Raw genomic sequence first — 140,909 nt, forward strand, 5'->3', positions numbered from 1 at the left:
GCAAACCCGTTCCCATTGTAGAAAGAGCGGCCAAATTCCCGAATAAATTTTTGGAATTTGCATCAAAGAAATGGAGGCTTATGTTAGACCACCCTCTTGGGGCAGTAAGAGCACTTTCACCCATTTGCCATGGCAAAAGGCAAGGATAAGGCAAGGTCTGTTACTATTTACGTAAACAGTGGCAGCTCTTGCAAAAGGCTTGTTGTGTTTCCACCCATTGCCATGACAAAGGGAAAATACTATTCACTTTTAGTTTTTTTATTTGTTTTTTTTACCTAAGCAATTAATTTAGATAAGATTTTCAAATAAGATTTTCAGTTCCCATGTATCAATATTTATTATAAAATTCATATCTCATAATTCGAATGAATTTTTCATATAAAATTTTCAGATAAGATTCTCGGTTGCCACGTGTCGATATTTATAATAAAATACAAATCTCAAATTTCAGATAAGATTTTAGGATCAGATTTTCGAGTGCCACGTGTCGATATTTATTATAAAATACAAATCTCATATTTCAGATAAGATTTTCACCCTCTAAAATTGCGCCACGTGTCATCTCTATCTTCTAAATCTCTCTATAAAACCAGAGGCTCAACTCATACCTCTCACACCATATCTTCTCTATCCTTTCATTTCTCAGATTTTAGATTTCATAGTCCACTCTCAATGTCAGACATGAGGAGATACTTGGAGAAGTAGGAGCGAGAAATTAAAGAAAGAAGGCGTAGACGAGCTGAAGAAAAAAGGGAAGAGCAAGAAGATTATGAACAAGTTGCCATGGTAGTGGGTATGCTCGATCTATCAAGGCAAGGCCACCACCGTGGTTCACAAGTCGGCCGTGGCCCGAACGTGGACAAACATAGGCATTCTTAGGGTAAGAATCTTTTGGAAGATTACTTTATCCCAAATTCTATGTACTCTAATGTTGATTTTCGAGGACGATATAGAATGCAACCCCATTTGTTCAATAAAGTCATGCATGATATTTGCAATTACGATATGCATACTTCGTTCATAAGTGTGATGTTGCTGGGGTTTTGGGGCTTCTTGGGGAGCAAAAGCTTACAGCTGCTTTACGAATGCTGGCATTTGGTGCATCTGCTGATCAGGTGGATGAGATTGCTAAGATGGGGAAGTCCACTACTCTAGAGAGCTTGGTCATATTCTGTGATGCAATCGAAACTCTCTACACCAGGGATCCTCCGCAAGAATAGGGAATAAATCTCCTAATAGAGTTAGGATGTCGCCAACAAGATTGGATAAGGTTTGCTAGACCTGGGCTTTGACCAATACAACCTTGGCAAAAACAATTATGATTTTTTTTGGTTCAACACAAACTAGGGCCCAAAAATGTTGTTCATGTGTCAATAAGAGAGAGGCTGTAGAGTTATTATGGTGGGCCAGCTTATCGAAATGAATTTTATTTCAAAGTTCATTTTATTGATCCCTGAAATGAACTATTGATCCCTGAAATGAAATATTGATCTTTGAAATGAACTAAACCTTTACTACTGGAAGTCAAAAATTCAATTTATTGAAATAAAATTGAAATGACCCTCACCATTGCGGATGCTCTAAAAATGGTGCATGAAGATGAAATTGTTCATTTTCCAATAAATTTGGTGGTTGGTTCATCGATCAATTATGTTCGGTACGTGAACTTGGATATTTGAGTTGTCTTTATAAATTCCAATGTGCCATGTGATAAGTGGCATTAACTTCGTCAGCCAAGATAGCTCATCCAAGAATCAAGTGTTCCACTCCAAGGAAAGTGAGAGTGAGAGAGATTGTGTATATCACTCCTAGGAGAAACTCTCATGCAACAGGGATAGCACTTTTCGCTATCTCACATCAATAACACAATGACACGTGGGATCACTTTTCCACGTGTTATTGTGTTATTGGCTGGGGATAGCAAAATAGTGCTATTTGCATTGCAAGTAAGTTTTTTTTTTTCCACTTCTAGAGTAGTGAGAGTGTGAGAGAGTGTAGTCAGGTGCTCTTTTGTTTATATACATCAAGTCTTGGGCATTGGTATAACCAGTGTTGGAAGATGTCCAAATTCGAATCCTCCCTCATGCCTCGTTCCTCGAGTGTTATCTCTCTTGTGCTTAGTGATGGACCTATGAAGGCACAAGGAGATGAAACTACATCTCCTCTCACTGAAAAGACCTTTGTAGGTGCTGCAAATTGCACCTCTACTCAAGCTGGTAGTGGTGGACTCTAGATGTTCAACAAAAGGCCTCACCCAAGTTCATTGGATGCATTGCATGTATGCACCGCGCCTAATTTTTTTTTTTTTTTTAAGTCCTAGGCCAAAACGACATTGTTTTGGAGAACATGCCAAAAAAAAAACATGAGGAAACCTGGGCTAGAAACGATGTCATTATGTTCCTTTCCTCATCATTAATAAAACCTTTGTGTTAAACAGAAAAAATAATAAGTAGAGAAAAAAGAAACTTTAAACCTTAACACATAAAAGAATATGGAAAATGCTAGGCTTACCACATTTTTTATACCACATTCATACCACCTCTCTAATAGAAGTGGGCTCCATTGTATTGGTGGGCTTCACTTCTATTAGAGAGGTGGTATGAATGTGGTATGAAAAATGTGATAAGCCTAGCATTACCCAAAGAATATTTAGGTTTAATAAATAACCGTATTTGTGTCTCATGAATATTCTCTATGAGAATATTGCATATATAATGTAACATAATTCTTGAATAACTTGGAACATCATATTACTATTTTGGCATTCTCTTCAAAGTGGTGAAATCCTTTTGTTTTTCAATTCCATCTTTAAAAGAAAATTGGTACCAACACAAGATCCTATTCTATTAATATTTCTATTTCAAATGCAAAAGAAAAAAAATCCAAAATCGGAATATGGTTGCCCTATAGATAAAGAACAAAAAATAGAAAATATGCTCAATTATAGTGAATGATAAAAATTTATAAATACCCTCTAGACTCCAGTTCTTATTCACTTTAATTCTTCAGTTCATTTTTCTCACATTACCTAGAATTAAATTTTTAGTTCAGATGTTCTTTGCAATAAGTTCAGTAAATTTTTGTTTATTTTTCTGAAGTGATCATGTTCACATTAAACATCATTTAGTTTCAAAGGTTATTTTTGTAATATAAAGTGTTGTAATTTTTGAGTGTTTCCGGTACACCACGTGGTTGGTGTACCATCCAATAGACGGAAGACATATGGAATATGTCCAATGCAGTCCGCCACATGTCATAAGAAGAAATGCAGTAAGTTGGATAATAATTCCACATGTTCTATGTTTATTGGATGGTACACCAAACACGTGGTGTACCTGGAACATTTAAAAATTTCTCCTCTCTCTCTCTCTCTCTCTCTCTGTTTTCCAAACATTTATCTCAACAAACGTAATGGTCTATAATTTGGTTCTACAATATAATCTTGAATGTAATAATGTGGTGTGCATAACATTTACTAGATAGGTTGGCAATAAAAACACTTGGTTCGTTACTGTTTCCATCAATTTTACAGTTTTGCCTTGTTCCTTAATTTCAAATTAACTTCGCATATAATAAATATGTATACTAAATAAGTAGACGTTCATAATGTATATTGCACTATAAAAACTCGATCTCTACAATACTCACTCATCTCAAGGGATTATTTTTCTCTTGAGAAACATTATCATCTATCTTGGAATTTCGAGCATACTGATCAAGCATGGCGCAACAGTTTATGGGGTACCAAATGATGTTGTTGATATTACTATTCTTATGTGGAGCCTGCATTGCACAATCAATGAGTGATAAACAAGATGATGAGAACAGGAAAGATCCGTGGGAAGGATATCAACTTCCTCCCCAACCATGGAAGGGATACGACGTATATTTGCGAAGCTGCGTTCGTGTGCTGACAAAGAAATGTGGGCTGGAAATGTATGATTTCATCTTCAGACGACGTCAAGGGATGAGTATGAGCTGTTGCTTGAAACTCGTTAAAATCGGTGAAATGTGCAGTACACAACTGTCGTACACACTCTCACATGTTAAAGCGTTTGCACGCAATAGAGGCAATATATACCTTCGAAGTGAGCATGCCTATAGAAAGTGTGTAAAGAGAGTAATGGAAGGTGTGCCGAAGTCATCGCCCATGTTATAGATCTTTACACAAAACCCACCATATGTTTCCATGGAAGGGATAGTATTATACCTATAAACTTACTAGTGGAATTTAAATAAATCGGTGAACTGTAGAGTTGTTACTGATACATGTTGTTACATTTTGATGAATTTACTCATCATATATGAGATATATATATATATATATATATATAAGATAGGTGAGGATACCTTTTAAAAATTTGCTATTACATCAACAAAATTTGAGTCGCTAACAAAATTGATGCTTGAAGTAGCCTTGAATAATTTAATTGTCACTAAATACATATTATAAATCAAGACATTAACGACAAATATGTACATTGATAATCTTAAAAGAAGGGTTGTATATGTAAGAAGAGTGATGAAGTTTCAAGTATTTCTCCATGTTTCTCTCCTCTCCTATATATATATATATATATATATATATATATATATATACAGTTATTCTCTTATCCGGATGTCCGCACGTTATTATCGTGCGGATCCTATTGTATATAGGCAAGAAAACAGAGAGGGGTAGTACAAAATACACGGCGTCCGCATGATAATAACGTCCGGATGTCCGCATAAGAGAATTTCCATATATATATATATATATATAATTACTCTTTCTTATTTTACTTCTAGTGTGGAGGTCCGCATATTAAGAAAAGTGTGGTCATGGTCATGGGCTATCGTGAAATATAATTTAATATCAACAATTATAAGTTCTTAAAGAATCACTCATGTTGAAAATGAGTCATTAAAATAACTTGAAAAAACAAAAAATAACAAAAAATATATAAACAAATAACAAAAAATAACAAAATAAAATTACAATATATATATATATATATATATATATATATATATCACATAATATGAATTTTATTTGATGATATTAAAGAAGTATAAAGGGAAAGACTAGAATATTGGATAAATAAGCGTATGTGTACGTCTCATGAATATTCTCTATGAGAATTGCATAATGTAACATAATTCTTGAATAACTTGGAACATCATATTATTATTTTCACATCCTCTTCAAAGTGGTGATATCCTTATGTTCTTCAAATTCCATATTTAGTAGAAAATTGGTACCAACAAGATTCTACGCTATTAATATTTATTTTTTAAAATGCTAAAAAAAGTCCAAAGTTGGAATACCGTTGCCCTATTTCTTTCTTATTCACTTTAATTCTTCAATTCATTTTACGAGTTCAGTTTTCCTGTCACCAAACTCCTTGTGCCAACTTGTGACCTTCTTATACTTTTGACACGTGTCCCTTCATTTAACTAAAACTTAACTCTGTTAAGTCTTTAATTTTTATCAAAATAATAATTAAGAAAATTATATTAAAGGTTTGTTTTTCAAGAAATGGCCGAGTTTTCAGATTATTTTTTCGAATGAAACTGAGTTTTCATATTAGAGAGCAGGAATGATGAAGGGGCAAGGAAAACAGTTTTCCGGCGTAAGGTGGTTAAAAGGCTGACGAGGTTTTGTACGTCGGAGCATGGCGATTCTGTTGCTGGGCAGCTCGGCGGGTCGGCACTCGGCAAATTGCAGATTCGACAAAGATTTCTAAGGTGAGTTTGACAACTTTCAAGTGTTGGATGACGGTGGTTTCATCTGTATTTCATAAATCGGAGCCCATGGGTGTCGCCAATTGATGTGCGGTTGTCAGAAATTAACTAGGCCAACTATTAGATATTTAGCCGTTGTTTTCTGTTGTAATAATCCCTATTAACAGGGACTTAGTTAGCATTTGATCTATTCTTTTGGAGAATCCCATAAATCTAGGACTGTTAGCCGTGGGATATTGTTTTTCCTTGTTTTCCTGTTTAGTTGTTTCAGTAAGCCTATTTAAACTAGGTCTCTGATTTCATTCAATAACAAGTCAATTTTCACAAGTTGTTTACACTACTGTATTCAAAGCTTAGATATTCAACATCTGGTATCAGAGCTTCATCAAGGGGCTTGATTATCAAGGAAGCCACAGTCTTCTCACTTGCAGCAGCAAGATCACATGGCGTCAGAGCACAATAGTTTTGTCCAACCAGCAATCCCTCACTTCGATGGTCACTATGACCATTGGAGCATGCTGATGGAAAACTTTCTAAGATCTAAAGAGTACTGGGGTCTTATAGAGAATGGTATTGTTGAACCAGCAGAAGGTGCAATTCTGACTGATGCACAGACGAAGGTGGTAGACGACCAAAAACTGAAAGATTTGAAGGCAAAGAATTACTTGTTCCAGGCTATAAATCGTGCCATCCTGGAAACCATCCTCAAGAAGGACACTGCCAAAGAGATATGGGACTCCATGAAAAAGAAATATCAAGGCTCAGCAAGGGTCAAACGTGCACAACTTCAAGCTCTTCGCAAAGATTTTGAGACTCTTCACATGAAGGGAGGGGAGTTAGTTAATGATTATTTTGCAAGAACATTGTCAGTTGCTTGCAAGAACACTGTCAGTTGCAAACAAGATGCGTATTCATGGTGAGAAAATGGGAGATGTTACAGTTATAGAAAAAATTCTTCGATCAATGACTTCCAAATTTGATTATGTGGTGTGTTCCATTGAAGAATCGAATGACATTGATAGTCTTTCTATTGATGAGTTGCAGAGCTCATTATTGGTACATGAGCAGAGAATGACTAGTCATGCTGTAGAGGAACAAGCCTTGAAAGCTACCATTCATGAAGAAACATTCACTGGGAGAGGCAGAGGACGTGGTGGCTTTCGAGGAAGAGGAAGAGGTAGAGGAGCATCATTTGACAAGGCAAGTGTGGAATGCTATCATTGTCACAAGCTCAGTCATTTCCAATACGAATGTCCTGAAAAAGAGAAGGAAACAAAGATGAACTTTGTTGAAACTGAAGAAGAGATGCTTTTGATGGCTTACATCAACAAAAAGGAGGCTAACTCAGGTGATACATGGTACTTAGACTCTGGCTGCAGCAATCACATGAGTGGTAACAAACTCTTATTTTCTGATTTAGATGAGACTTTCAGGGAGAATGTGAAGCTTGGAAACAATACTAGTATTTGTGTCATGGGGAAGGGTAATATTAAAATTACAATAAATAACAGCATACACACTATTACTGGCGTGTTATATGTTCCAGCACTCAAAAGTAACTTGATCAGTCTTGGTCAATTACAAGAGAAGGGTTGTGCTATCATCATTCAAAAGGATTGCTGTCAAATTCATCATCCACAGAGAGGCCTTATTGCACATGTCAAGATGACAGGAAATCAGATGTTTCCCTTACATACTCAAACTCAACATGCTGATCAGATATGTCACAAATCAACGGTACAAGATCCTTCATGGCTGTGGCACTATCGATATGGGCATTTGAACTTTAATGGGCTAAAAACCTTGCAGCAAAAGAAAATGGTGAAAGGACTTCCACATATTCAATTTCCCTCAAAGGTTTGTGAGGAGTGCATTATTGGCAAGCAGCATCGTGATTCATTTCCTAAAGAGAGCACATGGAGAGCCACACAACCACTGCAGTTAGTCCATTCAGACATTTGCGGGCCAATTAATCCCACATCGAACAGCAAGGAAAGGTACTTCATTACATTTACTGATGACTACAGTAGAAAAACATGGGTTTACTTTTGGGGGGAAAAGTCTGAGGCTATTGCTGTATTTAAAAAATTTAAAGCTCAAGTTGAAAAAGAAACTGGCCAATATATAAAGATTTTTCGTACTGATCGTGGAGGTGAATTTACCTCACATGAATTCACTAACTTGTGTGAGATGAATGGCATTCGTAGACAGCTTACTGCAACACACCACAGCAGAACGGTGTGGCAGAGAGGAAAAATCGCACAATCCTTAATATGGTGCGAAGTATGATTGCGAGGAAGAACATTCCTAAGACCTTTTGGCCAGAAGCTGTGAACTGGAGCATTCATGTGCTGAATAGAAGTCCTACACTTGCTGTAAAAAACATGACACCAGAGGAAGCATGGACTGGGCATAAACCATCAGTTGACCATTTCAGGATACTTGGATGCTTGGCCTATGCACATGTACCTGACGCAAAGAGAAGCAAACTTGATGACAAAGGGGTGAAATGTGTGTTACTTGGTGTCAGTGAAGAATCCAAAGCATACAGACTATTTAATCCACTCACTCAGAAAGTAATCATTAGCCGTGACGTTGTGTTTGATGAAGACAACAACTGGGATTGGAGTAGCACAAGAAACGAATCAGTTCTTGATTTAGATGCTAATGATGAAAGCGGGACTGAAGAGGAAGAGCAATCCCCTGGAGATAGGTTGTCAGATGTTCCATCAAATGAGCCAGCTGAAATTGAATCTTCAATTTCAGATGATCAACGTCCAAGAAAAAGACCCTACTGGATGACAGATTATGTAAGTGGGGATGAATTATCTGATGATGAAACTATTGCTTATCTTGCTCTATTTGCAGATAGTGATCCTATAGTATTTAATGATGCTGTCAAGAATTTAAAGTGGAGGAAAGCCATGGATGCAGAGATAGAAGCAATTAAAAAGAATGATGTTCACACCACTTTGCAAAACCCAAGGGAGGTGTCGTATAGCAGTGTAGCTCGGAAGTCCGAGTGTCGTATCCACAGAGAGCGGTGTAAAGATTGCAGAGCTGAAAAAGAACAATTATGATTGAAAAGTAGATTTATGCAAGATTTGATTTAGAGAAAATTTAATTGATTAAAACACTAAGGCATTGGGGTTCCACTTTTAACATAAGCATGCAACTCTTAATAATTTGATCCACAAAATATTTTCCTTTGTAGTTGTTCAAAATAATTAAAGCCCTTTTTAATTTCCTTTAGAAGTATTCTAAGCATAACTTGTACCATTGGCAACAAACTATCAAAAAATAATCTTCATCAAAATTCTATTAATCTTTAGTAATTCTCTTCTCTTTTAAAAGCATGAAAGTTTTTACTACACAATGGGAAAAACATGATTGAACCCATGAAATAGATTATCAAACATTCATCAATTAATTAAAAAGAAAACTACAAATTCCATTTGAACAAAAACTACAAATTCACATTAAAGCTTAAGTTTGGATCAAACTAATAAAAATTACACACTTATATTAAAAGCTTTCCCCCTAGCCTTAGCTAGGGAGTTATTTCCCCATAAAATAAAACTAAAACAGAAATTTAGAACTAGAAGAATTGGAGGAAGGAGAGAGAGCTCAAGAGAAGATTGTGAGCTTGGTGTGATTTTACAATGCCGTAGCTCCTTCTATTTATAGGAGAATGAGAGTAGACAATTCCAACTTCATTTGAATAAATAACTTCTCCACCTTGCCACCAAGCCAATCACCATTTTTGCTTCCCTTGTTTATTTTCCTCTAGTGCCGGCAGCACCCTCCAAATCTTCATCCTCATTTGTTTGGCTGCCACACTTCAATGCTTTTGTTTTATTTATATCAATGCCATCACCACTTCTTCCTTTGATAAATCTTCTTTGGCAAGTGCTGATCTTCTTGCTGCCATTTACCTATTAGCTTTCATTTGTTTATTTGTTCTTTCAACAAATGAGTTGTGTATGCCATGACACCATATGCTAGGTAAAACACAAACTTTAGCCTAAATAGCTCAAAATCAAATAAATTACAGTACTAACAAATATATATTTAGGGATAAAACTTGTAATAATTATGTGCTCATCAAATGATACATGGGAGTTAACTGATCTTCCTGAAGGAGGAAAAACCATTGGTGTTAAATGGATCTACAAAACAAAGCTAAATGAGAAAGGGGAAGTTGACAAATTCAAGGCTCGGCTGGTGGCTAAGGGGTATACACAAGAATATGGCATTGATTATGCTGAAGTTTTTGCACCGGTTGCAAGACATGACACCATTCGTTTGGTGGTTTCGTTGGCAGCACAGAACTCTTGGTCCATTTATCAGCTTGATGTAAAATCTGTGTTTCTTAATGGTGAGTTGAATGAGGAAGTCTTCATTGACCAACCTCCAGGTTATGTGCATAAAGGGAGTGAGCAGAAAGTTTATAGACTGAAAAAAGCTCTATATGGTCTTAAACAAGCACCCCCGGCTTGGTACAGTCGTATAGATGCTTACTTCTCAAAGGCAGGCTTCCAAAAATGTCCCTATGAGCATACATTGTACGTCAAATCTGGAGAAGGAGGTAATTTTATGCTTGTTTGTCTGTATGTAGATGATTTGATATTCACTGGGAATGATGAAACAATGTTTGTTGAGTTCAAAAAATCTATGATGGATGAGTTTGATATGACTGACCTAGGAAAGATGCGTTACTTTCTTGGTATTGAAGTGGTGCAATCATCAGCTGGAATTTTCATTCCAAAGGAAGTATGCTCAAGAAGTTTTAGAAAAGTTTCAATGAATGATTGCAATTCTGTCCAGAATCCAATTGTTCCATGTTGTAAGCTCACAAAAGATGAAGAAGGAGTAAAAGTTGACAGCACCCTTTACAAACAAATTGTTGGCAGCTTAATGTATTTATCAGCCACTCGACCAGACATGATGTTTATGATTAGTCTTATTAGTAGATTCATGGAAGCTCCAACTGAACTTCATCTTCAAACTGCAAAAAGAGTGCTTCGATACTTGAAAGGTACTGCTGATTATGGTGTGTTTTACAAGAAGGGAAAAGGAAATCAATTAATTGGTTTTAGTGATAGTGATTATGCTGGGGATTTGGAGGATAGAAAGAGTACATCTAGTCAAGTCTTTATGCTAAGTTCAGGAGCTGTTTCATGGTCCTCGAAGAAGCAGCAAGTTGTTACTTTATCCACAACTGAAGCTGAATTCATAGCAGCAGCTTCTTGTGCTTGCCAAGCTGTTTGGTTAAGAAGAATTCTTACAGAGATACATTGCAATCAGGTTGGGCCAACGTTGATCTATTGTGATAATAGGTCAGCTATTAAACTCTCAAAGAATCCCGTGTTACATGGGAGAAGTAAACATATAGATGTCAGGTTTCATTTTCTTCGTGACCTTACAAAAGAAGAAGTGGTTGAGCTGGTGTATTGTCAAAGTCAAGATCAGATTGCAGATATATTAACCAAACCATTAAAGCTGGAAACGTTTGTGAAGCTACGAGGACTGCTTGGAGTCTGCTCTATTTCCTCTGTAAACTGATTGTTTGAGTAGCATTCAGTTTAAGGGAGGGTTTGTTAGATATTTAGCCGTTGTTTTCTGTTGTTAATAATCCCTATTAACAGGGACTTAGTTAGCATTTGATCTATTCTTTTGGAGAATCCCATAAATCTAGGACTGTTAGTCGTGGGATATTGTTTTTCCTTGTTTTCCTGTTTAGTTGTTTCAGTAAGCCTATTTAAACTAGGTCTCTAATTTCATTCAATAACAAGTCAATTTTCACAAGTTGTTTACACTACTGTATTCAAAGCTTAGATATTCAACACCAACGGCCGTTACCTCGGCGGTATCAACAATCTGATTTGATCAATGAAAAAGACACAACAAAGAAAAGCTTGTGAATTTAAGATGGGTTCATTGATGTTGATGACCGGACAAAAATACACATACAAATCTACCACTTATGGGTTATTGTTGTGGAAAATCTTTGCATGATAATTGTCACTGAGAGTGAATATCTGGGCACAGACCAAAGAGAAAGAGGATGAAGAATTATTTTTTTGTTTTTTAATTTTCAAATGAAGTTAACGGTGTTAATTTTATGTTAAGTGAAGGACACGTGTCAAAAGAATAAGAAGGTCACAGGGTGGCACAGGGAGTTCGGTCACAGGAAAACTGAACTATCATTTTACAAACTCCAAACGGAGGGGCTTTCCAGCACAAATTCACTACATTCCGCTCAATAGGGATGGACGAGGGTTTACAAGCAGTGGAGCAATCCAAAGCGTATTGGAAAACCACCTGATGATGATTGAAAGGCATAATAAAATTTTGATCAAACACTACCTTACATCTCCATTTCCAGAAGAACCAAAAAAGTAAAGAACACTAAATACCAAGGTAAATTATGACTCCCAGTCCTCCGAGATTCAAGGTTCGCCAAAAGCCATTCCTCAAAATCCAAATTGTGAAGGTCCGCCCCAACTACACCAGCTCCAAAACCATTCAAGAAATTCAGGGTATGATAGCATTTGTTGAATAAGTGATCAATAGATTCCTCAGGGTAATCACATATGGGACAGAGAGGATCTTGAGTCAGGCCTCTCCTCTGTCTTTGAAGGTTGGTGAGAATCTTATTATGACATCATAACCAAAGAAAGGTCTTGATCTTGGGAGGGACATGAAGCTTCCAAATGAAATGCCATTTCCACTCAAAAATATGCTGAGCATGGAAGAGAGAGTCATAAGCAGTTTTAACAGAAAAGTTTCTATTAGGAGTAAATTGCCAAACACATTTATCGACACCACTACCATCAAAACCAACATGAACACTTGTGATGAGATTAACAATCCTTTGAGGCAGGCACTCCAATAACCAGTTAACGTCCCAAAACCCCATCAACCAGAACATCACTAAATTTGGAGTGCAGCAAATCATCAGACAACTCATTAAGGGCATATTGTTGCAAAGGCCCACAATTAAGCCACTTATCAATCCAAAACATAACATCATCCCAGAGCTAACTCTTCATTTAATGCCTTGAGAAAGAACTTGAGTACCATAAAGAACACCCTTCCACACATTAGAACTACAACTGGTATGTCTTTCTTTAGAAGCTAAGAGATCACAATGTCGCAGGTATTTAGCATTAAAAACTTGCACCCAGATGCCTTGTTCATGTTGCAGCAATCTCCAACCAGTCTTAGCCAAGAGGGCCTGGTTAGTCCAAGCTGCTTTCTTACTTCCTAAGCCACAGCAAGCTCTGGTTTACACACATTACTCCATTTCACCAAATGGATCTTTCCTTTGTCATCAGTATGCCCCCAAAGGAAATTTCTGTTAATTTGATCAAGCTTATCACAAATGGAGGCAGGTAACTGAGAAGACTGCATAGAATAAATAGGAATAGCAGTCATGATAGATTGCAATGGAGTGAGCCTACCAGCCATGGAAAGCATGTGGCATTTCCAAGAAGCTAAACGCTTATGGACTTTATCAACAATTTCATGGTAAGTCAATTTAGTAACTTTTGTATGAATAAGGGGGACACCAAGATACTTACCTAGGCAAGCAGTGAGGGGAGAACCACTAATAGCAGCGATAGAATTGGCCATCTCATGGCCGGTATTAGGGGAGACACATATCATAGACTTTTCAAAGCTAACTTTCTACCCATATAGGGTACAAAATCATCTAAACATTGCTTCATAACAAGAGCCTGGTTAATAGAGGCTTTACCAAAAAAGACTAGATCATCCGCAAAGAAAAGATGGGATATAGCTGCACATACCTGACAAATCTAAACTGGCTTCCAAACCTTATCTCGAGTGCTTTGCTGAATGATATGGGAAAGCTTCTCCATGCATAAAACAAAGAGATAATGAGAGAGAGAGGATCACCTTGGCAGATACCACACTGAGGAGAAAAACCAGCAATAACTTCTCCATTAAGAATAACTTTATAACTCACCGAACTGATGCAATGCATTTGAAGCTCAAGAATTCTACCTCTGATCCCAATTTCCCAAAGAACCTCTTCAATAAAGGACCAACTCAAACGATCATAGGCTTTAGACAAGTCAATCTTCCAAGCAATAAAATCCTTTTTGCCTTTGGAGGTCTTGAATTTGTGAAGCATTTCTTGGGAAACAACAATATTATCAACAATTTGTCTTCTTGGCACAAAGCTCACTTGATTCAGACTAACAAGCTTAACCACATAAGGACGAAGCCTTGCCATACAAGGACAAAGCCTTGCCATACAAGGACAAAGCCTTGCCACAAGGATCTTATAAACCACTTTGTAACACAAGCTAATAGGCCTAAGCTAGGCCATAGAGATAGGTCTCTCAACCTTAGGCACCAAAGTAATCAAAGTTGCATTAAGTTGATTAGGAAAAGAGGTAGTCTGAAAACAATCCTGAATAAAGGAACTGATTTCATTAGAACAAATATCCCAAAACCTTTGGTAGAAAAGAGCAGGAAAGCCATCAGGCCCAGGAGTTGTTAGCCCACCAATGGAAAACAAACTATTCTTGATTTCCTTCATAGAGACATCACAATTAATCCCATCTAAGTCAACCTCATCAAGTCTTGTAAATAAAGGAGGAAGCAAAGCATAACACCCGTCAAACCAGGATCACAAAATAACTCTTGGAAATAGGTAACAATAATTTGTTTCATATCCTGTTTATCAGTTTTCCAGCCCCCATCTGCATTGTTCAACCCTTCAAGCTTATTCCTCCTTCTTCTAATCACAGTGGATAGATGAAAAAAGTGAGTATTCCTATCACCTTCCCTAAGCCAAGAGTTTCTGGATTTATGCAACCAAAATAATTCTTCCTGTTCCAGGACAAGGTTATACTCCTTATGCATAGTGTTGGCAAGTACTCATGAATTTTTTTTCACATTTATGAAGGAGGAGTCTTGGTATAATGTTGAGCATGGTCGTTGGTGTTTAATTATGGTCTTTTTATTTTTGTGCTTCAGTTTATACCCCTTATTTTTTATCTTCTTCTTCTTGGGTGCTATAAATGTCTTCATCCTTGGCCTATCTTTAGGAGGAGAGTTATTGTTTAAGTGCACAAGGTGATATGATCATGTTTATTGTTTTTCTTTCAGTGGTGTGTTTAGCTTTTAGTTTTTGTTTATAATAAAATAAATATTTTTTTTTTGCTTTCAAACATAGTGTCATTTTATGCTTTTTGTTTAATTGTGCAACTAGGCTTTGCTTCATGTTGCACCTTGAGCTTCGCCTGAATATCAGAATTACTGAGAAGGACACATGATAAACTGAATCTGGGGATTGCAGTGCATTGTCAATTAGGGCTGGGCACGGTCCGATTTGAACCGGTTTTCTTATAAAATTCGAACCTGAACCAAAAATAAAGACCGGTTCGGTCCGATCCAATTTTGACAAAAATCCACAGATAAAACCAAACCAATCCAGACCTGCCTGGATCCGGTTCGGGTCCCGATTCTCACGGTTTGGGCTTGCCATAAAGCTCATTTTAAATTACAACCAAATTTAAAATTATAACTGCATTCTTTTGTTCTTTTGTTGCTGCATCTACAGGGCTTCAAATGAAAGAACATATTCAATTTTCTGCAACATCTTCATTTTTAACTCTACTTCAGTCTTCCTTTTTATCCATGAGGCTTCAGTACCTGTTCCAAAGAGCAATAGATTGTCAATTGTTGTAACTTCATTTTCTTTTCTTGAATAATAATGAATGAATGAACTCCAGCCTAAAGTTTACAACAATGTTTAAAGATTTAGATGCCATTGAGGAATGATATCTGGCATAGAGAACACATCTGTCAAAACAAAACATGAAAAAATCGAGAAAAACAAAAGAATCAGATCTCAGTAACAGCATCAGCACAAAATCACAGAAAATATCAATACCCATATGAGAAGAAACAGCTGAAATCAAAAGTAAAATAAAAGCATCAAAAGAAACACAGATCATTGAGAAAAAAAAATTACCGATCTGTACAAGGTATTAGAGAGAGAAAGAGACGATGTCCTGCTTTGGATTGAGAGGAGAGAGAGGCAGACGGGGTGGCGTTGGGTCGGCAGCACTGAGGAGAGAAAAGAAGAAGAAAAAAAAAGAAAAAAGAAAAAAGAAGAAGACCAAAAAAAAAAAAAATAAGAAGAAGAAGAGAAGAAAGAGTCGGCACAGCACAGAGGAGAGAAAAGAAGAAGAAAAAAACAAGAAGAGAAAAGAGAAAAGAAGAAAGAAGAAGAAAAAAAAAAAAGAGGAAGAAAAGTCGGTGTTGAGGCCCAACAAAGTCCATGGTTAGACCCAAATAAGTTTTCGGCCCAATATGATACTGTATTAAGAAAAGTCACATATTGGAGTACACGAAGGCTCGTCATATACAAGTCATAGTCCCCATGCCATGCTAAATAAATAATTTGTCATGCTAAAGACTGAAATAATATTATAAAATACAAAGCCCATGCTAAACTAAGCACCGTGTCCCTCTTCAAGGACGATAAAATTGAAGCACGCCAAGCGACATGCCATGCCAAGCAAGGAATTATTATTCCGCACTCAGTCACGCCACAAGCTTAAGTGGGCCCCAAGCCACTCAAATACCCGGGGCTTGCTTGAGTGGGTTGTGGTATGGATGGTAATAAATTGTCATGAGGCCCATTGATGGGCCGAGAAATGGAAGTCCTGGGTTGCTTGGGAGCCTCGGGACTCAAGCCCATTTCATAGGCCCAAACAGGTGGGTGAGCACAAGAGAGAAAAGAATAGCCCATCACTCCAAACAAAAATAGCCCAACCAAAATAGCCCAATACTTGATAAAGTTAGCCCATTTATTTGATAGATCAACATTTTGTCTTAGAAGGCCCATACAATTAGGATAAAAATGCAGCAAAACCCCAACAGCTGGATAGAAAACAAAGCCATGGGTGAAGATTGAAAGGCCATGTGTGCAAAGCTGTTGGGAGGCTCCAGCACGTGGGAAGGAACAAGTTTCAAGCAAGAAACACCTAGCGAACCATGGGATGTTGGCGCGCAAAGTGGGAATCATCTTTCAAACCAGCAAGTATGCCCATTTCTTGCCCTTACCAAACCTGGCCATGGAAGAAGGAAAGAAAGAAAAGGAGGGAACGGCTGGAAATAGAAGTTCTCCACTGAGGCAGCTGTGGGAAGAGCATTGAGTGCCCAAAAATTCCTGATTTTGTGGGATTGGACAGAGAAGATTTTGCCAAAATCAAGTAGGAGGAGAAAGGAAACAAAAGCTTGGCCAGAATTGGGTAGAAACCATTAGGGTTTCTTGGGAATGGCCAGCTTCCAGCGGCTATAAAAGGGGTCATCCTTTACCCATCAAAACCAACACACTCTTCATAGAGCAAGCTTCCTCTCTCACCTGCAAACTTAGTAATTTTCGTGCTTTACTTGCCCATCTCCGTTATTTCCCCTGTTCTGGCAGGTTGCTATAGCATTGACAGAGTCTCTGTCAAGCTGCCGGAAACTGCTAAAGCCACCCATCATTCTTCCCCATCCTTCTCCCTCTTCATCAAACCTCCTTAGAATTCCTTCTCCTTTCCCTTAGAACCTCTGTCTCTCATATATAGGAACTCACAGCTCTCTCTCCTTAAGTGCTAAACTCATGACACTTTTGCTCCCATGCCACAAGTTTCTCATGCCAAGCTAGAAAATTTATATGTAAATTGTTGTTAATTTCGTTGGTGAAGGTAACCAAGGAGTTTCCTAAGGCTTCACTACCCTTTCGAGAGATTCTTAGGGCTTGATCTTCTAACTCAGACACAAGGGGACAATTCCATCAATTTGTTCTTTACAGTGGTCCAGCCCACTTATAGCTGTCAGAAGAAAAAGTCCCCTACAGTCGGCAACAAAGAAGAGAAGAAGAAGAATTTTTGAAAGAGAGATGATGAAGGGGATGGCTAGGGTATGAGAAATGGTTGAGGGAGTGGTACAAATGAATATAAAGAGTTGGGCTTGGTTAAGAAATAGAGTTGGGCCTGGTGAAATGGTTAAGAAATGGAGTTGGGCCTATTTATTTATTTGACTTTTGGAGTTGGGCTTGGTGTGGAGATGTCTAACAATATATAATTATATATTTTAATTTGACCGGTTCGGTTCGGCCCGGGCCAGTTTTTGAAGGCATGGAATCGAAACCAAAATCGGTCCAAACCAGTCCGATTCGTTTTTTTTTGACCGATTGTTGACTTTTTGGTCAACTTTGTTTTTTCTCCGTTTTTTTCAGTGTGGTTCGGCTAGGCTTTCCGGTTTGCCGGTTTGAATGCCCACCCCTATTGTCAATCCTGTCAGTTGCAGACATGTAGCACAATGCTGAATGGATCTTGTGTAACATCCCGACCCGAAATATTGATAAGTTTGGATTTAATTTACTTTAAAAAGTGAAGTTACAATTTTGCCCTCTAGTAGGGGCAAAATGGTCATTTCTACCCAGAAGGATTTTGGACCAACAAGTGGTATTTTTAGGAATATCGTACCGAGATGAGTCCGTAGACATGCGGGGGGTTTGAATCGGACTTGTAACGAAGGAGATACGAGATAAAAACCTCCGGTGGCACAATCGTAATTAATTCGAAGTTGATTTTTGATAAAATCAGAAAATCCTCATTTTCTCTATTTCTCTCTCTCCCTCTACACGCGCGACAGCCCCCCCCCCCCCCTTTGCGATTTTCTTCCAGCCGCCATAACCACTACCACCGGATTGGACCCAAAACAACCGGCCAAGCTCCGCCATCTTCCCCCGACCTTGCGCTGCCCGGAAACAGCCACCAGCCGCCGGAATCTGCCAAAATTGCGATTTTGACAGAACTTTGAGTCGCTCGTTCTCCCTCGTTTATCCACCAAATTGGATGAGTAAGGTATGGAAATCCATCTACTCTTCGTGCTCTAGCTGCCTGTTGGGTAGGATTTGAACGATTTCTAGCTTAAGCAATTCGATTTCGAACCCTAAGTTTGGCCAGTTTTCAAATTGAAATTCTGGCCACTTTCGTCGATAATTTGGGGTACGTCCAAGAACAAAAGTTACTCAAAATTAGGGGTTTTACCTAGGATAGGAGCCTTGAGCCGTGATTCGAAGTTTTTCCGACTGCCAGTTTTTGATCAAGCCACCAACGCGCTGCCGACGCGTGGGGCGGCGCGTGGGCTGTAAGGTGGGGTCACATTTTATCCCAGAATGATCCTTGGGTTGCCACGAGCGCGTATGGGCGCTCGGATCTCAATTTGGATATCGTTTGAGCCTCAAACGGATTTTCCTTATTCTATGATTTTCGGGTTTGATATGTTAGAACCGTTGGATCAAACCCAAATTTACGTATGTTGTTCCCTGTATTCCTAGGATCGTGTAGGATTTCGCGAATCATGAATCGGATCCCCGGATGTTCCGATTCAATAACTTAAAGTTTATGTTTTACGTTAATCGTCCGACCGTGAGCTATTTGACCGCCCGGTTGACCGAGCGTCTTCCGATATTATTCCAACACTTGAAACCCTTAGTTGGACCTTAGGAACGTTTCGTTCCTCGTGCTTACTTGAAACCCGGGAAATTAGGATTTTATTTTCAAGTCCTCGTTTGAAGAGTTTGATTTTAATATCGTGCTCGTATTCTGAAATAAGTAATCCGATTCCGCATACGCTGCAGGCAGGACCCTCACAGGGTCAAGCTGCGTGGGACTACTTGTGAGTGGACTTTGTTTTCTAATAAACATCATGATTTTATGATGAAAATTTTATGCATAAGAATTTAAGGATTTATGGGAATTCACTTTATACTTTATAGTCGAAACTATTATTTTTATAAAGTATTGGTGATATATTTGGGTTTTGGACATATTCAAGTATCTTGAGTGATATATGTATACTATTTGGGAAAGTACTATATTTGTTGAGTATGTGTGGGGGTACTTGGGATATGGTTATGAGGCATGGAAAGACGCGAGAGTAGAAAGTCAGTTTGGAGTGCTATAAGCACTACCATGTGTACCTCCCCTATATTGGAACTTGATTATGGAAATGTGAGATACTTGGAAATGTCGGAACCCGGGGCATACCTTAACGGGGTGTCACTGTAGACCCTTAATTGGATAGTCTGAGCGCGTAGGACTGTTTACAGGCGTACGGGTCTTGATTCTTCGTCCGTACATGCTGTCTGAGAGTTAATCCCCTAGTTGGACGGCTCGTCCGTAGCCACATAGTCGTTTTGAGGGCTGATAATTGTGAGCTAGTCAACAATCCCCTGTTGGATTGTTTCCCCGGTACAATTAGGTGTGTCATATACATATATATGATATCTCTTATATTATATATATATATATATATATATATATATATTTATTTATTTATTTATTTATTTATATTATATTTCTCGTATTTTTTAGTCTTACGCCCCCCAAATTTCTTTCCCTTCTTGTATGTTTTATGTGAATATGATTTTATTGGTTCAAAACCAAATTGTTCACAAAAGTCACCTAATTCTTTTTTGCCTAGGGCCTTTTGCTTATCAAGCTGTTTTCTTAATTTCATATCTGTGCGAAGAGCTAATCCTTCTGCGCAAATTTCAGAGGACAATTCCCCATAGGTGTAAGACCCATAAGGAATGACACCACCATTTTTCTCTTTAATTCTATTCCTAACCTTTTCAGCGAATAGAAGTGGCAATCCCGAAAGAAATTTCTCTTTCCAAAAGTCAGCATTACAGTCTTGCCTAGTGAATACCTTAGAGTAAAACACGTCCTTATACCACCTAAAATGGGACAAGGTTAGACACTTAAGGTTCATTAAGAGTTCTCTAGACCTGTCGTGCTGCAATTCTGTAGTTCCTACAAAATGTAGAGTAATTGTGTAAATTAGTGAATTTACCGCATCTTCCTGGTAAATTTTTTCACTTTTGATTAACCCAGTTACCGGATCTTGTACATTCTGCTGACCAATGGCCACCAGGGCGTTCAGGATTTGGGCTCTTGCTGGGTCGCTTAGGTGGAAATCCCACCATCCTTTTAATTGACCTACAAAGCCTACGATGATAGCTTCAGCCACCCTCTTATCTCCATTTCCTTTGATCTTAGAGGCTGTAGCGTACATCATCATATGTTTCATTGCGTTAATAATCTGATATTCTGTCAGACCATCAATATTCCATTCTACTATGGAGCTTCCACATTCCATCTTCCTCAAACTGTAAATCTACTGGAGTGGGTATGGGGTAGTAATTTCTTGTTTTAGCAGTTTGAGTGAATTTCTTTTCATTTGTTAACCTATTAATTTCAGGTTGTTCTTCCTTAAACATCGTTTCAAGGTCATCTATTTCTCCTTCAGTGAGAACCGACACTTGAGGACCTTTTCCTTTGTCTGACAATTTTACTTCCGATAATTTCTTTGCTAGGATGTCAACAAAATTTTCATCTTCTGACAATGTTCTTCCCATCTTAAAGTTTTTATTGTCCAAAGAGGGAGGTGGTTTGAAGAACACTTGACTACTCATTTCCTTGATCCTTTTAGTTTCTGAAGGACCGGGGTCGGATTTCTGCTCCTTTGCAGAAACAGACGTTTCAATCCTAGTGACTTGCTTTCCTAAAGACTGCAGAAACGGGTTGGTGTAATTATTCTGCTGAATAACTGCGCCTATATCCTCTTTACTAGCTGTGCGAAAATTATTGGCGCTATCATCAAGGAAAGTGGTTTCTTTGTAGGGAGCAGCTATCATATCTTTCTGCTTAATTACTATCTCGGGTGGATGTACGGCTTTTACTGATTTCCCATCTTTGGAAGTGTAAGTCGAGAACGGGCTTCCTATCATTTCTATATGATTCCTATATTCAGGAATGTCATATTTCTGAGCACACCAATCTAACCACGTAAAGAAGAAACAATTGAATTTCTTTTCTTTCATAAAGGCGGTATGGGCTCTCCAGAGATGATTTTGCCTATGCTCCTGAAAGGCTGTTTCAAACCAAATTCTTTTATTAATATTTTCAATACTCAGATAATTCCTTTTTATCTTTTCGTGTTCTATTTCAAAGGATTTTAACATATTTATTTCAAACTCTACATCCGAGAAGGAAGGCTCGGGTTGAGGTGGATTTCTCCTAATTCCTAGGTTTGGAAGGGTTTGTTCAAACCTGTAGGCTGGCCTTTGTATCTGTTCCTGGGTTCTCCTAAGACCTGCCAAGATCATTCTGTCATGGTCTAGATCGTAAGCTATATCAGAGGAGGTGCTCGACCTATGTGGTTCTAGGTTAGATCTAGAGGGTGCTAGATCAATCCTAGAGGTACTCGACCTATGTGGTTCTAGGTTAGATCCAAAGGATGCTAGATCAATCCTAGTTTGTCTGAACCTAAGAAGCCATACAGAACTTTCAGAAAAAGAAAATACACAGGAGAAACTAGCAAAAAGGCTAGTAAAGGAAAGAAAGGAGCTGTCCCAACATGCTATAAGTTGTTCTCAAGAACATAATTCATATCCTCCGTTAGCAAGAATTTCACAACATAATAGTTGTTCTCAAGATCGATTAAGCTCATTGGGCTCTTGAGAGCCCATTTCTGGAGCAGCATGGCCCTAAAAAAAGGTGTAGGACAGAGGGCGGCCCATATGCTTGATGATTATAGCATTTCTCCAGGGATGGTATAAACACTCATTGATTCTGTCGGAAAAGTGGATTGAGGGAATTTTCCCTTGCTTTGTAACAAAATCGTCCTCTCCGATCTCCATACAATCCTCAGCCATACCAAAATCACCAGCTACCTTGTCTTTGAAGCTCATTGGAATATGAGGTAATGATAGGGGGGTTCATCAGCATCAGATCCACCACCATCTAGGGTCTCTTGGGTGCAAGCTCGCTTCCCTCTCAGGCATGACCCAACCAAACCAGATCCATCCCCACCTATAGAAAATACGAACTCCGGCATTGCTACCGCCACCAAGAGTGGTTGTAGCAGTCGTAGACTAAGGAAAGCACATGGGAGAGAGAAAGCACACTTTCTTGAGACTTTGACGGTTTAGATGTTCTTTGAAATAAGTTCATTAAATTTTTTTTTTTCTAAAGTGATCAAATTTAATAAACTCAGGGGAATATATTCAAATTTAATTATCATCTTGGGAAAATATTCAAATAATAAACTCTTGATAAATTAGTGATTATCAACTCTTATGTTTTTTTATATTATCTATTAAGAAATAATAAACTCAACGAAATACAATTCCAAAGAATAACATACGAAATCTCTAAGACGCAAAAGACAAGGGTAAATGCAAAAGACAAACAATAGCAATATCAAAGAAACATAACAACACAGATTTAAAACACAGCCCATAAAAAATTAAAGCAAACCCAATAAGATTCAAAGGATTTAAGGAAAACCCAATTAGAATAATAAAAGGAAAGAAGATTTACCCAAAGCATCCAATTGTTGCTTCTTGGTAGAACCAGGTGGTCTGCCTCTGGCTTTCTTGATGGAAATCGGTGAAGCAGAACCTATAGATGGAGGAGGACGAGGAGGACGAGGAGGAGGACGAGGAGGAGGAGTTGAGCTTTGAGGTTGAACCTAGTGGTTGATGATGGAGTTGAGCTTTGAGGTTGAATGAGAATGAGGGTGAGAGCCTGAGAGGAAGAGGGAGAGAGATGCTGAGAGGGAGTTGCGGCTAGGGTTAGGAAATGAAGGAATGAGATAGGAGAGATAGAGTAGAGTCCATGAGTTTTAGTTTTGGAGTCCAATCAGCTGTTGAAGGGTACATGGTAAACTTTTCAAATAATCACTCAAGCCTTTTGATCGGTTCATAATTGTATATCATTTTGTACCCTTCTAGCTTATGATTTGGTTATGTTTTTGAGTTAAACTTGTGCTTTTAATCCTTTTTGTGTTTATCTTTCAGTTCATTGAGCTTTAGGTAATAATGATGGCTTTGGATAGTAAATGATGCAATCCGTGCATGTTAGGGCCTAATTTGGATGAATGGATGAAGAGCTTAAAGACAAACTCATTTTGGCTACAGCCCCCTGCCAGTCCAGTTCCGTAGGTCATATTGCAAGCTTTGTTTCAGCAACCTACACAGCTCGGATGAGGCAGCATTCTTCATGAAAGTTGTTCCAATGGGTGTGTACTATAACATATCCAAAATTCAGCCCCATTGGATAAATATGGAGTCTGTTACCTAGCAAACACAGAGCCATGCTCAGGATGGATTTTATCAGCGCGCAAAATGAGTTAGCAATTTGTTTTGGCCTTAACTTCCTCCTCCGACCTTGGATTGGCCCAAATGACATATGGCTGGAAAGAAGACATTCTGAACTTCAATTTCGAGTGCTTAAAGTCCTAATTTGATTAAGAGAAGCCCAAGTTGTAAGCCCTTGAAGTTGCTGGTTATGCTGACCTCAGCATGTGCTGGTTGGATGCTTGGTCATGGTGAGCTAGGTATGAGCTATCATTTCTGGTTGGAAGCTTGGTCATGGTGACATGAAGATGAGCTAGGGCTGCTGGTGGGATCTATTGGTGAAGTGCATCAACCAATTCAGATTTTATAATGCAAGTGTTGTATGCATTAGTGAAGTGCATCAACCAATTCATCTTTTATAATGCAAGTGTTGTATGCATTAGCCATATTGAATTCAGATTTGTCACTCCCCTCTCCCTATAAATACCACATCCATTCCACATTCAAGACACAACAAATCCTGAGATTCACAACCCCCACAATTCACTCCAACCATCCTCAAACACTCTCAAAATCCCAAACACTCCAACAATCACCAAAACAACTCCAGCAAACCTCTCTTCCATTTCCCTACGAATTTCATCTTCCTTAGCCATCACCACTCACTCAAACTCATCCCAAATCACCTCCATATCCTTCATACATCTTTCTAGAAGTGGGGAAGCTCTTGGAGAAGCATTAGAAGTGGAGAAGCACTTGGAGAAGCCTTGGACACCACAAGAACTTCAGAAAAAGGGTTTTTCTACTCTTATTGTATTCATTATGTTTTCTCATTTCTGTTCAAGTCTCTTTTCCATTATGAGTAGCTAAATCCATAACTAGGGCTTCGATGTAACCTAACATGAATATTCTGGGTTTATAAGTTTGGAGTTTCAAGTTTGATTCATGATTCATGTTCTTATTCATTATGCTTATAAGTTAACATGCTTGTTTGAATGATTGATCACCATTAGAACTTGTTTGTTAACTATCTTGGTTTGAATTAAGAGTATACACCATGCTTTAATTCGAATTGAACTATGAATAGGAAGAGTATGTATGGACATTCGACAACAGGGATTAGATACATACTTGGTTGTTTAAAATGTTCTTCTATGCTTAATGGGTTCCTAATGCTTAATTTTAGGTTAGACAACAAATGATCAAATTAGGGAATTAGGAACACAAGGTTAGGACCAAACACCATGGCCTAATCATACTTTAGCTAGAATCAATCTTTGAATCTGAATTAGACTTGTTACTTGAATCTTTATAACCCAGAATTGAATTGTTATGGTGATTCGAATGCCCTAGTCTCAAAATCTGTTTTCCAACTCTTAAAACCACTCTTTGTTACATTTGTTTACTTGTTTTTGTTTGCAATTTCATTTTGCTTCTTTTGTTCAACAATCACAACCACTCTTGTTTTAAATTCTGTTTTAGACATAACCTCCTACTTTCTTGAATTTGGTAATCTAAGTACATAACTAGTTTTAACTTCTCAGTCTTCGTGGGTACGACCTCGTACTTGTCTTGCTATACTACTAATTGCCCCGTACAATTGCGAGTTAACATAATATTAACAACACCTTTCCACATGTAAATTAAATTAAACAAATAATAAATTAATTTATAATTAGTCTGGTTTGGTTTAAGGTGGCATTTGGGAGTGTGGTGTTCTAAAAAAAGCAGCTTAAAATAAAAATTTTACAACTAAAAGTGTTTGGTAAACCAAAGAAAACTAGCTTATTTTAAAAACAGTCCTCATAAAAAGAAATTTCTCAAAGTGGCCATAAGCCAACTTTCAAAAGCCGCTTAAAAAAAGAGCCGGTTATTTGATTAATGAAAATTTCATTATTCCTATAAAGCCCCTAAATATTTTACAAAATGACAACGCTTGATCCTCTCGACAAAAATAAATCTCGCTCACTCTCTCTCAGACCTTCACTCTTAAAGTCTCACTGCTCTTCTCAAGTTTCTTCTTTTTCCTCCCCCTGCATCTCAAAATTCCAATCTCAATCAAGGAAGTCAATTGCTAACAACGATTAGCCATTCATCAGTGAGTTCATTCATTTCATTACATTTATAATTTTTGGGTTTATATATGTTATGAAATTAGGTTTTTTTTTTTTTCTATGAGTTTGGCGCTTAGTGTTCTTGGGGCTTTAGGGGGAAGACAAGGGAGGGAGGGAGAGAGAGAGAGAGAGAGAGAGAGAGAGAGAGAGAGAGAGAGAGTTTTGCTCCTAGTTTTGTACTGGGTTTGTCTCTCCTTGCTTTTTGGTAAGGTTTTGTTTTCTCCCTAGCTTGGTCTAGGGTTTTCAACATGCCTTTGGGTTAGATCTACTTCTCTCTTTGTTTCTCTTTCTCTGAAACCTTCTTTTGGGTCAGATCTACTGTTGTCTAGTTGATTTCTTGTTGGTAGCTTGTATATTCTTTTGGATTTATTATGGAGTTTTGGGGCCTCTTTTGTCTGTCCTAGATGCATTTTTGGTTTTTGGTTTTCTGGTTTTCTGGTTTTTGTCAAATATATCAACAACGTTCAATAATGTAGAAGAAGACATAAGCCAGTATTGTATAATTATGGTTTGGATGCTTTAGTTGGCTATCAGAAATAACCAAAACTTTCACAAGAAAAGCTTTTCATCGTGCATTTTGTTTGGTAACCAATATTCATACATGTAGGAAAAGGAAAGTTTTTTTTTTCTTTTTAACAAACCTCCCCACTTCTCAAAGTCAAGAATCCAAGCACAATATTTTTCATTTGGTTTACCGAGAAATGCTTCAGAATTATGACACAAATTCGTCAAAAAATTTAGTTTATATTAATTCTAGGATTTTTCATTTCTAAGTGTTGTTCACATCTCACTTGGCCATTCCAGTTGCATTGGCCTAATAAAATTAGCTTAATCAATACTTTAGATATTTGTAATTGTAAGTATTAGCTTAGGTCTTGGAAAATTTCTGATTGAACAACAAAGTAGTTTAATGTACACCCCCTGCTTCAACTATGGCTCTAAAGTAAGTATAATCCTTACTTATTTTGTTGTTAGCGTTAATTGGTTTTGTATATTAGGAGTTGTCTCCTCTACTTCGCTATTTTTTTGTCTTTCAATATAATGTATATTGGGACAATTATTTGCTATTATCTATTTCTCATACTCAACACATATTGCGTTAGTAAGGATGGGAAATAATGTGGGAAGTTCATCAAAAGCTCCAGCTACATGGAATAACCATAATATATCCATATTCTGTTATCCGTGCATCAAGGAGGTGGATGCCGGACGTCATCCTGGCACTCATTTTAAAAAAGAAGAATGAGAAAATTTGAGAGTCAACTTTAATAAAGAGACAGGAAATAATTATTCTAAGGGGCAACTGAAAAATAAGTGGGATGCACTCAAAATTGAGTGGGAATTGTGGAAAGAACTTGTAGGTAAAGAAACTGGTCTAGGGTGGAATTCGAGCAAGGGTAATATTGATGCATCTAATGAGTGGTGGAATAATAAAATTCAGGTGCGTGCAATATTTCTTTTTAGATTAATCTTTTGTCTTCCCCCTTTTATTTTATTAACATGCATTTATATTAACAATCCAGATGTCTCTATAATGTAGATAAATGCTGAATATGCAAAGTTGTGTAAAAAAAGGCATTAACCCTGAGATGGAGGAGAAACTAGATAGGATGTTCATGAATACCACGACCACTGGTGAACATGCTTGGGCACCTTAATGTGGTATACTCCCACCAGAAACTGAAGAGGCATCCATGGGTGATGTTATTCCACTCAAAGGAAGTGATGACTCATATGATTCCAATCCATTTGAAATGATTCAAGCTATCAAGAATGCTACGATGAAAGAGAAAAGGAGAGCACCTGAACAATTGAATAAAAAAACAGCAAGATAAGAAAGGAAGAAAAGTTGGAGGTGCTGAAAAACTAGCTGGCCAAATTGACCGCCTTGTTGGTGCAGTTGAGAGTAGGAGCACAGCAACATCATTGATGATGAAAATGCAACTAGGCAGTAGTATTCCTGAAGTGATGTAAATTGTATCATCTTTACCTGGATGTGAACCTACTAGCACTTTGTGGATGTTTGCGACTTGATTGTTTTTGAATCAAGAGAAGCGAGAGATGTTTTCTACCATGAAGACTCCTAATGTCAAGCTTGCATGGCTAACTTATGAATTTAACAACCAATAGGGCAGTTGACTTTTGACTTTGTTGTGGTTATGTTGTTTGGATAATTAGTTTGTTGTGCTTATGTTGTTTGGATAATTACTTTATTGCAATGAATTATTATTTTGACTAAATTTACATCATAGATTATGGTTAATTGGGAGTGTTGATGATTATAATTATAAATTGCAGCTTTGTTTGAAAATATACAATCCAGATGATGAAGAGGAGGAGATTAACCTATCTATATGCGCTTGTGCACGATCAATTGAATTATATTATCTGAAATATATTCATAAAAATCCTTGTATGGATTCTTCACAAACAGGTAATATCTGGTTGATGGAATTATTACATGGGAATAATAGGTGATGTTATACCATGTTGAGGATGGACAAAGATGTATTTACAGATTATCTAATGAGTTGCAATTTAATTATGGGTTGAGAGGTTCTAGGAATATGAATTCCATTGAGATATTGGGAATGTTTGTGCACATGCTAGGACATGGTGTGGGGAATAGGTTAGCACAAGAAAGATTTCAACACTCTGGTGAGACAGTGAGTAGATATTTTAGTTACATGTTGGATGTTGTATATCGTATGGCAATGGATGTCATCAAACCGATGGATTATGAATTTAGTGATATTCCACAAGCAATATGAGAGATTCTAGATATATTCCTCATTTTAAGGTAAAAATTGCATCTATCACTTCTCTCTACTTTTTATTGCTAATTATAGTTATATGCATTAAAAAATTTGTCAAACTATCATTTTTAGGATTGTATTGGTGTTATAGATGGAGTACATGTTCAAGCTTCAATACGACCTCAAGATCAAGTATCTTATATTGGTAGGAAAGGGATGCCAACTCAAAACATTATGGCCGTATGTAACTTTGACATGCAATTTATATTTGAATGTGCCAGGTGGGAAGACACAGCACATGATACAAGAGTGTTTCTTTCGGTTATACGCAATGAAAATTTAAATTTCCCTAAGCCTCCAAGTGGTAAAACTTTTTCAATTAACCTTTGTGTTTTTCATTACTTACTTAGTCCAATTATATATACATATTAAGAAAAATGAATGTTGTATTTCACAGGGAAATATTATTTAGTAGATGCAGGGTACCCACAAATGAGAGGTTCTTTGAGACCATATAAAGGCAAAAGGTATCATCTCCCGGATTTTCGCAGGGGAAGCCAACCAACGGGTTATAAAGAGGTATTCAATCATGTTCACTCTTCTCTTAGGAGCGTTATTGAAAGAACCTTTGGAGTATGGAAGAAAATATGGAAAATTTTAAGAGATATGCCTAATTATCCATTCAACAAACAAGTGAAGATAGTCATTTCTATAATAACACTTCATAATTATATAAGGAGGCATGCCCAATGTGATAGACATTGCCCAACGTAATTATCCATTCAACAAGCAAGTGAAGATAGTCATTGCTACAATGACACTTCATAATTATATAAGGAGGCATGCTCAACGTGATAGACATTTTGATGCTTCAAATGATATCTTAAGTGAAGAGATAGGTGGGGATGTTGATGTACAACAAGAACTTGATCATAGTTTTCATGACAATGGAACACAATAGATGGAAGCATTGAGAAATAGCATCGCTACAAGTTTAATGAATGCATCTAATTAGCTTCTTTTATATTGTAGTGATCTATTTGGACATGTTAAAATTGAACAATTTTGGTATATTTGTTATGCTAACCCTCTCCAAAGCCCTCAATATAACAATATTTAGAACTACTTTTGTTACAATAGTAATTTATAATTTATGGTAAAATAGTTTCCGTTATCTATATATATCTATCTATATATATAAAGCAAAAGGCAGAGAATGGTGAAACATTCAAAATACCAGAAAATGCCCTTGGTTAATGCAAACATTAAGAATTGAAATTATTAATTAAATGAGGATAATATAGTAAATTCACATTTTTTCATATTTAAAAAAATTAAAATTAAAAGAAAAATCAGATAATAGATCCTATATTTATGGAAAACAATTATCTATTATCTTTTTAAATTCTAAAATAAATTTAATTTTTTTTTTAATAAAACCTCTCGCAGGCGCCGAAGCGCATGCGGAGAGACTAGTTGTTATTATCAATGTTTTTAATAGAAAACCCGAAGGTCACTTTCGGCATTGCAGTACTCTTTATAATACGAGCTCCCTTTGAGGCTGAAACCCTAAAATTGCTTGTTTTTCACGCCGAGCAAAATGTTCCACTGTTTATTTCTCGGAGTCTTTTTTTTTCCTTCCTTAGAAAACAAATTTAAAAATTGTTGATTCTTTTGGCTGAAAGATGATTATTGATTTTTGATTTACATTATCTTTGGTTCAAGTATGATTCCCGATGATGAACAAATTGAAAAAGCTAAAGAGCGGTAAGCGTGGTTGTTTTCTTCATCAGCCTATACTCACCACCACTGTAACCTCTCTCTCTCTCTCTCTCACTCTCTCACTCTCACTCTCACTCTCTCTCTCATACATACATACAAACATATATATATATGCAGTGCTGTTGAGTATACAGGATGTTGATGAACGCCACTTGCTTCAAACCGTGAATGATTCGTTAAAAGCTATGAGATCTGAGGGCATTTTGATAGATCTCACTCTATACAACTACCCATTTGGGGATTTAGCCTTAAACGTGGTTAAAATTTGCGGAACTAGTTACTTTAACCCTTGCATGTTCATTCCTGCCCCAAATTTCCTTGCTTTCATAGTTATGCTTTTGCTTTGCCACTGATTGTTTATACTGCTCTACTTCTGAGTCGTAAGAACCCATTTACTGCGTGTTGGGCATTTGATGTTAAGTTGGCCCAAGATCTGCTAATGTCCGTGACTATGGTTTGTAAACTACAGTGGCATATTTTTTTAAGTGGATTTTTGTTCATTCATTTTGTCATATGTAGTGGGTTCCTGGTATCGTTAAGTTGGATTGTGGGGGAATGATGATACATGCACTGGGCTCTGACCAGTTTGTAACTGCGATTATTGATGGAAATGCAGCCTAGAAATATGACCCTTGTAGAAATCTTTAACCTTGCTGTGATACAGGTGTTCCAACTAACTCAACGTTGATAGTAGTGAGGGTGTGTTATGATCAGATATGCTGTCTTTTTGTCTGTTCTGTGTATCTCCATGATCTACTTTTAGATGGCCGTTCTTTTTTGAGTTTTTAACAATGTTTTCTAGTGTAGCTAATTTGCTGCCACAGCAAGATGGTCCAATTTTTATTAGCCTAATGATGGAAAACTCATTTTTGGAGCGGTTCTGTGGATTATTGTTAGGAGCCTTTTCTGTCATTTTTGCTGTACTAGCCATTATCATCATCATAAACACCATCCTCTCTCTCTGTCTTTTTGTCTCTCTGTCTCTCTGTCTCTCTCTCTCTGTCTCTCACTCTCTCACTCTCTCCCTGGCTTGTACGGTTGAAGATGTGAAGAGGCTCATAGTAATAATCCAGTGGTTAACCGTCAATGACCAGATATAGCTATGAGATCTGAAGGCTTGTCCAGAGACATTTGTTCCTTTTAAGATATGGTTATTGAATCTTAAATCATTTTTGTTCCTCAGTTATTCTGTGGTTGTATTTTCTTGGTTTCCGCATATTTATTACACTCCTTTATTATGTCCTTTATTTACCATTGCATCGAAGTTGCGACTGCATTTCGTTGTAGTAGTGATGCTGTGTTAATGATCAGATCTACTCTTTTGTCTATTCTGTGTCTCCATGATATAACTGTAGATGCCCACTGGTTTTTGTTTTTTTTAAAACATGTTTTCTAGTGTAGCTATTTTGCTGCCTCAGGAAGATGGTTCAATTTTTATTAGCCTAATGATGGAAAACTCATTTTTGGAGCGGTTCTGTGGATTATTGTTAGGAGCCTTTTCTATCATTTTTGCTGTACTAGCCATTATCATCATCATAACACCATCCTCCCTCTCTCTCTCTCTCTCTCTCTCTCTCTCTCTCTCTCTCTCTCTCTCTCTCTCTCCCCGGCTTGTACAGTTGAAGATGTGAAGAGGCTCATAGTGATAATCCAGTGGTTAACCGTCAATGACCAGACATAGCTATGAGATCTGAAGGCTTGTCCAGAGACATTTGTTTCTTTTAAGATATGGTTATTGAATCTTAAATCATTTTTGTTCCTTAGTTATTCTATGGTTGTATTTTCTTGGTTTCCTTATATTTTTATGCTCCTCCTTTATTATGTCCTTTATTTACCATTGCATTGAAGTTGCGACTGCATTTCGTTGTAGTAGCGATGCGGTGTTGACGATCAGATTACTCTTTTGTCTATTCTGTGTGTCTGCATGATATAACTGTAGATGCCCACTTGTTTTTGTTTTTTTTTTAAACCATATTTTCTAGTGTAGCTATTTTGCTGCCTCAGGAAGATGGTTCAATTTTTATTAGCCTAATGATGGAAAACTCATTTTTGGAGCGGTTCTGTGGATTATTGCTAGGAGCCTTTTCTATCATTTTTGCTGTACTAGCCATTATCATCATCATAAACACCATCCTCTCTGTCTGTCTGTCTGTCTGTCTCTCTCTGTCTCTCTCTGTCTGTCTGTCTGTCTGTCTCTCTCTCTCTCTCTCTCTCTCTCTCTCTCTCTCTCTCTCTCTCTCTCTCTCTCTCTCTCTCTCTCTCTCTCTCTCTCCGTGGCTTGTATAGTTGGAGATGTGAAGGGGCTCATAGTGATAATCCAGTGGTTAACCGTCAATGACCAGATATAGCTATGAGATCTGAAGGCTTGTCCAGAGACATTTGTTCCTTTTAAGATATGGTTATTGAATCTTAAATCATTTTTGTTCCTCAGTTATTCTGTGGTTGTATTTTCTTGGTTTCCACATATTTATTACACTCCTCCTTTATTATGTCCTTTATTTACCATTGCATCAAAGTTGCGACTGCATTTCGTTGTAGTAGTGATACTGTGTTAATGATCAGATCTACTCTTTTGTCTATTGTGTCTCCATGATATAACTGTAGATGCCCACTCATTTTTGTTTTTTTTAAACCGTGTTTTCTAGTGTAGCTATTTTGCTGCCTCAGGAAGATGATTCAATTTTTATTAGCCTAATGATGGAAAACTCATTTTTGGAGAGGTTCTGTGGATTATTGTTATGAGCCTTTTCTATCATTTTTGCTGTACTAGCCATTATCATCATCATAAACACAATCCTCTATCTATCTATCCATCTCTCTCTCTCTCTCTCTCTCTCTCTCTCTCTCTCTCTCTCTCTCTCTCTCTCTCTCTCTCTCTCTCTCTCTCTCTCTCTCCCCCTGGCTTGTAGTGTTGAAGATGTGAAGAGGCTCATAGTGATAATCCAGTGGCAACTGTCAATGACCAGATATAGCTATGAGATCTGAAGGCTTGTCTAGAGACATTTTTTTCCTTCTAAGATATGCTTATTGAATCGTAAATCACTTTTGTTCCTTAGTTATTCTATGGTGTTTTGTCTTCATTTCTACATATCTATTACTCTCCTCTTTATTATGCCCCTTATTTACCATTACATGGAATTTGTGACTGCATTTCGTTTTAAACATTTGCACTAAGTAATATGTATTTCCCATGTGGTGCAAATATCCTTCCCAAGGTGCCCTTGAAATGCTAATAAAATTAATGTGATGGAACTTCAGTCAACTGCAAATAGTAGAGCGTCCTGTAATGTGGTTATTTTGACATTGTCAATGGCACAGTTAAGAGTTTCAATTGGTTTGTTTTTCTTTTGGTTTGGTGTGACTATTTGGCAACTATTGTATGAAATTTTGTTTGCTAGTGCTAGTTTAGATATTTAAGGTGTATGGCTAACTGTATGAGATTCCATAGATTAAATTGTGTTTGGTGGTAGATTATTATTGTAGGTTTGAGCATATGAGACTTTAAAAAACAACGCTGTACTAATGATCAGATCTAGTGTCTTTTGTTTATTCTGTGGCTTTCCACGTTCTACTTGTGGTCGTCTGAGTTTATATTTCTTGCCTTTTTTATTTTCTGGGATTACCTTGTAATGTAATCTAACAAATTTGCTGCCTCAGAAAATTGGTGCAATTTTTTATTAGTCTGGTGATGGAAACCTCATTTTTTTTGTTATGATTTTTATAGCACTTTATATAATAAGACTGCAGGAACCTGAATAGTTTTTGTAACACAGTTTCGTATTACTTTCAAAGAGCTTTAAAATTTAAATCTGGTTTTCATTTGTGAAGTACAGAACAGTTCTGAACTGTTTGAGTACCTTTGAGCTTACTTGATGTCTCAATTTTTTTACTAGATATATGTATATAAACTAAAATCTTTTGAATATATAAGAGCATATATTAATTTATAATTTATATATTAATTATTTAATTTATATGTAATTTAATGGTGTCAGGCATTTGATGTTAAGTTGGTTCAAAATCCGCCAATGTCTATGACCATGGTTTGTATTATGGCTTGTTGTGTATAATGGCATAGTTTTGAAGTGGATTTTAAAATTTTCTTTTCAGTGGTCTGGGTTAATTGCTAAGTGGGACTTTGGTGAACAATGATACATGCATTGGGCTTGGAGCAGTTTATGACTGCGGCCATTGATGGAAATGCAACCTAGAAAGCTATATATGACCCCTGTAGAAATCCTTGCATTCCTGTGATACGGGTGTTGCAATGTTAGGATGAAATTTTTATCTGCTAGTTGTAGGTGTATGGCTGACTGCATGAGATTCCATAGAAGTAAATTGTGTTTATCTGGTATCATCGTCCTTTTATTTGAGATGGGTAAATAAACTCCTTTATTTTCAAATTGGCTGTTCGGAACACGGTGTTGATTGAAAATCTGCTAATGTTCATGGCTATGGTCGTATTTGTGGCGGGTAATTTATAGTGAATTGGTATTAAAATCGAGTGATGTACATGCATGCACTGAGCTCCGAGCTGTGGTTATTGATGGAAATGCAGGCAGCTTAGAAAACTATATATGAGCCTCCTTGAAATCCTTTTGCTTTTCTGTTCGCAGGTGTTGGATTTAAAATGAAATTTCTGTTTGGGCTAGATTGGATTCTTAAGGTATAGATTGGACTTTGTAGTATTAAACTGTGTATGGAAGTGGATTTTGTGTGATTACAATCATCGGTTTAATTAATCCTTGTCAAAGTGCAATTAACTGTTTAATTTATCATTCTAGGCTTGGGTATGTTGGATTTTCAAGCAGTGATGATGTGCTAATGATCAGTTGCACTCCTTTGGCCTGATGATGGAAAACTCATTTCTGGGAGCGGTACTATGGATTATTATAAGTACGAGCCTTTTCTATCATTCTTTCCATGCTAGTCCTCATCATCATCATCACCACCACCACCATTCTCTCTCTCTCTCTCTCTCTCTGGCGTGCATGGCCGAAGATGTGAAGAGGCTCATACTGATAATCCAGCAGCTAACTGTCAATGACCAGATATAGCTATGAGATCTGAAGGCTTGTGCAGAGACAAATTTTACGTATGTAGTGATAACATCCTCTCTAAGGTGACCTTGCAACATGGATTCAATAAATTTATAGTCAACTGGAAATAGTTGTGGTGTCCTGTGATGCAGTGATGATGCAGGAGCATCTATTAGACTTTCCTAATATAAGTGGGCATCAGCCAAAAAGGCTAAGTTTTAGTTATATTAAATTAATAGGTTATTTTATTACCTGTTTTCCTATTCTTACTAGGATTTGGGTTTAATTTCCTGTTTAGGTTTTTAATTTCCTATGTCAATTAGGTTTTCTATATTCTAGTATAAATAGGCTATTAAGAGACTGTTGTATTTAGTTTTGTTGATGAATATAATTTCAGACTTTAGTCTATAGAGTTTCTATTGGGGTTTTGCCCTAGAACTCAATTATCTTCGTTCCAACTTCGATTCTACTGCTTTATCCTTCTATTCTCTGTATTTTGGGTATGTTTGGGTCACTGGACAGCAGCTTATAGCCGCTGCGCTGCATCAAGCGTAGCCATTTGCCCAGTGATGCATACTTGTGTTCTTTGGTGGTTGATTTGATTGTCAGTATGAGCCTTGATGCTTGTGTTCTTGAGTTGTTGTCGTTGTTGTTGTTGTTGTTGTTGTGGCAAGGCTGTAAATGAAAATCAAAGCCCACCATTATTGATACATTCAGGACATGATAAGATCTGAGGGCTTTTTTTCCTTTCTTTTCTTTTACTTGGGTAAGTGGTGTCGGGGAAATGGGAAATTGTCGGTTTACACGTTGAAGGTATGTTGGCAAATGTCTTTGTTATCGGCCTTATGCTTTGTTGTATCTATTCTTCATCATGTTGATTCATATGTGATAACAAGTTTGTTGTATCTATATAAATTTTCCTTTGGTTTTAATGTTGAAACTAGCTCTTTCAACATGACAATGTGCAGTTTTTTCTCATTAATTTTCCTACTTTCTCTTGTTTAGAACTCTGTTAAGTCTGTTAATTCATGTGGACTGGAGGAATTTTATAGTTGCAGTCTATGACAACTTGGGTGTCTTTTTTGCTTGTATTTCCATTGGCTCTCATTTTGACAACTATTTGCTGCCTCTTCCAGCATTAAAGGTGTATGCTCTGACTCTCTGGTTAAGAGTCCCTGTAATGTTTGTGTTCGACTGTGGGCTGTTTAGGTATTGTTAGGTTACAGTCTCTGTTTTGGCATTGAGGTTTTTGTATGCTTGTAGTCCCAGTAAATTTTGGCCTATAAGTTGTTTGCTTAAGTACTAGTCCTGGTAGTCTAGCTAGTATTTTTGCCTCTAGATTAGACAGTGGATAACTAGTCCCAAACCCACTGGACTACAACTCATTGGTCCCAAGGTTAGCTCTATGATGGATGAGCAGCTGCTTGGTTTGATCTATCATTGACCTTTATAACCCCACAACCCTCTCTTTCCCCTTTCCTCTATCTATGTGTGTGTATGTATATATATCTTGGTTGTGGGGGACGGCTTTTGGTAGATCCCATTAGCATTAAGCTGTGAATGATTTGATGGAATCTATAAGTTCTGAGGGCCTTCTCACACACTAGTTTCTCTAAGAGCTTTCTGTATTGAAGGTTGCTGAAACTGCTGAGTTCGTGTACCCAATTTGTTGATATGAAAATAGCCGCATGTGTGCATCTGAATTTGATTGATTTTGCACATCATGTGGATTTGGATTGTTTAGGATTCGAAATTCACTCACAATTGCAATTTTTTTTCACCTCTGCTGCTGTGTATCCATTTCATTCTCTTTTTTTTTTCTTTGGCTAATGAAAATACATAATGAATGTTGAAGCAAATCCATTGTTTTCATAATTCTTGTTATCATGTGGTTTATAGCACATTTATTTCAATCAGCTGTTTATGCCTTTTCTGGTTTATGTGGGTGCTGAAGTTTTGAAATTTGAACGGTTTTCTGCAAGGATGTCGATTTTTATATGACAGAGCACCTCCTTGGGTAATTATGAGCTGTTTTGTTTGCTCAATTATATTTCAGTTTGTACAGTTGTTCTTGTAAAAGATAGTCATCAATTCAATTCTCGCTCCCTTTGCATTCATTAATTTATCCATTGACCGCAGAGTATTTACATATATTTTTTGTTAGCTAAAGTAATTTGCTATTTCCTTCATGTATAAGTTATTCTATGTGCTGTAGCTGTATGGAAATCATATATGGTTGGTTTCTTTTGGATAATGCTTTTGGGCATTCTCTGATAATATGCCCAATGATGCAAATCCCATTTCATGGAGCAGTGCTTCACTTTAAGCCTCCATTTGTTTCACCACTGTGACCGTCGTCAATGTCTTCTGCTGCTGCTGCTGCTGCTGCTTCTTCTTCTTCTTCTTCTTCATCTTCATGGTTATTATTATTATTATTATTATTATTATTATTAATGTGGCGATGATCCGGTGGTGTTCCTGAATGTTGATCGGCTTTCAATGAAGTTTCACTGTCTCAAATGTCTGAGGGCCCAAAACTTCATTTGGCTATTTAATTCATTGATAGGCCAATGGATTTTACCTGTGCTGTCTAAATGTGTCCCATCTGTTAATGAAAATCATTTACAAGTTCAATAACAGAAAATTATAGTACTCTTATAAAAAGACCACAATAAAATTTCACCCAAAAAAAAGACACCAATAAAATAGAGAAAAAAAAACACTTTTGAGAATATTTAAAAAAAAAAAAACATGTTAGTTTGTGGTTAAGCCGCATTACTAGGCAAGGAGTTATTTTGTATGGGCAAGAGGGAAGCATTATCCAGTCTTAAAATACTACTTGCTAGAAACTGATTTCCCAAGACTGATCGATGATATAGATGAATGAAAAATCACCTAATTTGGTCAACAAAAAGAGTAGTATATAAAACTGATCATAAACTCCTTACAATAGATATACTCAAAAACTTTTGCCGTTTGGCAAGAATGTAGGAGCTCCTTCGCTCTACTTACTTACATGGCGAGGTAAGTATATTAAATTAGTCTGAGCTGTAATGGCTCACATAATTGCCAAAATCTACTAACCAGTGTCAGTATATTTCGATTGCCAACTTCTGTGTGATTATTAACACATAAAACTAAAAATTATAGAATTTCAAATTAAAATCTGTAATTTATTATCTGAAAAATTAAGAATTAGACTAATTAGAATGCTAATTTCTGCGTTTATTAACACATAGGTATAAAATTATATGAATCTCAAATTCAAATTTGTAATTTATTATCCGAAAAATCAAGAATTAGATTAATGAAGTGGTGAATCTCTCTTCTCTTCTTGCTAAACCCAAAGCTTTGGCACGTGGAATGACAAAAAATAAAATTAAATAAATAAACTACTGCCGACGTGTCCAGCCTGACGTGGACACGGCGTTCTGCTTCTCTTTTGATTTTGTCTGTTTGTTTGCTGAGAAAAGTTCTACATTTTTTCCCCTCGATTTCTCATGGCTGTTTTTTCTGTTTGATGAGAAGAAAGTATGGGAGTGAGGAGTTACCTTCGTTTCCTCGTGCATCTCTGCCATTGATTTTCTTTGTTAGAAAAGTACAATTATGTTTCTCTGTACTTTCCCTTTTCTGGGTTTTCTAATTTAACTAAGAGAACCAAAATGAGTTCTCAAATTTAGCAAAGAGAACACAGTCTTTCTCTGGTTTTCCCAATTCTCAATGGTCCTCTGCCTCAACCAAGAAAACCCAATTACGTTTAAGATTGATTTTTCACTTCTGGATTCATCTCTCTACGTCTTTCTCAGAGATTTGGATGTTTCTGTTTTTTTAACAGAGAGATTAAGGAGGCTCTTGAAATTGGCAAAAATCTGAAGCTTTCAGCTTAAAAAGGAGGTAAAATCTTCTTATTAAAGACTTTCCATTTTCTTGAAATTGGGTGGTTAGTCATGAACTGTGATTCGTCATGTGAAAATCCCACATGCATAAACTGTCTTGCATGAATATTTCTTTTGATTTAAGCATAGGGTGTTTCCATCTAACTCTAAGCTTGATTGCTCATTGTGTGTCCTGCAGCGCAGTTTCATTTTTTCCACAGGAGGAGGAGATGGAGTTAAACAAAGAAAACAAGAAACGTCCTTCATCAGACTCTCTTGTACAGCAAAGTCAATGGCAACTGCACAATTCTGACCCCCCAACAGTTGCCTTTGCTCGTTCTATGGATCTAAATAGAGAAAACAAGAAACGTGCTATATCAGACTCATTTTTACAGTGGAGCCAATGGCAACTGCTCGATTCTATCCTTCCAACAGGTGGTTTTGCTCACTCTTTTGGTCTCGAGGCAGCAATCCAAGCTCGTATAGTCTCTTGTCCTGAAGATCTCCAAACTTTTGTAATCCATCTGTTGGAGAATACTGGAAGCTTACTCCTTCCTTTTGTCTATTCTACAACAATGTCGCCTGATTTTGAGAACAGGCGCAAACTCGACAAAATGTTGGATGCAATGTTAACTAATGAAGTGAGTAGGAAGGCATCAATTTCACAAGGGTCGGCATTGATGAGGGTGGCTGCATCCGTGTACTCGGAAATACCATCTCTTAAATCTATGAGGGAAGCTTCTTTAAGTTCTGGGGTTGTTTCTTTTCACCATGCCCCTATGTTTGGGGTTATATGTGGTCTGCTCGGGTTGGACAGCGCTACTTCTCAAAGAGCTTACATGTTTATTACAATGAGAGATGTTATTTCTGCTGCAACAAGGCTCAATTTGGTAGGGCCCCTTGGTGCGGCTGTACTGCAGCATAAGATTGCTTCTGTTGCTGAAGCTATACTGAATCGATGGAAGGACCGTCCAGTTGAGGAAGCATGCCAAACTGTTGCTTTGCTTGACATTGTGCAAGGTTGCCATGGCTACCTGTTTTCTAGACTGTTCTGTTCTTGAAGTCCCCAAATAAATGCATCAAATGGTGGAGCCTGCTTGAACTTTTCTTAATCTTCTTTAGGAAAAGCTTCATCCAAAGACTGAGGAAGCATTTAATTCAAAATTCTCTTTTCAAGATGTGGAAGTTCCTAGTTACAAAGAGAAAATATGTATGACTCGATTTCTTTCTGGTTTTCTTTCAACTCATGGCAACAAATACAGAACGGGGAATTCAAAAATAAGACCTACAGAGAAGCGCTTAGATAGATGCACATATTTATGGCAACATGTGGCAAACAATTCAGAACACTCATGGAAAATCAGCCACATAAAATATGTCAGTCAACGTATACTTCACAGATTTTCTTCCTTTTCAATTTACTGCTGCTTACAGTAATTTTCTAAATTGGAACAAATCTGTCAGGTTTGGCAATCCATAACAATGACTAGGGTTTATGGTTTTCTTTCTGGTTTTCTATAACTTGTGAGAACCACTCCAATATCCGCTTTACTTTACCCTCATTCCTTTTCATTCATTCTCGTTATGAATTTGACCGAATTTGGACCTTTTAACTCTAGTTACATCCAGTCACACAAAAATTTCAACATGTTATTATTTTTTTTCATACAATCGATGGTGTGAGAGGGAAATCAAATCTAAAACTTTGGTTTAGTATTGTTACATAAGTTAGGGGATGTTAGTGTAATTTTTTTTTCCGAAAGTCACGAGTTTTTGTGTAAACATCACAAAAATCATGGGGTATCCGTTTAATTAACTCTAAAAAATAAATCGCGGATAATCAATAAATAAATCGCAGCAATACTATAGTGTTCCTAACAGAGTAACAGAGCCGTCCTCTGGGTTAGGGTTTGCATTTTGCAAAGAGAAAGATGGGGAGGATGATATTGAATAATGCGTTGAGGTCAATAGTGAATGCGGAGAGAAGAGGAAAAGCTACTGTGGAATTGCAACCTATCTCCACAGTCATGTCTTCTTTCCTCAAAATCATGAAACATCGAGGTAAACACCTCCATTTTCTTCTCCTGTTCTTATATGGGTTTTGTTAATTAATGCTAAATTATCCAACTTTTCGACATTCGTATGAATGTTTCTGCTTCTGGGTTGTTGTAAAATTAATTTTGTTGAGAGGGTTTTGAAATTGGTGACATTGTAGTGATTAAGGATCTCCATAACTTAGCTAGTATGGCTCTAGGAATTCTTTTTCTTTTTTTTTTTCAGTGCTTTCTGTCTTGAATAAGATGAATTATCATATGTTTTGGAGCTACTTGGCTTGAAATAAACTGTTGATTTGGAACTGGAGTGAACTGGGAGATGATAAAGGGAAGTTCCCTTTTTTTCTTTTTCTTTTTCAAACATGGCGTTGCTTCATTTGGAATCTTTAATCTTGAATCTTCTTTTTGCCCTCAAATTAAGGGCTTTGAAAGTAATTGGTTGTGACAAAACAAGGTTACCTAACTAAAGATTGTGCAACTGGAAAAGCAGTATACCCGTATAAGTTGTATTATCAAATTGATAATGCTTAGGAATAGAGGAATTTCTTCTAAAGTTTGGATGACTTTCAACAGCTGTTATAAGAACTGTGTTGGTAAGCAAAGAGGGGTTTTGAATTCTCTATATATACTAGATGAAGGGACCTTCTATTGGGAAGTTGTTGAAAGTACAGGAGAAACGTAAGTGGCTAATGAAATATTTGGCCATGTAATCATTACACTTCTTGTTTGGTTTCTTTGGAGGAGGGAATGAGAAATCCATATTGTCTCCAAATGCTATTTGTTAATTTGTTGCATGTGCTGTTTTTGAGTGTGGTATCGTTTCGTTCAGGTTATATCAAGGATTTTGAAGTTTATGATCTGCATAGAGTGGGGAGGATAACGGTTCAACTACAAGGCAGGGTTAATGATTGTCGAGCTCTCACTTACAGGCAGGATGTCAAGGCAAAGGATATTGAGGAGTACAAATTCCGTACGCTTCCAACGCGCCAGGTTTGTTAACTTCCTGATCCCTAAAGATCTGGAAAAATTCCTGATTCTTATTTGTCCCTTTTATTACTGAAACAGCCTGGCTGGGAAGGTCTGTGTGTTTACTTTATGTCATGGATCAATGTGTTCAAGAAAGGTTGACATTTTATGGTTTCCTCTACCCCTCTCCCTCTTCCTCTCCTTGCAGTGGGGTTATGTTGTGATCACAACTCCAGATGGTGTCTTGGATCATGAAGAGGCTATTCGACATAATGTGGGTGGTCAAGTTCTTGGCTATTTTCATTAACATCCTGTGGATGAGAAGAGAGAAAAGGTTTTCCTAGTCTTCTATGATGAGAACCTGACTTCACCAATGAGATATGTGTTGTTTGGTTGACTGTAAAAATCAATCTATGTGAATCTTGCGTCCTGATGATTTAGATCAATGGAAGAACATGATCTTGGTTTCTCCTCATCAAAACCCATACATAATCACTTATTGTTGCATAGAAACAGGACAGAGAATGGTTATATTTGAATCTAATGAATTGGAGAGCATGCAATGTGAGAATGAGACATAATTTGGAAATATAAAAAAAATTGGACTGCATGGCATTGTCTTTATTTTGATGGAGAGAGATGTGTATGTTAATTGGAAAACGTATTATTGTGGTAGAATGAGGTGTACATTTTGATGGAGGACTGTGATAAATTACACAATCGATGAAGTTAATTTTTGGTCGAAACAATCAATGAAGTTAGAACACAGTAAGAATTTCATGATCTCAATGCATTTCCAAAGAAAACTTCAACAAGGTAGATGACATGTTAAGACTAAATGCTTTCTTATTCCATGAAATTGGGCAAATTTTCTTATTTCATAAATATTTGAAATAAGAAAGTGAACCAGGATGTCCATTGTCAACGGCAAAAGAGTCAGTTGACTGACTGACGATTAGAAAGTGAACCAGAATGTCCATTTTCACGCATGTAGTTTTTCTTTTTTATAATTTGGTGTCTTGCACACGACTTTTGTTACATTAATTGAAAAAACTGAAACACTATTTGTTGTTCTTTGATAAAACTAGACCTGTAAAAATGGCCCAAGTTCGATGAATTAGTCTGAGGTCAGACTATAATGAGTGGAAAGTTATAAGTGGTAAGTTATAAGGGGTTCACTTTATAGCCATCAGATCAATCCAAAGGCTAGGGAGAATTGAGATAAAGTTTTGCAATCGGGTCGGTGAGGAACCCAAACCCGAATTTAATATCCAGCATTAAAGTTGGTCCCAAAAAAAAAAAAAAAGAGGCAAGTTCGAAGTTTGAACAGAAAAAATCAGTTCGAAGTTTGAACAGAAAAAACCCATCACTCTAAAACTCATAGCTCTGAGAAACTGCTAAGCTCTGAGAAAAGGTTGAAGGCAACGGTTAACGATGGTTGAAGGCAACGGTTGAACGCAACGCAACTCCCTTCTCTAAACCCTGAAAAAGTATTTATTTTGAGTGGAAGGGACGAAGGCGTGGATTCCGAAACAGTGAAGTGGCGAAGCAGTGGAGGGGAAGGAGAGAAGCCGTATTTGTTGGAAGTGAAAGGTTCCATTTGTGGAGCAAAGCCGCACAAAGACCCCGCACAGACACCTTGCGATTGTTCAATAACCAGCATTTGGTGAGTAATTTATGGAATTTGAGTTTAGGGTTAGAGTAAAGGTTTTCCCCAATTTGTACCATCAATGTTGTTGGATTTGGCATCTCTTCCTTGTGCTTCACTTGCATGTTAATTTTTGCTTGTGTATATGTTAAAAAATGAATGAAAATCAAGTCAACAACATGTCCATAACATGTCAATAACATATCAATAATTATATGAATAAGATAATGGTGTTGAATTGGAGGAGACCCTCAAGTCAATAACATGTCAATAACATATCTCTGGCGCTAGAATATATATATATTTTTTGAAATAAATATTATTTCCCTTGTTGCTAAATTTGCCTGTGAAAAATGAGTAGATATAATAATAAAGTCATGAATAAAAGTGCAAAGCATTTGAAATGAAGGTTGATCCATGATCATAGTGGCTGACTGAAGAAAAAGCTAGAAAGAAAGAAGGATGTGGCAATGGCTTAGCAAGCAGATGCTTTGCTTTGCTTCCTTCCACTATCTTTCTTATTTATTTATTTATTTTGTGTTGTGTATGAGATGACAATAATTGTTATGTGTGTGAAGTGCAGAACTTGCCTAGATTGCACTCACACTCACTCATGCATCAACCATTGATTGGAGTTTGTATCCAAAAATAAAACACATGCTATTGGTTGTAATTCACAGAATCATTGCATTAACAGGTATTTGCACAAAATTTGTCATATTGCTTTGATGATGTTAAAGGCTGTGATCAGTAATCCCTATGCGCATGTACTTCATAAAATTTGTAATGTGCCTGGTTGACTAGTTATGTAAATACTAAATACCAATATGATTGTGCAAATACGTGGTGGTAGTATATGTGTTAACGTTATTTCATCTTGTATTTTAGGAAATGGGATCCAACGTGCAGCTGGTATGGCCAGAGTCAGAGGCATATGCGTCACGGGTGAACAACTGCTCACATGCAAATTCAACCCTAGCTGCAATTCGAGCGAAGTTGAGTGCGGAACAATTAGAACAATTCAAGACATCATGCTTTGGCCATCTTCTGAATATAGACAAGATTCAGTTTAGCGGGCAGATTGTGCATGGAGTTGTGTTGCGTCGAGTCGCGGGGCAGGGTGTGAAAGACTTGGATGGACTGAGTTTCTTAATAGGGTGCGACGTTGCTCAGTTTACTCGTCAGGATTTCTGTTTGATCTCGGGGCTTCGTTTTGGGGAAGTGCCTGAAGTTTCCAGTGGAGAAAGTGCTGAAATTAGACTTCAGAAAAGATATTTTATAGACGAAGGAATTACATGCAATGCTTTAGAAGAAGCATTTATGAGGTGCAAAGAGAGAGATGACGTCTACAAGCTAGCTCTTGTTTACTTTGCTGAGTTAGTGGTTTTGGGAAGGGACAAGCATTTGAACATCAATGTAAATTACCTGACCCTTGTAGAGGACTTGGATGCGTTCAACAGGTATCCGTGGGGTTCGGTGTCGTTTGACAAAACCCAAGACAGTCTATTTTTTGCACCAACGAAGTATACGAAAAGCTTTGAAAATGAAGAGGGAAGAGAGAAGGGGAAAAGTAAGGTAACGGGAACAAGCCGGAAAAATGAGAAGGGCAAGAAGCATAAGCATGGTGAAGTGCAAAGGGGTGGGTGGAGTTTTAAAGGTTTCACGTATGCTTTCCAGGTACATGGTAATAATGTTCATGTCAGTTATGCTTTGTGAACTTTAAAACTTAAATAATGACTTTTGTCCTGTGAATTGTGTAGATTTGGGTATATGAATTAATTCCTAGAATGGTGGACCTGAATTACTGCAAGGTTGTTGATCCAACAGCTGTCCCGCGTATTTTGCGATGGAGAACGACTACGTCTATGCCCGAGATGAGGAAGTTGAACAATTATTTTTTCCAGAGCAAAGAGGTTTGGTTTGCAGCCCTTGAAACTGTTTATAAGATTCAATGAAATTATTAAGTAGAATGATTGAATATGAATATTGTCTGTATTCTGAAACAGTCAGTTCAGTTGCGGGCGCTACGTCCGAGTGAAGAGGAAATGAGACAATCATATTGGAGTTGGCCACAGGATCGCCCTGCTGTTGTCTCGGCAGAGTCAATTCCTTCTTCATGTGCTGATCTTGATGAGTTGAACAAGCTGGTAAGCTTGTTGAGGTCCGAGTTGTTTCAAGTAAAGCGGGAAAATGACGTCCTTGAGTTAAAGGTCATACGGATGGAAAAACTTTTGGACCACTGTTTAGGTCCTCAGTTTGAGCAGGAAGTAAGGAGGGACCTAGCTTTACTGAAAGAGAGGACGAATCGTTGTGCCATCTCACATCTATTTAAGGGATCTGACGAAATGGATGATAGTGAATGGGATGAAGGGCCAAGTAACAGATATGAGGGAGAGGAAAAGGACGAGGAGGGGATTGAAGGGGGTGAAGTGCAAAGAAAACCAAGTGAGGTAGAGGAAGCGCAAAGGAAAAGAAGAGAGGGAGAGCAAGTGAAAATAAAAAGCAGCAAGGGAGAGGAAGCGCAAAGAAAGAGCAGTGAGGGAGAGGAAGTGAAAAGAAAAAGCAATGAGGGAGAGGAACTGCAAAGAAAGAGCAGTGAGGGAGAGGAAGTGAAAAGAAAAAGCAATGAGGGAGAGGAACTGCAAAGAAAGAGCTGTGAGGGAGAGGAAGTGAAAAGAAAAAACAGTGAGGGAGAGGAACTGCAAAGAAAAAGCAGTGACGGAGGGGAACTGCAAAGAAAAAGTAGTGATGGAGAGGATCCACAAAGAAAAAGAAGGGAGGGCAAGGAAGTGAAAAGAAAAAAAAGTGAGGAAAAGGAAGTGCAAATAAAGGAATGTGAGGAAGCGGATGATGAAGTTGTTTTGGTTTGTGATGACATTGGTGAGAGCACGGCGGGGACAACTGTTGAGTTGACTCTTGGGGATATTGATTTGGATCAACCTACAGTTGTGCTATCTGAGTTGAACGTTTGGTTGAATGATAAAGGTAAAGCTGTGGAACAAGGGGTCCAATTACGAAAGAGAAAGAGGATTATTCCTATGTGGAAGATCATTGAAGCTAGTGAATTGGTGAAAAAAACTGTGCCAGAGACAACCCGACTTCGGATGTTAGACCCAATGAAGGCGATTCCGCATGATGATATGGTGAAATTGCTGAAACTTTGTTGGGAATGGCGCCATAACCCAAAGTAAGTCCCTTGTTTTTTGAGATAGAAGGCATTAGTGTATATATTTTTAAATTGTTGTGATCTAAAACATTGTTATATTCACAGTTTAGTGATGCAATTTGGCCACGTGGAAGCTGAGATTGAATTCTTCGCTTCCCTCGTAAAAGCTGACGGTTGGCTGACAGGAGATGTAAGTTTAATTGATTATGCATTTGTTTTAATGTACATAGATTATGAGATTGACCAGAAAAACATGTGCAGCACATTGATTTGGGGTTGTATCTCATCCGGAAGCGACAACAAGATTTGGAGGTTGTAGAAATATCGAACTGGACAACGACCGATGTATTTTTCATGGTATGTCATAGGGCTTGACCAAGTGCAGTTAATAATTACAAATTATCCATACTTGCTTTGTGGAGGTGTTTAACCATTGATTGTTTTCTATTTCACAGAATCACATCCATACTTGCTTTGTGGATAATAAAAGAAAAAAAGAGCAGGCTGGGTGGAAAATTAGAAACAGTTTAGTGAACGTTGTAAATGGCAAGGTTCCGGCGTGTGGGGTGGATTGGCAGAACGTGTATAAGGTGTATGCCCCTTGTATGTTGACGAAGCATAAGCATTGGGTGGCTCTAATGATTGATCTGGTTAAGTGTGAAATCAAAGTGTACGATTCAATGGTTTCACTTATTCCAGATGAGATGTTAAAGGAAGAACTCGCCCCGCTTTCAATTACGATTCCAAATCTTCTCAACTCCATCGACTTTTATGAAGAAGGTGTTTACGCAAACGACTGCAGCAGAGATTGGTGGTGTCCATGGCCAATAGAACGTGTGGATGTTCCACAACAATCTAATCAGTGAGCACAACTTTTTCTTTAATTTTATTACTTGAAATTGTCAATTACGTTACAATGTCATTACTTGAATTGATCGAGTTCTTGATTTGCTTCAGAGGCGATTGTGGCATGTTTGTGTTGAAGTACATTGAGCTTTTGAGCGCTGAGATTCCGTTAGCTACTTGCACCGCGCAGAACATGCCCTTTTTCCGGTTGAAGTTGGGTGCAGAGATATTACGGGGAGATGCTTACATGCCATGATAGTGGTTGAAATGGGTTCAGGTACGTGATGATTAAATTGGTTTTGGAAATCTCCAATTTGAAAGTCATGTAAATACACAATACAGATCCACGGCTCCTTTTCGAATTCTACCTATGCTCCTCAATTCTTCTTCGTCTTTCTCAATCTTAGTGTATTTTTGTACATAATTTTAAGTTTAAGTTATTGGACAACAATTAGAACCAAAATATTATTACAGCGGATGCATGCTTTCATTTTGATTAGTGTGATACTACGCTACGTTTATTCTCATATTATGCTAAATGTATATAGTAGCTGGATGCAGAGCATAGACAGAAAAATGAAGAATCTGAAATGGAGATGCAGAGGCTTAGTGAGGAGAAAAGTAAATGGATCTGTAAATCTAGTGCACGTGGGCAAATGTAAATGGATAGGCATATGCGTTTTTGAAGTTAGGCACATGCCATTCCCATACATAGAATGTGCATCTGGAGTGTAAAGTTTTTTTGGATTTAATGAAACAAACATCTCTGTAATATTGCCCTAACTCCTTCACGACATTTACATAACCTTAACCAAACTGCATTGAATTGGGATTGGAAGACTGCATATTTGAACAATGACTGATGGCTTTTTAAAGTGTATTACATTATTGCAAAGTAATATGTCATGATTTATCCAAGCCACCATTCCAAATATCAGATCCCAATCTTTAAGCCGTTCACCATGCCTTAACTTAATCGCAATGGGTTGCGTGTGTATTGATTGTAATTCTGTAAGGGAAATAGGCGGCTATGCCCTGGCCTCCAATGTTTTATTCAACCATGCCCTCTTTATAGAAACACATGCGATATACATGCAGTAAACCTTCAGTAAACATTCAGTAAACCGTCAATAAACCTCAATAAAACTTCAATAAACATTTCCCATCTGCAATGCTATAAAAACTTCCTATTGGTTCCGTACCGCCCATCGGGTTTGAATCCCTCTTTCCTTTATAATCGGTTAATAAATTCGTTGATTTTCTTTATTTTATTGGTCTTGGGCAGCTCAGTAGCATAAAAGTAATGTATATTGGTGCATCTATATTGCTTGTCTATTGCGTCTATATTGCTTGTCTATTGCGTGCATAGTGTACATTTATTGCGTGTGTATTGATTGTTTATTGCTTACGAAGGAAATAAACAACAATACACAGGCAACAGACAAGCAATATACACGCAATACACATGCAATCTATACGCAATACACATGCAATATACATCAGCCCCTAATTTCACCATCCATAAGGGAGTCGTATCGATTAGGAAATTCTACTGAATAGTTGTTCTTCCTACTAATAAACAATCAATAAACCTTCAATAAACATTCAATATCAGATAATAACATGCGAAATACATGCAGTAAACAATCAATAAACCTTCAATAAACATCCAATATCCGATAAATAACATGCGATACAGATGCAGTAAACAATCAATAAACATCCAATATCCGATAAATAACATGCGATACACATGCAGTACACAATCAATAAACCTTCAATAAACATCCAATATCCGATAAATAACATGCGATACACATGCAGTAAACAATCAATAAACCTTCAATATACATCCAATATCCGAGCAATAACATGCGATATACATACAGTAAACAATCAATAAACCTTCAATAAACATCCAATATCCGCGCTATAACATGCGATATACATGCAGTAAACAATCAATAAACCTTTAGTATACGCCAATAAACAATCTACCTATTTCAAGAACAATAATTTAAACTCAATGCCAATCCACCTATTTCAAGAACAAATATTACAAAATGGGTTTGAAAACTCATTGGTGGTGCGTGCAACATGTCTTTTTGGGGAGAACTTTTACAATCCTTGAAACTGTGCACTTAATTGGTCATTAAAAGAACAAATAATATTAAAATTGATAAAACTAATAAAACTAATACCAAATCCTTAATGGACTTCAGCATATTCAGCACCGTAGCATCATACGTGTCATCTGGCTGTTCTGCTTGAGCGGAAGTTACATCAACCCATTCAAATCCATTGCAACTGGTGGCTCCCTAATTGCAGGCATCATATATGCAAAATAATTGTGTCAGAGTTAGACCAAGGTTTTTTTCACCCACATACATATTCTGGAAATGAAAACTTACATAGGAGGTTAGGCACTTCCAAAATGGCTTCCCTCGATTTTTTTCTGATTTTGAAACCCGAAGCACCATTGCAGCTCCACAGTACGGACACCTCTTTGTTTGAGCGGGAGATGAAGACGAAGACATGTTGAATCTTCTCACTTGTACCTCTTCTCACTCAAACCTCTTCGGACTAAGAGCTCTCTCATCTATGCCCAAATGCGATTATATCATCTTTTCTGTCTGTGGGTGGGTTGGGCATGCTTTCGACACATGTACCGTCAGATATGGGGCACCGTTTACCCCATAAACCAATATAATATTTAACTACCAAAACCCAATATGAAAATTGAGGGAAAACTGCCCTAAACCCTATATTATTTTCATTATATTTCATTAAACCAACTAGTTGGATAAACATCCATCACATTTTAATAACATTACTACTATATTTCGGTGTGGGAAAATGAAAAGTTATGTGATGGGACGTTCTGTGACTAGTCAGTAATCCGTCACATTTGTTTCATTGACATAAAAAGGGCGGGAAAATCCTAAAATTGCCTATGCATATAGGTTCTTAATTTACTTTTTGACTGTCTGACTTTGCATTTCGATGACGTTTTCCTTCTCTTCTGTTTTTCTCTAGTTTTAGGGTGTTGGTTCAGTTTCTTTAAAAAGGGTCAAGTGAGAAAAACCTCAAGTGGAAACACATTTTCCAAACGGTACAACAAACACACCCTATAACAGAACCAAAACCCCATCTATTCTCATTTCTCCCCTCTTCCACTCCTCAAATCGTTCCATTCCAAAAAAATAGAAACACATGAATTCCAAATATTTCACTACAGTCGGAGGAAAGAGAAGGAAGCATATCCATTTGGAGATGCCCCAAGCCTTCATCCCGGAGTTGGCTTGGTTTAAAGTGATGTTATACGTGGCAACCCAATCTTCGGAAGATCTCTTCCGTATGGCATCTGTGTGCCCATTATTCCGGACGTTGGCAAACACTCCACAAGTGTGGAACACCATTTCAATGGCTAAGTACCCAAACCATCCTAGCTGGTACCATGCTAATCCTGCGGTCCAGCTTTTCTTGCAACAATGCAGAGCTTGCGAGAACCCTGAGTCGATATTTAGAGAGGCGTTCGAAGTGTTTTTCATGCATGGTAACGTGGAAGCGTTATATGGGATGCGCATCGCAGCCACGGCAGGCCATATGGAAGCGGCATATATAGTTGGACTTCTTGGTATGTCTGGAATTGGTCAGTCAAAAGAGGATGCATTAGAATTTTTGTGTTCTTTGAATCAACGTAACAACATTGATATGAAAGGAACCAGGGATGCTTTGAGACGAAGATTAAGCCGAGTTTGGAATGTTGCAAGACATATCGTAGATATGTTTTACTATGGGAAGATTAAGTTCAATCATTGCAGCGCTTGTAACAACAACGAATGGTGTTTTGTTATTGAAGGCTGGCCTACTGAAGCAAAGATAAATCCTTCGTTCTGGACTTGTTGCAATCGATGCAAATGGCACCGTGAGAGTGTTTTTTGGTTCAAGGTAATGCGTGTGTATGTTGTGCCAGGGAATCCATACCCTTATAATTAGTTGTAGTATGTTTTTAAGGTTTTTATGCTTTCTTGACTTGCTTCTCTTCAGTTCTACGTTGGCTGGCTACGTTGGCCAAATGTTGGATTTTAATGTATTTTGTCTGGTGTTTGTGCAGTCATAAACCGTTTCATATATAAATCTACGTATATATATTTGTATACTTGAATGCTTACTGACATCAGAGATGGGTAATATGACATCTTACTGACATAGATATTTTGCCCAACTACAATCTTAATATTTGGTAAACGAAAAGGCGTGCATGGAGTGAGCTGTCTGTTCACCAGTGCTTGGAAAAGACATTTTCCCACTTATCATATCCTAAACTAATTTTTTTCTGATGCCATACAATGGTTGACATGTATTTTTTTCATTTACTTTTTCAAAACATCCCTTAACCCTAATAAAAATTAGAAGTTAAGAAATTGAAGAAGAGAGAAACTAATTGGCACCTGAAATGGTCTTTTCGCATAACAAAATTACAAAAAAAAAAAATTAGGGTCAATAAAATTAATAAATATAGAAGGTAAAAAGTCATATAATAATAATTTAGGGTCAAGAACAATATCATAATAATTTAGCGTCACCACGAAACGGGGAATTCAGTAAGAAAGATTAAGCCTCAATGAATTCGTAGCAATTTTCGGAAGTTTTTTTTTATCATTTTTGTGTTTTTAGTTATGAATTTTGTAAGGCAAAACAATAAAATAAGAATTTAGGGTAAAAAGCAAGAATGTTTGGTTGCAACTGACGTACACTTGTTCAAGTGGTGAAAGGTATGCACTGAGATCGCGCCATGTGTCAACTTGCGATTATTTGGGGTTTTTTAGTGCAAACAACTTGAACAAATTGTAATAAATAGTCGGAAAATCGTAAAAATGCCCCGAAAATTACTCCGGCCTCCTTGTGACGTTATAAAACTAGAGGAACCTATAAAGCATCCATTTCGCAATGAAAAAATCCAAATTGTTTCAGAGAACTGACTTTCCTCTTAACCCTAAGTATATATGTTTGTTCACTTTAACAAGTATATTTCCTTAATATTCGTTATATAATTTGTAATAAGACAAGAAATAGTTTCCTTTCAAATATAAGGATGTAACATAATCTGTTTTTGTTTTGTTATAATAATGTACATATATAATAATTGCACACTGCTTTGAAGCCATCATTGCAACTGCGCCTAGAGCTTTGAACACGTCAGAGGTATTCAATAAGTAGTCCATATGCAACTGCGTCTAGAGTTATGAACCGTCACAGGTATTCAATAAGTAGTCCATCGGGAATCAGTACAAAATATCCATCATGTCCAATCACATAAAATAATGCCATACTTTTTTGAAAAACCTCACACCACTCAAGCAATTTAAAAATATTAGTGAATATTTGTCCTAGTCTATATAAGTGATTATATATTCACTCTGCATTTTTTTCACAGTATATGTTAACTTTGAGGGATTCCACAAACATATAATATAAAGGAAGAAAACAATAGTAGGAGATGAACCAATACAAAAAAATAATAACATAACCTTGTCACAAACGCACTCACAAATGCTTTTCCATAAACCTTGCCCTAACATATAATAAATAAAGGCAACATTGCATATGATGCAACCATGTCCAAATCTGATACGTGATCACACAAAAATGGACATGGCAGCAACATATGACTGAAGTAGATGGCCACGTTGCATCACGTGTTCTCATCATTAAAGACATCAAAATATGAAGGTTGAAATCTTCCATAATAGTAAGCATCAAAATAGGTTTGAAGCAGAGTTGAACGAAAATTCCAATTCCACTGATTTGCCTCTGCTCAAACACGATAACCAAAATGGTTACTTCCCTTGGTGAGTATATTTGTTAACGTCGGAAAAGGTAATAGATGACCAATCAAACCCGGGTACGACGAGTTTTGCATAGGACCGGAAGTAGTCGAATCCAGCTTGCATCACACGCTTCTTTGACTCCACTGCATTAGATGAGTTCTTGTATTTTTGAACAGCTACACTCCGAAGTCGTTTGTGTCTACGCTTCATGCGCTGCAACTTCGCCCTATCCAGATTGGCCTGCCTTTTGTCATCTTCAATTTGGCCTTCAACAAATTCCAAACGTGCCCTTGCCCTTTGGATTTCATCACCAAGTTGAAGATGCCTCTCCTTCCAGAATCCAAGAACCCTTTCAGACTCAAAACTTCCAACAAAATGGTCATTCTGTCTAGGAATGTGACACTGCTTGTCTGGTGACTAACTTGCGTGTCGAAGGCGGTCTTTGTTTGGAAGGGTGTTTATTATGCTGACATCAAACTTGGTTAGTAAATCCATTCTATGGAGGGAGAGAGTTTCAGTCGATGGAGAGAGATTCGGTGGAGGAGTCAGTTTTTCGTGGAGGGAGAGTTTCTATGAAGGATGTGATAGTAATACCAATAAAAAGGTTCCCGCCAAAAAATATTTGGTTGACAATGTATAAATTAATTTTTTGTCTGATACAATCTAAGTTTAATCCTAACCACTGTGGTTGGGTTCACTAACTAGATGTCACTTCCATTGAGTTTCTTTCAACCACTGACAGTGGTGTAATGAGGTTGACATGCTTGAAAAGCAAAACCTGACACCTCTTTTTAAAAATTGGAATAAATTACATATGTTGACTACACGCAAGCTTTAGTATGTTGGTCTATAAAGCTATGTCCCCTTCCTCAAACGAAATTGCATATGCAATCCTCATCCTCTAAAAACAAATAGGATTATTCAAGCATGTCATCCTCTTCAGGCGCCAACAACACAGTCGAATATGAAAAATTGGAGTTGCAGGCTCCATTTCCACGTTGTACTCGCCGACCCCTTCCATTTTCAACATCATTTGGGAGTGAGGGGGACTCCGATGATCCATTAGAGGCAATACATGCAGTCAGTAGCAAGCTAGATTATAATTCCAGACTGATCAATTCGTGGCACGAGAAATGTGTTGAAGACGAGGCCATTCTGGCTGATCTTAACATTAGAGTTAACAAAGCGTTCTCCCAAAAGAACAAGTACTTGAAGTTGAGTCATACAAGGAAGTTGAAAGCAGAGGAGTTGGATACAGTAATGAATGATGAAATTAAAGGTTGTTTGATGAACCATATGCGATGCGAAGAGCACCATAGTGAACTGGAGATGGCATTCAACGAAGGATTCGAAAATTTCCGAGCATTTGCGGCAACTACTCATACAAGTTATAATTGGGACTATGTATCCCCTGATGCTGTGAGAGAGATACTAGACGATGGTGGTGACATGAGTGAGCATAAGCACGTCAAAGCTGCTCGGAAGAAGCCGACCAATACGACTGACTAATTGCGGCTACGGCTGTTCAGTTGGTTGGGGTCATCGTGGTATTGCTAACAGGGACCAAATAATATGCTTTGCAATGTAAAACTATCTTATGGGACCATTATGTCAGTCGTCAGTAATTCGTCAATTTTGTATGAATGAATGAAATGTTTGGATGCAGTAAATTAAGCTATACAAATAATGGGTTATTCATGGACTTTTTTATGATGTTATACATTACTTGGAATGTAATTTGTTCTTTTTATTTTTCAAAACATCCCTTCACCCTAATAAAGGAAAAAAAAAATTAACAAATTGAAGAAGAGAGAAACTGATTAACACCAGAAATGGTCTATTCTCACTCAAAATAACAATAAAAATAATAATTTCGAGTAAATATAATTAACAAATGTACAGGCTAAAAAGTAATATAATAATAATGTAGGGTAAATAATAATAAAATACTAATATAGCGTAACCATGAAACAGGGAATTCAGTAAGGAAGATGAAGTGTCAATGAGTTCGTATCAATTTTCGGAACATTTTTATCATTTTTGTGTATTTAGTTATGAATTTCATAAGAAAAAACAATAAAATAAGAATTTAGGGTAAAAACCAAGGATGTGGCCATGTGTATTGACGTACACTTGTGCAAGTGGTGAAAGGTGATGCGCTCAGATCGCGCCAGGTGTCATCTTGCGATTATTTTGGCTTTTTTTAGTGCAAAAATCTTGAAAAAAGTTAAATAAATTGTAGGAAAATTGGAAAAATGCCCCGAAAATTACTCCGGCCTCCTTGTGACGTTATACAACTGGGGGAAGCTAGAAATCATCAATTTCATAAAGAAAAAATTTGAATGCCTTTAGATAACTCACTTTCCTCTTAACCCTAGCTATATATGTTGTTAACTTTAACCTAGATAACCTACATCAACAAGCATCTCCCGTGAATGCTCAAAATTGTCTTTTAAAATGAATAACCATGAAACGGGGAATTCAGTAAGGAAGATGAAGTGTCAATGAGTTCGTATCAATTTTCGGAACATTTTTATCATTTTTGTGTATTTAGTTATGAATTTCATAAGAAAAAACAATAAAATAAGAATTTAGGGTAAAAACCAAGGATGTGGCCATGTGTATTGACGTACACTTGTGCAAGTGGTGAAAGGTGATGCGCTCAGATCGCGCCAGGTGTCATCTTGCGATTATTTTGGCTTTTTTTAGTGCAAAAATCTTGAAAAAAGTTAAATAAATTGTAGGAAAATTGGAAAAATGCCCCGAAAATTACTCCGGCCTCCTTGTGACGTTATACAACTGGGGGAAGCTAGAAATCATCAATTTCATAAAGAAAAAATTTGAATGCCTTTAGATAACTCACTTTCCTCTTAACCCTAGCTATATATGTTGTTAACTTTAACCTAGATAACCTACATCAACAAGCATCTCCCGTGAATGCTCAAAATTGTCTTTTAAAATGAATAACCATGAAACGGGGAATTCAGTAAGGAAGATGAAGTGTCAATGAGTTCGTATCAATTTTCGGAACATTTTTATCATTTTTGTGTATTTAGTTATGAATTTCATAAGAAAAAACAATAAAATAAGAATTTAGGGTAAAAACCAAGGATGTGGCCATGTGTATTGACGTACACTTGTGCAAGTGGTGAAAGGTGATGCGCTCAGATCGCGCCAGGTGTCATCTTGCGATTATTTTGGCTTTTTTTAGTGCAAAAATCTTGAAAAAAGTTAAATAAATAGTAGGAAAATTGGAAAAATGCCCCGAAAATTACTCCGGCCTCCTTGTGACGTTATACAACTAGGGGAAGCTAGAAATCATCAATTTCATAAAGAAAAAATTTGAATGCCTTTAGATAACTCACTTTCCTCTTAACCCTAGCTATATATTTTGCAACAACCAACATCACAAGTATATTTCCCTAATATTAATTATCTAAGTTTTAATAATACAATAATTAGTTTCCTTTCATATAAAAGGCTGTAAACGTATCTGTTTTGTTATAATAATCCACATATATAATAATTGGACAATGCTCTAAAGCCATCATGGGTGCGTGCATCTAGATCTTTGAACACGTCAACGCTATTCAATAAGTTGTCAATATGGCTCCTTCTTGGGTTCGTAGTAAATATCTCTATCATGTCAAATCACATCGTTCGATGGCCTGACACCAGTCAAGCAATTTTGAAATAGTACTGAATATTTGTCCTAGTCTATATGAGTGATTAGAACTTCACACAATATTTTATTTTTCACAGTATATGTTGCTTTGAGGGATTCCCTAAACATATAATATAAAGAAAGATAGAAAAAGTGTGACATGAAACAGTACAAACAACAACATATAACTGGGACAAATTAGAAGTATATTTCCTTAATGTTCATTATCTAATTTATAATAACACAAGTATTACTTTCATTTGCTTCATATATAATTATTGGGACTATGTATTGCAATTCCTTGTGTCTAAAATTGTATTTTGCAAAAACTGAAATATTATTCAATAAGTTGTCAATATCACCACGCATTGGGAATCAGTAAAGTCGCATTATCATGTCCCTTCACATTAAACAGATGGCGTACTTTTTTGAAAAAATTAACACGTCAGTCATAAGTAACACTCTCCTTATTCACTTTACATGCCAATGTGCTATACATTCTTTGGTGAATGATTTATGGGTTATTTATATAACAAAATATTACAAATATTGCTGAATATTTATTTCGTCTATATGAGTGGGGACACGAGTGACCATAAGCACGTGCAAGCTGCTCGGAACAAGCTGACCCATACGACCGAGTGAATATGGCTACCATTGTTCAGTTGGTTGGGGTGATCGTGATATTGCTAAGAGGGAGCACATAAAATGCTTTGCAATGTAATTTTCTTGTGTGTGCGAAATTACGAGTAGTTGAAATGTTGGTGTACACTTTAATATTCTCCAAGCATTCGAAATGTGATTAGCTGCAATGTACTTATCATGCATAGAAGATGTTGTATTGTAGTTTGTATTTTACACGCTGATTTCTAATCATTGTGTTCCAACATAGTGCAAATTTCAAGTATCCTTCAGGTACGAATGTTTACAAAATCGTGCACCAATATTGCTTCATAGTCAAGGTCAGATCTTAATAACCAGTCAAGCACTAGAACATAACATTAGGAAAAATTGGTTGCTGCTGTAAATGATTAGTGTTGCTAGAAATGATTCATGCTGGAAATCATTACTGCTGATGGAAACAACAGCTCCCTGCTGGAAATGCTACATTACCCTGTGATATAATCAATGAATCTGTGTCACTCGTTCATAATTCAGCATAAACTACCCATTGTACATGGTAAAAGTCATTGCTTCTTCACAAAACTCAAAATTTGATACTTTATCAAATGTCTATGAAAATTTCCAAATAGGGAGAAGACATGTAAAATTAACATGTGTCCAAATTTCATGCAAGAAGTAAACCAACCAAATTTCCATTTCAATTAGCAGTGGACATGAACAAACAAATAAAATAAAACTGCATATAGAAAACTTAACCTGATCATTAGCCTTCATAACAACCGGCCTTTGTATAATACAAACATAAATCATTCGGTAGGTCCGTGCATCCTGTAAAATTCGTCGAATAATGGGTCACTGAGATCTATTGGAGTTGATTCCTCATTGTTTGACGGTGATGTCCTGCATAAACACCAAACACAAGCACATAAAAAATTTAACTATTCAAATTTTAGGTGTTATTATAAATAGTTTTAACATCTTACGGTGTGTTCAAATTTCTTGGGCATTGTCTTCTATCATGACCAATGTCTCCACACTCCCGACAGTGTCGAATCCCTCGCTTCATTGGCTTTTCCTTTGCTCCCGTTACTTGTTTCCACCTTCCTTTGCACCTTACTCTCTTAGGGTCTTTCATATATTGTGTTTGAGAGCTAGACCCTCCAACTTCGTTATTACTTGGTCCATCCTTCAACAACTTCAACTTCACCCGCAAACTTTTTAGAGTCTCTGACACTAGCTCACATCCTTCTTCACACATTAATGCATCCTCAACCACATCTGAAGCAAGTCGGGACATTGTACTCCGCTTTATTAAAAGACCAGGATCTGCAGAGTCTTTAATTTCGTTGCCATTGACACCAATCCAGCTTTCGTAGTTTTCTTCCACCTTTTCAAAATATATTTATCGGGCATATATTCAATCTGGTCCCTTCTGAACAATGCTAGGATGTGCTTGCAAATAATCCCAACAAATTCAAATTTTTTGCAGCTACACGATGCGTGGTCAGAATCTTTGACATATACGACTTCTGCCACTCTTGTTTGCCAATTTTTCCTTTCGCTCACATTAAAGACAACTTTTGAAGCATCCTCTGTTTTGAGCTCTAGGAAACATGCTGTACTTTGTATTAGTTCTTTCTCAAACTTTTGAAACATTGCCCTTGTGTACAAGGTAGCCATTTGTTTGTTCATTGGCATTGGTAGAATACATTGAGCCACTTCAAATGCATCTACGTGATCAGCAGCTAACTCTTTTTGACGTTGATGGGAAAGTGCCCTCTCAAATCGTATTATGAAATCCATCAACGAATTTCTCCTTGATATGTATTGCTTGAAGAAAGCATGAGAACCTTCCGCTCTTTGGCTGCTTGACATTCCAGCGGCAAAAAAGTCTCGTGCGTAGGCTGGAACCCAAGATTCCCTTAAATCAAACATTGAACTTAGCCATTGATGGTCAGTCAAACCAGCCTTTGTAACCACAATATTCCACTTTGCATCAAACTCATCCTTATTGTCAGTATCACATATGGCTTTCTGAAATTCACGCCAATACTCCTTATAAGCAGAATGTGGTAACTTAACATGGAACTTTGATGTGATGTGCCATATGCAAAGCCGATGAAATGTAGTCGGGAAGGCTATTGAAATCGCTCTGGTGATGGCCGCATCTTGATCTGTAATGATCGTTTTAGGTTCGCCACCTTGCATGGCTTTCTTAAACTCCTCAAACATCCAAATAAACGACTCAGTCGTTTCCTTGCTCAAAAATGTGCATGCTAAGACAATTGTCTGACCATGGTTATTAACTCCCAATATTGGTGCAAATGTCAAGTCGTATCGATTCGTGTTGAATGTGGTATCGAATACAACAACATCTCCATACAACCGGTATGCCCGTCTAGAAGTTGCATCTGCCCAAAAACATCGACTAAACCTGTCTTCGCCATCTCCCTCAATCTTGAAATAAAAAGCCTCATTTTTTTTCTGTTCAGCCATAAAATACTCGGTCACTAGTTCAACATCGTGGTTCCTCAGCTTCCCATTCACACTACATTCAAGATTGTAAATATCCTTTTTGATAAAACCGATTTTATCCATTCCTCCGGATTGCACCTCGAAAATACTTACCTTCTGATGAATGGGGATATTAACCGAACCCAACTGTTTTGTAAGTACTTTTGTAGAATCCGAAATACGACGGTGTGATCTCAATAAATGCACTCTTTCTGAGGCTGTCATCTTATGATTGTGTCCCTCTGCAAAAAGAGAGATGGCATACTTCTTGCTCCTATTTGTCTTCACAACCACAATCTTAGCTTTGCAATTGCATCTACTTATTCCCCGCTGTCTTTTTCTCTCCTGAGTTTCATCTTTCCTGTATGCACCTTGTTTGCAACAAACAAATTCTTTCCTCAGAATCTCTTTCTTATATGTCCCCCGAAAGCTGGAATGAAGTCGAATACCAAAGCCAGCCAAGAATGCATATCTGTTATAGAAATTATAAGCGAGGTCAAGCGAGTCGAACTTCATCCCAACCGCTGGTGTTTCCTCATTTCTTACTTCAGGAATGTAAACCATCCCATTAGCTGTTACACAATCATCACTCTCTGAGCCCCCAGACATTTTACCCACATATATTTTTGAACTACTTCTATATCACTGCATAGCAAATATTAATTCATTAATCAATCATTACTGCATTACAACATATCAATGCATTCCACTTACACAAAACATTGCCCAAATTGACACAAAAAAGACGCATAGCCTAGCTTGTTTGTAAGAGCCATTATTACACAAAATTTAATAATAGTTACGTCATCTCTTGTGCAATAATCTGGAAAAAATAACATTAGAACCAACATGTTCAACTAAGAACACAAATGTAATTCAAACCAGCAATTACAGAACTTCTCCTAATATCCTCTCCAAATGCTTACTCCTAATGCCATTAAGCCTAAGTTTAGGATCTTTTACCTACATTTTATAATTTCCCACCCCCACCAAAAACAATCAACTAAATATATTGAATATTCATAAGGAAATGACGCATTATTGACAGAAAATTGACGCATTATTGACGGCAGAATAACACATTATTGACCACAGAAATGACGCATTATTGATGCCACAAATGACGAATTTCTCACCCTCACAAAAAACAAACCAAACCCAATAAAATCAATCCAGCAACAGTAAACTTACCTCTCAAACTCAAGCGGGAGCTCCGAAGTCAATCAGCTTAAGAGAATGTGGTGGACATTAGAGAAGACTCTTTGGTAGTGGAGACTCCATCTCTACCACAATCGAGGAACAAATGCTGCTGCGGCGTCTAGCTACAGAACCAGATATGCTACTTTGCTTTCATCTGGAATCTCGTGTGCTGAACGAAAAAGAGAAGGGGTTTTCACTTCAGCCATAGAATCAAAACAGGGCAATAGCTAGATAAGAGCCATTAATCGTCATACCGAGGATGCCATAGATCGCAGGCCTCCCAAGGAGCTGATGACAATGGAGCGACTATAGGGTTTGGGAGCTTTGGATCTTTCTAATTCTGGGTTTGCGTTACATTCAAAAACAGAGGATTGTGTTCTTGAATTTTTCAGAGAGGGAAATATCTTCAACTGAAGTTGGGTTTCCAACGGGTCAGATTTCAACCCGGTTCTACATGCACCCTCTTTTAAAAACTCACCGTTGGATGAAATCCAATGGCTCTAACATACCCCTCAAACAAACCCCTTATAACTTTCCCCTCACTATAGAAGCTCCCATTAGTCTGAGTCTCACCCTATTTTTTGGGCTGTGGGCTGGTCCGATATAATGGATGAGCTCAACCTGTTCCGTTGTGAAAAGGGTAGGAGTTCGGCCTTAACTTTTATGCTCCTGAGCAGCTTGGCCTGACCCGATAATTAAGTTAATAATAATATTTTTATAAACTAAACTAATATTAAATATAATCCCAAATAAAGTCCATAAATCCAACATAACTAAAACCCTAAATTAATTTAGTAGCCTAAATGAACCCTACCACCACCAACTGAAGAAGCATCGGCGCTGTCACACCCACCATCGCATAAAGTCTTGAAGCGAAAACAAAATTCATGACACATGGTTTCCAGCAATCTATCTAAGCATAAAAGCAAATAAATTTGTCAAACAAACAATCCTCGCAAAAAATAATTGGGTGATTTGCAACCAACTCCGTCAAATACGAGATAAAACTAAATTTAGAGAAGATGAACAGTATTAGAGAGTGAATTTTGGGAAAATAATTTGATTAAGGATATAGCCCAAAAGAGATGATGGGGAACTTCGATAAGCATGACCTGAAGAAATCAATACAAAAGGCTTCTTATTTAAAACATCCAAGAGACTTATTAACTAACCCAAAAGAAAACGGAAGAAGGAGAGGGGAGAAGGGTAGTGACGCTTCTTCCTCCCCCTCTATGGAGTGTTTTCTCTAGGAAGAAAGTGGAAGAGAGAGTGCTATGTTTTTTGGGTGGGTTTTTTTTTTGGTATAAGCTATAGTCTAAACTATAAGGAGAGATATTTTTTTTATACACACACAGTTATGATGCCATAGAAGGTCTGCAAGTCAAGACCATTTTTCACTCGACTAGACTATGTTGACTTGGGTTAAATTTGTTTAAGTTACCTTTACGGAAAACTTCAAATAGGGTTACCCGCTAAATTCCTAAAACCCCTATTCTACCTCTATAGCCGTTATCCCAGTAGTGACAAATTCGCGCCACCTTGTATTCCCGAAGACCCTATCAATTTGCAGGAGGAAGATGTTGGGGGCCAAGAGTCTGAGCAAGGCGGTGGTGCCGTCCTCTCTCATAGAGAATCCTTCTCCTGGTAGCCTCCAGTCCACTCGCCTCGCTCTCCATGTACTCCCCCAAACTCTATAACCCTAACCCTAACTCTTTGGCTTTCTCCAAAGTTCTTTTTTGGTTTTATCATGCAATTATAATTTCTTTGTCAGGTTAACGAGGACTGCTCTTCTTGTTGGGTCTACATCGCCTCCGGTTGCCAGATTTACAAACTCCAGGTATATGCCTGCATATCATAATTTGAGTCTTTTTGTTTTTGTTTCTATTATGGTTTTGAAAGTTGGATACTTGCTTATTTGTGTTTAAGTTTATTGTTGGTATAGTCTTCATGGTGGTGGAGCTCATATCTAGTACCAAATGATTCTTCAGAAAGGGTTATGAAAGAAGAATTATGCCAATTAGTGGGACTCTATAATTTGGGAGTTTTTGATTGCTTGTAGCTTTTAAATTTGAGAGGCATGTCTAAAATTTGATTTGGAAAATTTTGAAGAAACATGAGTAAGATAGCCAAGTTCAAGTGAGAAATGTTTGTTTATGTTCAATATGTATTAGACATTTACCAAAATGTAAGTATGACGTAATTTGTTCATATTACTAGTCAAAGTGTATGGTGGTTAGGCTAGAAGCTTTATTTTATTTATTTTCTTTGTTTTTACTAAGATTCCATTGGAAGATTCTCTGATCAGCGAAGGAAAAGAAAGCCTTCTGATCCCAGTACACACTGAGGTATGTGATCTCATGAATTCAATCACATTTATTCAGCAATGAGTATATTATGTGTTAATTGTGTCATCAACCCAATGAATCCTTGAAGGTTATGAACTCTTTGATGGTTAACCGCTGCCCTCATCGTTCAGAAATTCAGAGTATAGTTCTTGCTGAAACTGAGAGTAAGTGATTGTTGCAGTCAGGTTTCATTTTTTTGATTTGTTAGGTCGCGTTCTTTGGAATATTATCTTTTGACATTTTGTGTTGGTTGTCCTTGCCCATGACATCAATGTTAAATTTTGGGACCTAACATATATAAAAGAGATGAGCGTACATGGTACTTTTGCACATTACTCCTCGTCTTTGACCTCTTATTTTTTAAGGGTTTTGTGCACTTCTTTTATTATCCCAATTGAAGAGTGGTGGTAACATTTTGTGGAATAATTTCTTAGGCCTTTGACCATTTTGATGAAAGAGCATGACTAATTTGCACATTTTTATAGGATTAAATGTCAAACTTAGATGAGGACATTGGACAGAATTTGGCTTCTCAAAGTGTTTATCCGAATGCACAAAAGCCTTTTGAAAGTAGAAAATTTTATCTAGAGGCTGACTATCTCATTTCCGATAATGGAGAAAAGTCTTATGAAAATGTACAAATATCATTTCAGAATGGTTTTGGACATGTGCTCTTTTAAAGAAAAATAATAATGGTTTTGGACATTTGTGTAATTTACTTATAGTTTGCTATCTTGATATAAAAAAATGCAGGCACGGGCTATTCAATGTTGGGAACTGTTGATTCTTATGGTCACCTTATTGTATCTAAACTAGATACTACTGGTACAGGTGAAATTTTGTATTTAAGTTTTAATTTATGGTTCTATTCTTGTTCTGGGGATTTGTTGGTTTTGTGGAATGTATGCTCATAAATGGAAAGAAAAATGAAGTTGGTGGCCTCCCGGGGAGATGATTTATTATGAGTCCTATTCAACCAAATCTCTGCCTTAAATTTTCATAATTTTTGGAATAGTTAGCATACAGGTTTCTGCTTACCTTAAAATTGGAGAAATATTTTCTTATCTTTTTGGTGGGTTAATTTGCTTGGTTACCAATGGCATGCTGGTCTCAAGGATGCAGGCCACGCCTTTGGTTTCTTAAGTTGCTCTCACCTATCCGTTTTGTAATAAATTTTTTGAATTTTTTTTGTTTATGACTAAGAATTTCATTCACTCACATATAGGAATGTTAAATCACCCATCTTTCGAAATGATGATGCATAAAAGTGGGGTGTCTATTCATGGTTTGACTTGATTGTCCTTTTTCTGTTATTTTGTGCTGTAAGTGATCTTTGCCTAATTTAACCATTCTGTCTTTTAGGTTTCTTCAATACTTGTTTGTTTTATGTAACTTTAGTCTTATACTTTTATCTAAAAGTGACACTATTTTGAATCCACCTTATGAAACAAGAAATTAACCATAAATAAATAATGACACAAAAGATACTGACAGAAAGTATATTTTTCATGGAGACTCTGTAACTACACTTTGCTACTCTTGAGCAACTACCTAACTACCCTTTTTGAATTTCACCTACGAAAAGTAAAAAACAACTGAAAATGAGTAACCAGAATTGCTTAAATATGGAGTAGTACGTAGTTTAAGGCAAAAGGGACTTCCCATGAAACTTTAACCTCCCTTTCTCACTCATGAGTAAATAAATGCCTAAAATGCTTTAGCAGGAGGTAAAAAGAGTAACTACCCATTAATCATCTTGACATTGAGATAGTGTTACAAACCTGGAGCATGTGCAAGAGGCTAGTACAAAAAATGCCCAATGGTCATCAGACCAGATATTAAAATTTAAAATTCCCAATAGGGTTTACCAAATGCATCGGTTTTTTCTCCCCTTGTATATTGATTAGATACATTCTATGCATCATTTTACCAAGAAAGTTAGGCAGAATATTACACCATCAATTGAATTATGTGAAATGGTTTAAACTATGAGCAGATTTAATTTTTTGTTTGGCTTACTAATTGTAGGATTAACCTGTTAATTTCTCAGATGTAGAGAGGCTTACTTATTCAGTATTGCCTCGTGATTGTGGCATTGGAGAAAGTGGTTGGGCGGGGCTTTGCTTCAGTCCAACACAATGGTCTACGGTACTGAGTGCTTACTTTTATTTTTATGCTTAATCTGAACTTTTGCATTATGTTTCATCAGTGAGTAATCAGCTGAGAATACCATAGTTGAACCATGTTCACAAATATAATATGAAGTGCACTGTCTTCATTCTTGATATTCACTTTAATATATTGAACTCTGTTTGTATTAGATTTTATTTTCTAGTGTTTTAGTTGTTTCTCATTTACAATCAAAATGATTGAGATTTTAAGAGTCTTTTTCAAATGAAACCTTTTTTTTTAAGGTTATTCATTTGTCTGTAAAAACCTTTCATTGTCTTCTTAATTTCTTTTTCTTTTTTTTTCCAAAGGGGATTTTTTTTATTTGTGTACAAAACTTTTTTTGACACAGTTCCGGTGTCGTTAAGCTCTTGGAATTACAAATCAAAATCATTACAGTAATGATAATTTTTTTTGTATATAATTTTTTTATAAAAAAAAACAGATTTGGCATTGTAGGCCCAAGTGTTATTCAGGGAAGCTGAGTTTATAAGAGGCAAATGAAGTGCAGACTACTATGATTTTACATTATAAATAAAAGTTGGAAGGAAACTTTTATTAGTCATATGGAGATGTCATTCCTAACGAGAAACAGGACAGATCTGCTTTTGCCTGTCCCTTCCTTTCTGAACATTTAATTAACTCAATAATTCTTGGGAGACTATGATTTGTTCTCTGGTTAGATTTTCCTACCTGTACTTCTCTATCACTCGTAATCATCTCTTATTCCAGGCAGCTGTTGCACGTAGCTTCTGCAAAACCATTGATGTTTATGACCAAGACATCCATGTCAGGAAATTATGTACGTAAGTGTTACAGGTGGTGCTGGAATAGTTTTTTTGTTATTTCTTGTGGAAATTACCATCCCTGTCATTATTTAAAAAATAAATAAATAAATTCCATATAATTGCTACCCTTGTTGTGTCAAGAACCTAGAGAGTTTGAAGAAATCACTTCAGCTGGGAAATTCATAAATGCCATCTTCTGAGTCCTCAAAGGGAGATTGGTGCCACAAAACCAAAAGTCTATTGATCCCATACAGTCAATGCTAATGGATGCTTTTGCAACATCACATAATTTTATGGTGTTGTGCATTTGTGTTCAGCATTTATTATGAACTAATCAACAAACAGAAATCTTTGTGACCAATATTAATGATTATACATGATTTAATTGCAAAAAAATTTCCTGGCTTGAATTAAATCTTAAAATTTATTTTACACTTAACTACAATCAATGTGATGGTTTAATATGCTTTCTACCAAGCAAAGAAGCGCCGAAGTTTCCTCACCGTGATTTGTAATGTTTGGAAATGTAAAATATTATCATCTCTGGTTGTTTCTGGAACCGCCATATTGTCTCAATTTACTACTGCATATTATGCCAGGATGAAAACAAAAAATTAATTAGAGAATTGAAGGTGAAATCCCTCTTTTAGTCAATATTTGTTTTCTATATTTTGAAGAATTATTTTGTCATGAAAAGTTGTTGGCTATCCGGCTTGTATGACTAGTTAATGAAAAATATGTCTATGTAGATTGCATATGCGATTTGTGTGCACCTTGCCCAAAATTTTCATTTCACCTTAATGGCTGACTGATCACGGCTATATTCAATGTAGGTTCTGCAGCTATTCAGAAAACCTATATGCATTACCTAAGATCCTTATAGAGCTTTCAGTCAACTTGTGTTGCATTACTTTTATGTAAAAAGATCTTTGTGGACCTTTGTTGTTAACATAGCCATTTTACAGACTCTGGTACCCATCATCACTGAACTTCACAAAAAGTTCGCATTATGGGAACGAGGGCTCTATATTAGCAATCACAGAAGGTTCCCAGGTAGAACTTTTGTGCTTTTATGATTTTTAAGGTTTTCAAATGTTATCACGAACTTTATTTTTCAGTTATGCTTGAATTGCTCAGCTTCATCTATTGGAATAACTGTAGCTGACTATATGGGACTTGAGAATGAAAGAAAATGGTGGCTGTCTACAACGAATATGCGGTTCCCTTGGTGATGCGTTTTATGCTGTCTGCAGTTCTTCAACCGGGAATATTGCAGTTGGTGGAGCTGATCGTACAGTGACAATCTATGATCCTCGCAGGTTGGTACCATTTGGTTCAATATCATATCCAGGTTATTCAAGTTACTCTTGGTACTTTGATTCTTGTTGATTTAAGATTTTATGTTTTCCTCTTCAGAAGTTAAGGAAAAGAAATAGAGCATTAGTTTGTCTTTTTGTTTTTTCTTTTCCACTCTGCTAGGAACTGAGAACTGAAACCTGATATATGATCTGTTCATTTGATGTAGATGGTCAGCATTATCAAGATGGGTGCACTGCTCGAAATATGAGGTCAGTTTTAACCTATGCTGCCTTGTTTTTGTTTATGCTCCATTTTACAGTTATTTCTTTACATTTTCACTCAATTTTTTCTCCTTTTTACAGTGTTATTTTTTTGCTCTTTCATGTTGGTATATGTGCATTATTGTTACAATACCTAGCTTGCAACTATAGAAATTAGGAATCCACGTAGGTTTTATTGTCTGAAAAGGATCTCGGACTCCATATTCCTTGTTTTCTTCTCCATGTATCCACCCAATCATGGCTATAATATGCCCCTATGTGCACCATACATGACTTGCAAATAAGTTGAATTTGCAATCAACAAGAAATTTGATTCTCAGAAGTGATATAGAGTTTGTTAAAGTTATTGCAATGTCAAAACTAGTGACTGGTTTTGGTTTTTGGATTGGAATGATTAATGACAATGACTGGAACTTTTGAAAATGGATTACCTATGTTACATCTGCGAATGTCAGAAGTGTAGGATGCAAATCTCTTACCTGTAGACCTGACTGAAGGCCCGTTACCACCACATCATTCATGAATTGTTTGTATCCAGGGTAAAGAGTGCCATGGGTATGGTCGAATGCAGAGTTAATAGGCCGACGTTAATAGTTGACTCCAATCTTGAATAGAGTGAACTTCCACTCTGTTTTTTCAAGCTACACAATTTCCTTCTTGTTTCATTGTTTGTGTTATATATAGCTGCTGGAGATAACATTTTATCTGCAGATAACTGGGCTTGCATTCTCTTCAGTTGACTCCGACTATATCTACATACAAGGGGTTGACTATGAGGTGATTACGGGTTTTTTACTTAGTGGTAGTTAAGTTTTTTTACATGGTAATTTCATTTTCAGGTGAATTATTTTGCTTAACTCTAGTAGTTTATTTGTTTTAGTAATCACCTTAATTATTTTTAACAGATTGGTTGGATGCATTTATGTTGTTGTAAGGAAAAGTTAGTGTTCGTATTTTGTTATGAACACGAAGATTGTCCAAACTTCTGATTAGATGGTTCTTAAATTTTTCTGGTATTTATCTATCAGCCACCTAAGTGTGGAATCATGTTCACACATGTACACGCTGCTATAAATTGGATCATGATAAGACAAGGTATCTTTTAGGTTAGTCGTTCGTAAATAATTAGATGCTATCCAAATCTATCCTTGGGGAGCGGTGATACCATGGGCTCACTCTTCCCTACTTATTTTGCCACATTGGTTCTTGCTGTCCAACACAGTTAGTATGTAATAACTACATTGTACCAACTTCCTGGAAAAACAATGAGATCCATTCACTAACATATAGAAACTGTCATATATATTTAGTAATGTACTTTTCAGTTATATAATTATAACAATAATTGGAATACTAATAAAATCTATAGTTTGAAAGAAACCCAAAAATGGAGACAGCCAAAGCTCAGAACCAAGTCCTTCGTGGTTTTGGGCTTTCTAAGGGTGCCTAAGCAAATGGCCAAGGGAGCCCTAGGTGGCAACACCAGCCATGTCATCATGAAGATGAACCATAAGACACTCAGGGGTGACAAGCTTTATTTTCATGTGCGGGTCTGCTACAAAACGTTTTTATGATTAAGAGTTCTTCTGTAATACAAAACTGTTTTTAGTTTTTTAGCCAAGTTCTTTTAAAATTTAATAGAAGCATGAATGAAGTTACTTTGGTTCTTACTAGTTGACTTGTTACTCGCAATTCTCATTGCCCCACCTACAACTGTGTTTGCAGGTCTTTTGTGGACAGTGGAAAGATAGCAGCAAGGTATTTTCATTTAGAGGAGACTCAAACTGGCTTGGTTTTAGCAAGGTATTACTTCTTCTAATGTTTTGCATGGCATGTATGTAGACTACCCTTTCTTAGGCTAATTCTGTTGTCCTATCAATCAAAAGCTGAAATTGGTCGGATTACAACTTTATTAATTGTAAATAAACTTATAAATTTTTGTCTTCTGTTTAAAATTAAGTTAAAAGATCTGATGAAATTAACCAAACCAAATTAGAGGGAATTGGTTCTCAATTGGGACCAGCAGTTATCCTTGTTATTTACTCCGTGTTATAAAATTTAGGCAACCCACAGTCCGATATTGAGTTTGAGTTTGTGTTTGCAACGAAAATCCATATAGTATTTACTTTTTCAAGTTATGCTTAAATTATTGGTGTCTTTCTGCCAGCAAGCAAACATGTTTTTTAACCTGACCGAGGACATCCAGCAAGCAAAGAAAATCAATAAGTTCTTGGTCTACAATAAATAGCGCTCTTCTAGTCCATCCATACAAAGACAGCGTTGCTGTGCTATATTGTATAACTGCCTTTAAAAATCTCAAACTGTATATGTTATTGCAGTGCCAAAACAAGGATGTTCTAGGTGGATGGTGCGACTCGGGGAGTATCTTTGTGGCCGATGTTGTAGCGAAAGAAAGCGAAACAAGCATGCCGCAAGGTTTTGCCAATGGATTTCCCTAATGCTTTGTTCAACTGTCATCTCATCTGTATAAGATGACTTTCACTTTCGTGCAGTACAACAGAATTGTAATAGCACAACCATGCCCCCCATTAAGCAACGATGGATCGTGACTTCTTATGTATGGTTTAAGTTTTTCTTCCTTAAAAGGCATGGCCAAGTGTGAACCAAATCAAGTGTGTTACTGGAATATGAACTGTTTCTAAGTTGTTAAGTTAGGTCGATACAGATCAACGACTGATATTCACTCACTCACGTATGCACAGAGTGTATACACGGTGTGATTGCGGTGGAAGTAGGGCAGGGTCAAAAGCCCAGATCTAGAGCTTGGATCTTGTTTTTATTGTTTTTGTTTTTTGTAACTAGTTAAAGAGCTGTGGTGTGCATGTGGTCCTCTGTTTGAGATGAATGTGTCAAAAGTCAAGGGTCAAGATACCTGGCAAGGTTGACGGATACGGCGAATGGGCTAAGCTGCTGTCTGGTTGGGGGGCTTTTAGGGTATGGTTGGTCTGTGTTAGTTAGCCGACCTTCAAATATGAAAATGGGCCCCACCCAACCGTTTAGATCCTCAGCTCAGTCTCCATGAAACAGCTTTACCAGTTCCTAAAAAAGTCTCCCTTTTATATTTATCTACAAGTTGCAGAAAGATTAAAGTCTCCCTTTTATATTTATCTACAAGTTGATGAAAGAAAAAAATATATTAGCCGATTTTGGAGACAAAATTTCAAACATAAGGATTTTATTAAATATTAGATAGATAGTTTTTTAGATTTTTAATTCGTAAAATATAGGTGTTTGAAATTCCAAATTTTATGTAAGAGTTCGCAAGTTCTAATCCTCCCTCTCTCTCGTTCACACGAATAAAAATCTATTTCAAAAATCTTTTGTTTATTTAAGCTTACATTCTAGTCAAACTCAAATCCATCTTTTATAAACCATTCAACCCAAGTGGATGATAATTGATACTTGAATCGCATCATGAAGAATTTAAATCATAAGTGAATGGTATCACCAAGAATTCAAAATTAAAAAAAACAATTTGAAGTGAAAAAATTGTCTGTCTCTCTCTCAGCAACAGGAAGAAGAAGAAGAGTGCTTTTCCAAACATTTCGTGAATGGGCGCATATAATTTTGACCCTCCTTGATCAAAACGACATTAGCACACACGTCCCATTCCCCAACATCAAACTTATCTCTGGAAGCTATTGACTCTTCTTGATCTTGAGTTTGACCGAGTCTTGAGGCCCAAGAAAGAACTATATCAATGAAAATGAAAGTTACAAATTGTTTCTTCTTTTTTTTTTTTCTCTTTTTTTTAACATGTGCATAATTGTTTTATTTATTTATTTATAAAGCGATATTCTAATTATTTCAATGTACAAAAGGATAACCAAACTCATACGTAAAAGGGCAAACACACTGACTTAATCAACTAGATTAATCCACAACTGCATATGTGCCTAATTGTTGAAACAGATAATATTTAATTGGGCGAATGACGGGTTCTTTTCTTGGTTTTGGAAAAGGGAAAAAGGGGAAAAAAATATTGAGTTTTTCTTTTATTCTTTTGGGCAGAGAGACGTGTGAAAGAGCCAAACATGTACATTTCACACAAGTCAGTCCCCACGTAGTGGGCCATGGATATAATATATATATATATATATATAGAAATTCTCTTATGCGAACATCCGAATGTTATTATCGTGTGGAAGCCGTGTATTTTGTACTATCGCTCTTTGTTTTCCTACTTGTTTACAATAGGATCCGCATAATAATAACGTGCGGACATCCGGATAAGAGAATAACTGATATATATATATATATATATATATATATATATATATGAGATTCACTAATATAAAAGCTCAAATTATTATTTTTTTTAAAAAAACTCTATATGAAATGGACTTTATAAACACACTCAAATAATAAATTAATATTTCAAGGATTCGACCACAAATAATAATAAAATACTTCCTTTCTTATCATGTAAGTAAGAGCTTTTATATTCTTGTCATTATTAATGTGATGTGTAGAAGTTTTTTTGTGTATTTTTTATGAATTATTTTTGTATATCTGTCAAACTGTGATTCGTAAGAAGAAGACAAGCGGTATCCAAAATGATAATAATTTCCAGGACAGCAACTTGCAATTTAATACAATGGTCCACAAGTTGTGGCTCCGTCAGATCATAGGTCCACACCACACCACATGTGATATATCCATGGAAGAAGAGGTTCTAATTCGAAGGAGGCCTTTCCACATATGATGACTTAGTAGATTGTTTAGTCATTGGTCCTATGTTTTGTTTTGGTTTGTTGTTTCAAAAGCCCTATTAGTCAGCTTAACATAATTTAATTATGACTAATTTGTTTAACAAATTCACACATCAATTTATATGCAATTATTTGATTAACTCCTCACGTCACATCAACATATGCAACCATACAATGTATAAAGTTCTTGGGTGTGCCTATTTGAACCCAAATATTCCTCACTATATCCACCTTTTTAATGAAATATAGTTTTTCTAATTTATCCTAATATAAATTAATAATAAATAACATAATATTTAAAGCAAGAGACAAACTAACCACATTTTTTTTTAAATATATATATATCTATATCTATCCTCATCTCCTTCACCAATTTGCATATTTGAAAAATTGCACATAAAAAAGTAAAGGGAGCTGCATGAAGGCTAGAGGGGTCACCTCTACCATCACCCTGTTCTTCCTTTTCGCTATACCATTTTTCCTCTCAAGTTGTATTAATTTTTCCTCAACTTTAGTTATTACATTCGAGTGTAACACTTCTGTCATACATGTACGCACATATTTTTTAAATTACTTTCGTTTTCTGTAGATTTTTTGTAAAAATACGGTAAAATATTTTTAAAATCAAGAATAAATTATTAGATCATGTGTTAATAGTAAATTGTTTTTTAGAAATATTTATTACTTTGTATTGTATAATGGAATTGACATCTGTTTTTGTTCTTGAAAATTGGAAGCCATAACAAGTGGACCATTAAGCTATTAGTATTATTTTTTGGAAAGCATAGCTGGCTTTCTTCTTGGTGAATAAAATGGGCATGTCTTTTGTGAAGAACACTATTCACGATTTTTGTAATTGTGTCATGTGAAAAAAGTGATCAATTCCAAGAACCGGTTAGGATACGGCGATATGATGTTAACTTTTTCATGAAGATTTTCGAGATTCCAAATCTTAGCACAAATACAAAATTAGAGGAAGATGAAGTTTCTTGAAAATCAAGCATCCATCAACTTCTCTCAAAAATTACTATTACGAGATTATTAAATTACCAAAAACCCTTTTGTAATGAGTTGTGTTTTTCCTGATATAAGCGATATTGGGAGAGGGAGTACACATACTGATAATGTGTCATGAAAGTTCAAATCTGAGACCACTGATGAGGCTAGATCCCGTTGGCTTTATAAGCCTTAACTATACCTTGTTTGGTATTTTATCTTTAGTCCTCAAGTATGTTTCATGAAAAAAAAGGTAATAAGGATCTGGGTTCAAGTCTAGCATTCGTATCGCCTCTCTCAATAGAGAAGATACTAAAAAAAAGTAATAAGTAGAAAAAAAACCCATTATTTGTTTACCTTTTACTTTCCTCTAAGATGACATTACAAATTTGTATTATTATATAGTTTTACTTGTTTGATTTCTAATTAATTAATAATTTGTTTTTTTATACTTATCTAAATTTCACTTTCAATGTTTATAAAAGGAAACTAAAGCTATTATTGATGACGTTGGAGAAGAAAAAAACATCCATTTTATGCATTTTTTTCTACATTGTACATAATATATTTTAATATTCTGAATTATTTAACAAGATTGATGTGCATGTTATTTTGTTTTGTAGTAAACAAGATTGATGTAGTAGTAATTTATAATTGTATTTATACAGGGTTTGACTTGAACTATCATTTTCCAACCAGAGAAAAAAATAAAATATATAATATAAAATTAGGATGGAGCCAAAAAAAAAACTTGAAAAATATCTGAAGCCTGCCAAGTGCCAGGCTAGCTTAAGCCCAAATTATCAGTTTTGCAATCTCCAAGACGTAATTAAAATGGGATATTTGTCATTAAAACTTGAAAACAATGCCTCATTTGAAATAAATGTTTGTTTAGAGATTTAATGTCTTTGGATAATTGAGATTATTAAAATAAATATATAGATTTTCAGTGTCCCCTATCAATAATTTTCCTTTACTTTTGGAAAAAATAAAAAAATAAAAATTATATTCCCTTGTTGTGTGATATAATCTGCCCTAATTCAATGAAGAGGAGACCCAGTCAGATTAAAGTCCATGTCCTTGGAGAATGGGGAGCACCAAATCCACACGTGAACTGATTTTCTTTAATCAACTTGCCTAAAGAGATTCTCTTTGTAAAGTAATTTTTGTTTTTTTTCATAGGTAATTCTCTTTTAAAACATTTCTTTTTATAGGCCGAATATTTTCCTTTTTTTCTTCTTCTTGGAATGCATGGTCGGAATTATTATTTTACTGCCCCCAATATTAGGACGACTGTCGAAAGTCTCACCAATTTCACATGCCTTCTCAAGAAAGTACATAAATAGAAAAATCTTATCATCATTTAGCGTAGTGATGTAACTAAGACCAGTTGGCTAGGACAATAAGCTTATTGATTAAAAATTATCATTCATATGAAAAGTAAATATAGTATATAAATTGAGGGCCAGTTTGGCATTGCTGAGCTGTGAAAATAATCTCTGTCAGATTTGTTGTGAGAGAAATCAACTATAAGAGAAAGCAGTTTGGCATTTGGTAAACTTTTTGTTAAAAATGTTGTTGGTACTGATTTCTACATAATGAGAAAATGATTCTCGCATAATCATTAAACTCGGCGCCTTTTTAAAACTGATTCTCGCATAATCAGAAAATAAAAGCACCTCATTAGCTACTTTCCTTTATAATTTTTTCTCACAATAATTTTTAACAATAAGTGATTTTCTTATGGTTTACAAAACAGGCTGGCTTCTCAAAATTTTAAAAAAAATCACTTATCACCCCAAATAAGCAATGCCAAACGGGACATGAGTCATGGTACAAAATTCTTATGTTTCTTTCTTTGTACAATTAAATTCATCTCTTCATCTATATTTTTTAAAAAATTAAACCTTTTCTCGTAGACTATTATGAATATCTTGTTACTATATCGAGCCTGTTTTAAAAGTTAAACCTTAAAATTTGTTTAATGGTAGATCCTGTCCCTTTTGATGTTCACAATCTACTATTTACTTGAGCAGTTGACAGTGGTGCGGGACCCAGACAGCGAACAACGTACACACTGGACGGGAATTTGACACTTTCTTTTCTTCTACGAGAGAGGGACAATTTCGTCTGTTCATTTTTTAGAAAAGGACACACGTCATTCCCATCATCTCATCGGGCCCACATCCCTCGGGCCCCATCTCACTCCCTTTCTAGAAGGACCGGGTCAGTCAGTCAATCCCTCGCTCCACCTCCAATTTACGCGCCAACGAAGACCCAGCTGTACCGTCCACGTGTACACTCCCTCTGCACAACGACTTCGTCCTCATCCCCCACGTGGCACAACGTCAGCCCGTCCGTGCCCTCACCCTCGGCGAACAATAACACACAAGCCCCCCCACCAAGCCCAAAGTAACATGAAATCAACGGTCCAGATGCAACTTGATCTCAGATATCTGAGGAGAGAAAGATTAACGAAAAAAAGTAGGTAAATAAAGAAGTTAAAAGTTGGAGTTCCCAAATATATACATCGTGTTCAGTCCGTGTTTAGTTCGCGTTCAATAAACCTTGATTAGCAGAAAGTAAAGTAAAATTAATTACTGGGATTAAGTTTCCTAATTATGGTTTTTAAAAAAAATTCTTAATCTTATTTCTTCCCCAAACCCCAACCTCATCCCACCATAAAACGCGGCACTCTCTCTCCATTTCTATCTTACTCTCTCACCTTCTTCTTCTTCTTCTTCTTCCACCTCCATTAAAGCTCTCTAGGGCTCGCTTCAATCCAACCAACACCCAAAACCTGAAAACCAAAAACGATTGAATTTGAATTTTATAAATTTATCAATTGGGGGTTGTGTGATGTGAGAGAAGAATGCCAGCGACGGAATATCAAGGGTCGTCAGCTGGGTTCAACAATATTGGCCGTTCGATCTTCAGCCTCCGACGCGATCAATTTAATTCAATGGAAGCCCATAGCCATGGCGGTGGTCAAGGAGCTGTAGACCTCGACTCTTTCCAAACCCACGTCGCCGATTGCTTCTTCCATCTCTCCTCTTCCTCCCAAGACCTCCTCTCCCTCCAATGGCTCCGAGACCTCCTCGACGCCTTCCTCCAAATCCAGCAAGAATTCAAGAGCCTCCTCCTCTCCTCCATCAACAAGCCCCTCCTCTCCAAGCCAACCGTCGACCGCTTCCTCTCCGACTACTTCGAACGCAGCGTCAAGGCCCTCGACGTCTGCAACGCCATCCGCGACGGCATCGAGCAGGTGCGGCAGTGGCTCAAGCTCCTAGAAATCGTCCTGGTCGCCCTCGACCGCGACAGGACGCTCGGCGAGGGCCAATTTCGTAGAGCTAAGAAGGCGCTCGTCGACCTTGCCATCGCAATGCTCGATGACAAGGACTCCTCCAACACCACCCTGGCCCACAGGAACCGCTCCTTCGGCCGGAACAACCCGACAAAGGATCACCAGCATCACCAGCAGCACCGCTCGCTGGGCCACTTCCGATCTCTTTCCTGGAGCGTTTCTCGGTCGTGGTCGGCCGCGAGGCAGCTCCAGGCGATCGGAAATAATTTATACGCCCCGAAGCCGAACGAGATTGTCGCCTCCAACGGGCTCGCGCCCGCCGTTTTTACGGTGAATTCGGTTTTGCTGTTCGTAATGTGGGCCCTAGTGGCGGCGATCCCGTGCCAGGACAGGGGCTTGCAGGTGCATTTCACGGTGCCGAGGAGCTTCGCCTGGGCGGGGCCCATGCTTTCGCTGCACGAGCGGATTCTAGAGGAGTCGAAGCGGCGGGACCGGAGGAACGCCTGCGCACTGCTGAAGGAGATTCATCAGATTGAACGGTGCTCACGGCTAATCGGCGATCTCGCGGACTCGGTGCAGTTCCCGATCGCGGAGGAGAAGGAGAGGGAGGTGCGGCAGAGAGTGCAGGAATTGTCGAGCCTGTGTGAGGGGATTAAGGAGGGTTTGGATCCTCTGGAGCGGCAGGTCAGGGAGGTGTTCCATGGAATCGTGAAAAGCCGAACCGAGGGCATGGATTCTTTTGGAAGAACGAATGAATGAAGAAGATGAGAGCAATCAATTTTTGGATTTGGGGAAGAAGAAGGCGGCGGCGGCGGGGGCAATAAAATTTGGGTGAGGAGGAGATATGACTCTTTTTTTTCTTTTTCTCTTGTAATTTAATCAATGAAATCGATCAGCAATTACCATATATTGTGTATAGAAATTAGGATTATGCAAAGGAACCTACTTCTTGGAGGTTCATGTTTGCTGTTTTTCCTTCCTTTTTTTTTTACCCTTTTTATCTTTCTTTTGTTGCTTATTTATTTTGCCTTTGTATAATGAAATTTCTGAGCATGCATCTGGCTGCTGCCCTTTCTCATTTTCTGTTCAATTCTTACACAATTTTTCTTTCGATCTCGAATGCTTACCGATTACGACATAGGAATTTGGTATTTGAATTTGTGTGTGTATGAGATTGGAGGCTTCGTTGGGCGATTCGAATCGCTACATCAATGTACGAAACGAAATCATCGAAATGTCTGATAATGACTTACTCTCTATGAGGGGAGCAATCTTCTTTTGGCTTTCTTCGTCATTGGATTGCAATTACTTATATTTTGATTGATTGGTTAGTGCAAAGTGAGAAGACCCCGAAAGAAGAAAAAGAAATGTGCTGTTAATTGTTCTTGGAATTTTCTGCTTGCCATATTACAATAGTTAGCTTCAACCAGACACCGGACAGTCAGGCTCCAACTTTCTCTTTATGGACAGGTTGTTATCAATACTGCTTTTGACTTCCATATGCAGTTCTGTAAGGCTTAATGCATTCTGACCGTTGGTAAATTGCTTTACCATTTCTAGTGCAGCTGAGATTGATTGGTTTTTTTTTTTTTCATATTATTTATTCTGGTTCCCTCTCTTTTATTGCAGGAATTTGACTATGATTTGGTCATGTGAGGGCATCCATATTCTGACCTTGAAAGATGATGAAACCAGAATTTGAATTCTCTTCTGAAATTGACTGCAGGCTTCATTTTCATTTCTTGGTTTGTTTCCCGTTCTTGCCAAAGACAATACCCTCCTGATTACTTTGGACTTCAATTTTGCCCTCTAATGGTAACATATCCATAGTTCTCAAAGTGGCTTTTGCCTATTTGCCGCAGTGGGGGTGTAAATTTTTAAGCTCCCTGTTTGTTCAACATAGTCCTCTGCTCTTTCGAGCTTGCCTTCTTCCCTTTTGCCTCCCTCTATGTTCAGCCCTTGTATATTTAAGTTCCCTGTTGTCTTTCTCCGCCGTTTCGAAATTAGTATCTTCCTTATACAACCAAAATACTAGTTTTCCTACAGATGCTACTTGGTGTATGTGGTTCTGTTTGATCTCCACCTAAATGCAGCTCTGATACTTTGAAGCAGTCACATCTTGAAGTAGCTGGAACAGCAGGCGCTAAGCTAAGGTCAATCACCTGCCCGTGTGGGGGCGATTCCAGACTCTGCATCAACAGCCAGGATTCTCTCGAGTAGCGTTCTTCTAACCGGAATCCTCTGACTGTATACGTCCTTTGCCACCTATTTTGACTACACCAGATATTAGAGGCATGAGCTAATCTTGTGCTTGATTTGAGCCAATTGGAATTGGTCTTTGAAGATTGCATCAAAGCTATTGTTTAGTATATAATTTAGATACACAAAGTTTTTGCAGATCATCCATCGCTGTCTTATCCTCAATTAGGGTTAGGGTGAAGAGTGCAGTTGGTAGCTTATAACATCAAGCAACCAAGACTGCAGATTAGGCACGCAGCTTCTTCTTGCCCTACCTACCTCGTCAAAATGAGAGGCTTCCAGAGCAGTTGACCCCCCCTATTGGGAAAAAACTCATGGTGAGCTGTTGCTTCAATGTGGGCTTTAAATGCTAAAAGCTAATTCTTGTCTTTTCTTGGTTTGGAGCTTAAAATTCCATGTTATGTGTTGACAATGTTTTGCATTTTGGAAGGTGGATTAATGTAGAGATTCGTCATTTGCAAAGCTACCCTACATGGCTTCATGAGCTGTTAAGCCATTAATAATACCAATAGCTCTTCTTGCTTTTAATGTTCTAATTTCTGCAAGCCAATTTCTGGGACCAGACGTAATGGCACGTAAAACTGCCCAAATTCAATGCTGGCTAAGAGTTTGTGTGAAGCAAAGGGCTTAGCCAAGTTGGCTAGAGCGGATCTGCTTCCCACTCTGCACCCGAGTTCGAATCCCTCTTTCCTATCGCTCGTATAAATAAAAATAATAATAAGAAAGTCGCTTAAGCCTAAAAGTTTGTATAATTTTGATGTGTTTGGCATTTTATATCATGCCAATAAAGAAAATAAATAACAAGAGAAAGAAAAAAAAAGGGAAGGAGGCAAAAGACTTTTCTAATCTTGATGATGTTAGTTGAAGTGTGACAGATGTATAATATGCGTGTGCACGCCCTATTGAAAACCGAATACTTGTACCTTTCGCTTGGACCAGGGAATTCAAGACAAATAATGAATTTGAAAATTACAGAACTCAGAATAACGAGATTTAACATTAACATAATGGATCATAAGTAAAATTACAATCCAAAAAAAAGGTAAAGTTGAATATACAAGAGAGAGGGAGAGAGGGAGCTCTGAAACACAGAAGCTATCTTTTTCTAGTTCTAATCCTGTTAATTGCTACCATGACTAGGGAAACAATTAGTGCTGAACCTGCAATGATGAATGGAGAGCACAGCAGATTAGATTTTTCCAAACGAGGAGGCGTCTCCTCTAGATCATCACTTGATTTCTCAACTTCCTTCTCTTTCATGTGTTCTTCATTGGTTCCTGCTTCTTGAATTTCATTTCCATGGCTTCCTTCTCCTTTGACAGGTTCTTGCTTTTGCAGCTGAGCAACATCTCCTTCTGTAGTCTCTATCTGTTGAGCTTGAGCTTCTTGTTGTGTGGTTATTGTATCTCCTGTAGGTTTTGATGAGTCACTGCTCTCTCGTCTACTATGAACGTCATCCTCCAACCCTTCTGCTTCTGCACCAGTTCTTCCAATTTGAGTTGCCTGAGTTTCTTGTGATGGCTTAGCAACTTCTTGACTTACTTGAGTGCTTTTATCTTCCTTCATTGTCTCTTTAGCATCCTCACTCTTTGGCACCTTATAATCAGTTACAATTTGTTCTGTGCCTAATTCCTTTCTAGCAACCGTCTCTTTCTCAACACCATCAGCTTCTTCAATCTTCGCAATCCTTGCCATTTTTGGCTCTTCCCTATTTTTCGATACAGACTTTTCTGTCTCTTGCATACTCTGTATCTTTGAAGCTCTAGCTTCTTCCTGATTTTTTCCCCCACTCATGTCCTTCCCAAGAACTCCATCAGCTACAATTTCTTTCTTGGACCCCTCTTCATCAACTTCTTTTCCCTTGATCCGGCGATTTTCTTCCATTTTCTTTTTCTCAGCCTCACCAAATTCTACCTCAACTTTCCCCCTAGAACCATCTTTTTCAGGAACCTCTTCAGCTGCAGGTTGTGCCATCTGCTGTGTGTCTAGTCCTTTATCCACCCCATCATCTTTCACTTCCTCAATCTCAACCTCTTGAATACCTTTCTCCGATTTTGGCATGACGATGGTGAGAGTTGATTCGTGTTCCTTAAACTTGGCCTTGATTCGATCCAAAACCACTCCATCCGGAATCCGAAAGACTTTTCTGAAACTCCCTATCTCCACCTCTTTCTTGTACATCATCCATCCTATCATCACCTTCTCTTGAACTGGCTTTTTCCCACTAATGGCAATCTGAGTCCCATCTTCATTTATGTCAATTTCAATATGCTGTCTTCTATAACCTACATTTATCCAAAGAAAGTTTTAAAAAAAATGCTGGCATACACACACACACATACACAGAACAAATATTGAGGAATAATTGAAAATGATATTAACCTTTGAGATGACCAGTGAGGACGAAGGTAGTTTCGGTTTCTTTTGATACGAAATGAGGATCGGAATTGTCTTTGGCAATCCGAAAGTTGGCAGAAGAAACATGATCATCCATGGTATGGGTGACCTTGAGTCTCAATTCTAGATCCATTGGTTGGGGTTGATTTTCTTACAGAAATCAATTTTAGGAACTCCAAAATTTAAACTATTCAAAGGGGTAGCGGAATGTGCACGCGTGAGAGGGGAATGTTAATAGAGCCCATATTGTCTTTTATTGAGCATATGAAACAAAGCACATATTCATTGCTTCCTTATATGGCATTCTTGAAGGCGTTTAGGACGGTTTAAATCCACTGCTTTCCGAAATGTGGGTTGCCTTGGCGGGAAGTTAACGGCTCTATGTTTGATACCAAAATGAAGTTCAAGCCATGCGTGTTCATATTCAACCTGTGTACAGCGGCTCAGCTAGCCTAACCATCTCTGCCCTAAACTTGTGCAATGCCGGCGTACTTTTCGGTTGCATTTTGGGCCTAGCCGAAATATGCGTGTTCATATTAACTGCTGTCCTAATCAATCCAAATTCTGATTTTTCAGGTATTAAATTCCGGATTTTAACGAGAAACTCAAGCCAGTTTTGATTCTTTTTGTGTTACTAAATGTAAAAAACGTGTGTCATGTTAGTAAACTTCGCCCAAATCGCACAATTTATACTCCTTTGAACTTTGAATCAATCAAATGAATTTTAGTGCCTGACAAAAGAAAGAGATTGAAGTTCAAGACTGCTTTTCTACACTCCCTCAAGCTCAACCCGAGGCGTTTCGTTTAAGGATATGAAAAGAAAGGAAGGAAAACAAGGGACATAGTCAAAAGTTAACAAAAAAAGGTTTGTCACATTGAGAATTATTACTGAAACAAGTTATACTCCCAGAATAGAGTCTACCAGAAAAGGCTTCATCATTGCATTGCATCTGTAATTCTCTTCAGGGCAACAGCATAATCATTTATTTCATCATGTGAATATCAATTAAACTTGAATTCTATGTAGTTCTTCTTCTGTTCACCCTAAGTTGAGAGGTAAGGTAAGGGAGGCACTATGCCCACCACTTATCCAGCCATAGGCAAACATTGAGTTGTTCAGATTCTAAATATTTTCTTTAAATTTTTCATTAAAAAAAATATTTTTCTTGGAAATTTATATGGAGAAATGGATCATTTTTCTTGAAGTTTATATGGAGAAATGGATCACAGGTCATGAGAGTGATTCAAATGGTTCAAAACATCATTCATTTTCATGTTGTGGGGATCCAAAGTGCATACCTCAACAACCAGCCTACCAAATTGCTTTAGGTACCAATCTGCGGGGATCACTTTAGTCAATTGATTGCTTTATGACTTTCAAATTTTAAATTCTTCCCCAAAAAACAAAAAAACTGAAAGAAGCAGAAGAGGAAAAGAGCAGGATAAAGTAGAAAAAAGAGAGAGTAGCAATTGATTGCATGCCAAAATTAAAGGAGCAAAAGTGGTAATGATTTCCAAAGTAGGGACTAAGAGCATCTCAATACATGGTATAATAATCACCACTCTTAAAGTTACTTTAGACTCAAACACCACACTGCCTCTCTGCTCTGCCTGATCAAGATTTACCCTACACCAGATTTACTTTACTTACACATATTACAAACCATCTCTCTCTCTCTCTCTCTCTCTCTCTCTTCTTCCTTCCCTTTTTACAGCAGCAGGAAAAAAACCACACAAAATAGAGCCATTTCCATTTGAAGAGCAAATAACCCCACCAACACCTGCAGTTTCCACCCACAGTCAGTACAAAAGAAACCCAATCAACATCCCATCAAAACTCAAACGTAAAAAAAGTAAAAATAGGACATTTACACAACATTTTTCATTATTAACTGCATATAGATTTACATTTTCATGTATGTAACCATATGTGCGTACTTCATTATTATGTACTGTGCTAAACTTACAAATGAACAAATTTAATGAGATCAAGAACCTATAATCAATAACTTTACACATACAATACTAATCGAAATTTGAACATCTAACTCAAAATCAATTAACAACGAATGAATCATCCAATCGAAAATTAATAAAAGAGAAAATTGAGGTACCTGCCCATGGTGGCCAGAGGTTGGTAAAGGGCGTATTGTAGCAGAGTCAACTTCACCAGTAGGCAGAGGAACTGCAGGGTTACTGTTAATAAATGGCATGCCGCCACCACCACCTTTGTCTGGTACAGCCACTGAAGAACTCACGCTTGGTTGTGGGCTGGGAGAGAAGGAAACTTGGCGAGGGTGGAATGGCCATGGATATGCTGGAGAAGATGACACTGCTCCTCCTCCACCAGAGATTGGTGTTGGGGAAGCCATTGGAGGAAGCTGTGGAGAAGTTGTTGTTGAACTTGAACTTCCTGGTGGTGCTGCTGCTGAAGAAGAGGAGGAGACTCTGATAGCCAGCTTTTGGGTCTCTTGGCATGTTTTGAGCATAGAGCCATTGTTGAAGGCAAAGTAGAAGAAACCAGGGCGTGATGGGTGCCACTTTTGCAAATGTAACAAGAATTTTAGTTAGAAAGCTCAAATATTTTAGACAATTATGACATACCCAGATGGAAACTACTTCTTTTAAGAATTTTCTTGAAAACCCAAGTTCAAAACAGAGTAAATTGAACTATTTCTCAGGAAAAATCAGAAAAAAGAAAAAGAAAAAAAAAAGAAGGTTTTGTGAGTGTGTGTTTGAGAGAGAGAGAGAGAGAGAGAGAGAGAGAGAGAGAGAGAGAGAGATACCGTGAAGGAGGTGGAGTCAGGTTTGTTAAGAAGTGTGGCTTGAGTGAAATTGCAGAGATTGAAGGCTTTTTGGTTCTGGAAAATGTAGAGGTTGTGCTGATACTTGTGCTTAAAAACTGAAATACTCAAGACAAAAAGTGTTAGAAGGCAACCTAAGTAAAACAATGCTTAATTAATTCAACCAAAAATAAATAAAAGTTTGAAGTTCTTGAATTTGTTGGGGTTTTTTCTTTTCAGTTTGAAGTACTTACTGATGGAGTCTCCTACATGAACAGTGGGATTTTTCCACTCTGAAACCCCATCTACTAGTATTGTGGTGGAGTGAGAATGCTGGAAGAGAAAAGAGAGAAAACACAGGAAGATGAGCATGGAGAGCTTCATCTTCAGCTTCTCTTTTGATTTGTTTTTTTTTGTGACAGCAAAATATTAGATTAGACAGAGGCTTTGGTCCTTTGTAGCCTTGCTATCCCTGCCTCCTGCCTGCTTCTGGGTTTTTGACAAAGAAAAAAGGGTTTTTGAAAAATGTGAAAAGAGAACTGTGAGAGGAGGAGAGTGGCATAGAGACTGTTAAAATGTCAGTGGTGCTTAGCTTTTTCATGGGAAGAGTATGAATGGATGACAGACATAAATGTTGGAGATTGTGTGGTGTGTTTCTCATTATTTTATACAGTTAAAGGTTGAATCATTTTGTTGGTAGAAAAATTTTACCCTTAAAGAATAAAGCTTTTAAGAATTATATATGATTAAAAAAGGAAAAGTTTGAGAAGTGATTATGAGAAGTTTGGGTGGCTCTGATTGTTGATGATGGGCATTATTATTCTAAAATGATTAGCTCAGTGATTATCAACCTGCAGTCTACATTTTCAATCCAAATAAACTAATGTCTTGGGGGGTGAGGGAATGGAAATCACTTTCTTTTATGAGGCCCTTTTTAAATTTTTATTTATTTATCCATAAATAATGTAATTAGGCTCATACTTTGATGCATAAAATAATGTTAAGGGAATAAAATCTTTAAAGTCTCATTCTTTTCCTTCTTTTTATCTCCTCCTCCTCCTCCTTTCCCCAAATTATATAGTTGTGGTGAGAATGGAGGACCAGAGAGATGTGAGAATCCTCTTCTTGGCCTCTGGCAAAGCCAACAGCAATCTGCCATGTTATAAAGACAAACGGAAAGCAACTTCTCCTTACCACAATTATCAGAGCTTTTGGAGGCTTGGTAAACTCAAACTGTCATCAATTCAAACACCCTACTTTTTCAATTTCTAATCTTTTGAACTCCAAAATATACAAAACCAACAAGGAATTTGTAGCTCCACTGAAGAGAACATTTACTCCCACTGTAACTAAAACTTAAAATCAGCAGGATCTCTCTAAAGTGAGAGCAAAACTTCAGTGAGTTGTTCTTATTGCGTAGACGTGCTAAGTGACAGTATAATTCAATTAAAATGGAACATGCATTTAAATTTTGGACACATCATCATCTTTTAACTTAATTGTTTTGCCATTCAGTAGTGTCTCATGAAAAACCCTACAAAAGTTTTGGTTTCCATGTGTTGTGGTCATCAATCACAATGTAGTTTGAGAAGTGACAATAGTACCATTTAAAAGTTGCTAATAATTCATTATTATTGCTTCAAGTACATTGCATTTCATACAAGAATGTGACGTGAGTTTTTGAAAAAAAAAAAATACAAGTGGTATTACGAGAATGAGATTATAAACATAAGAACTCGAATCCAAAGATGATTACTTTTAATTATTTGAGCTACAAATTTCTTAATATTATATTTAATTTAATACAAATTGCATAGAAAGAAGAGGAGCGGCGTGGAGGCAGAGAGAGCAACACCTGCCTGCAAAAGCAAACCTTAAATTTGATTTGTATTTGTCGATGAGGCCAGTGGGCCAATTCCTACTGATGTTAGCCAAAGGACGCAAAGCTACAATAGCACTGGGCAGGGGACTGCAAGACAAACACAACGCAGAGCTTCGAAAGGATAAAAGAGAAAATTACAAATAACTAAGACCCAAAACACAGTAAAAACAAACCTCTAAATAATTAAATATTTGCAAGACAATATCGAAAACATACCCCATAATTTCATATTTACGAGTAAAACACCATGAGGTGAAGGAATGAAAATAATAAGAGAAAAAAAATCCTCAATCAGTTTACTATTTTTTTTGTTCTCTATCAGCTCAGCTCAACCAGTTTTTCTTTGAAACTGTTTTTATTTTTTATTTTTATTTAATACAAGCGATAGTTTGAATTATGATGCTAAATGTCATTTTTCACTCGACTAGACCCTATTGACACTTGCTTTCAAGTTATTAATTTTGGATTACAAGGATGGGAGATCGGTTTTGTGATGTTAAAAGTTTCTAAATTAAACATAGGGAAATAAGAAATACTTTTTTTAAAAGATAAATGAAATAAGAAGTGACAGGGGCAAGGAATAAATAGATGAATCAAAATTAAGAAAATTAAAATCATTTTCAATAGTGTAGGGCAGAGCATTTGGAAATGTAACATACTTCATCTCAACCATGGTAAAACCTACTCCTATTTAGAGATGATGAATGCTTAAAAGAGACCCAGGAAAAAAAAATATATATATTTGTCAGTAGTTTTATTAATTCTAATTCTTTAGAGCCACTCTAGCCTAACTCAACTGGTCTTTGGGTCAGTAGTCTTCCTCTCTTGGGTGCGAATTCTTTTTACTTGAACCTCTTTGTGCCTGCGCGCCTTTGTGGATCTATGTTATGTTAGTCTATTTTTTTTCAGAAATAAAAGAAAAAAACTAGGCATTTGACTTGGTCTTTGGGAGCAAGGCCCATTCTAAAATATTTTTCTTGTACTAGGAGGGTTTCAAGTAAAATGAATTTAAATTTGTGGGGTTGAGCCTGGATGTATTGATGAATCTCTTGTAATGATGTGACATGCCAATTCTGCTCCTTGCCTATTAATTCGTCTAACGCCATTTGCGTGATGAAGAAATGCCCTGTCTACACTCACGAGGATGAGCCTCTGCATTTTATGTATTGCATTTGGTTCATGAACTTGAGCACATAGAGTAGATGTCAAATCTTATTCTGACTAATAATGAACAAGGATATTCATTGACAAGCACCAGCATTCTCCGCGTGATGACGCGATCGAGAAAGACAAAAGTAAACAAACACACAACAACTCAATAATGTGATCGAGAAAGATAAAAGTAAACAAACACACAACGACTCAAATAGTTTGAAGCCAACTCTCCCTCATCTACTTCTCTTATCTGCTAATTCTTTGTATTTATCTATGCTATAGTTATCCTTTGCCTTTGTATTATCATTTACATGCTGATAAGACGTTTGTTTTTATCACAACATTGTACATTGTTTGTTATTATATGAGAACAAAATTCTTCACAAAATGTTGTCTTACATAAAATGGGCTTATCTACTTTATTCCAAAAAACACAAAATCACATACTTGATTTCTTGGAGTTGGATTTGTTACGGACTTTGGTGGTCCCACAATCAGCTAATTTTCTGATAATATTTGCACTAATTTTTTCTTAGGTAGTCTGGGGTAGCTAGCTAGGTTTGGGTTAGATTAATGGTGATAAGTTGGAAGTTCCTGTTGTGTTGTATATCAATGTCATTAAAAGACTGGAATTTAATTTTCTTAAGCACTTTCAATATAAACATATACAAGAAGGTTGCTAGCATACAATGAGATAACTTCTAGCTTCATTATCAAACAGCAATTCTTTCCTCGGGTTTAGACACTTCTTCTACTTCAACCTTGAAGGGTATTGTTGCTCTCAGAGCCTTCGTACTTGTACCAATTTGCACACACCAGAAAGTAGTGGCTCCTAGAGCAGCAATCAAGTAATAGAAGTAATCCAATCTTCCCCAATTTCGAGTTGCAGTCCCCTCAGTCGTCCGGTGAACTATGCTGATTAACAAGCTACCATTTCAGTGCCAAGATTTGGTTACCAAACTAACTGCCAAACCAATTGCATGAGTGACCTGTACAGGCTTTAACCTAAGACCTCAAATTTTACATGTTATCAGAAAAGAAACGACGGAAATTATTGGGAATTATAACAACAATAAATATATTAAAAAAGAAATATTGCCTCCAAGTAAAAGGGCATACATACATCCAATCCCTCTCCCCTCCTTTCCTTGACAAAAAAGGAAAAGAACAAAGGGTCTCTAGCAAGGAACTAAAATGCAAGGTCTCCTTAAAATTATAAACATAGCACTCTAGCACTACTAACCATCGATCTTTATCTATTTCCGAATAGGTATAATAAGCCATCTAAACATAATAAACTAATTCTGGATCCTCTGCATCACCCTTGAATAAATAACCGGGGGAGAAGAGGTTTTCATTACCTCTTAACTACATACATCATAAGGCTCTCTACCTCTATCTCCCTCGTTGACGCCATCTTTTTCTTCAGTCACAAGGAATGCCCTTTCATGACTCGGGTTGCAATCTCTCTGAAACCAGAGTAGCTCTTAGGAAATGATAAATCATCAGCTGTAAATATCCAAATGCGACACTCAGATTCCAAGTCCAATGTTATACTTTTTCCTCCTATGCCTTGGAACAACATTCTTCTGTGTCACACCTCAAGCATGTACATTCTTACCACTGCAATGAGTGAACTCTCCGGAGGGCACGGGCTGGTCTTCGCTTCTCCACAACCGGAATGACTTTTTCCATTAGCTGCAGCACACATACACAAGAAAGTCAACTACATGATAGTCGCTATTGTCCCTCATCTTCCAATATCCTATTCCTCTGAATCAATTTTTCATCTAACCTCACTCAGATGCATAAATGACACTGAAACCAATACTCATGGATGTCAAGTCATGAATTGCCAAAACTCAAAAATTGGGAAACTATTCTTCTCTTCCCATATAAACTATATAAAGATGCAGACACATTCTTCAAAGAAATTAGTTTTTAAAAAAATACATTCAACCCACTTGATTATGATCTACTGCTGATCCATTAATCTTCAAAATTTTCCCCTTTTACAGTTTCATGAGGAAACAAATATCACCCACAAGTTTCTCAGAGTATAAAAGATAATTGAATATAACAGATATATCAATTTCTACAATCACACTAAGAAAAAATCTCAAAGCATGTGTTTTCTTGTTTAGTTACATTAATACATGCAAACATGCATGGAAGTCTATAATAAAGCTTCTAACGAAACCATTTTCCAGTCATTATAAAGGTTCACCATAGTGATTATCTTGACTACTCCAAACCCAAAGCTCAAATAATCCTCCGTGACCATATAATAAGAATGTTCCTTTTTATAATCATATTGACCATAGTGATACTTTCCTAGTGCCTTCCCTTGTGGACGTAGACAAGGATCCAACTGCGCATATTGGTTGCACAGGTTCTTTCAATCATAAAAATATTTCTTGATCTATTTCAATTATCTCATAGCAGTGTCCACATATTTTTCATTTTATCAAAATTTAATGTTTCTTATCCTAAAAAGAACTATAAGCCAAAGACCAGAGTCCAATAAAATGCAGTCCCTTGCCATATCAATAAATTACTTGCATCAGGAGCAGAATGAATACCTGCTTACGTCTTTCCTCAGTCCTCTCAGCCTGCAATAGAAAATATTTTGTTAAACAATGGAGCATGCAATAAATGTCAAGACTACAGAAGTAAGCAAGTAAAACACAGACAACTCTGTTGAATATTTTCTGAAGAATATTTTTTCACTCTCAGTCTGGTGGCACGTTACATAATTTTAGTTAGTCATTTTTTTCTTTTTGGTGCTGGGTATCTGTTTGGCCAGCATGGTTAGGCCTCTTGGCTCTCTTTGTTGTACTTTGTGGACTGCTTTGCAGTGTGTTTGTTCTTAATAAATTTCCTTCGTTTAGAAGAAAAAAAGCAAGACACAGATATGAAAGTACAAGGTCTTAACATCAACTTAAAAACCAAACACATTACAATTAAGATAACTGAACAGTACATGACTTTGCTCCCACAAACTCATGAACCAAGTCTTCATATACATACATTAGAATTCCAAACCCATTTCTCTTTGTATAGTATACCAAGCAAGACGAATGCAATTGAGACAACAAGCCAAGTATTAAATGTTCAAAATTGGTTCACTAACTTTCAAAAGCAAGCTTGAACAGGTTCACAGGCTTGATTATCTGTCTCATGGATTAAAATTATTTGTAAAATTCCGTAATGTTATAATGGAATTGAAACGCATTTGCCAGACTTGAGTTAAAATTCATGTAAACTTACTCAAATTTTCCTACTTGATTTAATTGTCACTTAAGAACACCTAAATGACGTATGCAAGTACTTCAAATCATTTATCCGTGCACTTTGAAAAAACGTAATGAAATATAATTCAGCCATTTTGTATGAATACATATGCATAACATAAATATGTAGATATCTACACAAGATTCATCTCTAAAAAAAAATTAAATAAGATCTCATATATATATTTCTTCAGTCAAGCCTCTTATTCAAGAGCTTGGTCATGAAACATAGCTTGACCCCAACTTAACTATCAAGCTTGAGTTTGTTCACTTACAGCCCTGCTGACAAATGATAAATAAGTTTTCAATGGGATGAAACAGGACAGGGTAGTGGTATTTTCTGAAAGTATTGACTATAATGCTTTAATGAAATACAAGTGGAACTTCATCATAGCTGATCTTTAAATGACACAAATGAAAAATCAATAGCTTTCACCACAAAAGGCGGACTGGTATTATAACTAAGTCTTGAGATTGCCTTTCATCACCATATGTTTTTCTTTTGGAATTGTGTATTTGTAATTGACACAGTGTTTGCAGCCTCAGAAAACGAGACAGATGAAAGAAAAACTAGTTTTGTTGCAAAAGTTTAACATTTAGTGTCAAACCACACTAACTATCCTGAATACTGATGGGGACTCAAATACAACTAATTTTGTCCCCCATAACCCTGATGTTCGGTTCTGAAATCACACTACTAGAAGCACATTTGCAAACCACACAATTCAGTAGGCAACTAGAGAATAATACAATACCAATTTAATTACCTTCTCTTTCAAAAGCTGCTCGTTCTCCTCCTCTAATCTGACCGCTAATGATTCCAACTCCACTTGGTAAGCCTAAAATCCAAAAAACCCACAAACAACAAAACACAAAATAAGTAAAAATAAATAAAAATATAATCACAAACACCACAATTTAACCATTTCATCAAAACCCCATTTACACACACACCTGCTTCCTCTCTCGGGACCTGGCCGCTGACTCGCGGTTCTTGATCATCCTCCGCTGTCTCTGCTGCGCCACCTTATCCATAGGCTCCAAAACGGCGCGCCCTCTCTTCACTCTCCCAACTCCTCCACTCCCAACCATCTCAACCCCATTCCCAAACCCAATTATCGACCCTTCAACCTTATCAATCGAACTGAACGGGCTGAGCTGTGGCATCGGATCAAACGAAAAAACACCGCCGCTCAATCTCTCCGTCTCCGGAGGCGGCATCGCAAGCGGCATATCCTTAATGTCTTCCTCCTCCACGGCCCCGGCCCGAGCCAAAAAGTCCTCCAGAGTCATCAAATCATCCGGAACCTCCTCTTTACACCCCTTCCGAGCCTCGCCGGACACAATTTCCTGCCAGACCTCGTCGACGGTCTTCTGCGGCACCGCCGCCGAGGAACTGTTCATTTCTGCGGCGGAGGCAGTGTTGATTAGGGTTATTTGGGCGTCGAGGAGGGTTGCGTCGGTCATGGGGGTGGGGTTTGGGTCATAGAGGAGGCCGTCGATGGTCATCGAGCCGATTGGCATGGACGACGTCGTATTGGTGCTGTGATAATCACTGATGCCGTTGCTGTGGTTGTTCAGGGTTTGGGGGTGAGCGGAGGAGGAAGATGGGGCTGCTGAGGGTTTGGGTTTTGTAGCGGAGGAATTGGAAGAAGGGCGTCGCGAGAGATCCGAGTTTCGTGATCTTGACGACGACGACACTAGTTTTGACGACGCCATCTTTTCCGTCGCCGATTTCTCAGGCCTCTCTCTCCCCTCTACACTCTACACTGCAGACTCTGTCCACTCTCTCTCTCTCTCTAGAAATTGAAGTTTTTAGGGTTTGGTTTGTTTTTTCTGTTGAGATCAGGAACGAAACAAAGCGCAGCAGAGCAGCAGCCTTTTTCAACGAGCGAGCAGTTTCACTTTCCAGAACCTGGTTTTTATTTATTTTTCTTTATTTTGAATTTTTCGATGGGACCGACCAAACAGAATCATATAGTACCGCCGAGTACCGAGATGTATGATTGCGTTGTGTTGTGGGTCCTACGGAGTACCCACGCGGGCCCCACAGAAAATCAGACAGGCGGGTGCAGTGAGTACGTAGGTGGTATCGTTGTAGGTGAATATAGCCGGTTGCCGAATTTGAATGCGTTTCCGATTATGTTGTTGATTGGAAAAAAAGAAACGAGTATGTTGTTGACTGGGGCTACAGTTCGGGAAAAACTAGCTGTACGGGCTGCTGAGACGGCTGTGAGCAACCCTTGGAAAGAGAATTACTGAAAACCCCAGCGTTGATTTCTGTCAATTTTTATTTGAGATTTTTAGTCATATGTCCATTATTAACACTAATTATATAGATAAACTATACACTATTTAATTTCTATAAATAAACGAAAAAAAACCCCCAAAAAATGACAGCTGATCCTATTGAATATAATTTTGATTATTAAATTACTTTGATATCCTATTGAGTGTTTGAGATTTTTTATGAGGTTTTGGAGTTGGACTTGTTTTTTAAGAAATCGATGGCAATTTTGTAATTTATAAGAAGTTAAAAGTGTACTTATTATGTTGTAAATGAGCTTTAATTGTGTTTCTAAAATTCATTTCATATATGATTTTTTTATAATTTAGACCAATATATTGGGTATAATAGTGAATTTCTCTTTTTATTTTTGGTATGAACTTTTAATTGATGAATAACATGGGAAGAAAGCATTTTTATTTATTTATCGAAATGATCCTTGAACTTGTCTTCAGTTTGTATTTTTTTTATCATACAACTAAATTATTTACTCTAATGGTCGAACAATGTTGCCCTCAAATAACCATTAATTCGAACTAAAATATACGAAATGGTCCATGAATTTGTGCGGAGTTCCACTTCGGTCATATCCAACTAATTGTAATAAGTCATTTAAAATAATTTTTTTAAAAAAAATAATGTATCTCCCTTTTTCTCATCACAGCCATCATCCAAACGACTTACCCTCCCCCCCTCCATCATCACTCACACACTCAACCCACACCACAAGCCACCCCTCACATCTCTCTCACTCTATGTCATCGGCAAGGCCGGCTCTGACTTTTAGATGGTCCTCCGTAAAAATTAAAATGAGGCCTTTCTCTTTGCAAAACTCAAATTTAAGACTTGAATATGTTCGAGAATATATGAATAAATACTCAGAAATAATATAGATTGGAGAGATTTTAGAACAACCGAGAAGAACATGGTATTGTGAATTAAATAAAGAGTTTGCTTTCCATGGAGAAGTAAACCAGGAGAACCAACTGGAAAGAGGAAGCGTGTATATATGTTCGCTATTCGAAAAGGCGTGCATTAATGTTTGCTATATATTCCAAGAAAGTACGCGTCTGCTGTTCAATTTTCTTTTTAGCATCAACTGGGTTTTTTTTTGGGTCAATCTTTTGGGTTGTTTAGATGTGGGCCAGTATTGAACAGATGTTCCTTTATTATATCTCTCTAAGGTTCATTTTGTGGTAAGAGTTTTATATGCGGCTTTTAGGCGAGGTTTTATCTCTTAATTGTTGGATCAAACTAACTAATTTGATCAAACGGCTAAAAGATAGGACCTCACCTAAGGGTCATATATAAGGCTCTATAGCGGCTCTCACTAATGACTTCTTGCTATATATAAATATAAATTTTGGGGCCCCTCATCAATGGAGGCCCAATGTCGTCGCCCTCCGTGCCATGCTCAGGGCCGGCCTTGGTTATCGGTGTGCTCAAATATGAAATTGGGGTGTTTGAGGAGGAGGGAGTGCTTGGCCGAGTTAGTGTTTGGGAGGAGAACAAGGGGTAGATCGGGCGGGAGAGTAGATCAGGGTGCTCTTGTTACTCCCCAAACTTAGGGTGTTCATATTATTTTCAAAATTACAATTCGGCCCTTTCACTTCAAACATGCATAACTTCCTCATTTTAACTTAGATTTTGAACCGTTTGAGCCTAAGTGCTCGTGAGCTCAAGTTTTATATTTCAAACCGAAAATCATAATTTTCCAACTACAATTTCTTAAATATCCTTAATTAAATCACAAAAAATCACTTAAAGACATTTTTGTCCACCCCCAACGACCCGATCCACTCTCTTCCTCTCTATGCCCCTCTCCTTCTCAAAAAAATTTAGTATCAGAAGTTTGATTCTGACCATATTTGTTTTTCAATGTTTTTCTTGTGTCACAGACTCACACACACAAACGTTTGATTAATTAAATCAAGGTATGTCCATTTTTGTAATGGATATTGAAAATTTAGCTTAATTGAGTTTTGTTTTCTCTCTGTCACTCTTTCTCTTTGTCTCTCTCACTATTTGGTCTATCTTGACTCCTCATGTACGCCAAAAAAAAAAAATTGTATCCCTATGATTCAGGTATTTTGGGAGACAAAACAGAAAAGGTCTTGAAAATGGAGAGAATCAGAGACTTTTTCCTCCGTTCTAATCACTGTGTTGGTCAGTAATGTTGCTTTAAGTTCAGTTAATTAGTGGATAATTCCTTTCGTTATCGGTTCTTCACCAGCTATGTATAAGGATTCAGTTAAATTCATGTTATATGCTTTTGTAAATGCTTTGGCTATTTCAACTTGGGGCCTTTATATGTGTATTTACATCAGACACCACCCTTCATAAAGATGCAAATTAAGTACAGCAATTAAGCTTAATTTTTGGTTCAAGGCTGTTTCATTTTGGGACAACTTTACATTCAGTTGCAGGAAAAGAATTCTGTAGTTATTGTAACAAAAGAAATAAAAAACATGTCGAAGAGAAACTATTGTATGTAAGACCATGTAATTGTTTTGAGGTCATGGAATGAAATTTTGTCTTCCACTTACTTGTTTTTCTGCTTATATCGTATTTATTATACCATTTATAAATTGTTGTCAAGATAGAACTGTTAACAAACCTCTATAACATAACATAAACGCTATAAACAGTATAAACTGAAGTACAATTAAAACTAGTTCATCTCAAAAGAAATGCTGTGAAAGTAAGATAGCCTTTGAAAAACCCTATAGAAGGTACAATTAAGATAGCATTTCAAAAACGCTATAAAGGATTTGGACATTTTATAGTGTCGGCTATCACACGTTTCGTTTAGCGTTTTCAGAGTGGTATTAAAGGTGACTTGTGGTGTAGTCTTTAGAACCTAAAGATATGCCATGGGTCACGCCTACAACTAATTAGTAATTAATAGCCAACTGTTAATCTCGATAATATTGACATTTACAGCAGCCACATGAATAGTATTCAGCAAAGAAGGTGAGAAAATGAGATATGCATACAAAAATTCAACTTCGTCCTCCAAAAGATAAGCAGGCGTGCATGAATGCCACAACCTTGTTGGAAAAAAAATCAAGAAATTATCATACTATTATTTACAAACAACAAAACAATAATCGAACCTCAATGAATTTAAATAAAAAAAATAGATGGAAAGTATACAAAGTAAAATTATTTTATATAGTAGCATTACTAAACATGCCCTAACTGTTGCTGTCAATGCATCTAATTGTTTCAAGTAGACGATCCAATTTCAAGGGTTTGGTTAAATGGTGGTCCATGCCAGCCTCAATCATCCTTCTTGTTTCCTCGCCTTGTTCATGAGAAGTTAATGCAATGATCGGAATGTGAACGTCGTAGGATTTCTCCTCTTTTCTTATCTCTCTTGCTGCTTCAAATCCATCCATTATTGGCATCTGTTTGAACACCAAAACGACGTCGGAACTGTTAGAATATAATATGGGAAAGAATTGATTACTTATATAGTTTGATATTAATAAGAGTATTTACCTGGCAGTCCATTAATATATAATCATATCCATGTTTCCTGTGGGTGACTAGATCATTTCGAACTAGGTCTAGGGCTTCTCCTCCATTTCCACAAAGCTTCACAGTTGCACCCCAATGTGTAAGAGTTTTCATAGCAATATGAGCTAGGGCTTTTTGGTCCTCAGCAACCAGAAACTTCTTCCCTCCCAAAGGCCTGCTTGGCTTATCAGGTCCTTCTGTTTCTCTATGTGGAAGTGGGCGGCCATGATCAACTGGTAGGTCTCTTGCTTTGGAGTTAACATTGTGAGACTTATTATTTTGAGTTGGAGAAGACAAGGTTTCAAATTCACGGTCGGTGTGAAACTGGTATCTTGATGAACTAGGGGCTCTGGAGACTTTTCCAACATCAAATGTGCCCGCTAATCTCTTTGGCAGTGCACCTCCATACTCTGGAAGAAGTCTTACCACCTCGTATAAACGGGTACCGTGAAGCGCCTTGTGTTTGATAACGTCGTCTGGATCAAGGCTGTCAAAATTAATGTTGCTTTGTATCAATGGATTTGCCAACCAAACAACCTTGCACCAAGCATTTTGAAGGCTTTTTTGGAATTCAGCTACAATGTTACATAACTCCTCAAATGGTCCAGCTGTAGTATCAATCACTAGCAATGTAAAGCATGACGATGTGCCACGAAGATTCGTGCTATTCTTCTTAAAGAGAGAGATTATGTTTTCTGTTCCATCCATTGCACCCATCAATGGGTGCACCTCCTTTAATCTAAAGCTAGAGTTGCATGATGTGGATTTGCTCAAGCAATCTTGCAAACCCAAATCAGATATTCCTGAAGAACTATTGTGATGAGAATAGTACCCTTTCCCCTTGTGTTTTATCTTCTTGAGAGTAGGACGAAGTTGTTCCCATTGTTCTACCACCCATGCTTTTATCCCAATACTCTCCATGAACTTGTACACCATTCTTCGACGCTCTTCATTTTTTATCAGCAGTACAACATTGGATCCCTCTGCCTTAGGACTTGGGGCACGAGCGGTCAGCCCAGGAGTACCGGGAGTAGAAGCACTGTGAATGGTAGCTATTCCCAATTCAAGGTCTTCTTCTTTTCTTCTATCCTTGTAGACATTCTCACATACATTACTTAGAAGAACATTAAACCTGAAGCATGTCCCTCTTTCCCCAATCTCTTTGTCCACAATTCTTATTTCGCCATGCATCAAACGTACCTAGTGCAAACAAAAATATCAAATTTAACGCATGCATAAATTCAAGAAATTCTTAAACAAGTTTATATTTTACTTACCAGAGATTGAACAATACCAAGTCCCAAGCCAGTACCTCCTTCTCCAAGAGCTGTTTCTTTGACTTGTACATAATTTTCAAACACTGCTTCTTGCTTCTCCTTGGGGATTCCCTTCCCAGTATCATCCACCTCAAAAATAAATTCCAAACAATTTGGATCTTGCTGGACCCCATTCATTACTTCCATGTCATCATCTTGTGATTTCTTCTTTGATAGAAAGCATAGCAAATTTTTCAATACGGCACCACTCCGGTCAGAATTCGCAGCTATAGAATTCTTGAAATCGGGTTTTTCGACCCAAGCACGAATTGTCACATGCCCCTCTGAAGTAAATTTAACGGCATTGCTTAATAAGTTGGACAATATCTGCTTAAGCCTTCCCCCATCGCCTTTAACTCGTGCAAACTTCATAACAGAGCCATCGTAAGGATCCAACACCACATCTATGCCTTTTTTTAAACCCACAGGATGATACAAATCAACCACATCTTCAAGTAGCTGGGCCACATCAAATTCCTCTTCCACAAGTTGCACCTTACCAGCTTCAATTTTGCTTGTATCAAGAATAGAGTTCAATATACCTATATAACAAGTACACAAACGGATATGTCAAAATGTATAGAAGGATTCAGTCCATTAAAAAAAATGTATGGAAGGATTAATTTATTATCAATTGAGAAAAGATTGTTCATGACAATATATAAATGTTTTAATTTCGGCTCAAAATAGTCGGTTTATACAACGACAAACCTGCATATATTCGTTCATGGGAAACAAACACGAAGCATAAAATATATAAACCACACAAAAATCAATATTATTATTATTATAATCATAAGAAAAATTACAAGATAAAGAAAGACGAAATGTCAACCGCACCTGTAAGTTGTAACTCTAATTCCCCATATTTTGGCGCCCCCATTGAAACTTTACTCTATATATCATGCCGAGATCCACCGACTTATTTAATGAATTCTCATGCAAATTTTTCTACCTTCTTCCTCTCCATCTTTTTGTCTTTTGTTGTTTGTTTTTGGCTTGTTATATTATTATTGGAATACTTATTTTAATTTTTGTGTGGAGTGGTGGCTCGTCGAAGAAGAAAAGGAGGCTTCTTTACTCATGAATCACCATAATTATTATTAATTATTTGCATACCATAATCAGTGCATGTGAAGATAAAAAGTCTTTAGCAATATAACTTACCTAAAAGGTCCTTCGTACAAGCTTCCATTTGTCTCAAATTCGTCTCTAGTTCTGAACCTCGGGCTACTTCATCGTAAGATATCTCGATCAAACCGGTAATGCCGGCGAGAGCAGCACGAACATCATGGCTTGCAGAAGCAAACGCAAGACTTTTCCTCATACTCTTCCTCTCAGCTTGATGAGTCGCCTCCATTTGTTTTATGAGTGTGGCACAAAGAAGCATCTCCCGTTTCCCAGCACTAAGCATTACGAAAATACAACTCACACTGAAGACTCCCATAATAGCAATCATCACTATTAGGAGTGTGAATGCTACTTCGCTGTTCTTGTGAACAAATCTGACTAGCCTACTCTCTGTGTAAGCAAATGCAAGAACCTGAAACGCCTCGAAAATTCTTGTAACATTAATTAATTATTATGTAGATTACATGTATAATTAATTAACAAAATAATTAACTGTAAATTTTAGAGATTAAACTTACATTATGCTCGATATGTTTGATGATACCGATCAATAAACCAGAAAGTACCAGCATGCCAATTACCTACAGTAAAGTTTAGTTTGAATATTTGTAATGAAGTATTAAAGTGATAAAAATGAGAAATTTAGAAGGGTGAGAAGAAAAAGTACCAACAAGACGAAGAAAACATGCCGCAACACAGTCCAATGTTGCAGCTTCATTGGGTCTGCTATTTGTTAGTTAACCAAAGAACTATATCCTGCAAATTTTCATGAAAAAGTAAGCTAAAAAGAAGTAGATTCAACCAAACAAAAAGAGTTTTATTTATTTAGCCTGAAAAAATAAATTCAGAAAATAAATATAAAATAAAAAATAAAAAGAAACTGGCATATATTAGAGCATTCTTATAAACTCTCAGTAAAATTTTACTATCTTTTAAACTAGCCACAAACCCTAATTTTCTTGAAACAACACCCTTTATTTTTAGTAGAAGGAAGATTTCATTAAAAAGGGAGCAAAGCTGGCGGCTGTGTCCTCCAAATAGCCACTTGAGTTAACCCAGGGCATAACGTACGAGCTTATTTCTAAGGGCAGGAGTGAGCCAATAGTGCTCTACAACATCTTGAAAAACAACTCTAAGAAAGACAAATCTGAACCCCCTTTGTTCACTGCACCGACGACAACCCCAATTCCTCTACAAACCTCATACCCTCCAATTTGATCAGGACACAGAGGTTAAATTGGGATATATATATATATATATACCCTGTTTACAATGGCATCGCAAGATAATACGTGCGGACATAAGGAGGAGATAATAACTGTGTAATCAATTTGTTATGGTATAAAGAAATAAACTTGAAAGTATTGGCAAGACATAAATGCTACAGATGCTACGGGAAACCAAAAAAAAAAGCAACAAAGTAACAGAACAAATTAGTTGGCATCTGAATTAACACCGTGATTATCAAACAATTCGACCGAGTTATAAGCTGATACTGATAGATCTATCATGATTCTGCATTCAAAACCCCCTACAACCAACTCCAATGTCAAAAAAAATTAGATTCGGCTAAAGAAAAAATCCCAGAAAAAGCTACTATTCAATGCATTCAAAGCCATTTACCACCTAGTCCAATGTCAAACAAAGAAGATTCGGCTAAAGAAGAAATCCCAGAAAAGCTATCATTCAATTAACTTTTTTGTTGGGAACAAGACAAACTAAAAGCAGCCAATATCTTAAACTGTGGACTCTGAAACAACATCTCTTACACAAATATATTTAAATTGGGATATGGGTGCAAAATCAAGTGTTTATCTTCAGAAATAAATACACGAATTTCAGATGTCACCTTTAAATTCTTTCCCCTCTTTGTACGATCACTTAGGAGCGTTATGCAGCTTTCTGACCATCAGTTCCTTTGTATTTGGTTTCTGTTTTCTCTTGCTGTTGTTTATGGTTTCCTTCTCTCGTTATTAGTTCTTTGCTGGGCATCTGTTGCTTTCAGCTTTAGTTTTTGGCGTCTGTGCCCTTGCCTTCCTGTTTCTTTGTTTTCGTTTTGCCTTGCGTTGGATGTGGAATGAAGTATCCTTTGAACAAAAAGAAAAAAAAGAGGGTAAAATCTTTCCCCTTTTCCTAACTAGAGTTGTATTTCCTTGCATGGCTCCCAACCCTCACAAGGAAATTAAATTTTAAATCTTTCCCTCCCTTTTAGGAGAAATTATACAATACTACTGTAGTACCAGCTGGCATTGCTAATTGGTACTACAGTCCAATAAAATTCGGACATGTGTACAACTTAGACATATCAACAAAACCGTCGTTAGCATCAACGTTAACCAAACAGAGGTTATCAGACCGGAAAAAAAAAAACCACAGAGATTAATTACCAACCTTAAGACTCTCTGATGATGGCCTTGCCAAAAGCTTGAAGTCATCCGACGGTGGCTTTAGATCATAATTGCTTCAGTGCTTCAGTTTTAGATCGACAAATTTGTCTGCAATTTTATTATTTGACTTTGGGTCATAACCCCAAATAAATAAGCTTCAGGCACAGGCACTGATTCATGGCCAGTGAGAGGCACAAGGGGTTGGTTGGGTACCTCATCACCAACAAGCCGTCAATTTTCATGGGAAATATGCAATCGCAAGATATAATTGTAGCCAACACCACTGTTGTTTTTTAATTTGTCAGCCACTGCTCATGGGAGAATATGGAAAAAAAAATTAGTGAGAGCTTATCGGAGATGATGGCGGAGGCCGATGGAACCTATCCTAACCTTTTGAATCGAGGCCCAAAATCGATCAGGAATAGGGCAAGTGACTTGATAAACTCCCAAGTCTACGATGGTTCTTTGTTAACGGCAGTACAATAAGTTGGTTGCTGATGTGTATAAGTTGTACACATGTCCGAATTTTATTGGACTGTAGTACCAATTAGAAATGTCAGCTGGTACTACAATAGTATTGTATAATTTCTGCCCTTTTAGCACTTAGCCTTGGTGTACACACCCAAATAAAACACCATAAATCTTTCCTTTTTTTCATTAATGGGCAAATAAACTTAAATCTACAAAGATTACTTACCCTTTTAAGATTTCAGTCTTCCTTGCAGCAAATCTCTCTTTCATAACTCAAGAAGATTGCTTATTTAATTTGCAGATCTTGAATATCATATCTGCTAAAACAAACAGAGATAAACAAGGAACATATTACGAATGAATATTCAGAAATAAAACTATGGATGAAAAGAAAAACAAACAGAGATAAGATCATAATCATTAATCACTAATCACCCACGGTGGCCAACCTCAACCTAATGATGAACACGCATAATTATAATTAATAATCTGAACACAAGATGATTCCATGTAAAGCACTTTGGTCTCACTTTCATTTATATAAAATTCTCAAAACAAAAAAAGCATATCCTTTCTTTTACGTCTTGGTGCTTTGAATCTCTTGTGAATAAATATTGATGAAGACTAATTAAAGTTGTGATCATAAAATTGATAAGTAAGTGAGCGTATTTATATGCAGATTGCAGAATATTCCCAACGCTTTCATAACGTATTTAAGTGCTCAGGAGAGAGAGAGAGAGATTGATCTGTCTTTCAAATTTCAATAATCGGTCCACTACACTACCGGCAGCGCATATATAATATATATGATGGATATGCAATATTATTAATATATATACCTACCTATATATACAACCGTCCAATGCCATCCACGTCTGCCCTTTTAGTAAATATACAGTCACGAGTCAAATTTAGGGTTATTGAGTTAATACAATGTTAACTCTTAATTTTTTCTCACTCCACAATGTACTCTCATGATCCGAATTGCTTGTTTTTTCAGGTTCCTATATCTAACCCCATTAAAATTACCGTTAAGTTTAAGGGTATTTTCATATGTTCCTTTTAACTAAAAATAAATGTAAAAAACAGAAACCAACACCAAGCTCTAGCTTGCTAATGGAATTACAACCCATTTCTTATGTGGCGGAGCCAGGAATTCTATCAAGGAGGGTCAACTTTAAATAGCTTTATAATTACAATGAACTTAGTTTTTTTTTTTAATTATAGGAAAATATATATAAGAATTCATTATAATGATTAAATTTCAATATCACAAATTTAATATCTTAGTAAGTATAACCCAAATTCTAGCAACCTAAAAATAATGAAAGAGTATCAAAAGTTGATTTTAGATAGAATGAGAAAATCAAATAAAATCCATTACACACACATATAAATGACATATGAAGACATGAAAACAAATATAGATCATATTTATGTTCATTGTAGACAATTTACATTTGTGAGAAGGGTCAATAGTAAGTATAGCTATAAAACAATTTGGATAACATAGATAAATATAATATTTTCAAAATGTTGAGAAGGGTCAAGTGACCCTTGTGGGCCTTAATTGGCTCCGCCCCTGCACACAACAAGAAAATTTAGGCTTAAGTTTCCAGCTAAGAAGACAAATATTTGGAGATCATAGAGGGCTTAACTACTTGGTTATTTTTATGTTTTTTTTATTAACTTGCTGTTTATTGTAGACATATCCGTTATTATTTAATATAAAGAAACAAAAAAACAAAAAACAAAGTTCGCAAAATAATTTAAACTAATTATTTACTATTTAATAAGTAATTTATGAAATCAATAAAATATTTGAATATTCACTAAAGAAATGATAATTAAAACATAATTACTAATTAAAATAATTAAAAAAGACTAAGATATTATTTAATTACATATATTAAATTAATGAAGTTGGCCAAAAAACTAAAACAAAGAAACTAATTTTATATTAAAAAAAAAGAAAAAAGAAAAAAAGAAAAAAAAGAAAAAGCAGAGTATAGCCACCCGGATATACTGTTTCTTAAAAAACAAAAACCGCACCACTATACTATTTTTTTTATAAAAAAAAATTTGTTAAAAAACCCAGAATAGCCGTGCGGCTATATTATTTCTTTAAAAAAAAAAAAAGAAAACCCCGCGTATAGCCGCCCGGCTTTACTATTTCTTCTAAAAAATTGTGAAATCCGGGTATAGTGGCGCAGCAATACGATTTCTTTTAAAGAATAAAAAACCAAGTATCGCCGCACGGCTATACTATTTCTTCCCAAAAAAATTAGAAAAAACGAGTATAGTACTATTTTTTTCGAAAAAAATAAGCAGAGTACAGCCGCCCGGTTAGAGTATTTTTTTTTTTTTTAGAGTTTAGCCGGCCGGCTATACTATTTCTTTTTAAAAATTGGAAAACCTTGTATAGCCGCGCGGCTATACTATTTCTTCTTAAAAAAATGTGAAATCCGAGTATAGCAGAAGGGCTATATTATTTCTTTAAAAAAATTGGAAAAAACCTCGTATAGCCGCGCGGCTATACTATTTCTTCTTAAAAAAAATGTGAAATCCAAGTATAGCAGAACGACTATACTATTTCTTTAAAAAAAAAAATGGAAAAAACCGAATATAGCCGCGCGGCGATACTATTTCTTTTACAAAAAAAAAAAGAAGAAAAAACTTAGTATAGCCGGTCGGCTATACTATTTCTTAAAAATAAAGAAAATAAAAAAAACGCGTATCGCCGCGTGGCTATACAATTTGTTTAAAAAAAAGGGAAAAATCCGAGTATAGCCACGCGACCTTATATAGCTGTGCGGCTATACTATTTCGTTAAAAAAAAAGGTAAACACGCGGCTTTGCCCCCAGCGCGTATGTTTTTTTCACTAAAATCCCTTCTTTGAAATCTAATCACAAATATCCCCTATAAAACCTCCATAATGCCTGCGTATCACCCTAGTGTCACTTTTTTGTGTGTTTCTGAGCTCAGAGCTCTCACTCTCACTTACTCACTCACTCACCTCTCTTCTGTTTTCTCTCTCCCTCTCACCCACATCGGCGACGGCAACCGTCACCTCCTCAGAACCCACATCGGCTTGGTGTACACACCCAAATAAAAGACCATAAATCTTTCCTTTTTTTTTTCAATTATTAATGGGCAAATAAACTTAAATCTACAAAGATTACTTACCCTTTTAAGATTTCAGTCTTCCTTGCAGCAAATCTCTCTCTCATAACTCAAGAAGATTGCTTATTTAATTAGCAGATCTTGAATATCATATACTTATCCTGTCATATTATATGAAACAGAACCATAGATTCAAAATATGCCTTTTTAAGCGGTAACCTGTTATTAAGTTAATACAATGTTAACTCTTAATTTTGTCTCACTCCACAATGTACTCTCATGATCCAAATTGCTTGTTTTTTTAGGCTCCTATATCAACAATCATTTTCTTGCAAAAATTCACCTAATTCTGAATTTTGTTTAGCCATTTGACTACTATCAAGGATATATTCATCGTTGATTAAAAATATTGTTTTTGTCTATTTATTTTATCACCGTTAAATAACTAAACGATATTCATTTGAGTGAATTTTTGCAAGCTTGATCTTTAAATTAATCAGGACTTAAATAATTAATTAAACTGTTCAAATTATGAGATACATTGTATATAGTGGGCCCGAACGACTGGGTAGGTCGAATTAGCCTAAAATTGAAGTTACAAACTAATGTGTGTTTGAAAAGAAAAGGAAAATTTGCATAAATACCACCTGAATTTTTAATTTTAACCACCTGAACTTTGTAAAGTATTGCAATTCACCACCTATGTCTAACCCCTTTAAAATTTCCGTTAAGTTTAAGGGTATTTTCGTCTGTTATTTTTAACTAAAAATGAATGTAAAGAACAGAATTTATATATATATATATATATAAAGTTAACCTAATTATACCACACCTTCCCCAGCCCCTACCTTACCATACTCTATATTTCTCTATCTCTTGGAATCTCAACATGGGTTGTTCAAATTGAATTGCAAATACAGCTATAGACCAACCAAGCTCTAGCTTGCTAATAGAATCACAACCCATTTCTTCTATGACAACCCACACAACAAGAAAATTTAGGCTTAAGTCTCCAGCTAAGAAGACAAATATTTGGAGAGCATAGAGGGCTTAACTACTTGGTTATTTTTATGTTTTTTTTCATTAACTTGTTGTTTATTATAGACATGCCCATTATTATTTAATATAAAGAAAAAAAAAAAAAACAAAGTTCGCAAAATAATTTAAACTAATTATTTACTATTTAATAAGTAATTTATGAAATCAATAAAATATTTGAATATTCACTAAAGAAATGATAATTAAACATAATTACTAATTAAAAAAAAACTAAGATATTACTTAATTACATATATTAAATTAATGAAGTTGGCCAAAAACTAAAACAAAGAAACTAATTTTATATTTTTAAAATTTGAAAAAAAACCAAGTCTAGCCCCGTGGGTACACTATTTCTTTTAAAAAAAAAGAAGAAAAAACCCGCACAACTATACTATTTTTTTAAAAAAAATTTGGAAAAAAACCCAGTATGGCCGTGCGGCTATACTATTTCCTTTATTAAAAAAAAACCCTGTATAGCCGCGCAGCCTTACTATTTGTTCTTAAAAATGTTACATCCGAGTATAGGGCTATACTATTTCTTTTTAGATAAAAATAAAAAACCGAGTATAGCCACACGGCTATACTATTTCTTCTAAAAAGAATTAGAAATGTACAGTACATATACATTTATATAATTAAAGAGTATAGTCGCATGGTTATACTATTTATTTATTAAAAAATTAAAAAAAAGAGAGCCGAGTACAGTTGCGTGGCTATACTATTTCTTCTATTAAAAAAAAGTGAAATATGAGTATAGCAGAATGGCTATACTATTTGTTTTAAAAAAATGGAAAAAACCGAGTATATCAGCGCGGCTATACTATTTCTTTAAAAAAAAAAAATGAGTATTGCCGTGTGGCTATACGATTTGTTTTTTAAAAAAATTGGCAAAATTCAAGTATAGCCACGCGGCTGTATGATTTCTTTTAAAAAAGAAGAAGAAAAATCTGCGTATAGCACCGCAGCTATACTATTTCTTTAAAAAAAAAATAGAAAAAACGAGTATAGCCTCTTGGCCATACTATTTAAATACATTATATTTATATGATATAGTTGCTCGGCTATACTCTATAATAAAAAAAAATTATGAAAAAAGGACCCTCCTAGTTGCATTAGTTTATACTTTATAGATATTAATTTGGTATAGCTGCACGGCTATACGAATAAAATATGTATGTATTTTATTCGGCAAAATTTTGGCAAATTACAACTTAAAAGTTCAGCCATTATATAATATTTTAATATACTTTATTTAAAATATTTAATATATATTATATGTATTCAATAATACGTGTATATTTTGTGTTTATTATTGAAAATTTTGTAAAGAATACTTGTATTAAACATGAAAAATACATACGTACATTTTTTATACGAGTATTGTACATTTGCTTTTTAAAAAACCTGAATTTTACCTAGTTTTTTAGATGTGTACAAAACACTGATTTATTATTGAAATATCGGTACGTACATGTATAATACGGTATTAAATATGAAATTGCTACATTTTTTATACATATAATAACTTTGGAAAAGTAAAAATCAAAAGGGGACAACAGAGACTTGGATAATGGCCTAATATGAATGGATAATGCTCTAAACTATTCTTATTGATAAACGAAAATCGAGGAAAAAATATAAAAGAAAAAGAGGACACATGCTTTTTCTCTAATCTATGCTCTAATTAAGTTTCTTATGCTTAAGGCATATATTGATGATGTGCTAATCTATTCTCAATCCATAGAGCAGCACTGGAAACATCTTCATAAGTTCCTTCAGATTGTCAAAGCCAATGGTCTCATTCTTTCAGCCAAGAAAATCAAGCTTTTTCAAACCAATCAGATTTTTAGGTTTCAACATAAGCCAATCACAAATAAGCCCTATTGATCGAGTCTTTCAATTCGCTGATAAGTTCCCCGATCAAATCCTTGAAAAAAGCCAACTCCAAAGATTTTTAGGTTCTCTAAATTATGTCTATGATTTCTATCAGAATTTGAGAAAATTGTGTAAGCCTTTGTTTGATCGTCTCTAGAGCAATCCTCCTACCTGGACCCAACATCATACAAATATTGTTAAGCAAATCAAAGTCCATGTCAAGTCTCTTCCATGCCTAGGAATTCCTTCGGTCAATTCTTTCAAGATTGTCGAAACCGATGCCTCTGAGTCTGGATACGGTGGTATCCTAAAGCAAAAGATCACTCCTGAATCTCCTGAGCAAATTGTCCGATTCCATTCTAGTATTTGGACTTCTTCCCAAGCTAATTACAGTACTATTAAGAAAGAAATTTTATCTATAGTATTATGCATAAGCAAATTTCAAGATGATTTACTTAATCAAAAGTTTTTAATAAGAGTTGATTGTAAAAGCGCAAAGCATGTTTTGGAAAAAGATGTTCAAAACATTGCATCAAAGCAGATTTTTGCACGTTGGCAAGCCATTTTGAGCATTTTTGATTTTGATATTGAGTATCTGAGAGGAAGTGAGAATAGTGTCCCTGATTTCCTCACCAGAGAATTCTTGTAGGATAAGCAAAAGCAAAAATGTCAGAAAGATAAGCAAAAGATAAGCAAAAAGCCCAAAGCAGTTAACCAAGCCAAGCCAGAGTCCTCCCAGCAACCTTAATGCCGCCCAAAACAGAGCCTCCTTCCCAAGTTGTCCCCTACCCGGGATATTCCCCAATTCAAATAAGCAACAGGTTCACCTCCCTCGGATCCACTATCCAAGCCAAGCCAAGCTACCAGTTCACCCTGGTATCCTCTTATGATCCTTTCCAGATCACTCCCACAAGTCAGCCAATAAGCCAAACAAGCCAGAAAAGATCTCCCTACACTTTCAAAAGCGAAAGCCACCTTTTTGTCATTGAGCCAAACTATGATCACCTAAAGTCAAACCCCAATGCAATCGCTAAAGCTTACTTCCCTCCAAGCCTCCATTTTATTCCAGTTCATCCCTCTAAGTCTTTATCCTATTACAGGGATATCCTCATTGAAACCTGATCTGTTGACATTAAGCCTATTATGGATAAAGAAGACCCTAATAAAATCCTTTTTCATTCTCTCTACATACGCCAAATTCTTAGCCAATCAGATTGGCAAAAGTCTCCTTGCACCATGAGAACCCTTGAGTCTTCCCACTCCTATACTTATTATGATTACATTGAAGCCTGGTACAAGATTTTTCTTCACCAGACCCCAGAATTCAGCCATTCCTGGTTATTAATTTTGATGCCAAATTCAAAAGCCCAGTTCCCCGCTGGTTCCTTCATTGGTGGGATCTTCACGGCCCAATCGCCGACATCCTTCCTTTTGATCTCCTCAACACCCTTGAGTTTTTTGCTAGTAAGTATAATTTTGGTAAAAATGAGTTGTTCTTTCCAAGCCAATTAATCTTCATAGTTAAGTACAAAATCCCATGGATCTTGAAATGGTCCTATAAAGTCAACGCCAAAGATAGTATTCTGTTCCACCAATTTACAGTCAAATGGTGGGATAATTTTGTTAATGTATACATTTTGAGTATTTCTTTTGGCTTCCCTTGACAATTTTGTAATAGGATTTTTATTGTATTTATCAAGCTCAAGTTTAGTTTAAGAATAGCATCTCTAAGTGTTCTTAACTAACATCTATCCTATGGAGGTTCAAGCAAATTGACAAAGGTAAATTGTGCATTGCATCACATTGTATTAAATTGATTTCATAAAATGATGACTAGTCATCTGTTTTCTCGTATGACTAGTCATCCTTGCTCTGTAGGATTTCTAGCTGGATAACCAACCTTTTTGTCCTATTCTCTCATTCCCTCTCTGCTGCCATGTGTCAATTCTGACCTAGGGAATTTTTGGCTGTAAAGGCCAAAGAATTCCTCATTTGGTTGTGTCTCTTTCGGGGTGGAAGTTTTGGAAAGTTTTGCTTGCTCTTTCTCTTCTTCTTCCTCATGAGAGAACCATCTCATTTTCATCTATGAGTTTTTCCAAATTGATTTCTTTTTGAAAAACTGAATTTGAAATTCGAATATGCATCTAGCTCATTAAAACACTATATCATTTATATATAGGTCAGATTCAAGACTGATTTCTTCAAGAGTATGGTTTCTTGAAGAAATTGGTCATTCTCCTTTGAATCCAAATTTTGGTTTCTGTCTGAGTTAGAGCTTGTGAGCTAGTGTCATGGGATGAATGAGCTGGAGAAGGAGTTGCCATTGCCATGAAGAACTGAGCTTCAAGCTTAGCTAAGTTGGAGAAGAAGATTGCACAAAGGAGGTATAGCTCATCTTCCTAAATAGATCTAGGTTTTTCTTGAGCTTGCTTGTATTCCTTTGTAAGAATCTTTTTCTACTTAGTGGATTGCCTGGTCAGTTGATGACCCCCAGTTTTTCCCAATGGTAGGTTTCTGGGTGAACAATTTCTGATTTGCAACTCTGTTATTTTTTTGGGTTTGTGTTCTTAGTGGTTGACTAGTCATCAAATGAATTCTGGGTTTGTGTCATTGTAGTTGACTAGTCATCTGTATCTGCTGTTTGGTGTTTACTTGGTTATAATGATTTCATACACTTTCACCACAGTTGTTGCTGGCACAGGGGATGCCTAGATTGACGGGTCCTTCTGAGTGCCTAGGTTGTTACTAGTATTTTTCTAAGGTTGCAGGTACATTGTGGCATGCTCTATGTGTTTTCTTGATTGTGATTGTTCATGACTAGCAATTGACTAGTCATAAGTGTTTTTGGTCAAGGACTAAAGTGTGTGAAGATTGTTGCATTTTGGTTGAGCGTCATAAAATTTAGCCCTTATCACCTAAGTACCAATTTCAAATTTCAAAATACAGAAGACTATTGACCAAGTATGCTCTGAGCTCTCTGCAGAATCCAAGCCTCAACTCCAGAAGCAAGGAACTCCCTGTTCCTCTCATTCTTCCATCCCAATCGAAGAAAGAACTAAAGCTGAACTTTGTGAGCTCGCAAACCAACTCATCATGCAAGCCAGCCAGATGGATGATGAAGACACCTCTCCAAAGTCAGAAGCCTCTTCTTCCTGCCAACCAACTCAGTCAAGCCAAAAGCAGACGTCAACTAGTCAGAAACCTCTCAGGTGGGCCGACTATCAAGACAGTCAGGATCCTTTTGACATTGGATCCCCTTATCATCTAGCAGAAGACTAAAGCCAAAGCAAAAGCAGCCGAAAGCAGAAGCTAAAGCAACAACACCCGACAAGTAAAAGTAAAAGCAAAAAGCATGTGTAATAGTAAGGCCTGCGTGCCTCTACAGTTTCTTTTCCAAGTCTACAAGTTGTGGCTTCTCAACCATTTGTAAGTAGACTCTTTTAGGAACTAGACTTTGTTGAGCCAAATTCGAAAGTCAGTCAAAAGAGATCTCATAGTTTCTCTTACTATGTTTCTCAAGTGAGTGTAGACACTTTGTAAGCCCTGAGTTCTAAATTTGAATAAAGCAAAGTTTTCAAGTAAGATAATTCTTATTTTGCCTTCACTTTCTAATTTCATACTTAAGCATTATTTTGATTAAAATGTTTAATTATATTTTTCATTCATGCTATTTTGGAATTAAGGATTTTATGCATCTATGCTCTAATTAAGTTTTATTTTGAATTATTCCTATGCCTCTATGTCCTTCTGAGAAGCTCTCCAATTTATATCTTTTTCCTATCTGGCGTCTAGATCCCCATTTGGTACATATATATATAGTCGCACGACTATACTATTTATTAAAAATAAAATAAAAAAATAGCCACGTACAGCCAGGCGGCTATACTATTTAAAAAAATCGTATAGCCGCACGGCTATAGTATTTCTTTTTTTAAAAAATGGAAAAATCAGAGTATAGCCGCGCGGCTATATGATTTCTTTAAAAAAAAAAAAAAACCTAGGCTAGCCGCGCGGCTATACTATTTCTTTTATAAAAATTACATAAAACCGAGGTTGGCCGCGCGGCTATACTATTTCGGTTAAAAAATGGAAAAAGGAGTATAGCCGGACGGCTATACTATTTCTTTTAATTTTTTAAAAAAATCGCGGCGATACTATTTAAATACATTATATTTAAATGGTATAGCCGCGCGGCTATACTTATTAATTAAAAAACAATTGTGAAAAAAGGACCCTCCTAGTTGCATTAGTTTATACTTTATAGATATTAATTTAGTGTTATAAAATTCAAGTTCTAGTCTTTGATGTTAAATTTTGTGAATTCGCTAAATATAGGGGAAGTGAGAAGTGAGAGTAATTGCAATTTAAATTTTTGATTTTTTTCAAAATGAAAACTTTCATGGAATTGAACAACAAGCCAAGAAATGCAGGAAGGCAAAAGATTTAATTACAGGACCATGGCAATTTGATATTAAGTGGAAGAGAAGTGTTTACATTTTCTATCTTATAACTTCTTCATCGTCATACATTGCTTAAGTATATTCCTATTATTTTGTATTAAAAAAAAAAATAGAGAAGAAGGTATATTCCTATTATTATGCAAATAATAAAGAAGGAAAATCAAACATTGTGGAATAGGAAGGGGGTCAAAAGCGAGGGGTTGGCTACTGGTGATGTGTTCCAAAATAAACTTCGGTTGAACACTGATGCATAGGACGGCAATGACATCTTTCTTTCCTTTTTCTAAATTCTGTTTTTTAAATTTTCTTTTTAGTTATAAGGGACATAAGAAAATACCCTTAAACTTAATGGAAACTTTTACGGGGTTAGACATAGGTGGTGGATTGCAACACTTTACGAAGTTCAGGTGGTTAAAAATAAAATTAAGAGTTCAGGTGGTAATGACGGACTTGCCTAAAGTTCAGGTGGTATTTATGCAAATTTCCCAAAAAAAAAAATTATGTATGTTCAAATTTATCTTATTTTATTACCTTTTCTCTTATCTTTTATTATATATGCTTTTCTTTTTGGTTGGACTTATTATATATGCTTCATTTTTAATAGGCTTTTTTTTTTATTATCACAAATGGTCCCTGAGGTTTGCGAAATTATCCCATTTCATCCTTAACACTTTTTTTTTGTGACACTAATGGTCCTTAAGGTTAATCTCCACACATCAAAATGGTCTCTGCCATTAGGTTCCATCAAATTTTCTGTTAAATTGATGATGTGGCATATGTGTGGAGCCCACACATCCAATAGTATAGAGCCACGTGACTTTAAATATAATATAATATATTTTAAATATTTTTAAAACTTAAAACCCATAAAAAATAAATTAAAAGCAACTTAAATCTTTTCAATATATTTTTAAATATGAACCATGAGATGTGGTGTGGTGGTAGCTCACCTCATTCCTTAACCATGAGGTTGGGGGTTCGATCCCCGCCCATGGGAATGGAGCGCATTTTGTGGCCAGCCGTTTACCTCTATTGGGAGAACTCCCGCGGCGAAAGGGATTAGTCACTACTGTCGGCGGTGGATACCCTTGGGTCTTACCTAAACAAAAAAATAAAATAAATAAATAAATATTTTTAAATATAAAAAATATATAAAAACGTTATATGTTTAAAAATCCCTAAACCCTATATATGTTTTAAAATATATAAAAAGATTTAAGTTGCTTTTAATTTATTTATTTTTATGAATTTTAAAATATTTAAAATATATTATATTATATTTAAAACCACGTGGCTCTATATCATTGGATGTGTGGGCTTCACACATGTGTCACATCAACAATTTAACAGAAAATTTGACGGAAGCTAACGACAATGACCATTTTGATGTGTGGAAAGGACCATTAGCATCACAAAAAAACGTTAGGGACGAAAGGTGATAATTTCATAAACCTCATGGACCATTTGTGATAAAAAACCTTTTTAATAAAAATGAAATGCGTTTACCATAAATGAATATTTTAAAAGCATAGCCTTTTTTGTCTTTGTATACAATAAAACAGATCAATTTTAAAATAACCAAACTCAACACTGAAACATATTCAGAAAGAAAAATAATAATTTTCACACAACCACTCAGACGTTGTAAATCAAAGAGAGAATTGATAGAGTTACCTGAGTTAGAATTCTTGTAAATAAGAAGCAGATGATTCTGTAAATAGTGACAAACAGAACATAAAAAATTGTGAAGAAAAAGAAAAAGATTAAGAATACCTATTGTTGGTTAGGGAAGAACGTGAAAACTCTGCTCTCTGTTTTTCTTTTGGTGGGTATGTGAAGAATACCTATATTTTTTTGCTGGTAGCGTGTGAAGATTGAAGGGTTAGGGTAACCAAAACAAAATGAGCGCGCGAGAATTTTGGGTTGTCGCTTTTTCTATTTTTTTTTTATTGCCCTAGAGCGGGAGCATCAGATGAATGATTGATTTGGATTCTTAATATACTAGTAGTTCAAATCATTGTGATCAAATGAATGGTTGAGTAAATGAAAGCTTTTTGACAATCATTGTCGTAGTTCCACAAGTGGAACTCTTAGACATTCACTATGCCAAAAAAGGGCTTTAGCAACGGATAAAATCCGTTGCCTATTACAGATAAATACCGTGGTATTCAAGCCTGTTGCCTATTACTATGTAATAGGCAACGGATTTTCTCCGTCGCTGTTTGTCACTTACTGCATCAGATATTTGGTAAACTCCGATGCGTAAATGAATTCCGGGTGCCAAAAAAAGGTTGACTTCTGACACCTAAACCTGAAACAGCATCGGTAGTTTCAAAAGGGGTGAGGCTAAAGAGATCTAACAGCATCAGTGACATCTACTATGCTGATGCTTATTATCAATTACAACATCGTAGAAAGAAATAATGGTGTTGTGAATTATATTATACATCATCGCTTTTTTAATTTTGCAGAAGTAAAAAGCCTCCCATAGTGTTGGTGATTACATAAATGCTAATGCTACTTCTCGTTGTAGGCATCAATGATATAGATGTCTGGTGGTTGTTTTTATCTTTCAACTTCAATTATTTCTGGAAAACTGAAGTTGTTACAAACAATAGGCATCACTTATGTAAGAAAAGGGTAGGTATTTTGCTTGTTTCACATCACACTTTACTTAGTTACTGTGTTAGTATTTAAGAAAGGCCTCATTTCCAAATCATGTTGTTTTGCCATTGCTCATAAAAAACATATATATAAACAGTAATTTAAATATATCCATACTTGTCTATATATATATATATATATATATATATATATATATATATATATATATATATATATACAGTTATTCTCTTATCCGGTTGTCCGCACGTTATTATCGTGCGGATCCTATTGTAAACAGGCAGGAAAACAGAGAGGGGTAGTACAAAATACACTGCGTCCGCACGATAATAACGTCCGGATGTCCGCATAAGAGAATTTCTGTATATATATATATACTTGAATGATCCACTTGTCACATCCAAATCACAATTTTTCCAGCCCCACACCACAAATTATCCATACTTGTCTATATATACGCAAAATACTAGCTAGAAAGACATGTAAAATGAAGGAGGAATGTTTCGTTCAATTAAAAAGCCATTATAGGACATGAGTTGCCAATTCTTCTCGCACCTCACCCAATTCCATATAGGTGTACGTGTCTTTCCATCTAGCTCTACACTGAAAAAAGAAAAAAAAAAGCATGAAAAATGTAAACACAAACAGCAGAAATATGAACATAAGCTTAAAAAGTGCAAGGTACCAAATTTGCTTAAGATATGTTGTCACTTCAAATTTACCAAATCATATTGGTGAACAAGAAAAATCTAATTTGTCAACCAATCTAATTAGATAACAAGAAGCCATTAAATGGATCTCACTTCATGTTTCAAAAAGGAATTAAATGATTATGTGATGGAGTAGAGAGTAAGCCAAATTTTTCTGTTAAGAGTAAGTAAGATAAGAGTCAATGGTGAACCATATGCAACCAGACCTCAGCATATCAAGTGAGAATAAAAAGAAGAAAAACATAATAAGAAGAATTAGGATATGCATTTAGATATAAAGAGACATAGCATATGCAAATTTGGCACAAAAACAAAAAGAACACACAAATCAATTATAGACACATTTAACTCAAATGCCAACCATAATTAGTCCCCTTGGTGATCTCAAAATGCACAAGTAAATGCCCAAAGTTTCAGGCCAAAACACTTTCCTTTTCGTACCTATTAATATCGGCGATCAAGGGCATGGCATATATGCTAGAACTAACTTCAGTTATATGAATATAAAAAGACAACACTTAGTTTATAAGTTCTTAAATTTTGAAGATAATTACTTACCCAAAAGTTTACAAGTTCTTAACCTTTTGAAGGTAATTACTATCCAAAACGAATATACAAAAAGAAACAATAAAAGTAAAGATATGCCAAAACCTTTGGTTATTTTTCAAAATACCTTTACTCGCTGAAGTATAATAGAATCATTTCTTCTCTTTTTTAATGGGAAAAATGACATTACAAGAGGAAGCTGTATTCAGATTTCTCAAACTTGAATTACCAAAGCAATGATGAGCATACAATAGTAATATAATATGTGTTCAATCTTAAGAAGTTAACCCATCTTGAACAACATAGAGAAAAAATTAGGTCATTATCTAGATTTGGTATCCTCTTCATGTTTTTGACTCTGGGCAACTTCAACAAAAATCAGCCTCCCATCAACCATCTGGACAAATTTTAACAAAAACTTCGAAAGAGAAAAACAAGACTGAAGGTGTTCACAAAAAAATACAATTTAAAAACATATGACAAAAACAAAGACTAGGAAATTTGATCAACGAAAAACACATATTCAGTACATAAAAGATTAGAATGAGCAAGTATAAGGGCTATATGATCTGCAATTTGGCACAAAAACAATTATAATATGAGTCAATTTACCAAATCAGAACAAAGATGTGTTAGTTGAATGCCAAAATAGTACGATCACCGCACCCTAATGCTTCACTAACAAAATACCAAAATGGCTGTACTTTTAATAATTTAAATGCAGCTCCAAAATGAAATATCCTGCCTTTTCATCTCAAAATTATACAGAAGCTAACAAAACTGGCACATCAAGTGAAAACCAAGTATATTTTTACTCAAACAAAAAGCAACAGAAGAAACAGAAGAGAAAGAAAATAAACCTGTATTGGTAGGAACAGCCCTCCAATTTCCAGGACCATGTTCTTGAATGTAATAGACCAAAATGATATCTTCTTCGGGAGTCCAAGGTCCTTTCTTGACCCCTTCTTTATCACAGCAAGGAGGCCTGCCCATTTATAAAAATAAAATTAAAAATTTTAACCATAGGGAAGAAGGAAATTACCCTGCCATTCATGGCCTTCAAAGCTTTTTGTGCCTCAACATCTGACTTGTAAGTGACAAAACCGAATCCTTTGGGTCTTTGAGTTATACGGTCCACAGCCATTCTAGCAAAATATACAGTTAAACAAAATCATCACAAAGGTAAAAATCAGTCAGTAATTTCCACAAATTACAGAAGGAAAAAAAAAAAAATCGGAGCAAATTAATAAGAAACGTAGAAATACCATCTGTAACATCTCCAAAAGAAGAAAACAGTCTCTTGAGTTGTTCATTATTAGTGAACGATGATAATCTTAAGCAACAAACCCAAGAATCAAAACAAGCATTTTAAACAAAAAACCCTAAAAATAGATTTGAGAGAAAGAAAGGGAAAGAGAGAATACTGTTGACGAAGAGCTGCGAAACTCAATCTTTTGGCCATCTCTGTGTCAACCCAAATCCCAGATATCTACTTTTTCTTTGAGCATGCAATCTGAAGAAGCAGATTTAACATTTATAGGAACATATAGGAAGAAAAACGAGATCCAGACTCAGATTGGCTTTTGGCATCGCACCAAAGGTGTCCAGTGGAGAAACTAGAAAGACTCTACTAAAATTTGAAGGTTTCTCATGCACCAAAGGCGACCTTTCGAAGCTCGCCGCGGCTGAGGGATGGGCAGGGGTGGCTGGGCTTTAGCCCTGAGGAAAGCACCGGCCATGGTCGGAACATCTGAGAGAGAAAGAAGCAGTGATGGAGGAGAGAGAAGAAATAGAGAGTTTGAGAGGGAGAGGAGTTAGGGCGAGAGTTTGAGAGGGATTGAAAAAATTGAGAGGGAGATGGAAGTTAGGGCGAGAGTTTGAGAGGGATTGAAAAAATTGAGAGGGAGATGGAAGATAGGGCGAGAGTTTGAGAGGGCGAGGGTGAAAAATTTTGGACTAGAGTTGACTACCCTTTAGGCAACGGTGGCTTTTTAAAAAAAATGTACCTCTTAAAAAAAAAAAAAAGGCAAATCACTTTAGGCATCTATGATTATGAGAGATGATGCTAAAGGGAATCAAAGGCATCGTCATAAAAAACCAAAACTTCATACTCATGTCTTTGTAGCTGTTTAGTATCGTTATTTATAAAATCGATGCCTGATGTGCTAATAGCATCGATTTTCGTTTTACCGATGCCTATGTAGTGTTGCTGAAAGTGAAATTTGGCATAGTGATTAGCTATGCCTTATATGCTTTCAGTCAAGGAGATGTAATATGTCTAATAAAATAAAAAGGATGAAACATGAGCTAGGGTGATTTTATTGGAGAAGAAAATAAAATTTTAAAACTTTATGGGATCGAACTGTTACATTATTTTCAGTAAGTTTTTATTTTTATTTTATTAAAGTTTAAAGTAAGTAATTGATGAACTTGTTGTGTAGATAATTAGGTTTTAGTCGTTAAATATGTTGAGTAACCCAATATGGTTTCCACTCGTTTAGTGATTCGAAACCTTTGTCGCATTGAGTGCTTGTGATATATGTGACTATTACACCTTTCTCAATTTCTAGATGGCTGGCAAAGTCGGCAACCAGAAGAGTGTACAAGGTGCCTTATCGGACTTTGTACCCAGAGAACAAAGATACCTTCGACATCCTTGCATCTCTGGGTTATTTTGACGTGTAAGGGAGCTGGGGGAAGAGGAAAAGTCCTAATTTGTTAATGTGTTTAATTAAAAATAATAAAAATTAAAAAACACTTGGTTATATTTATTAATTAAGGGTAAACTTGGAAAATAAAAACTAGTTTGTTTTAAGGGTAAAAAGCTATCATATGTCATGAGAAAAATAAAAAAGATCTAAAAAAGAAGGTTAGAGAGAAGATTGCTAGCATTCCCCTTTATTTTAACAAAGTGAGACTGCTAAGATTAAAAGAGAAAAGAAAAGCATATGTGATATATTTTTCATTACAGGATCAGTATACCCAAAAGCAAGTCTTTGATGTTTGAGGAAAAAGAAAAAGCAAGTCTTCGATCCATATCCCATTTCTGTTCTGAGAAATTCAATATTGTGAATGCAAACAATAATGTAACGACAACTAGAAGAGTAGTTGATTAAATCATTGGGCGTTTTGGTCCCCTTGTGGAAGTGTAGGCTTTAAAACTGTTTTAGGCAGCCAGTGGGTGTTTACCTCAGTAGTTGAGGTCTTTGTTTGCAAACCCCATGGCAGAATCCCCTTGTGGGTGCCCCCCTCCCCTTAAAATAGAAAAAGGAGACCTCCACTAACACATTTGAAATGACAGCCATAAGTCTACCTACCAGACCCATCAACACATGACAAAGATATGGTAGCACTGAAACAATAGAAAGCTTATGTCTGAATTATTCTCTCTTGACGAACCTAATTTTTTTAAAAATTAAGAATAAAAAAGCAAGGAAAAAGTTTACACCAAAAAGAAGAAAGCTGAAAGCTTTTTAATTTTTGGAGTTTCTCCACCAAGAAGATGGAAAAGAAGCAGCTCTGAACTTTCGGAGAACACCACCTGTGTAGCTTATTCTCCATGTGAATACACACTTCTTGACCAGAAGTTTCAAATTCACATTTGAAAATTAAACAGGGTAATCTCTCTGTTATGTTTCAGCAGCTTCCCCGTTTCTCACTTGATCATCATCCTCCTCTCAATCAAAACCTTAATTACCCTATGATCTTCCTCTTCTCTTGTTATTATCAAGAACCCAATTAGCAGCAAACACCTTTCCAAAACAGTAACCATGAAGAAACTCGTTCTCCCTCCTCTGCCTCTTTACCTCCTTCCCCTGTTTCTGCAAATCGCCACCCTACTCTCTTCACCTATCTACACTCCGGTCGAAGACATCACCATTAACTGTGGCTCTTCCGGAACCTCACCCAACATATTTGACAACCGAGATTGGGCTGGAGATATCAAATCAAAAATTTCCCCCTCTGAATTACACCAAGCTAACACCAACACCTCCTCCCAAGTCAGAGAAGCTCGTCCCTCCTCCTCTGCTAGCCAAGTGGCCTACACCACAGCTAGGCTTTCTCGCTCCAAATTTTCTTACAAAGTTCCCCTCTCCACTGGGCAGAAGTTTATTCGCTTCTACTTCCACCCAGTTTCATATGACCCCGGCTTCGACCCGTCCAAAGCCCTCTTCTCTGTCCAAGCTGGTGGCTTTACCCTTCTCCATGATTTCAATGCTTCTGTAACTGCTGATGCTGGTGAGACTGAGACGCTAATAAGAGAGTTCTGTTTGAACATTGATGAAGGACAGAGCTTGACCATCACGTTCACTCCCATCTGAGCAATCCCAGATGCTAATGCCTTTATCAACGGGATTGAGATTGTGTCCATGCCTACCAATCTTTACTACACTTTTCTTGGAAACCGATATGGGGCTGTTTTTGTAGGCAACGGAAATAATTATCGTATTGAAAACAGCACTGCGATGGAGATGGTGTACCGAATAAACATCGGAGGAAGCGGAATCCCATTCGATCAAGACACTGGTATGTACCGAAATTGGGACAGTATACGAGAGGAGCAAAAGTACTTGGATGATTTGAGTTCCAGGTGGACTGTTCTTCCACAAAACGTTAGCATTCACCTCAACTTTGTGAAAATACCAGAGTAATCTGCTCCAAAAGAAGTTTACCAAACGGGGCGGTCCATGGCAGCAACCACACCAGAAATAAGAGCTACAAATTGACCTGGGGATTTCTCGTAGATCCCAAGTTTTTTTACCTGCTCAGGTCTTTGAGCCTGAAATTATCGACACTGGGGACTGATCCTTTATAATCTACGTAGCAAATCAAACTGCTGAGCCACAAGCCGACATAATAGTATGGACTGGTGGAAATGGGAGTCCAATCTATAGGGACTACGTCGTGTCCATGCCGGCAGGCCCTGATCAGAAGAAAGTTAAGCTCTTTCTTACACTGCAAGCAAACCCAATAAATTGGAGGACTGCATACCATGATGTACTCTTGAATGGCCTTGAACTCTTCAAACTCAATGATACAACTGGAAATCTCGCCGGACCAAACCCCGACCCACCTCCACCAAAGCGGACGCCGCTGAAAACTGCCTCAAAACAGTCGAAGAAGAAGTCAACTCCTATGCTTGCCATTGTTGCTGGTGCAGCTTCCGCCATAGTCGTATTATTCTGTGTCCTCGTGATGGGTTTCCCTCATTAGTGGAGGAGAGAAAAAGAAGGAAAAAGAAATAGTAAAATAAAATGAAAGAAGGATGGGAGAGTTTGAAGAAAACGAATGGAAAAGAAAAGGAACAAAACTCTCCTTCATGCATGACCACCAATTAGTTAGGAATGTTGGCTATAAAAGCCGTAGTCTTCTTTCAGTTCAATGCATCCCTTAGAGAACCAAAACTTAGAGAGTTTTGAGAGATAAGAAAGCCTCACTTGTGTGAGAGAGAAAATCCTCTTGAGTAGTGGCGGATCCAGGTTTCAAAAGTCAAATAGGCGAAACTTACCTTAAAAACTCGACGGTACAAGTGAATTTCATTCATAAAAATAAAAAGATATACTTAGTCAAGGAGATGTAATGAGCTTTACCCTCAAATATGCATCTCTATACATAAATAAAAGCTTAACAAAAAAAAAACAAAAAAAAAATAAATGCAATGCAACACTAAACTAAACTATTTAAATCTAAAACTTTACCCCAAAGTATAATTTATTCATAATTAAACCCTAGAATACTCAATTTCAAATTTAAATTAAGATGCATGCATTTATTTTAGGAAAAACCCAATAGAAGAAGATAATTAAAGAGAAGACAATAAGAAGAATACTTGTTGCCTTACATATGAAAAGATGCTGCTGCCAAGAGAGAAGTTTTTGATGTGTTTGGGTAGGCATGGGTTCACACCATCACATGGTCTGGGTAGGAACAGCTTTGCTTACATATAGGTTTTTTTTTTGGTAAAAATATTTGGGGTAGGCGGTTGCTTACCTTGCCCTTGTTGTAGGACCGCCCTTGCTCTTGAGAGAAAAACCAAGAGAGAGTTTAGCCACCGGTGTTTGGTGAGATTATATTGTATTGCCATTATTTTTTTTTTTCGGCAAAAAAAAAAATCCTCTTGAGAGAAAAACCAAGAGAGAGTTTAGCCACCGGTGTTTTGTTCCTTTTCTTTTCCATTCGTTTTCTTCAAACTCTCACATCCTTTCTTTCATTTTATTTACACAAGGCTGGGAGAAGTTAGATCCTGGGAGTGCCATATTTATTTATTGGCTCTTTTATTTTTCGCCATCTTTCCCAACAAGTGGTATCAGAGCTTCGGCTCAAAAAATTATATTCTTGTGTAATTAAGATGGAGGAGTCATCGTCATCATCATCAGCAACAATGTTACAATTGACTGCATCCAATTACTCCATTTGGAAGCCAAGAATGGAGGACATCCTTTACTGCAAGGATTTGTATGAGCCCCTTCAATTGCTGGGACAAAAACCAGAATGGAAGTCAGACGATGCATGGAGCATTCTGAATAGAAAAGTTGTCGGACAAATCCGACAATGGGTGGATCAAAGTGTGTTCCACCATGTGGCACAAGAGACAGATGCATACAAATTATGGACAAAATTGTCGTCCATGTATGAGCAGAAGACCGCTCAAAATAAAGCATTGGTTATCCAACGGTTGGTAAACCTTAAGTACAGAGATGGTCGAAGTGTTACTGAGCACCTCAGTGACTTCCAAGGTTTGATCAACCTGTTGACAAATATGAAGATGGTGCTTGATGATGAGTTACAAGCACTAGTGTTACTCAGCTCTTTGCCTGATAGCTGGGATACACTAGTAGTGTCTTTAAGCAATTCAGCTCCTCAAGGTGTTCTTACATTGGACATAATTAAAGATAGCATGTTCAATAAAGAAGCAAGGAGGAAAGAACAAGGTGTAGTAGCTGAGTCAGAAGCCCTCGTTTCAGAGTATCGTGGAAGAACTAGCAATAGAAAATTCCACAAGCGAGACAAGTCAAAGGGCAGGTCAAGAGATGGCTCGAGAGGGAGGTCCAAGACAAGAAAGGACCTAGAATGTTACCATTGTAGCGGGATAGGCCACATGAAGAGGGAGTGCAGGTTGTTTAAAAGAGAGCAAGATAGAGGTAACGAAAAGAGTGATGCCAGGCACACGACCGCAACTACCTCTGGTGGAAATGAGGTAATTATTCTATGTGGTGATGGCTTCGTTAATTTTTCCTCTCAAGATACATACTGGATAGTGGATTCTGGTGCATCATTTCATGTCACCTGACGGAGGGATTTCTTTACATCTTACACCAATGGAGATTTTGGTAATGTGAGGATGGGAAATGACAAATTGTCCAAGATCGTGGGAAGAGGAGATATTTCCCTTGAAACCAGCACAAGTTGTCACTTGGTCCTCAAGGATGTGAGACATGTTCCAGACATGCGTCTTAATCTAATTTCCACTGGATTACTTGACGATGAAGGATACACCAATGTCTTTGCTGAAGGGAAATGAAAACTCAGCAAGAACTCTCTTGTCCTAGCACGAGGGAAGAAGGAGAACACCTTATACATGACACATGCAAAAGTCAGTAATGGGTATGTAAATGCTCTCGCAGAAGACTCGATCGAGCTATGGCATAAACGGCTTGGTCACATGAGCGAGAAAGGGCTGCAAATTCTAGCCAAAAGAGAGGCACTGGTCGGGATGAAGAAAGGCATGCCTCTAAAATCATGCACGCATTGCTTGGCTGGAAAGCAGCATAGAGCTTCGTTTCAACATGGACCTGCACAAAGAAAACCCAATGTATTGGACGTTGTGTACTCTGATGTTTGTGGTCCTATGACCACTAGTACTCTTGGTGGTGCAAGATATTTTGTTACCTTCATTGACGATCATTCCAGGAAGGTATGGGCTTACGCACTTAGAACAAAAGATCAAGTGTATGAAGTTTTCAAGCAGTTTCATGCCAGCGTTGATCGAGAGACTGGTAGAAGCTTGAAATGTATTCGCACAGATAACGGAGGAGAATATATGGGGGCGTTTAGAAACTACTGTAGAAGTAATGGAATCAGGCATGAACGATCTGTTCCGAAGACTCCTCAGCATAATGGCATAGCTGAGAGAATGAACAGAACAATTGTTGAAATAATAAGAACAATGTTATCTCATGCCAAACTATCCAAAAGCTTTTGGGGTGAAGCCCTGATGACTGCGGTTGGTCTAATCAACCTTTCTCCTTCAGCACCTTTGAATGGTGATGTCCCGAACAAGTTCTGGTCGGGAAAAGACGTTTCCTACAATCATCTGAAAGTTTTTGGTTGTAGAGCTTTTGTTCATATTCCTAAAGACGAGAGATCCAAGCTCGACGCAAAGTCGAAAGAATGTATCTTCATGGGATATGGGAATGAAGAATTCGGTTACAGGTTATGGGATCCTGTAGCTAGAAAGATTATTAGAAGTAGAGATGTTATCTTCTTTGAAGATCAGAACATTGAAGACATTCGAAGAGGTGATAAACCTGATAATCCTAGAGAATATCCAGCTAACTTGGATCCAGTTCCTCCTCCATTGGAGCACAATGACAGACAAGATGAATCCAATGATACTGATGATCCAGCTACTGATCCTATTATTAATGAACCAGTTGATGATGACATGAATGATGGTCATACAACTGATGGTATAGAAGATGATGTAGCTAATGAGGGGCTAGAAGCACAAGCCCATGAAGAGCCAGCGGCCGAATTCCAACTAAGAAGATCGACCAGGGTACGGAGACCTCCGTGTAGGTATTCTCTAGATGATTACGTTCTCCTAACAGACGGGGGAGAACCAGAATGCTATGAAGAAGCATTGACTCATGATCAACAAGATGAGTGGTTGAAAGCCATGCATGAAGAGATTCATTCTCTGCATGAGAACCACCCATATGATCTGGTGAACCTACCAAAATGTAGAAGAGCACTCAAGAACAAATGGGTGTATCGACTGAAGACGGAAGAAAGCAACTCTAAGCCTAAGTTTAAGGCAAGGCTAGTTGTGAAAGGTTTCAGTCAAAAGAAAGGAATTGACTTTGAAGAGATTTTCTCACCCGTAGTGAAGATATCATCCATACGGGTTGTACTCGGTTTGGCTGCAAGCCTGAATCTCGAGATCGAACAGCTAGATGTGAAGACAGCTTTTCTTCAAGGAGATCTTGAAGAAGAAATCTACATGGAGAAGCCAGAATGATTCAAAGTCAAAGGAAAAGAACATTTGGTATGTCGGCTGAAGAAGAGCTTATATGGACTCAAGCAAGCACCTCGACAATGGTACAAGAAGTTTGATTCCTTCATGATTGAACACAGATATCGGAGGACTACTTCAGACCATTGTGTATTTGTGAAAAGATTTGATGATGGTGAATTCATCATACTTCTTCTCTATGTCGATGGCATGTTGATCGTAGGACAAAACAGTGACAAGATTAGCAAGTTGAAGAAAGAGATGAGCAAGTCTTTTGCTATGAAAGACTTAGGACCCGCAAAACGAATCCTCGGTATGAGTATATCCCGTGATAGGAAAAATCGGAAGTTGAGGTTATCACAAGAAAGTTATATCGAGAAGTTACTAAAGCGGTTTAACATGGATAAAGCAAAACCAGTTTTTACTCCATTTCCTAGTCACTTCAAGCTTAGTTCGAAGCAGAGTCCTACAAGTGAGAAAGAAAAAGAAAACATGGCTATGGTGCCATATGCCTCAGCTGTTGGTAGTCTGATGTATGCAATGATTTGCACGAGACCAGACATAACGCATGCAGTTGGCGTTGTAAGCAGATTCCTGTCTAAACCAGGCAGAAAGCATTGGAATGCTGTGAAGTGGATTCTCAGATATCTTAGGGGTACCTCCAAAATGAGTTTATGCTTTGGAGGTGGAAAACCTGAATTGATTGGCTACACAGATGCAGACATGGTAGGAGATTTTGATTCCAGAAAATCTACTTCAGGATACCTGATTACATTTTCAGGGGGAGCAGTTTCGTGGCAATCAAAGTTACAGAAATGTGTTGCTCTATCAACTACAGAGGCAGAGTTTATTGCAGCTACTGAAGCGTGCAAAGAAATGCTCTAGATGAAGCGATTCCTACAAGAATTAGGGCAAGAGCAGCATAAATATATTTTGCATTGTGATAGTCAGAGCGCGATCCACTTGAGCAAGAATCCGAGTTTTCACTCAAGGTCGAAGCACATTGATGTGCGATATCACTGGATACGTGATGTGTTGGAGTCCAAGAAATTACAACTTGAGAAGATCCATACTGATGACAATAGTTCAGATATGATGACCAAGTCCTTACCTAAGGACAAGTACGAATTTTGCAGAAGAGCAACTGGACTGCTGGAGCCCTCCACCTAAGTCGGGAGGGGGAGATTGATGGGTTTCCCTCATTAGTGGAGGAGAGAAAAAGAAGGAAAAATAAATAGTAAAATAAAATGAAAGAAAGGATGGGAGAGTTTGAAGAAAACGAATGGAAAAGAAAAGGAACAAAACTCTCCTTCATGCATGACCACCAATTAGTTAGGAATGTTGGCTATAAAAGCCATAGTCTTCTTTCAGTTCAATGCATCCCTTAGAGAACCAAAACTTAGAGAGTTTTGAGAGATAAGAAAGCCTCACTTGTGTGAGAGAGAAAATCCTCTTGAGAGAAAAACCAAGAGAGAGTTTAGCCACCGGTGTTTGGTGAGATTATATTGTATTGCCATTATTTTTTCTTAGTGGAAGATAGAGTGTTATTTTTTGCCCATTTTATTTACACAAGGCTGGGAGAAGTTAGATCTTGGGAGTGCCATATTTATTTATTGGCTCTTTTATTTTTCGCCATCTTTCCCAACACCTCGGATTCTTGGTTTTCAGGCGAAGAAGAAGAGACAAGGACACCGATGATGACCCATTTATACCCTCCAGTTTGTGTCGTGAGTTTTCATTGTTGGAGATCAAAGCCGCCACCAGAAACTTCAACGAGGGTTCCATTATCGGTGTTGGTGGGTTCGGCCACGTGTACAAAGGGAGCATCGACGGTGGCACGCTTGTTGCGATCAAACGGCTTAAACCCAAATCGCAACATGGGGCCCATGAGTTCAGGACGGAGATCGTTATGCTCTCCCAACTCCGCCACCAACATTTGGTGTCTCTCATTGGCTGTTGTAGAGATGGAACTGAGATGATCTTGGTGTATGAGTACATGTTAAATAGCACTCTTTATGATCATCTAATGAACCCAAAATCCGACCCTAATGCACAACCTCTTCCTTGGGACAAATGGCTCAAGATTTGTATCGGCGCAGCGCAAGGTTTGCACTACCATCACACTGGTGGTACGGAAGGCACCATCATTCACCGTGATGTGAAAAGCACAAACATTTTATTGGACGAGAAGTGGGTGGCCAAGGTTTTCGATTTCGGGTTGTCGAAAATGGGCTCAATCACCATGTCCAAGACCTACATCAGCATGGTGGTGAAGGGTAGTTATGGGTATTTGGACCCGGAATACATGCTCCAAGATCAACTGATAGAGAAGTCCGATGTGTACTCATTCGTCGTAGTGTTGTGTGAGGTGTTGAGTGCAAGGCCAGCCTTGATGCGTATATTGGAGAAGAAGGAAATGAGTTTGGCTATGTGGTCCAAGGCATGCCATCAGAATGGGGAACTTGATCAAATCATCGATCCAAGCTTGAAAGGTAAGATTGAAGACGAGTGCTTCAAAGTGTTCGTTGAGATTGCGGTGAGTTGTATGCATGAGAATGGGAAAAACGGCCGTCGATGAATGACGTGGTGGAGGGGCTTATGTATGCATTAAAACTTCAGCAGAGCGGAGATAAGATGGACAAAAATGATGAAACGAAGAAGGCTACAATTATGAATGAGAGCAATGGAGGTTTTAGTTTCAGCTGGACAACGTCATCGAATTCGAAGAACATTAATAGGGTCACCAACACCAGTAGTGACCAAAGTTGTTCGACTACCAACAATTCCATTAAAGGGATGTCCGAGACCCTTTTTTCTAAGATCAAAGATCCCAGTGGAAGATGATGCGTGACGATCATGAGCAGCAACATGTAACATCCCGACCCAAAATAAAAGGAATAGTGAATTAATTAATTTTAAGAATTATGAATTTACAATTTTGCCCTCGGAGTAGGGGTAATTTGGTCATTTTAATCCAGAAGGATTTTGGGGCAGCGGCTGGTACCTTTATGTAGGTGGTACTGAGACGAGTCCGTAGACATGTGGTAGGCTCGAATTGGAGTTCTAACGAAAAAGTTACGATCTAAAAACCCTCAGTGGCATAATCGTAAATAAGTTGAAGTTTGAATTCTGTTAAAAAGACAAAAATGCCCTCATTTCTCTCTCTCTCTCCCTGCGCGCAGAACAGCCCCCCTCCCCTGTTACTGTTCATCCGAACGGTTTTTGCTTCGCCACCACCTCCACCGACCACCAAATCACATTATATTAGTACCAAAACATCAAGCTCACTTCCCTCTTCCTATCCCGACTAATCTCTGCCGCTGGAACCACCGGAGATGGCCGGAAAATGCAAAAATCCGATCAGTTTCGACCCAATTTTTGACATTTCGCCGACGATTTCTCCCTCCTCCGGCCACCAAACCGGTCGATTAAGGTATGCTTTTCCACCTATTTTTCATGCTCTAGCTGATGGTTGGATAGGAATTGAGCAATTTCTGCGTTATGGTAGTTAATTAAGCGATTGAAAAATCTGCCGGTTTCGACCTCCGTTTTCAGCCACTTCCGTCAACGTTTTGGGGTATGTCCAAGAACAAAAGTGACTCCAAATTAGGGGTATTACCTAGGGTAGGAGTCTTGGCTTGAGATTCTGAAATTTTCTGGCGATGCGATATCACTTTGGACACCCACGCGCTGCCAGCGCGTGTGGCGGCGCGTGGGCAGTGTGGTGGAGCCACCTTCTGTTCTAAAATGATCTCCTCATTGTGACGAGCGCGAAGGATTTTACGGATCTCAATTCGGATAACGTTTGAACCCCGAACGGATTTTACATACTGTGTGATTTCCGGATTCGATATGTTAGAACCGTTGGATCGTTTCCAATTTAATCTATGTTGATCTAGGCATTCCTAGGATTGTGTAGGATTCGACGGATCGTAAAACGGAGTCCCGGATACTCTGGAAATGCCAACCCTAGGGCTAGGATTTCAGTAACCGTCCGATCGTGAGCGATCCGACCGTCCGATCTAGACCAAACGTGTAGGACGTATTTCCTAGACCTTGTGGAACCCATAGGAGCTTTCGAATCGTAAAATGGAGGTCGTGGGCCCCGCGGGCCAAGTTGACCAAATTTGGGTAGTTTGAACCTCGGTTGACCGTGAGTCTTCCGAGGTAGTCCCACTCTTCGTGGAGTACTAGAACGACCCTTTTGGATGAGTTTTGACTGTCATTTAATTTATGTTGATTATGTGGGTCTATGAGATTATTTTTATGGTTTTGTGATGGAAATCTTATGATGATGAATTTAATGGTTTATTTAATTTCTTTTTATATTTAAATGTTTGAATTCTTTATTTTGTAAAGTATTGGTGATATAAGTGGGTTTAAAATGTTCGAGTACCTTGAGTTATATATATAATATTTGAGGAAAGGCTATCTATGTTGATTTTGTGTGGGGTACTTGGATTGTTGATGTGAGATGCTAGAAAGACAGGGGTTAGAATGTCAGTTTGAGTGCTACCCTAGGTACCCCCCTGGATATAGAATATGCGGGAGCAAATATTTTCGTCTCCAATCAGAGCACGCCACGTGGAAAAGAAGATTATCCCTTAAATTAATTAATTAAACCATTTATTGGGATAATTAATTAATCTGGATAATATCTTAATTATATGGTATTATCTCATAATTACTAAAGATAATATCATTAATTGGGATATTATCATAATAAAGGGATATTATCTTATAATTAATGAGATAATATCAATAATTGGGGAATTATCTTATCAAAGGGATAATATCCTAATTATTGGATATTATCTTATAATTAACGAGATAATTCAGATATTATCAAGTCCGACTCAATCTCTACGAAACCCTAGCCCCGAGGCTCCTATAAATAGATGACTTCAGTCATCATTCAAGGTGCTTCAAAAACCCTACATCAAAAACCCGAGAAAATACCCGAAGCTCTCTCTCCCTCTCCACTCTCCACTCTCCATATTTTCTCCACACGGCTCCGGCCGCCCGGTTTACACCATACAAACTCCGTACCCTTTGCTTAGCTATTGTTTTCCTATAAACACTCGAACTAACTTAGGCATCGGAGGGCCTTTGGCCAACACCCCCCGGGTGTGGTCTATTTACTCCAATCTGTTTTACAGGAATCGAGGAAGAGAGAGAAGGAAGATCGAAGGTTCAAGGATCTAGAAGCGAATATTCTCCCGTGAGATTATTTGCACAAACATTTGATGCTTTCATTGAGAGCACGAGTTATACTCAACGCGTGCTCAAGGAATCCGTTCCTCCTATTTTCCAATCCACCGAAGCCTTCCAAACAACCATGGTTGGAAGCAAGCGCACGAGGAGCAAGACCGCCGCGATGGCTCAATCCGTGACGGCCCAAAGCTACTCCTTCCACGATCCCGCGATCGACATGGTGGCACCACCACCTTTAGCCGCCATGAACCCGCAACAAACCACCGCGCCACCTGCCGGACCCGCAGCTGGGACCACCGCACTAGCCATCGTCGTACCATCTCAAGGCCCCGTGGCCGGATCTAGCCACCTTTATAGCACTGCCGCCGAGCATGGTGGAACCTCCCATCAAGGTGGGCTCACTACCACCGCCGACTTTGGCCCAATCTTGGAGCAACTTCATCCATTCCCTCCATTGCCTCCGCGCTCGACGCATGCTCCCGCTCACATCTCTAATGAAGCCCTAGCCCGTGTGCAATTGGGCTCCACACACTTCTCTCTTCCCGATCCACGAAGTCAAGTAGACCTTAATCTGAGGGTTGACCAGCTAACTCAGAAAATGGACGACCAAAACAATTTGATGAGGCAACTCCTCAGCCAAATAAACTTGGCACAAAACCTTGGCCTTGGACAACAGGGCGAAGAGAGAAGGATGGACGAACGCGCTGATATGCAGTTCGATGGGAACCAAGCAGGTCGAGCAGGAGTAAGCAGACAAGGAGATGGACAACAACGTGGTCAGCTTGCCGACATGTCACAAGCATCTGCGAGCCACACTCAGAGCAGACGAAGTCTCCCATCCAGACTGAATTTAAGGACCAACGTGCGCGAAAGGCTGGGCCCACGACTTAACATCCGCGCTCGCCTGGGCCCGCAGGGAAACGTTCTTGAAAGGTAGGCTCCCTGAGAGGTCAACCTGACGACCATCGCAGTGAGGATCGTGAAGAAAGGCGCTCCGCTGCTCGCTCACAGAGAAATGTTCACGAAAGGCTAGGCTCTCAGGGAGGTCAACCAGATAACCCTCACGATGGGGACCGTGAAGAAAGGCGCTCCACTGCTCGCTCTCGAAGAACCAATTCTCACCACCAAGCTACAGAGAATACCTCGCAAGCGCAATCTACCAACACGCCGCCTAGGCAGCTCAGCCAAGAAGGTCAACCCTTGCAAACCAACGAGGAAGTCAATCAGCGTCGTCCAAATCGCCGAGGTCGCCCACGTGACCGGCTAGCTATGCGTGTGGAAGACGTTGAGAAGGTTGTAAGTAACTTACTTCGAGACTTAAAGATTGGCGGAAATTTCAAAGATACACTACGCATGGAAGTAGACCGAGCAAATTCCTCACCTTTCACTGCCGAAATCGAGCAGGCTACTCCTCCAAAACGATTCTCAGCGCCCTCTTTCACCTGCTTCAAAGGGGATTCCGATCCCGAAAGCTATCTGAAGCATTTCAAGAGCCTTATGATCCTCTACAAAGCTGAAGACGCGCTAATGTGCAAGGTGTTTGCAATGACTTTGCGAGGAGCAGCTCAGGACTGGTTCCATACTCTGCCCTCCGGGTCGATCAGCAGCTTCAAGGAGCTTGCTTATGTCTTCACCAAAGAGTACACTTCCTACCGAAGAATCAAGAAGAACCCTGACCACCTGTACAACCTGCGCAAGAAGCCCAACGAATCTCTTCGAGATTACATCAAGAGATTCAAGGCAGAAAAGGCTAACATCGTGGGATGCGATGACCGAATCGCGTCCTCTGCATTCAAGAAAGGTCTTCCAGCTGAGCACGACTTATACCGCGAGCTGACTATCACTCCTAGCCAGACTCTGGCAGAGGTCTTCGCGACTGCGGAACGCTACGCGCTCTGGGATGACGATCTAATCCCCGCGAAGAAGTCCACCGAGCGGGAAGATCAGCCGACCAAGCGGGCAAGCCAAAGAAGCGACAGGTTTAGCAGCAGGGAAAAAGACAAACGTAGGTCGCGCCCACAAGGAGACGCTACGACGAAGGAGAACTACACCAAGTTCTCCATCCCTATACATCAAATTTTAGCCCAAGTAAAGGACAAACCTTGGGTAAAAAGACCGCCACCCTTGAAAGGAGATCCGGATAAGAGGGATACCAGAAAGTATTGTGCCTTCCATGCAACGCACGGGCACAATACGAATAATTGCTTTGCTTGGAAAGCGCACCTACAAGAACTCGTAAGAGAAGGTCACTGCAAATTGTTCATCGCAAAGCAGGCCATCCAACGAATTGAGGATCGCAATGCAGCCAAGGAGCCACCTCAAAAAGTCATAAGGATTAACACAATCCTGGCTGATTCCGAGGAGTCTGGCCTGACCAGCAAGGAAAAGAATAGGAAGATCAAACAGGCCACTGTCATCTCCCAGATCTCCACTAGTCTCCCACCGGCAGAAGACGATCCAGTGATCGGCTTCCAAAAGAAAGATCTAGTCGGCCTCGATCTGCCACACAACGACGCCCTTGTCATTAGCATTCAAATCGCTCAGGCCATGGTCGATCGAATCCATGCAGACGAGGGCAATGCAGCCAATATCCTACAATTGGCAGTCATCCAGCAGATGGGCTTAGAGACAAAGATCAACAAATCAGCTAGGTCACTAACCGGCTTCAATGGCACAACAACGGTTACCGTGGGCACGATAGATCTCGACGTCTACTCCCCACCTGTAATCAGCTCGCAAACATTCATGGTCATTGATGAAGTCTCGCCCTACAATGGCATTCTGGGCAGACCATGGATCAGCAAGATCAACACCATCACCTCCGCCACACATCAGAAAATTCGCTACCCTATCCCTGGGGGCGGTATCGGTCAGATCAACAGTGATCAGGCAATGGCGAGGAAATGCTCAGCTCAAGGGCTGAAGAGAAGCAAGCAAACACAGTTCCTCCCTGTAAATCAGGCAGATATGAGGGGAGTAGAGCAACCAGAGGAGAAGGCAAATCCCGTTCCTGACGGTCGAGCAGACCAGAAAGGAAAAGGAATAGCTACTCCCCAATAGCAATCAAAGAATTAGGACCAAGTCGAGGGAATTTGTCCGGAGGTCTCTCCTGAAGAAGGATGGAAGCCTGAAGAGGACGTCGAGCTAGTACCCCTTGATCCTGACAAGCCAGAGAGAAAAGCGCGGATCGGCTCACGCCTAAGCCAGGAGGAAAAGGCAGAGCTTGCAGCCTTCCTCCAGAACAACAAAGACATATTCGCATGGTCGCCATCCGACATGCCAGGCATCGATCCCCAGATCATCTGCCATCGCCTACACGTCAACCCAGCAATCAAGCCTGTAGCGCAGAAGAGACGCAACTTTGCCCCCGAGCGAGTTGCCATCATTGAAGCCGAGATCGACAAGCTCCTAGCTGCTGGTTTCATTGAAGAAGTCTCCTATGCAGAATGGCTGGCGAACGTTGTTCTAGTAGCAAAGAAAGATAAAGGCATGTGGAGAGTGTGTGTCGACTACACCGATCTCAATAAGGCGTGCCCTAAAGACAACTTTCCACTGCCACAAATTGATCAGCTCGTTGATTCAACTTCCGGCAATCAACTGCTAAGCTTCACGGACGCCTACTCCGGCTACAATCAAATCATGATGCATGAAGACGACAAAGCAAAGACCTCTTTCATCATCGAAAGAGGTACATACTACTACAAAGTCATGCCCTTCGGGCTGAAGAACGCCGGAGCAACCTACCAAAGGCTAGTAAACAAAATTTTCAAGGAGCAAATCGGTAAAACTATGGAAGTCTACGTAGACGACATGTTAGTCAAAGCTCCCCAGCGAGCAGCCCACATCACAAACCTCGCCGAGGCATTCAGCCTGCTCCGAAAATAAAACATGAAGTTGAACCCGAGCAAATGCACATTCGGAGTCTCGTCTGGCCGATTCCTAGGCTACTTAGTCACCCAAAGAGGAATTGAGGCACATCCGAATCAAATCAAGGCTATACTCAACATGAAGTCACCTGCCACAACAAAGGAGATACAAAGTCTAACGGGTAGAGCAGCAGCTCTCAACCGATTCCTCTCGAGATCTACCGACAAGTGCAGGCCATTCTTCAAAGCCTTGAGGAAAGGACACAAGGACAAGTGGGATGACGAGTGCGAAGTAGCTTTTCAAAACTTGAAAACCTATATCACTACACCTCCCCTACTCTCAAAACCGATACCAGGCGAAGACTTATACATCTACCTGGCGGTGTCCGACTCAGCCGTCAGCTCAGCTCTCGTCCGAGAAGAGCTGGGGCCACAACATCCGGTATTCTACACTTCAAAAGCTCTCCACGACGCAGAGACTCGCTACCCGAAAATGGAGAAGCTCATTTTTTTGCTTGTAGTTTCCGCAAGAAAGCTAAGGCCCTACTATCAAGCGCACCGGATAATTGTCATCACAAAATTTCCTTTGAGATCGATCCTCCACAACCCTGACGCCTCTCAGCGACTCATGAAATGGGCTATCGAACTCAGTCAATACGACCTCCTCTACCGGCCGAAAACCACTATAAAAGCTCAGGCTTTAGCAGATTTTGTTGTAGAGTTTACTCCGACAGCCGAAAAAGAGAAACTGGTCACGAAAAGCAAGGAAAAAGCAGACGATACCTCCCCCACTGATTCAAACCTACCTAACGACATGTGGCAGCTACATGTAGACGGAGCGTCAAATCACAAAGGAGCAGGGGCAGGCGTCGTCATAATCACCCCAGATGGAACTTTGTTGGAACAAGCCATCACACTAGGCTTTCCTGCTTCAAACAACGAGGCAGAGTATGAGGCATTGCTCGCCGGACTGCGCCTAGCAAAAGAACTGTCGATCAAAAGATTGGCCATCTACTCAGACTCCCAGCTGATCACGAATCAAGCCTCAGGCGAGTACATGGCAAAACATCCGAGAATGATCCAGTACCTCGATAAAGTCCAAGGACTTTTGAAAGAATTCCCTACTTTCACCATCCAACAAGTTCCACGGACGGAGAACACCCATGCAGATGCGCTGGCAAGCCTAGGATCAGCGCTGGACACCCAGTTCAAACGCTCCATCCCGGTAGAACACCTTGACCGGCCAAGCATCGAAGAAATAGAGCCAATCGACTCAATGCAAATCGATGAAGACCCCAGCTGGCAAGACCCCATCATCGACTACTTGGTGAATGGAAATCTTCCGTCGGATAAGTCCGAGGCTAGGAAGGTCCAGCAGAAAGTCGCGAGATACTACATGCAAGGCGCCAAGCTCATTCGCAGATCATACTCCGGCCCTCATCTCACCTGCATAAAATATCCTCAAACACTTGAGGTCCTCTACAAAATTCACGACGGCGAGTGTGGCAACCACTCTGGAGGCAGGTCACTCGCCCAGAAGGCTCTAAATATAGGCTATTTCTGGCCTACCATGCGCCATGACTCAACCGAGTATGTCAAAAGATGTGATCGCTGCCAACGGTACAAACCGGTTCCTAACCTGCCTGCTGATCGGTTCATAATTGTATATTATTTCTTACCCTTCTAGCTTATGATTTGGTTATGTTTTTTAGTTAAACTTGTGCTTTTAATCCTTTTTGTGTTTATCTTTCAGTTAATTGAGCTTTAGGTAACAATGATGGCTTTGGAGAACATAATTCATGCAATTCAAGCATGTTAAGGCCTAATTTGGATGAATTGATGAAGAGCTTAAAGACAAATTCATTATGGCTACAGCCCCCTGCCAGTCCAGTTCCGTAGGTCATATTGCAAGCTTTGTTTCAGCAACCTACATAGCTCGGATGAGGCCACATTCTTCATGAAAGTTTCTCCAATTGGTGTGTACTATAACATATCCAAAATTCAGCCCCATTGGATAAATCTGGAGTCCGTTACCTAGCAAACACAGAACCATGCTCAGGATGGATCTTATCAGCGCGGAAAATGAGTTAGCAATTTGTTTCGGCCTTAACTTCTTCCTCCGACCTTGGATTGGCCCAAATAACATATGGCTGGAAAGAAGACATTCTGAACTTCAATTTAGAGTGCTTAAAGTCCTAATTTGATTAAGAGAAGCCCAAGTTGTAAGCCCTTGAAGTTGCTGGTCATGCTGACCTCAGCATGTGCTGGTTGGATGCTTGGTCATGGTGAGCTAGGTATGAGCTATCATTTCTGGTTGGAAGCTTGGTCATGGTGACATGAAGATGAGCTAGGGCTGCTGGTGGGATTTAGTGGTGAAGTGCATCAACCAATTCAAGATTTTCTAATACAAGTGCATCACCCATTTCAGATTTTCTAATACAAGTGCATCAACCATTTCAGATTTTATAATTCAAGTGTTGTATGCATTAGTCTTATTGAATTCTGATTTTCACTTCCCCTAGGCCTATAAATAGGGAAGTTCTCTAAGCTTGTAAGAACACCCCAAGGGGGGGAGCTCTCAAACACTTCTCTAGAGCTCCCTTCCCTTCTCTCCCTCAAATTCTCTTAGTTTTCCTTTCTAGTTCTCAATTCTAGCTTTCCTTTTGCTTCTTAGTTGTAACTTATTTTTCATTATGTAAATTCTTTTCTTTAGTTTCAAGTTTTGTTGGCGCTAAATCTTGAATAGATAGAGATGAGTGCAACTTACAAGTGGGATGGACGATCAAGAGATCGATTGGGTGTTGGATGCCGATTCTTCCTGTCCTTGGATGCTGATCCTGAATAGAAGATAAGCGAAGCTCGTAAAGTCTATGGAACCGGTGTGGAACCAGCCTAAGACCCTCCGATGCTCGAGTAAGATTGTTTTTAAGAGCTCTTGCTGTTGACTATATAGTAGTATAAAAGTCAAGCTGAAAAGTCTTACCCCTGTATTGTAGTGGAGGGGCCTATTTATAGAGGGCATTTAGTATGCTCTTAGTGCTCATTTTCGATGTGGGACTCGTGGGAGGGCCTTCTGAGGTCGACACGAGTCTTTAGATATTTTGGGCGGGAACTTCGAGGCTGATTATCTACAATCGGTAGGGGATGCCGATTGTAGACGAGTTGGGCTCGTAATGGATGTTCGCAGCTTTGAGACAATGCCATCGGTGGCCGATGCCGATTGTCCGAGGCCTTTGGTACTTGGGCGAGTTTATAAGATCCACGTGTCGTTGTACGAGTGGAGGGTCAGATATGGTACAAACAGTAGTCCCCCAAGTTGCCGATTGAGAAGCTTCTCGGTTGGGGACTTGAATGTGTATTCGGCATTCTGACCCGGACACAATGGTCCCATAGTTGCCGATGGTGGTATGTAGTCCCCCAAGTGCCCAAGGGAGTGAGCTTGGATAAGAGACGGCATGATGTGCCGATGGCCGAAGGCTGAAGCTGATGGCTGAAGCTGATGGCCGAAGGCTGATGGCCGAAGGCTGATGGCCGAAGGCTGAAGCTGATGTCCGAAGCTGATGGCCGAAGGCTGATGGCCGAAGCTGATGGCTGAAGGCTGAAGCTGATGGCCGAAGGCTGAAGCTGATGGCCGAAGGCTGAAGCTGATGGCCGAAGGCTGAAGCTGATGGCCGAAGCTGATGGCCGAAGGCTGAAGCTGATGGCCGAAGCTGATGGCTTTGAGAAAAGGCGCTGGAGAAGTGTCTCCTAGAAGGTGCCGTTCGGGATGGCCGAAGCTGATGGCCGAAGCTGATGGCCGAAGCTTGATGGCCGAAGCTGATGGCTTAAGGCAAATGGCCGAAGGCTGAAGCTGATGGCCGAAGCTGATGCCGAAGGCTGAAGCTGATGGCCGAAGCTGATGCCGAAGGCTGAAGCTGATGGCCGAAGGCTGATGGCCGAAGCTGATGGCTTTGAGAAAAGGCGTTGGAGAAGTGTCTCCTAGAAGGTGCCGTTCGGCATGGCTGAAGCTAATGGCCGAAGGCTGATGGCCGAAGCTGATGGCCGAAGCTGATGGCCGAAGGTTGATGGCTTAAGGCTGATGGCCGAAGGCTGAAGCTGATGGCCGAAGGCTGATGGCCGAAGCTGATGGCTTTGAGAAAAGGCGCTGGAGAAGTATCTCCTAGAAGGTGCCGTTCGGCATGGCTGAAGCTAATGGCCGAAGGCTGAAGCTGATGGCCGAAGGCTGAAGCTGATGGCCGAAGGCTGATGGCCGAAGCTGATGGCTTTGAGAAAAGGCGCTGGAGAAGTGTCTCCTAGAAGGTGCCGTTCGGCATGGCTGAAGCTAATGGCCGAAGGCTGAAGCTGATGGCCGAAGCTGATGGCCGTGAGAAAAGGCGCTGGAGAAGTGTCTCCTAGAAGGTGCCGTTCGGCATGGCTGAAGCTGATGCTGATGGCCGAAGCATGATGCCGAATCATTTGGGGGGATGTGAAGACATCGCACGCGCCGAATGATGATGGGTGCCGAAGGCCAAAGGCAGATGCCGAATCATTGGGGGGATGTGAAGACATCGCACGCGCCGAATGATGATGGGTGCCGAAGGCCAAAGGCAGATGCTGAATCATTGGGGGGATGTGAAGACATCGCACGCGCCAAATGATGATGGGTGCCGAAGGCCAAAGGCAGATGCCGAATCGTTGGGGGGATGTGAAGAACATCGCACGCGCCGAATGATGATGGGTGTCGAAGGCCAAAGGCAGATGCCGAATCATTGGGGGGATGTGAAGACATCGCACGCGCCAAATGATGATGGGTGCCGAAGGCCAAAGGTAGATGCCGAATCATTGGGGGGATGTGAAGACATCGCACGCGCCGAATGATGATGGGTGCCAAAGGCCAAAGGCATATGCCGAATCATTGGGGGGATGTGAAGACATCGCACGCGCCGAATGATGATGGGTGCCGAAGGCCAAAGGCAGATGCCGAATCATTGGGGGGATGTGAAGACATCGCACGCGCCGAATGATGATGGGTGCCGAAGGCCAAAGGCATATGCAGAATCATTGGGGGGATGTGAAAACATCGCACGCGCCGAATGATGATGGGTGCCGAAGGCCAAAGGCAGATGCCGAATCATTGGGAGGATGTGAAAACATTGCACGCGCCGAATGATGATGGGTGCCGAAGGCAAAAGGCAGATGCCGAATCATTGGGGGGATGTGAAAACATCGCACGCGCCGAATGATGATGGGTGCCGAAGGCCGATGGCAGATGCCGAATCATTGGGGGGATGTGAAAACATCGCACGCGCCGAATGATGATGGGTGTCGAAGGCCAAAGGCAGATGCCGAATCATTGTGGGGATATGAAAACATCGCACGCGCCGAATGATGATGGGTGCCGAAGGCCAAAGGCAGATGCCGAATCATTGGGGGGATGTGAAGACAT

General features: G+C 37.8%; 14 protein-coding genes, 1 long non-coding RNA gene, 2 other non-coding genes and 2 pseudogenes across 20 annotated transcripts; 11 read left to right on the plus strand and 8 right to left on the minus strand.

Moving 5' to 3' along the window:
• Positions 1–12,993: 12,993 nt before the first annotated feature.
• On the minus strand, positions 12,994–13,987 carry LOC148291148 (uncharacterized). Its single transcript, XM_088245692.1, has 2 exons — positions 13,718–13,987; positions 12,994–13,416 (listed from the first exon to the last, which is right to left on the minus strand). The coding sequence occupies exons 1-2, from the start codon at positions 13,985–13,987 to the stop codon at positions 12,994–12,996; spliced, it is 693 nt and encodes a 230-aa protein (XP_088101818.1).
• Positions 13,988–26,168: 12,181 nt separating this feature from the next.
• On the plus strand, positions 26,169–28,155 carry LOC148291149 (uncharacterized; annotated as a pseudogene).
• A 2,212-nt stretch (positions 28,156–30,367) lies between these two features.
• Positions 30,368–40,714, plus strand: UREF (urease accessory protein F). The gene is made up of 2 exons (XM_021966729.2): positions 30,368–39,496; positions 39,677–40,714. Exon 2 carries the CDS (start codon positions 39,708–39,710, stop codon positions 40,536–40,538), a length of 831 nt encoding a protein of 276 aa, XP_021822421.1. The 5' UTR covers positions 30,368–39,496; positions 39,677–39,707; the 3' UTR covers positions 40,539–40,714.
• On the plus strand, positions 31,115–31,195 carry LOC148291150 (small nucleolar RNA snoR118). The gene has a single exon (XR_015827268.1). It is a non-coding gene; the product is annotated as a small nucleolar RNA snoR118 (small nucleolar RNA).
• On the plus strand, positions 34,708–34,791 carry LOC148291151 (small nucleolar RNA snoR118). The gene has a single exon (XR_015827269.1). It is a non-coding gene; the product is annotated as a small nucleolar RNA snoR118 (small nucleolar RNA).
• Positions 40,715–40,874: 160 nt separating the features above from the next.
• On the plus strand, positions 40,875–42,978 carry LOC110763848 (small ribosomal subunit protein uS8my-like). Its single transcript, XM_021966731.2, has 3 exons — positions 40,875–41,538; positions 42,361–42,521; positions 42,706–42,978. The coding sequence occupies exons 1-3, from the start codon at positions 41,409–41,411 to the stop codon at positions 42,802–42,804; spliced, it is 390 nt and encodes a 129-aa protein (XP_021822423.1). The 5' UTR covers positions 40,875–41,408; the 3' UTR covers positions 42,805–42,978.
• A 1,084-nt stretch (positions 42,979–44,062) lies between these two features.
• Positions 44,063–47,421, plus strand: LOC148291152 (uncharacterized). Its single transcript, XM_088245693.1, has 5 exons — positions 44,063–44,163; positions 45,034–45,822; positions 45,906–46,058; positions 46,152–47,130; positions 47,417–47,421. Exons 2-5 carry the CDS (start codon positions 45,037–45,039, stop codon positions 47,419–47,421), a joined length of 1,923 nt encoding a protein of 640 aa, XP_088101819.1. The 5' UTR covers positions 44,063–44,163; positions 45,034–45,036.
• A 1-nt stretch (position 47,422) lies between these two features.
• Positions 47,423–48,487, plus strand: LOC148291153 (uncharacterized). Its single transcript, XM_088246252.1, has 4 exons — positions 47,423–47,501; positions 47,573–47,668; positions 47,767–48,173; positions 48,269–48,487. The coding sequence occupies exons 1-4, from the start codon at positions 47,424–47,426 to the stop codon at positions 48,411–48,413; spliced, it is 726 nt and encodes a 241-aa protein (XP_088102378.1). The 5' UTR covers position 47,423; the 3' UTR covers positions 48,414–48,487.
• Positions 48,488–51,430: 2,943 nt separating this feature from the next.
• LOC148291154 (uncharacterized) lies at positions 51,431–52,156 on the plus strand. Its single transcript, XM_088245694.1, has one exon. The coding sequence runs from the start codon at positions 51,431–51,433 to the stop codon at positions 52,154–52,156; it is 726 nt and encodes a 241-aa protein (XP_088101820.1).
• Positions 52,157–58,711: 6,555 nt separating this feature from the next.
• On the minus strand, positions 58,712–59,619 carry LOC148291155 (uncharacterized). 2 transcript variants are annotated; one of them, XR_015826598.1, is made up of 3 exons: positions 59,263–59,619; positions 59,036–59,179; positions 58,712–58,769 (listed from the first exon to the last, which is right to left on the minus strand). XR_015826598.1 is itself a non-coding variant. In XM_088246301.1 (2 exons), exons 1-2 carry the CDS (start codon positions 59,574–59,576, stop codon positions 59,086–59,088), a joined length of 408 nt encoding a protein of 135 aa, XP_088102427.1. In that variant the 5' UTR covers positions 59,577–59,619; the 3' UTR covers positions 58,776–59,085. The 2 variants fall into 2 exon arrangements, 1 of the variants encoding a protein (XP_088102427.1); XM_088246301.1 differs by lacking the exon at positions 58,712–58,769 and having other exon boundaries at positions 58,776–59,179.
• A 462-nt stretch (positions 59,620–60,081) lies between these two features.
• Positions 60,082–61,402, minus strand: LOC148291156 (protein FAR1-RELATED SEQUENCE 5-like). Its single transcript, XM_088245695.1, has 3 exons — positions 60,783–61,402; positions 60,244–60,677; positions 60,082–60,200 (listed from the first exon to the last, which is right to left on the minus strand). Exons 1-3 carry the CDS (start codon positions 61,400–61,402, stop codon positions 60,082–60,084), a joined length of 1,173 nt encoding a protein of 390 aa, XP_088101821.1.
• A 2,035-nt stretch (positions 61,403–63,437) lies between these two features.
• On the plus strand, positions 63,438–71,978 carry LOC110762108 (uncharacterized). 2 transcript variants are annotated; one of them, XM_021964714.2, is made up of 13 exons: positions 63,443–63,669; positions 63,765–63,830; positions 64,273–64,338; positions 64,427–64,502; positions 65,092–65,169; positions 66,389–66,486; positions 67,240–67,313; positions 68,261–68,348; positions 68,457–68,614; positions 68,821–68,863; positions 69,587–69,652; positions 70,601–70,678; positions 71,215–71,978. In XM_021964714.2, the coding sequence occupies exons 1-13, from the start codon at positions 63,571–63,573 to the stop codon at positions 71,332–71,334; spliced, it is 1,110 nt and encodes a 369-aa protein (XP_021820406.1). In that variant the 5' UTR covers positions 63,443–63,570; the 3' UTR covers positions 71,335–71,978. The 2 variants fall into 2 exon arrangements, with proteins under 2 accessions (XP_088101042.1, XP_021820406.1); XM_088244916.1 differs by lacking the exon at positions 69,587–69,652 and having other exon boundaries at positions 63,438–63,669.
• A 5,287-nt stretch (positions 71,979–77,265) lies between these two features.
• On the plus strand, positions 77,266–78,986 carry LOC110762122 (protein BYPASS1-LIKE-like). Its single transcript, XM_021964724.2, has one exon. The coding sequence runs from the start codon at positions 77,477–77,479 to the stop codon at positions 78,665–78,667; it is 1,191 nt and encodes a 396-aa protein (XP_021820416.1). The 5' UTR covers positions 77,266–77,476; the 3' UTR covers positions 78,668–78,986.
• Positions 78,987–81,145: 2,159 nt separating this feature from the next.
• Positions 81,146–82,838, minus strand: LOC110762132 (uncharacterized). Its single transcript, XM_021964737.2, has 2 exons — positions 82,550–82,838; positions 81,146–82,452 (listed from the first exon to the last, which is right to left on the minus strand). Exons 1-2 carry the CDS (start codon positions 82,695–82,697, stop codon positions 81,263–81,265), a joined length of 1,338 nt encoding a protein of 445 aa, XP_021820429.2. The 5' UTR covers positions 82,698–82,838; the 3' UTR covers positions 81,146–81,262.
• A 1,200-nt stretch (positions 82,839–84,038) lies between these two features.
• On the minus strand, positions 84,039–85,974 carry LOC110762110 (Cupredoxin superfamily protein). Its single transcript, XM_021964715.2, has 4 exons — positions 85,602–85,974; positions 85,351–85,466; positions 84,679–85,104; positions 84,039–84,345 (listed from the first exon to the last, which is right to left on the minus strand). Exons 1-4 carry the CDS (start codon positions 85,729–85,731, stop codon positions 84,274–84,276), a joined length of 744 nt encoding a protein of 247 aa, XP_021820407.2. The 5' UTR covers positions 85,732–85,974; the 3' UTR covers positions 84,039–84,273.
• Positions 85,975–89,445: 3,471 nt separating this feature from the next.
• LOC110762128 (Basic-leucine zipper (bZIP) transcription factor family protein) lies at positions 89,446–93,604 on the minus strand. Of its 2 annotated transcripts, XM_021964733.2 has the most exons (5): positions 92,632–93,604; positions 92,445–92,516; positions 90,967–90,996; positions 90,006–90,082; positions 89,446–89,853 (listed from the first exon to the last, which is right to left on the minus strand). In XM_021964733.2, coding segments are annotated over exons 1-5 (945 nt in total). In that variant the 5' UTR covers positions 93,397–93,604; the 3' UTR covers positions 89,446–89,852. The 2 variants fall into 2 exon arrangements, with proteins under 2 accessions (XP_021820425.2, XP_021820424.2); XM_021964732.2 differs by having other exon boundaries at positions 89,446–90,082; positions 92,632–93,602.
• A 3,557-nt stretch (positions 93,605–97,161) lies between these two features.
• On the minus strand, positions 97,162–100,651 carry LOC110762142 (histidine kinase CKI1-like). The gene is made up of 6 exons (XM_088245696.1): positions 100,601–100,651; positions 100,452–100,514; positions 99,970–100,345; positions 98,764–99,344; positions 97,469–98,686; positions 97,162–97,374 (listed from the first exon to the last, which is right to left on the minus strand). Exons 1-6 carry the CDS (start codon positions 100,649–100,651, stop codon positions 97,162–97,164), a joined length of 2,502 nt encoding a protein of 833 aa, XP_088101822.1.
• Positions 100,652–116,288: 15,637 nt separating this feature from the next.
• Positions 116,289–119,143, minus strand: LOC148291157 (uncharacterized). Its single transcript, XR_015826084.1, has 3 exons — positions 118,594–119,143; positions 118,030–118,314; positions 116,289–116,516 (listed from the first exon to the last, which is right to left on the minus strand). It is a non-coding gene; the product is annotated as an uncharacterized LOC148291157 (long non-coding RNA).
• A 1,370-nt stretch (positions 119,144–120,513) lies between these two features.
• On the plus strand, positions 120,514–129,248 carry LOC110773138 (receptor-like protein kinase FERONIA; annotated as a pseudogene).
• Positions 129,249–140,909: the final 11,661 nt, after the last annotated feature.

This window comes from Prunus avium, chromosome 8 (genome assembly GCF_965620075.1).
Source record: "Prunus avium chromosome 8, drPruAviu1.hap1.1, whole genome shotgun sequence".
In the NCBI taxonomy this organism is placed as follows: domain Eukaryota; kingdom Viridiplantae; phylum Streptophyta; class Magnoliopsida; order Rosales; family Rosaceae; genus Prunus; species Prunus avium.

What these genes read in the sequence shown, in the direction of transcription:
- LOC148291148 (XM_088245692.1), bottom strand. Translation starts at nt 13,987, where the DNA reads ATGGCAAGGCTTCGTCCTTATGTGGTTAAGCTTGTTAGTCTGAATCAA. An exon ending in AAATGCATTGCATCAGTTCG is followed by an intron (nt 13,417 to 13,717) that starts GTGAGTTATAAA and finishes CTATATGGGTAG; the next exon opens with AAAGTTAGCTTTGAAAAGTC.
- UREF (XM_021966729.2), top strand. Translation starts at nt 39,708, where the DNA reads ATGGAGTTAAACAAAGAAAACAAGAAACGTCCTTCATCAGACTCTCTT.
- LOC110763848 (XM_021966731.2), top strand. Translation starts at nt 41,409, where the DNA reads ATGGGGAGGATGATATTGAATAATGCGTTGAGGTCAATAGTGAATGCG. An exon ending in CAAAATCATGAAACATCGAG is followed by an intron (nt 41,539 to 42,360) that starts GTAAACACCTCC and finishes CGTTTCGTTCAG; the next exon opens with GTTATATCAAGGATTTTGAA. An exon ending in GTACGCTTCCAACGCGCCAG is followed by an intron (nt 42,522 to 42,705) that starts GTTTGTTAACTT and finishes CTCTCCTTGCAG; the next exon opens with TGGGGTTATGTTGTGATCAC.
- LOC148291152 (XM_088245693.1), top strand. Translation starts at nt 45,037, where the DNA reads ATGGGATCCAACGTGCAGCTGGTATGGCCAGAGTCAGAGGCATATGCG. An exon ending in GTTTCACGTATGCTTTCCAG is followed by an intron (nt 45,823 to 45,905) that starts GTACATGGTAAT and finishes TGAATTGTGTAG; the next exon opens with ATTTGGGTATATGAATTAAT. An exon ending in ATTTTTTCCAGAGCAAAGAG is followed by an intron (nt 46,059 to 46,151) that starts GTTTGGTTTGCA and finishes ATTCTGAAACAG; the next exon opens with TCAGTTCAGTTGCGGGCGCT.
- LOC148291153 (XM_088246252.1), top strand. Translation starts at nt 47,424, where the DNA reads ATGCAATTTGGCCACGTGGAAGCTGAGATTGAATTCTTCGCTTCCCTC. An exon ending in ACGGTTGGCTGACAGGAGAT is followed by an intron (nt 47,502 to 47,572) that starts GTAAGTTTAATT and finishes AAACATGTGCAG; the next exon opens with CACATTGATTTGGGGTTGTA. An exon ending in CGACCGATGTATTTTTCATG is followed by an intron (nt 47,669 to 47,766) that starts GTATGTCATAGG and finishes TCTATTTCACAG; the next exon opens with AATCACATCCATACTTGCTT.
- LOC148291154 (XM_088245694.1), top strand. Translation starts at nt 51,431, where the DNA reads ATGCCCCAAGCCTTCATCCCGGAGTTGGCTTGGTTTAAAGTGATGTTA.
- LOC148291155 (XM_088246301.1), bottom strand. Translation starts at nt 59,576, where the DNA reads ATGTCCCGACTTGCTTCAGATGTGGTTGAGGATGCATTAATGTGTGAA. An exon ending in CCAAGAAATTTGAACACACC is followed by an intron (nt 59,180 to 59,262) that starts GTAAGATGTTAA and finishes GTGTTTATGCAG; the next exon opens with GACATCACCGTCAAACAATG.
- LOC148291156 (XM_088245695.1), bottom strand. Translation starts at nt 61,402, where the DNA reads ATGTCTGGGGGCTCAGAGAGTGATGATTGTGTAACAGCTAATGGGATG. An exon ending in GATGTTGAACTAGTGACCGA is followed by an intron (nt 60,678 to 60,782) that starts GTATTTTATGGC and finishes TGCAACTTCTAG; the next exon opens with ACGGGCATACCGGTTGTATG. An exon ending in TATTGTGGTTACAAAGGCTG is followed by an intron (nt 60,201 to 60,243) that starts GTTTGACTGACC and finishes GTTTGATTTAAG; the next exon opens with GGAATCTTGGGTTCCAGCCT.
- LOC110762108 (XM_021964714.2), top strand. Translation starts at nt 63,571, where the DNA reads ATGTTGGGGGCCAAGAGTCTGAGCAAGGCGGTGGTGCCGTCCTCTCTC. An exon ending in ACTAGATACTACTGGTACAG is followed by an intron (nt 65,170 to 66,388) that starts GTGAAATTTTGT and finishes TTAATTTCTCAG; the next exon opens with ATGTAGAGAGGCTTACTTAT. An exon ending in ACTGGCTTGGTTTTAGCAAG is followed by an intron (nt 70,679 to 71,214) that starts GTATTACTTCTT and finishes ATGTTATTGCAG; the next exon opens with TGCCAAAACAAGGATGTTCT.
- LOC110762122 (XM_021964724.2), top strand. Translation starts at nt 77,477, where the DNA reads ATGCCAGCGACGGAATATCAAGGGTCGTCAGCTGGGTTCAACAATATT.
- LOC110762132 (XM_021964737.2), bottom strand. Translation starts at nt 82,697, where the DNA reads ATGGATCTAGAATTGAGACTCAAGGTCACCCATACCATGGATGATCAT. An exon ending in CCTCACTGGTCATCTCAAAG is followed by an intron (nt 82,453 to 82,549) that starts GTTAATATCATT and finishes GGATAAATGTAG; the next exon opens with GTTATAGAAGACAGCATATT.
- LOC110762110 (XM_021964715.2), bottom strand. Translation starts at nt 85,731, where the DNA reads ATGAAGCTCTCCATGCTCATCTTCCTGTGTTTTCTCTCTTTTCTCTTC. An exon ending in TCATGTAGGAGACTCCATCA is followed by an intron (nt 85,467 to 85,601) that starts GTAAGTACTTCA and finishes TGAGTATTTCAG; the next exon opens with TTTTTAAGCACAAGTATCAG. An exon ending in CTGACTCCACCTCCTTCACG is followed by an intron (nt 85,105 to 85,350) that starts GTATCTCTCTCT and finishes CATTTGCAAAAG; the next exon opens with TGGCACCCATCACGCCCTGG.
- LOC110762128 (XM_021964732.2), bottom strand. Translation starts at nt 93,396, where the DNA reads ATGGCGTCGTCAAAACTAGTGTCGTCGTCGTCAAGATCACGAAACTCG. An exon ending in GGTCCCGAGAGAGGAAGCAG is followed by an intron (nt 92,517 to 92,631) that starts GTGTGTGTGTAA and finishes TTTGGATTTTAG; the next exon opens with GCTTACCAAGTGGAGTTGGA. An exon ending in CTGAGGAAAGACGTAAGCAG is followed by an intron (nt 90,083 to 90,966) that starts GTATTCATTCTG and finishes TGTGTGCTGCAG; the next exon opens with CTAATGGAAAAAGTCATTCC.
- LOC110762142 (XM_088245696.1), bottom strand. Translation starts at nt 100,651, where the DNA reads ATGAAGCTGCAACATTGGACTGTGTTGCGGCATGTTTTCTTCGTCTTG. An exon ending in ATGTTTTCTTCGTCTTGTTG is followed by an intron (nt 100,515 to 100,600) that starts GTACTTTTTCTT and finishes ACTTTACTGTAG; the next exon opens with GTAATTGGCATGCTGGTACT. An exon ending in TCAAACATATCGAGCATAAT is followed by an intron (nt 100,346 to 100,451) that starts GTAAGTTTAATC and finishes GAGGCGTTTCAG; the next exon opens with GTTCTTGCATTTGCTTACAC.